At 33.9% G+C, this 144179-nt stretch overlaps 2 protein-coding genes across 3 annotated transcripts; both read right to left on the reverse strand.

Annotated features, from left to right (window-relative positions):
• Positions 1-33776: 33776 nt before the first annotated feature.
• LOC149567641 (uncharacterized) lies at positions 33777-102475 on the reverse strand. 2 transcript variants are annotated; one of them, XM_089820895.1, is made up of 4 exons: positions 102318-102475; positions 88438-88591; positions 34205-34323; positions 33777-34062 (listed from the first exon to the last, which is right to left on the reverse strand). In XM_089820895.1, exons 2-3 carry the CDS (start codon positions 88587-88589, stop codon positions 34209-34211), a joined length of 267 nt encoding a protein of 88 aa, XP_089677021.1. In that variant the 5' UTR covers positions 88590-88591; positions 102318-102475; the 3' UTR covers positions 33777-34062; positions 34205-34208. The 2 variants fall into 2 exon arrangements, with proteins under 2 accessions (XP_089677021.1, XP_089677020.1); XM_089820894.1 differs by lacking the exon at positions 34205-34323 and adding an exon at positions 65190-65258.
• LOC149567642 (uncharacterized) lies at positions 65837-68634 on the reverse strand. The gene is made up of 4 exons (XM_089820893.1): positions 67430-68634; positions 66995-67291; positions 66474-66872; positions 65837-66347 (listed from the first exon to the last, which is right to left on the reverse strand). The coding sequence occupies exons 1-4, from the start codon at positions 68561-68563 to the stop codon at positions 65961-65963; spliced, it is 2217 nt and encodes a 738-aa protein (XP_089677019.1). The 5' UTR covers positions 68564-68634; the 3' UTR covers positions 65837-65960.
• Positions 102476-144179: the final 41704 nt, after the last annotated feature.

The following is a 144179-nucleotide window of genomic DNA, read 5'->3' on the forward strand; positions in this document are numbered from 1 at the left end:
TGGAAGAGAAACACAATTACCAATATCTATCGAGATGCCAACATTAGATCTTGCCAGTCAGCTGATCTTATTAGAACCAAGTGACCCTATGATAGTAAGGTATGACTCAACTTTTGGAGTTGGAAGAAATAAAAAATAAAGTGATGCAAACTATGGAGTACCGACAATTGTAGACTAAGATGATAAGAAGGCAAGGTCAAGATTTTTCAAAGTTGGAGATCTAGTACTCAAATGGGATGAGCTCAAGATTAGGCTAGGTAAACACTCCAAATTTGATGCTTTCTTGAGTGGTCCATTCATCATCTTAGAGTGCAAAGAAAATAATGTGTTTCAACTTTCAACATTGAATGGAGATGTCCTACCTATCTCAGTGAACTATAGTTTAATTTTTTTGTGTTCCCTATGTGTTGTTCTGGCACAAGCTTGCCTCAATTTTATCCTAGTCTTTTTGTTTTCAATAAAGAGTTTTCAAGTTTTTTGAAGGCTTGAAATGAACAAAACAACCTTACATGCATGCAAATACCATAACCACCCAAGCACACTCATACATATGCCCATAAAGTAGGAAATGGGACTACACTATCCCAACAAGGCACACATACAAACATGATAACTTGCCCATGATTACTTGTACACATATAAAAATTTTCTATTTTGATTACTTATTTTTCACTCTATGCCCAAGATACTATTTTAGGCTACTAGTCTTGATGTCTAGCATGCAAACATATGATGTCACAAAAAATGTTACCTAAATTTTTACCCTTGATTTAATTTAGGTAGAGTCATAGTTATATCAATCAAAAAGGTACATTTTTGTGTTTTGATAAGTATGAGAGATTTGAATTCATGTAAATCACTAGCTAAAATATTACATTTCAAGAAGAAAGAGCATCACATAAAATTGATTTTTTACAAGCTTTTTTTGAAAATGTAATTTTTTATTGATCATATATGTTCAAATGTTTCATGAAAGCTATGTAACTAGCTAAAGAAAAAATTCAAATTTTGAATTTGAAAACATGAACACATATGTGATAAGAAAGAAAAAGCATAAGAGTGACTGGCGATGTTTCTGCTCACATTGACCATGTACACTCTTGATGCTTTGTTGCTATTGTTTTCTCGCGTTCTAATGCCAAATCCTTCAATCAAAAGATAGGATGGGGTTAGATCTGATGGATACAAGCAATAAATAACTTATCTCATCATCATGCCCCACACATGCATCCACATTGCCAAACCCAAGCCCCATTTTTTCTAACAAGTTTGTTCCATGTACATCTTCATGTTATGTCAGCATTCAATAGTATTCAATGGTGCTTTGGCAACAACATATATGGATAACATTGCATGAGATCAATAGTGACAATTGGATTAGCATGTATATAATCATGTATGATCTTGATGCTTTGATGCTCCTATTTTCTCATGTTCCAATGCCAAATCCTATAATCACAAGATAGGATGGGGTAAGATCTAATGGATCCAAGAAATGACTAACTTATATCATCATCATGCCCCCCATATGCATCCACATTTCCAAACCCAAGCTCTATTTTATTTCTAACTAGCTTGTTCCTTGTGCATCTTTGTATTTTCATAGGCCTTGTCCCTTTAGTTGTGGCTATACCTTAGAGGCCTATATGCTTGCACCTATGATGGTTCCTTGTCCCTCCTAACTCTTGGGGCTCTCTATCTAAAATCACTAGCACCTTCTACATGTGAAAAATCTTTTGTAAAACCATCACCTTTTTCATCTCCTCATCATCATCATCATCGTCTCCTCCATCCCCAAGTTGCTCATCAATATCCCATGAGCCATTCCTATGTCATCCCTATGTCATGTGCATCTAGCCTTCTCACCTATGCAACTATTTTCATCCCTAGCCAACAATATATAATTAAAACAATGTCTTAGTATCATCCCTAGGTCCCTACCACTCTAGTGACATGAGTGTGCAATAGACCACCCCTAACCACACCCTATATGACACCAAACTATCTCATAACATGAGTATGAATGCATCTATCAATTATGTAGATGGTGTTACCCAATAATTAGCAATCTAAAAAAAATCAAGCCAAGTAATACATATCCTCTCTTTGGACCTACCCCTTTAAGGTGTCCATATAAACACTTTTCATCTAGAATGGAACTCAAGTAACCTATGGCATGGTTTAAGGAATAATAAAATGGTCCATAGTATCTACAACTATATAGATCATCCATATCTCGTGTACACCCTCTCAAAGGCCAAAAATGTGTAATATAATTCTCCAATTAGATAAGAAGTAGAGAGACTTTGATCCCTAGGTTCTTCTAACCTTAATATATACACGTGTATATTATGGTGTAACTAACATAGGATGAAACACCCCCAACAATATATAGTGGTAGCCTTCATGTTTATATTATGATATAACTAACATAGGATGATATATACCCAATAACATATAGTGGTAGTCTTCATGGTATGGTGTGAGACATTGGCCTAGTTCAAAGAGGGTATAGAACAAGTGGTGGTAGCCCTCTCTCCATCATTGTTCTTTATCTCATGTGTTTAGAAATCATAGAAAATCTATGCAAATTTCATCCAAATGCCTTCTCTATACATTAATTTGTGTGCTTTAATTTTTACTCTAGAATATTACCTCAAATAGGCATTTGTAGGATCCTCCACACATCCAAATATGTGTTAGTAGCCTCTCCTATGGGAAAATGAACAAAGAGGTCTCATTATGCCACCTCTCAAGTATCATTGTCATTATCCCATTATATGCACGTAGTTGAAGCCACTCGTACACATAATTTAAGCCATCTGTGATGACCATAGACCAATCCTCCTCTGCTAGTCATGCCTACAACTCCATGGTCATCGAGTAGTTCTCTTAGGACCAAAATAGAGGAACAATAGCTTGCATCCACCAAATTTGAGTCATATTATACTTTTTAACCTTGTTTAACCCTATCCCATCTTGAACTCGTCTAAAGCATTATATCCTTGGTATTTGTGTAGACCCCTCATCTAAGTGTTCTCTTTTTTCCCCTAGTCCTAGCCTCCACATCTCCTAGGCAGAGACTTTATATTATTAGTGCTAAGCAGCATGTATCTATCCTAGTGTTCTAACTTTGGTTTTCCCCCTTGTATAAAAGATGTTGATTCCTTGATTGTTGTCTCTACTAAAACATGTCCTCTTGAGTGCCTATGCAAACACTGACCCTAGGATCAATGTTTGCATTGATATTTCTCCTAGGATCAAAATGTCCTCACCCAAAAATCAAATTTCTCCTAATAACATGTAGTAACTGTTGAAAACCAAACATACAAAGAAAGAACATACCACCTACTAGAGGAGTGTACTCGAGTGACCATTGATACACCTGCATGTACTCCTAAATTCAATCTTATCAGCTTGCCTCTACCAACCTTTTCACTCTTATGCTATGATGCTGAATTGCGAATGTGAAAATGGCCTCTTGTTGAGCCCTTGAATCCTACTTATAGCCTCCCATAGAATAGTCCTCTATTAGTCTTTCCTAAAACTCCATGCTCATCGAGTAGTTCTACTGGGACCCAAATGGAGGAACAATAACCTATATCCACCAATTTTGAGGCATTTTATCATTTTAAACTTTGTCTAAACATATCCCATCCTAAACTCGTCTAAAGCAATTTGTCCTTGTTATTTGCCTACACCCCTCTCCCAAGTGTTTAAATACTTCTTTACCCTCTTTTCATCCCTAGCCCTAGCTTCTAACTCTACTATGTGGAGAGGTTGTTTCATTAGTGCAAGCACCATCCACTGATCCTTATGCACTAACCCTAGTTTTCCCCATAATAACAAAGATATCAATCCTTAGATCAATGTCTTTGCTAATGCATTTCCTCTTGAGTGCATACATAAGCATTGATCCAAGGAAAAGAGTTTCTATTGTTGTTGCTCCTAGGATCAATATCTTTGCCCCAATGCCAAATTTCTCCTAATACAATGCAATAAATACTCAAAAAATGAATGTACAAATAAAGGACATACCACCTACCAGAGGCCCATACTTGGGTGATCATTAGTAGACCCACATGTTCTCCCCAAGTTCATATTTTTAACTTTCCTCTACCATCTTCTTCACTCTTAGGATATGATGTTGACTCATGAATGTAAAAAAATGACCTCTTGTAGAGCCCCCTGAGTGTACTTATCCACCCCTTTTCTCTCCCTCCTTGACTACCAATTTCTTATCAGATTCCTTTTTTTGTTTTTCTTCTCAACCTTATTGGTCATGTAAAATTCTTTATTTTTCTTTTCCTAAGCCCTTTTCCCTCTTTTCTGTAATTTTTGAGAAATTTCCACAATTTTTTTTTTGAACCAATTTCTTGAGGGGTAATACTCTTCCACCATCACTTCCATAGTATGACTCCTAGACCTCTATTTTCCTAGGGGGCATCTTTATTTTCTCTTCTTTGACACAAAATCATTTCAAACATCACATAAACAAGGGAAAAATATAGATGTCAAAAATTGTTCTGTTCAATTTGTGATAATATTACCTATTAATTAATTAAGTTTTATTTAATTAATTATTTAGCACAATCATATAAATGAATTTAATTAATTATAGTATATTATTTCCCCCTCTTTCATATAATTAATTTAATAAGTTAATTATATTAAATTATTTTCTACCTAGGTCATGTAATCATTGAACTACTATCCATTAGCCTATATTTACATATTATTATTATTTATGTATCCCTTCCCTAACATTAACCTTTCCATTTAAATAATACTTATATAATTAAATCCTTATCTTGGAACCCACCACCATCACTCTTAAACATACCCTTATGATTAATCCTACATTTGTTTATCATAATCATGCAAAACCTGCAATAATTAGCTATTTTCCCTCAATTTTAAATTGCTCACACCTCTGTGAGAAATCCTTCCCAATATGGCTAAGTACCTTCCATAAATAACCTCTTATCCTTGCTTACATATTACTCCCCTAGGTCCTTTGCATGATTCTCACACTTATGTGAGACATCTTGAGCCACCTTGCTCCTTCATTTTGTCTCCAACCCACTTTTTGAGGGATCCCTGTCAAGTTCGTTCACATGTGTGAGTAATTCATCCTCTTTGCATGATCAACTACCTTGCTCGCTAGGGCTCAACTTGGAGACCGCCTCATGAAACTTATACAATCTTAGCTCTCCATTCAGGTTTGGACCCAAATCCTATAAATACGAGCCTCTCCATGAATATGTCATCATTCATTCATTTGCATTGTTATCATGTTAGTTTAATACATAAGATTTTCTGGAACTTGATTGTGTCAAAAAAATTTAGCATCAACGTTTCAGATCACACATAGTGATCACTTTATTTCTCCATTCTCTTGCACTCCTCATCCTGATGATGGATCACTGTGTGTGATCCGAAACGTTGATGCTAAATTTTTTTGACACAATCAAGTTCCAGAAGATTTTATGTATTACTAATGGATTGTGGAAATCAAATGACATCAATGTAGTTTAATTCTAGAGCTCACTTGCACAATGATAAATTTTTCACAGTATTTCATTTATCGTAGTTTGGCAATCATGATTTTCTTAGCTTAGTTTTCATACTCATCTCAAAAAGGATTTGCATCTTTTGTCCACATTAGTTCTTCATCTTGCTTGCATATTATAATCTTCATATCATTTGCATAGCTTTAGAATCATTTTGGGGAATCCATAGTTGCATTTGGATAACATATCCACATAAAATCATCTAATGAACACATCAATGGAGTAGGATGCCTCCATTTTAGCTTAATAAGAACGTGTAGATTTAGTTAGTTTAATGTACATTTTAATTTATTTGGTGTAATAACACAAAAATTTACATCATACGGTCATAAGAAACAAGATTATATCATTCACAAATTTCTAATGGTTTAGTGGTAATAGTTATGAGTGTGATTTTTTAAAAATGTTTTTTTGTGTCAAAGTTGGCCAATGACAATATATGCAAATATGTATGCTTACCCCATCTAATTATTTATTTTTCCAAGTTGTTACTTATCAAAAAAATCTCTAATGGATGCATAAGGGCCCAAGTATATTTCATTCTCCATTGAGAAGCATTCCTTAGGCATAGATCTTCACCCATTTCTAAGGCATGAAAGGAATGAATAAATTGCAATGGAACAACATATAATTCACATATCCTATTTATTCATTTCTCATACTTTTCACTCTTTGAGATGTTCATGATATATGCTCCATTAACATTGTGCCAAGAGTCAACTCCCATTGTTCTCAAAATGGTTTCTCACATGACAATATCATTACTGATTTCATATTAATAATTAAAAAATTCATGATCACCTCATCCTCATACCATTCCAACTAGAAAAATTAATCAAAATGCGGTGCAAACAAGCAAGCCTCCCAAGCCAAAAAGTTGAAACTTATCAAATTCAAAATCTGAAGAAACTAATTGATTCTCTAACAATATCCATTTTAACAAGTCATTCACCTAAACAAATTATGCCAGCATAACACCTTGAAACCACTCATTTTCTCATGAACATAAAGAAAATATTTCAATCGATAACTAGGAGATATTATTGATAGCAACTCAAATTTGATATTGCTACCAAGATCCAATTTTGCAGTTTGTGTCAAACTCATTGATCCATGTTTCATGAATAATGGTTTCATTAATTGTCATGAGAGATGGGTTCATGTGAACTACTACTTATGAAACATGGGCAATGAGTTTGACTAAAAAACAACACAGTTGAATCTTGATAACAACATTTCTGCATTCAAATCTACATAAAATTTATCTACAAAAGTTTCTAATAGAATTTAATTTATTTAAAATATTTTTTTCATCATCTCAAAGCCATTAAATCAAAGTCCAAAAAAATCAAAGAAGAGATAACAAGAACTTACCTTAACAAGCATTAACTAAGAAATATCAAGAAGTTGAGAAATTAGTCAAAATAAAAATTTGAAGGTAAAATTATTTTGACGTGAGGAATCCAATAAACAATTACCCACAAAATTATCTTCAGACATATTTACTCCCAATCCCAATTTTAATTCTATAAGAAGGGTTTTTGTAGAAAATGAAGTTAGAAAAAACTAAAGAAAACTTAGAATAAACATGTTCTTTTTCATTACTAAGTGGATTTGTCAAAAACCAATAAAATATAATATCCCACTTAAGTACTTAAGTTAAAATCTCAAAAAAAAAACTTATAAAATATAAAAGTCAAGATAAATAATAAAATACTAAAGTGAACTTTAGTGGGGTAATCATTCATGAGTGTTATCACAATGACTCTTCTCACATAGAATCATTATCTATCTATTTGTCAATGATAATTGATAATGTTAAATAGAATTGAAAATATTAATCATCATTTAAACATCACAATTATAATTTTACTTAAGATTGAATATTAAGAATTACACATCATCATTAAAAGGTACAACATATCACTAAAACCATTAACTAACATTAATGTCATTTAATCAATATTAAGAAGCATGTGATAAATCCTCATAATAGGTTACTAGTAACACATAATCAAATATGCCTAAAAAAAAACACATAATCAAACATGGAATAATAGTTAAATCTAGTTTGATCTTCCATTTTATGGGGAGGGAAAGAATGTTGAGTGAGGGCGGGGATAAGGGAGTGGGTGGGAAAGCTGGTTTGAATTCATCAGGTGGGAACATGATAGATCCATCTAGTTCTGGAGTGTGATCAGAGTCAGTAGGGGATTCTTCTACAGAGGCTATTGATCTTGATGATGGTGGGACTTTGGAGGACTTTGGGGGGGGGGAGGCAAGTAGAATAAAAAATGGTCTAGCCTGTTCGAAATCTGGCCAACTGGCAAGTCAGTCTTTTCGTTGGTCAAGGATATCTCTTTGAAGGACAAAGGTATGTATTCTATTGAAATCCCAGATTAAATCATTGACAAAAACATTTCCTAAATGGATTCAACCTTGGTTGGAAGGTTTTTAGGTACTAGGCCCAACATTGAAATTGTTAGGGCTTATGTGAGAAAGAAATGGAATTTGAAAGGTTAGGTTGACATCACAGCAATGGCCAAAGGATGCCTTTCTTTCAAATTTTCCTGTGAAGAAGATAAATGAAATATCCTTTGTTGTAGTCCATGGGTTTTGGGGAGGCACACTTTGGTTCTACATAAATGGACTCCTAACTTATATTCTCTGGATGCTTCTAGTATCCAAGCTCTGGTTTGGATTAGGTTGACAAGACTCCCACTTGAGTTTTGGGTGGAGGACGTGTTTCAAGGTATTGCCAATACTTTTAGTGAGCTCCTTTCTATGGATCTTGTTATAGTCTCAAGGAGAAGAATGAACTATGCTAGAATTTGTGTTGGGGTTTACCAAGGAACGGATATGCCTGAATCTATTTTGCTTAAATCTAAGTTGGGTATTTGGAATCAACATGTTGAGTATGAATCTATCCCCTTTTCTTGTTTTCATTGTAAAAAATCTAGACATTGGGCCAAAAATTGTCCATCTTTGGGGCTCTTAAAAAGGTCAAGAAAGTCTGGGTGAGAAAAGAACTGAATGATCATAATAGAATCGAGATTAGAGGTGAGACTTTGGGTGCTGATGTTTCCCAACCTAGCTTGGGTTTGGAAAAGGAAAAGGAGATGGGTATTGGGAATGAGGCTCAGGCAAATATGATGAATCCTAGCAGTAAAGATCTTGGACAAGCCCATGTAAGGGAAGAGAGTAACCCCAAGAAGGGGGATGATAATGGCAGTGGGAAGATCCAAATGGACCCTACTATTGATAAGAATATTAATGGTATAATTGATCAATGCTTGAATGTTCCTTGGCTCTTGATACAACTTTAGACAACAATTTTATTAGGGGGGGAAGTTGAGGATCTCTTAACTATTTCACAAGAGGAAGAGGAGACCTAGGAGGAGGAGACTTCTAGTGCTGGGGAGGAGAAATCCACAAAAAGGAGGTGGAGAATGTCATGATTATGACTAGGAGTAATAAGAAAGGAGAAATGTCTGGCACATTTCTTAGTAAAGATACTTAAAAAGGGGATTCTAAATCTAACAAGATTAGGGACTGTTTTCCCTCTTCAACACCTATGGGAAAAAGCCTCAAGACTGGAGATGTTGGTTTACCCCTTCCTATGTGGGTAGCCCTTCTAATATGCAAAAATGAATTATTCAGACTAATAGAAGTATTGTTGATGGTAGTCAGAGGACTATCCTTGAGTAAAAAAAAGTCCATAAAAAATGAAGTTCATTTCATGGAATAACAAAGGATTAAATAATCCTTATAAACATGACATTTTGAAAAACATGATTAGGGATAACAGATCGGATATTGTTGTTATTCAAGAAAATAAGATGGTAAAGGACAAAGTGTAAAGACTATCAATTTTTAGTGGAGATAAGATCATTGGAAACAATTTTGAGGGGGCTTTAGGTGGAATGGCAATTTATTGGAATAATAAATGGATTCATGGAGAGCTTATTTCTCAGAATAGAAACATGATGAATATAAGATTTTCTAACTAAAAGGGTGGCTTTTCTTGGGTGCTTACTAATGTCTATTCTCCCAATACTAAGTGGGGCATAAAGGCTCTTTGGGAAGATATCACTAATTAGAGAAAGTTTTTTGTAGATGAGAACTGGGTCATTACGGGGGATTTTAATACACCTTTGAAAGAAGTTGAAAAATTGGGAGGTGGCCAGACTAATCTAGATAATAGATTAGATTTAATGGACTTTATAGACAATCATCTTCTACATGATCTAGACTTGCATGGGATTAAGTATACTTGGACTAATAGAATAATTGGAAAGGACCTCATTTAGGTAAGGTTGGACAGAGCTCTTATAAGTAATGACTAGTTCTTAAGATATAAATGTACTCTCACTGCTTAAGTTCATTTGGGTTTGGATCATTATCCTTGACTTGCTTAATAATCAGAGAAACTTACCTTTCAGCTTTGAAAAAATGTGGATTCTTCACTTGGATCAAGAGAATCTCATACAAGAGTGGTGGGGTATCATTGTGGAGGGTACTACTATGATCAAAGTTGTTGCTAAGCTAAAGAATGCTAAGAGAAATATCAAAAAATGGAACAAAGACACTTTTGGCAACATTTTTGAGAATAAGAAGAAGATTTTGGAGGAGCTCAAAGAGATTCAGATAGGATCCAAATTGATGGATATGAGGTTGTTTCTAGGGAGGAAGAAAGTGTCAAATTGGCTAAGATTCATGATATCATCACCAAGGAGGAGGTTAACTAGAGGCAATGTTCTAGAAAAACCTTTTTAAAGGAAAGGGATCAGAATACTAAGTTTTTTCATATGACCACTTTGAAGCATAGGATGGCTAACAGAATTTCTAGACTCAACACAAAAGAAGGTACTACTGAGGATGAGGAGACTATTAAAAGGGAAGCAGTGGATTTTTTTAGTAACCCGCTCCAAGGTGATCCCAATTTGGATGTGACTAAGCATCATTTGTTTCTTGATTGCATTCCAAATTGTATCACTGAAGATTAGAATAAATTTGTTACTTCCATTCCTTCTAATGATGAGATATCTAAGGTTGTTTTCTCATTTGAAGGAGGAGATAAAGCCCTTGGACCAGATGGGTTTCCTTTTTTGTTCTTTCATAAGTATCGAAATGCCATTGGTACTAATGTTTGTAATGGGGTTAAGGAGTTCTTTGGTTCTAGGAAAATTATAAAAGAATTGAATGGAACCTTCATTGCTGTGATTCCTAAGAAGCCGAGAGTGGATAGTATGGATCAGTTCTGCCCAATTAGTCTTTGCATTTCTTTTTATAAGATTATCTCTAAAGTACCGACTCTCAAAATTTTGCCTCTTCTCCCAAATGTTATTTCAAGATAGCAAAATGGGCTTGTTCCTGGCAGACAAATCTTGGATTCTATTATTTCAGTTAATGAAAACATTCACTCTCTCACGGTGTCTAAGAAAGAAGGGTTTCTCCTTAAACTTGACCTTTCCAAATCTTATGATAGAGTGGATTGGGCTTTTCTTCAATTCGGTCTCAAAGCTTTTGGTTTTAACTTAGGCTAGTTTCCTTAGCCACTTTTTTTGGTGCTTGTTAATGGCTCTCCTACTCCTTTTTTTAGGGCTTCAAGAGGCTTAAGACAAGGGGATCTTCTTTCACCCATTCTCTGTATTCTTTTGGTTGAATGTTTGGGAAGATTTGTGGAAAAAATGTTGAATATGGGGGACTTTGTGGGCCTAAATCCATCTTCTAAAGCTTTGATATGCTTGCATCAACAATTTGTGGATGATTCCATTGTCATGGGAGAGGCTTCGATTATAAATGCTAGAAACATTAAAAGGGCCTTATAGGATTATAGGCAAGCTTTGGGACAAGTTATTAATTAGAACAAAAGTTTGATTTATTTTATAAATGTTAATGTTTCTAGGCAAAACAAAATTAAAAAGATTATGGGCTAGGAGTTTGGTTCCTTGCCTAGCTCTTATTTGCCCGGTTACCTCTTTTTTTGGACCCTCCTAAGAGTTTTTGGAGTTTGATGATTGATAAAATTCATATGAAACTTGCTGGATGGGAAGGCTCCCTCCTCAGTCAAGCTGGGAAGATTATTGTCTTGAAGTCCATAGTACAAAGTGTTCTGTTTTATGCTTTGAGTGTTTTCAAGATCCTTAGAAAGTTTGCTCAAGCTATTGAAAAAATTCAGAAGCTCTTCTTATGGACTAGTACGAAGAAAAAGAAAATATTACTTTTCATTGCTTGGGAAAACATTTACATGCCTCTCAATAAGGGTGGACTTGGACTGAGAAGAGTAACAACTATGAATGAATTTTTGTTGGCCAAGTTATTATGGAGATGACACAAGGAGGAAGGGGAATGGAGGAACATTTGAGATGTTAAATATAATAGGGAACAACCATAATTTTAATCATTTTCTTAATAATAATGGTAGGACTATTCTTTTCTGGGAAGATACTTGGATCCTAGGTCATCCACTTTGTGCTAATCAAAGGTGGAATGGTTATATGGAGCAATGTAAGAATCTCATCAAAAATTTTGTTGTGGATTGTTGGGAGGATAATACTTAGCTAGATCTCAAAAGGGTGGATGACAACATGGCTGATCTTAACAAGTTTTTGAATTTTGTCTTTTCAAGTCAAGAGGAGGATGGATTGATATGGAAATATGATCCTAGTGGGATGTATCTGTTTCCTCGGGCTATGTCAATTCTTTTGATATGCATCCTAAACCATGTTGGGCCAAGGCTTGGGTGAAAGGTATGACACCTAAAATTAATATTTTCTTCTTGATTCTTTTGTAGGATAAGATATTGACTATAGATAATTTAGTGAAGAGAGGGTTCAATATCATTAATGCATGTTACCTTTGCAAGAATGATACTGAGTTGGCCAACCATTTAACTTTGCATTGCTCTTATGCTAAAAATATTTGGGACAGGGTGTGTGGTTTGATGAACATTGATTGGGTTTTCCCTGCCACTATCCAAATGTTTTTTCATTAGTTGGAAGCCTCCTTCTAACAATGCTTTGATCTTAAGATTGTGGGATTTTATTCTCCTATATCTTTGTTGGGGTATATGGAAGGAACACAATGATAGGGTGTTTAGAGGTGTTGAATTTAACTCTGAGCAAGTTTTCTATAAGATTAAGGCTCTAATGATAGAGAATATCAAAGCCAATGGATTGGGTCAGCAACCTCAAAATGATTGGGAAGAGATGGTGATTCAAAATTAGAACCTTAGTGGCTTGAGTATGGACCAGAAGGGTCCTAATCCAAGGGACACTGCTAGATGGGATAGCCCACCAGTGGATTGGTATAAGATAAACTTTGACAGAGCTTCCAAAGGTAATCTAGGAATTGTTGGTTGTGGTGCTGTTACTAGGGATGCTTATGGAGAGAAAGTGGGTTGTATGGCTATACCTATTGGTAGCCAAACCAATCATGTTGCCAAAGCTAGTGTCACCCTACATGGTCTCATTTATGCTAAGAGTTTGAATTTGAGGAAGATTTGGTTGGAAGGAGATTATCTTAATATCATTAATTGTCTTAATAAAATCACTAAGCCTTCATGGACTGTTAGTAATATTATCCTTCAGTCCATTAATATTATCAATTCTTTTGAAAAATATGTTGTTACCCATAACTTTTGGGAAGCAAATCGAGTTGTTGACTGGGTAGCTAATGTGGCTTGCATGAGTGAGCAAAAGGTTATATGGAATAACAATGATCTCTTACCTGTTGAAGGATGCCTACTTATCGATTATGATAAAATGGGTAGTAGGCAAAGATGTTACATTAATGATGATCATGTCAAAAATTAGCATTTATGTTTTGAACACATTTAGGAAGTGGCGGGTTATGATTTCTAGAATGGAGTGCTTTATGCCACATGGATTGTGGGTTTTAGTTATTAATTTGCCTTTCGACTATGATATCGACTCGGGTGATTACCTGCATAGGGTCTTTCTGAGAGATAAATTTATCAACATTGGAGAGAAGAATATGGGAGGGAAACATTAGTGAATTGAACCAACTAGCTACATGGAGTGGAAGAAGAAAAGGAAGGTATGGGAAATTCTAAAGCATGAGAATTTCACCAATTTTATGGAAAAGCTCAAAGGGAATAACCTTGTTATCACTCAACAATTCATCAAGACTTGGAGGGATGGTTCTATCCTTGTTGGAAACCAAAGACTAGAGGTGTCGAAAGAGATTATTGCGGAAGCCACGAGGCTGGATATGGAGGGCATCAATTTCTATCGAGATAGGAAGCTTTCGGACAGGGCGATTCATGAATTAGTGGATTTTGTTAAAGAAGGTAATTGATTGGTGAAAATTGGTAACTCTTACTTTAACCTTGCCTCTATCTCAAGGCCTTAGAGAATTGTGTTGTTTGTGATTATAGAATACCTTACTTTGGATGGTCATTTCACGAAGCTTTGGTTATCATTTTATGTTAGCTAACCATTTCAAGCATGGTATAAGGATCAATTTGCCCTTCTATCTTATACAATCGTTGGGTAATTCCATCCAGGCAATTCAAAATGACCCGAATGGTGAACATGTGTTTCATGAGGGTTTAATGGTACTCATAATGAATTTATTGAAATAAAAAAAGGCAGACAAATCCAGGCAAAAAGCGGTTGAGTATGATTTAGAAGGCAATGTCTAAGAGAAAGGCTATGATATGGACATTGAGGATGAAGTGGAGGGGGGGAATATGAGTATTAAAGGGGGTATTGAGTGTAGCTCTCAGAAGAAGAATAAGAAAGCTAAGGGGAGTGATTCTGACCAAGATAGTGACTTAAATGAGGGGACTGAGGAGAGGCTCTCAAAAGAAAGGAAGTGGAGGAAAGGGTTCAAGTAATAGGGATTAGAACAAGGATAGCATTTTGGTTCCCTCAGATGATGAATTTCTTATTCACAGAATGGAAAGGAAAAGAAAAATGATGATGGCTCAGGAGGAGGGGGTTGAGAATTTTTATGGTGGGCATGAACAACCCCCTGATCATAACAAGGACAAGGGGGAGATGGGTTTTACAAAAGGGCTTATGGGTAATCCTGGGACCATTCTGAAGGAAGTTGGGAACCTAAAACAAAAAATGCAGATTATTTTTAAGGAATTTGAGTAGCTCAGCAAGATGGCTAAAGGGGAACACACTTTGGGTCAACATATTGACTGACTTTCTAAAGTAATAGGTAATGCTAAAGAGGTAAAAAAATCTAATGAAAAAGGTCCCAATGGTTGAAGCTAAAAACATGGTTCTCGAGAAGGCTAATAGTGATACTCAGAAGAGGATGGACAACCTGGAGGCCAGAATGGATAATATTGAAAATATGATTAAGAAGATGATTGATCATAATAGCAAGCTTTTAAAGATAGTGGCAGATACTTTTAGCAGTCTTCTGGAAAAGGTTGAGCAGGACGAAGGGCATGATTCCCCTACTGTGATTGAGAACCAGGGATCGAGTAATTGCACACGGGCTCATTTCAAGAAGGGTGAGGATGCGAACAAGATGGAGAAAATGAAGGCTTTTGTGAAGAACATGCACATTCTTGCAGATCAAGTTGCTAACCTGCTGAAGACTATGTAGTTGTCCAGGTGCTGGTTTTTTGTTGTCCTTTTGCTATTTTTTCAACTTTGCTTATGGTTGGCCTCCTTATTTTATGCTTGTCTCTAATCTCTATGAGGCTTGTTATTTTGTGAACTTTGTTGATAGACTTTATGTGCTTCGTTTAAGACTTCTATGCTGCTAGTTCTTATGTTTTACTTTTAAGACTTCTTGATACTTTGTTAAAGGTTTCAGGTCCTTTATAACCTATTTTTACTTAATCAAAACACATAATTAAACATAGCATAACACATTGAACCATTGGCACAATATCACACTCATCATGGAATCATGAGTATCTCCAAAATAACAATAATAAAATTTCTCCCCCCTGTGCGTGTGTGTGTATAAACACCATATAGCATCATGGCACATACTCACAGAGTTAGCATGCATACGTGATTAGCATGGATCCCGTGTATAACTTACTATCTACATCAAAAAAATTGTATCATAAGAATAAAATAATACATCAATAACTGAATGAATCACACAATGCAATTAGAAAATAACATCCTTGATCATGCAAATAATAACCATATATGGTTTTAGCTCAAGTCAAAATAATGAATGTATAATGGGAGGAAAACATGACAAGTGCTACATCTATCGAACCTATAATTAAAACAAGTGTGAAGTTTGGAGGTATGTGAAAGGGGTTAGAAAATTATGTACAAGTGTCATTTCCATTATTATTAATGGTTGGAAAATGTGATGAAGTTTTTCTTTGTAGGCTTATGTTGTTGTTTTTCCTTTAGAAGAGCAAGATGTAGACTCCATGTCAAGGTTGTGAACTCACAGGTATATTATAATTTTTTTTGTAGAATAATACCTTGTTTTGATGCTTGAGAGTGGAGTTTTTAACCCAAACTATCCCACATATATTAGTGTTTCTTCTCTTATGTCCTTTGTCTTCTATTATTGTTCTTCATGTTCTTGAAGTCTTTATTTACATGGTGTTATCTTTCCAAATTTTGTTTAGATATATTAGCTACATTATATTTCCTCTAAATGTTAACATATGTGAAATTAACTATGTGTATTTCCAATATAATGTCTTAGTAATATGTTGTTGTTTCAAGTTATTGAAATCATATTCAAAAGAAAACTTAGGATATTGTAGGTGTGTCCTTGTTCTCCAATAGTTTTTTGAATTAATCTCTTCCTTTCAATTCCTAGCTCACATTTGCCTCAAATTTCAATCCTCAAGTTCTTCAAGAGCACAAGGGTAGAACTCAAATTCACACATAAAAAACCCCCTTTTTCATTCCTATTCCGATACCATGAATTTCACTTCAAACCATCCATAAATGACATTATGACATACAACTCAAGTTTCAAGGAAAATAGGGTTTTCTTCCTTAAGATTTTCTTGAAAAAACAAGTACAAAAATGATCTCTCATTTATTTTTGACCACTAAACCATATTCATAATTTTCAATTAAAATTAAATATAATAGTTTATTTTCAATTCCAAATTTCACCATTGGACCAAAAGAGACATTTAAAACATATGCTCTTGCATAAGCTTTTTCTAATATGAATTTATAGAATAGTACTAGTCAACCATAAAATTCTATTTTCACACTTCAATTCACAAGAATTATAAATTAGCACCAAAATGGCCAAACACACTTTACTCGATGTTTGTATAGGGGTTGAGGTTTCTAGAATGATATGAATACAATATGTAGGTTACTCACATGATACAATAATCGAGAATTATACTAGAGTTGAGTATAAGAAGTTAGGGATAACAGTTATAGCCAACATCTCCCATATAACCACCATTAAAGTATTGCTGAAATCTATGGAGCTAGGTATAATTGATACCCATATTGTCACCACTCCAAAAACATCAAATGCACTTTGTGCATGTTCAAAGTATTACCCAATAGGGTTAACTATCACATATATAACATTATTTCATTTAAATGAGGTAGCGCATTGAGAGTGACAGTTAAAACACTTTGTTGGCAAGGTTGCTACCATGGTTTAAATCCTTTTTGGGTCATTCTACTCATAGATTTGAATGTTTGGAGTTTTGGCAGTCTGAGATGTGGACATCTCTTACCAAGAAAAGGGAATTTTTTATTGCCTTTAGCTTATCTAAATCACATTATTATTTCATTTCAACATAATTATTAATGTCTAAAAACATAATATGTTCACAACAACCTTAAATCCATATTTGACAATATCTATCAATTGATTAATTTAAGCATATTAGAATTAGGCATACTACTTTATGACTTGGATCATTTGAAGTATATCATCACAAGTATACATTAATCCTCACAAGGAACTTGGTGATACATTAGACATGTATTTTAATGCATGACATTAATAACTAACATGTTGAGGAGTCCTCATCTCAAACATGCAAGTGGTTCTTACATACCATGAGACTTAGAAGCACCAAATACACATTGAAGCAAAATAATGTAGTAGTGACTCATACCAATACACAACTAAAAACACGCACACACACGCACACACACGACTAACATGTTGAAGAATCCTCATCACATGTACGCATGCATGCACGATGAGACTTAGAAGCACCAAATACACATTGAAGCAAAATAATATAGTAGTGACTCATACCAACACACAACCACACACACACACACACGACTAACATGTAGAGGAATCCTCAATGCACGCATGCACAATGAAAAAGTTAGAGGATTTAATGATCTTTTAATAAATAAAAGAATGATTAACTTATCCAATTTTCTTGGTATTTGGTATAGATTGACATTATGAATTTGGAAGGACCTTAGTTCTCATTTATCTTGGTCTCAAAGAGGTTTGATACATACATACATATCATGTTTGTAAATATACATAGAAACATATATTTACCCATAGACACGTGAATTTATATATGTGTTTGTAATGAGAAATCCTCTCTAAGATTGTGATATTGCTATCAAGATTTAACTGTGTAGTTTTTGAGTCAAATTCATTGACCCATGTTTCATAAAAAGAAATCAACTCTGAAGACCCTTTCAAATTCATAATGCTATAATTAATCTATTACAATGAAGCAAGTAATAAACAAGACGATTTGTTCTCCAAAGGAGGGAGGGAGGGACGGAGGGAGAGAAATCCTCTCTAAGATTGTGATATTGCTATCAAGATTTAATTGTGTAGTTTTTGAGTCAAATTCATTGATCCATGTTTCATAAAAAGAAATCAACTTTGAAGACCCTTTCAAATTCATAATGCTATAATTAATCTATTACAATGAAGCAAGTAATAAACAAGACAATTTGTTCTCCAAAGAAAGGGGAGAGAGAGAGAGAGAGAGAGAGAGAGAGAGAGAGAGAGAGAGAGAGAGAGAGAGAGAGAGAGAGAGAGAGAGATTTTATTTATCTTGTTATCTAATCTTGTTGATCAATAAATAAAACATTAATTATTGCATGATTAGGTAGGAATTAATGATTTTTTTGGAAGAGTAGATAAATAAATAGTTTTTCAATGTTCCTAAATCAGATTTTAATTATATAGAGAATAAATAACATTTTTACACAAATATAAGAAAATAGATGCAGAAAATACTAGTTAGTCATTGCCCAACTTTGTACAAATTAATCAAACATAACTTTTATAGCAAAATTTAAAATTCATTATATCAAAATGAACATATGTATCAATCGTTATATCTACTAGAACAAAGAAAGGAAAATCTAAATGCAAAACACAACAAAAAATCACCACCCAAAAGATAATAATAAGCATCTACAAATGATCTGAAATATTTTTTTAAAAAAATAGAGTATAAAATATAACCAAGTAATAAAAAAACTTGAAAATTGCACATAAAATACCAATAAAATTCACTTACTACCTTAAAAAAAAAAACAAACAATACTTTAATGATCTAAAAGATAAACAAATATTTGAAGCTCCCATATAATACTAGTATGATGATTCTACTAATAATCAAAGGGGCTAAAGCTATTTCCTTTCATTTAGGTACCTTTGGATTTTCATCTACCGAATATAAATCTACTATTATTTTTCATCCATAGAATTTTGAACACAATGTGCCAAGGAAAGTAAAATGACACGACAAGAACAAATTGCTAAAATTGAAAATTTACAAGATATATCTATCCAAATCCCCTCATTGTTTTTGGGAGGGTTAACCTATGAGACTTTCAACCAAACATAGTGAGTTGATGATTGTCATTAATTACCCTTAAGGATGTGGGTAATCATAATAAAATTAAATATTCAATAAGTTATCTCCCTACGATCTTTCCTATTAACCCACAATAAATAATATAAGTTAAAAAACAATTCAAGTTTTTGTTTTTGAAAAGGAGATTTACAATTTTCATTATTTATTTATTTTCCTATTACGACACTATCTTGTTTTGATTTGAGAAAACATCCATGTCAAGAAATTATGTCTTGTCTATATTTTGAATCGAAGCCTTCATTACGCTGAGAGGCATTTTATACAATGGCAGCACGAGAATATGCCAAGATTTCTTGTCAATAAAAAAGAAAAGGCAGGAGTTACAAACTTCTAAATTAAATATTAAATTATTAAATCATAAAATAAAAAATACTCCCGAAATAATAGCTAGCCGAAATAATAGGCCCAAAAAAATAGGGCCCGAAAAAATATGGGCAAAACAATTTCAATATGATTTATTTTTTTGTTAAATATAATATTGCATGCAGATTCATGCCTTTTTTTTTGTGGGGAGTGGGGGAATTTGAAATAAATTTGTGGAATGTGAAGAGACGTCTGTTGGGGGAGATGAGGAGTCTCTCACAAGCTATAAAACAAAGGCTCCTCATTTCATTTTCATTTTATGTTTTTGCAGGAAGGAAGGGGTGGAGATTATTAGAGGATTAGATTGAAGTTTTTGAACAGGAATAGATTGAAGTTTTGGAGTAATTTTTTTGCTGGTGAGATTTCTATTTTCTATTTAGATTTAGATGTAAACGTAGATTCAAATTCAAAATTAGTTATAATATTCTACTTTGATTTAGATTTCAATTTCAATTAGTTCCTTTTAGATTTCTAAAATTATATTCAAAATTGTTTATGCTTACATTTAATAGTTTAGTCTTGCATGTTTGATTTAGATTTAGATTTGCATTCAAAATCTTTTGAGCTATATATTTAATAATACTTTTCATTTGAATATTTTAAAAGTGCATGTTTCAAATTAGTTTTAGATTTCCATGTTTCATATTAGTTTTAGATTTGCATATTTCAAAAAAGTTTTAGTTTGCATGTTTTAGATTTGAATGTTTTATAGTAGTTTTACATTTGCATGTTTCAAAGTATAATTTTATCATTTATGTGGATGACAATGTCACCATATCAATACAATTTATATTTTATTAAAGTTAATGATTTATTTAAAGTACATGAATCATATATTTAGTATGTATTTTATCATTATTAGATTGTAAAATATAGAAAATTTCTCCAAATAATAGCTGGCCAAAATCATATGAAGCCAAATAGATGCTAAAATAATAGGGCTTGACAAAAGGGGCCAAAAAAAGAACCCGAAAAAATAAGGCCAAAAAAATAGGGCTGAAATAATTTCATTAAATTTTTAAATATAAATTATTTTCTTTTTGTTAAATTTATTTTTGCATGCACATTCATGTTTATTTTTTGTGGGGAGTGGGGGAATTTGAAACAAATTCGTGGAATGTCAAAAGACATCTATTGGGGGATATGAGGAGTCTCTCATAGGTTATAAAATAAATGCTCCACATTTCATATTCATTTTGTGCTTTTACAGGGAGGAAGAGGTGGAGATTATTGGAGTGGATTAGAGTTTTTGAAGTCCTGTAGATTAAAGTTTTGGAGTAATTTTTTGCATGTGAGATTTCTATTTTTAATTTATTTTTGCATTTAGATTTAGATTTAGTTATGTATTTAGATTTAAATATAGATTTAATTTCAAAATTAGTTATAGTTTAGCCTTGCATGGTTGATTTAGATTTAAAATTCAAATTGAATCAAAATCTATTTGATTTAGATATTTGATAATACATTTCATTTGCACATTTTTAATGTGCATGTTTCAATTTAGAATAATATTTGCATGTTTCATAATAGTTTTAGATTTTCATATTTCAAAATGCTTTTGATTTTTATGTTTTAGATTTGTATGTTTCATAATAGTTTTATATTTGCATGTTTCAAAATATTTATGTTTTTCATGTTTCATAATTAATTTTTATCGTTAATGTGGATTGCAAGCTCTCCTTATCAATAAAATTTGTATTCTATTAAATTTAATGATTAAATTAAAATAAAAAAATCATATACTTAGTTTATATTTTATCATTATTTAATTAGATTAATTATGTGTCTTATTTAAATATTTTTCACAGTATATAAATATTTTTATTAATGTTTATGTTTGTAATGTTTGAAAAGTGGAAGACAATGCCACCATATTTCAAGCATTACAATCTAACTATTTCATTTGAAATAGTTTTGATTTTTATTTATGTTATTTAAAAATTATTTATTTGAAAGAATTTGTGTTAATTATGAATACTTTTTTATTCTGATAATTTTTATATGTTGATGTTTGTTTATAAGTTTGCAGGTTACTATTTGAGTTATGGATGCCTCGAACAAAGTATCAAACATTATTTGATACTAGCTTGACTACTTCAATAAACTTAAATGATTTCTTTGAGACCGAGTTTGACAAATGCCTACAAATAATTAAAGAGATGTGCACAGCTATAATTAAAGTTGTGGAGAATGCAATCTTTCCAATTGACTATGTTGGGGAAATAGAAGTAGTGCATATGAAAGATGCATAAAAATTCTTATTTGACACATCTACAAAAGTGGATGGGTTTCCCTCAATGATGAAAGAAGTCTTTCATGATCATTGTTCAAACAAAGGTCACAAAAGAATCCTAATCATTGAAGAATGTGACATGTATTTACGCCATTACAAAGATTTTTATTTTTTGTATATGGTTAATTCTTGTCTCCAATTTTAGAATTTTACTTCTAATTAGTTGTAATGGCAGTTTTGTTTCCCCATCGTTCTATGTAACTTTCACAAAGAAGAGAACAAGAAAAAATAAATTTATTATTGTACAAAATATTTCTTTAATGGATGTGGCTACTAAATATGTTAATTAAGAAAGAAAATCATAAGTCTAAATGGATGTCCTTAATGATAAGTATATTTATTGATTACAATTCTTAATCATTGCAATAAAAATTGCATTAGCATTATTAAAAATTCAACAATATATAATGTTCTCACATTATCATCGAGAAATAATTTCCATAAAATTGATTCTTATATATTATTTTGCACTTTTTACAGCATCTAAATAGTTGTGTTGGGACTTATAATTTCCCTTTCATGAATTTAAAGGTTTGCACTATTTGAGTCATTTGTATAACATATATCCTAAATTTGACCATAGTTGTACTCCAAATACTCCAACACTACACCTAAATCTCATACTTCCCTTAACCATGTCCCTTATTTTAGTGTAACATTTAACGACTTACTAACCTTAACCATAACATTGAGTATCGTATAAATGAAATTGTAAACCTTAGATCCTAACTCTAACTCTTACTCTATATATGACTGTACTGAGCATTTAGTAAATTATATACCTTAACCTAACCCTATATGTACTAGAAACTAGAAATAATATTATTTTTTTTATAAGTGGAAATATATATATATATATATATATATATATATATATATATATATATAGAGAGAGAGAGAGAGAGAGAGAGAGAGAGAGAGAGAGAGAGAGAGAGAGATTAGGAGCTGTATATAGAGAGCAGGGAGAGAGATTAGGAGGTGTATTTGGAGACCATAGAGGGAGAGAGAGATTAGAAGGTATATCTAGAGAACAAGATGAGAGAGATAAGAGGGTCTATCTAGAGATTATAGAGAGGGATTAGGGGGCATATCTAGAGACTAGAGACAAAGAGAGATTATAGGGTGTATTTAGACAGGGGGAGATATTACTAGGTGTAGTTAGAGAGTAGGGAGAGAGAGGGAGGGAGGGAGGGAGGGTGGGAGAGAGAGGGAGGGAGGGAGAGGATGGGAGAGGTAGGGATTACATTATTAAAAAGATTAATAACTTGTATCATAATAGCACTAATCATGGGCACTATAATAGAACTAACCCACATAAAAATTTAACCTGACAATTGCCCTAACACTAAGATAAATTGTAATAATAACACCAACATCAACTATAATATGATTAATAACCTAAAAATAACTTTAACCACAATTATTACACAAATCCTAACTCTAACTCTAACTCTAACCCTAACCCTAACCCTGACTCTAACTCTAACTCTAATTCTACCCTTGACCCTAACCTTAACTCTTTATAACCCTAACTCTATACCTAATTCTAACCCTAACTCTAAGCCTTACTATAACCCTAATCCTAACTATTATTCTAACTCTAACGCTAATTCTAACCCTAAACCTAACCCTAATTTTAACCCATATTCAAACTCTAACCCTAACTCTAACTCCAACTCTATCTCTAACCCTAACCCTACCCCTAATTCTAAACCTAACACTAACTCTAACTCTAACCCTAACTATAAATATAACTCTAACTCTAATTATAACCCTAACCCTAACACTAACCCTAACCCTACCTCTCATCCTAACCCTAACACTATATATAATGCTAATCCTAACCCTAACACTATATGTAACTCTAACCCTAACACTAATTCTAATCTTAACCCCAACCCTAATTCTAACCCTAAATCTAACCCTAACTCTAACCCTAAGTCTTATTGGAGTTGAGGAAAGCCAACTCCGAAGACGCCCAAGATCACCTGCATGCGAAAACCTATCAAAGAGAAGCCAAAGAGAGGAAGAGCATGGAGCAAGGGAGAAACCCTAAATGGACATGAGAGACCACAAGATATTGAAACACAATGAAAATGTATTTACAATATACAAGAAGTGATTATGTTATGAAAATACAATGAGGGAGCCCGAATATAAAGAGCTCCAGGAAGCTTGTAGAACAAGCTAGAAGGTGGTAGAAGATAAGGATGACAACTCAGCACACATTCACAAAAGGTGGAACATGCTAGAAAGGAACAGACTCCCGTTTTGTCAACAACTAACCACTACATGCATTAAATACAAAATATTAAATAAATGCATTTACCTAAGTAAGCTTAAGTAATAGAATAAATAATTAATAAATTAATTATTTACTCTAACACCCCCCTTTAAGTGCAACTTAGGGAAATGCCTTAAGCTCACAGAAGTAAGAAATGCAGAATGGGTCCCGACAACGAGGCCATGTTAGGTACCCATGAACAATGCAAAAGAAAATGCAAACTCTAAAAACGGGGAAAGAGAAAAAACCACGTGGGAAAAACCCTTCCCCAAAAAGAGGTAAGAACCTAGTGAAGAACTGAAGTAGCCTCCAACTAGGGAAATGTCCCCTAAAACAGAAACAAGGAGTGATCATGAAGAGCATCACTGAAGCATGAAGAAGCCACAAAATCTGCCAAACTGCTGATTTGAAGAACCTCCATGGAAGAAGAAGGCACGAACCGAGCATGTCTATATGGTAGATGATCCATCTCACCGAAATGCATAGGTAGCCAGCCATTGCAATCGCCTTGTGTATAGGATCAACCATTGAATACATAGTTCACACTAACGAACCATCGAACCACGGATGCATTAGAACAACAGCATAACCCCCCCTTAATGCAGATGGGGTGAGATGACAGGCAACTAAGAAAGTGGGCCAAAGTCTCCTACAGATGAACCAAGAACGACGAGAGAGGGAAAGAGGTATAGACACCTATAAAGACATGGTCAAACTGACTTTGCATGGGGCTAATGTCATGGAAAGGACACTCACTTGACAAAGGGAGAATGCCTAAAATAGCAAACAACTATCCCCCCCATGGTGCTTTATGAAAATAGTGCAAGTACAACTGACTCAAAACAATGTTCATGACCCTCAGAATGCAAAAGTGGCACTTTATCTCAGTGCGATACAAAAAAGGGCTTCAAAATGATAGCTACAATGATCAAAACTGAAAACAAGCTGATCCAAAAGAAAGTACAACCTAAAACAAAGGAAACCATGCTAGGAAAATGATCCTCGGGCCTAAAACACTCAAAATATCCACCATATAGCAAAAATGCCAAAACTATGATAGAAAGAGCATGGGCCAAAAACTAAAGAAAAGGACTACATTTTTTAAAAGTACACAGAACCAGCTTTCCAAAATTATAAAGTTTCAAAAAACAGGCATGGGATGTAAAATATATGCTTGCCGGAGTAAAAAACACAACTTCGGACTTTGACTGAAAAAATAGGCAATAAAAAAGCATCAAAACCTAAAAATACCTGCACTAATGTCTCTGTCTCGGAACTAGCTTTTTGGCGCTTCTTTCGGATCGGGAAAATACGTCCGTATGCTCAAGTTATGGCCAAAAAACCACAAGTAGCTTCAAAATAGAATTAGGAGAGGTGCAAGAAGGTCTTATGACATCATGCCGATGTCATGCTAACGTCAGCAAAACCCGTGATTAAATTTGACGGCCACGTGGCCATCGTCGCAAAAAAAAGATGCCACGTGGAAAAATGCTGACATGGCAGGGCCCACGTGGCAACCCTGCCACGTGTCTCACGTGGACTGGCTGCTCAGGAGTTGACTGGACCAAATGTCCACGCAGGTGGCTGACAAATAGCGGGGCCGCAGGAGGGCGATAGTGATCGTAGAGCAAAGCGGCACGCAGGAGGAACACCGGTAGAGGTGAAGTCAACAACAGAGACCTACGGCGAAGAAGTCAGCGACGGAGACCTGCAGTGGAGAAATCAGCAGCGGCGAAGTCACCATCTGCGGAGCGGAGGAAACTAGGTGGCGCCACCTGTAGAGCGCTGCGGAGGAGGAAGGACAGAGCGCAGTGGTGGGCAGGTGGCCCCGCAGTGGCCACTGGGTGGTGCGCCCGCAAATTATTTTTTATTTTTATTTTTAAAAATTTTTAATGCGCAAATTGTCCATACAGTGGTACGGCAGGGCCTGCAAAATTTTTTGCCTCCCGGAGCTCTGTCTCCAAATTTGACAAGTTTTATATGAATCCTAACTACAAATGGCCTTCCGGATCCAATGGTGATGTCCGTTTGGGCTAAAAGTGCTCCAAAAATTTGTCGATCCCCTGATTTGAAGAAAAAATGCACAAACAAACTAGGGTTTGTGACTTCAAATCACGGCTTCAAAAATTTTCAACCAAGCAGTAGCAGGAAGGCTCTGATACCATGTTGGAGTTGATGAAAGCCAACTCCGAAGACGCCCAAGATCACCTGCATGTGAAAACCTGTCAAAGAGAAGCCAAGGAGAGGAAGAGCATGGAGCAAGGGAAAAACCCTAAACGAACATGAGAGACCACAAGATATTGAAACACAATGAAAATGTATTTACAATATACAAGAAGTGATTATGTTATGAAAATACAATGAGGGAGCCCGAATATAAAGAGCTCCAGGAAGCTTGTAGAACAAGCTAGAAGGTGGTAGAAAATAAGGATGACAACTTAGCACACATCCACAAAAGGTGGAACATGTTAGAAGGGAACAGACTCTCGTGTTGTCAACAACTAACCACTACATGCATTAAATACAAAATATTAAATAAATGCATTTACCTAAGTAAGCTTAAGTAATAGAATAAATAATTAATAAATTAATTATTTACTCTAACAAATCTAACCCTAACTCCAACTCTATCTCCAATTTTAATTGTAACTCTGACTTGATCCCTAACTCTAACTCTAATTCTAACCCTAACCCTAACCCTAACCCTAGCCTCAATTCTAGACCTAATGCTAACACTAACACTAATGCTAACACTAACATTAATTATAACCCTGACCCTAATGCCAACCCTAACTCTAACTATAACCCTTGTGCTAACCCTAACCCTAATTCTGATCCTAACTCTATATCTAACCCTTCTTCTAACTCTACTTCTAACTCTAACTCTAGCTCAAACCCTAACTCTAAATCTAACCCTAACCCTAACCCTAATTCTAACCCTAGCTTTATTTGTAACTTTAATTCTAGCCCTAACACTAATTCTTACCCTTACCCTAACCCTAACTCTAACTCAATCTCTAACCCTAATTCTAACCCTAACCCTAATCCTAACTCTAACTCTAACTGTAGCTCTAATTCTACCCCTAACCCTAACCTATATATCCCTAACTCTAATCCTACTTCTAGCTCTAATCCCAATTCTAGCCCTAACCCTAACCTAATTTTAACCCTAACTATAACTCTAATCCTAACTCTAACTATAACAATAACTCTAATTCTCACCCTAACCCTAACCCTAACACTAATTCTAACCCTAACTCTAACTCTAACGCTAATGCTCATTCTAATCCTAACCCTAATTCTAACCCTAAATCTATCTCTATCTCTTACCCTAACTCTAACTTTATCTCTAATTCTAACCCTATCCCTAATTCTAACCCTAACTATACCTCTAACTCTAACTCTAATTGTAACCCTAACCCTAACATTAACCTTAACCCTGACTCTAACTCTAAACCTACCCCTAATCCTAACCTTAACAATATATATAACTCTAACTCCAACCCTAACCCTAATTAAATCCTAATCCCAAGCCTAACTATAACCCTAACCCTAAATCTAACTAGGTAACTCTAACCCTAACCCTAACTCCAACTCTATCTCTAACTTTAACTAACTTGAACTGGGACTCTAACTCTAATTCTAACCCTAATCCTAATCTTGTCCCCAGTTCTAACCCTAAATCTAACTCTAACTCTAACTCTTATACTAACACTAACACTATCACTACCTCTAATTTTAATGCTAACTCTAATTGTAACCCTAACCCTAATGCTAACCCTAATGCTAACCATAACCCTAACACTAACCCTAACCCTAACTCTAACCCTAATTCTAACCCTAACCTTATTTCTAACCCTAAATATAACCCTAACCCTAACTCTAACTCTAACTCTAACCCTAAATGTTTTTATAACGCTAACCCTAACTATATTTGTAACCCTAATTCTAACCCTCACCCTAATTCTTACCCTTACCCTAACCCTAGCTCTAACTCTAATCCTAACTATATCTATAACCCTAATTCTAACCCTAACCCTAATCCTAATTCTAACTCTAATTCTAAACCTAACCCTAACTCTAACCCTAACCCTAAGTATAGCCCTCACCCTGACTCTAGCTCTAATTGTAACCTTAACCCTAACAATAACCCTAAATCTAATCCTAACTCTAATTCAAACCCTATCCCTCACCCTAATTTTAATCCTAACTCTAACTCTAACCCTAACCCTAACCTTTACACTGTCACTAACCCTAATTCTAACCTTAACCCTGACCTTAACTCTAACTCTAAGCCTAACCCTAACACTAACGCTAACCTTAACCATAAACATAACTCTACCCCTTACTCTAACCCTAAATCTAACTCTATCATAATTGGACTCTAACCATAACCCTAACTCTAACTTTAATCCTATCTCAAGCCTTAACACTAACCATAACTCTAACCTTAACCTTGACTCAATCCCTAACCCTATCCCCACTATAACCCTAACCATAACCATAACCATAACTCTAACCCTAACCTTAACCATGAGTATTACTCTAACCCTAACCTTGACCATAAACATAACTCTACTCTTAACTCTAATCCTAATTCTAACTCTACCATAATTGGACTCTAACCCTAACTATAAGCATAACTTTAACCCTAACCTTAACCATGAGCATAACTCTAACTCTAGATCTGACTCTACCATAATTAGACTCTAACCCTAACCCTAACCTTAATTTTAATCTTGACTCAAACCCTAACCTTAACCTTGATTCAGACCCTAACCCTAACCCTAATCCTAGTGTTACTATAACCCTAACCCTAATCATAACCATAATCATTTAACTCTAACCCTAATGTTAACCATGACCATAACTCTAACCCTAACCTTAACCATAAACATAACTCTAATATGAACCTTAACCATAACTCTAACAATAACCATAACCATAGCTCAAACCCTAACCCTAACTTCAACCCTAACCCTAATGCTAACCCTAACCCTAATTCTATCCCTAAGGTTAACATTAAATGTAATGGTAACTTTGTCCCTAACCATATATCTACCTATGACTAACATTTTACATTACAATATCCCAAAAATAAAATATTTTTTTTTATCTAAATTAAACTCCTTATATTAAATTTTTTTTAAAAATTGACTCAAACCCTAACCCTAACCCTAACCCTATCACCACTATAACCCTAATTATAACCATAATGATAACTCTAACCCTAACCTTAACCATAAGCATTACTCTAACCCTAACCTTAACCATAAACATAACTCTACCCCTAACTCTAACCCTAATTCTAACTCTACCATAATTGGACTCTAATCCTATCCCTAACCCTAACTATAAGCATAACTCTAACCCTAGCCTTAACCATGAGCATAACTCTAACTCTAGATCTAACTCTACCATAATTGGACACTAACCCTAACCCTAACCTTAATTTTGATCCTAACTCAAGCCCTAACCCTAGCCTTACTATAACCCTAACCCTAATCATAACCATAACCATAACTCTAACCCTAACCTTAACCATGACCATAACTCTAACCCTAACCTTAACCATAAACATAACTCTAATCTGAACCTTAACCATAACTCTAACTATAACCATAACCATAATTCTATCCTTGACCTTAACCATAGCTCAAACCCTAACCCTAACTCCAACCCTAACCCTAATGCTAACCTTAACCCTAATTCTATCCCTAAGGTTAACATTAACTGTAACGGTAACTTTGTCCCTAACCATATATCTATGTATGACTATAACATTTTACATTACAATATACTAAATTTTTATTTTTTTTAAATCTAAATTAAATTCCTTATATTAAATTTTAAAAAATATTTGACTCAAACCCTAACCCTAACCCTATCCCCACTATAACCCTAACCATAACCATAATGATAACTCTAACCCTAACCTTAACCATGAGTATTACTCTAACCCTAACCTTAACCATAAACATAACTCTACCCCTAACTCTAACCCTAATTCTAACTCTACCATAATTGGACTCTAACCCTATCCCTAACCCTAACTATAAGCATAACTCTAACCCTAGCCTTAACCATGAGCATAACTCTACTTTGGATATGACTCTACCATAATTAGACTCTAACCCTAACCCTAACCTTAATTTTGATCCTAACTCAAACCCTAACCCTAACTCTAACCCTAACCTTGACTCAAACCTTAACCCTAACCCTAACCTTAGCCTTACTATAACCCTAACACTAACCCTAATCATGACCATAACCATAACTCTAACCCTAACCTTAACCATGACCATAACTCTAACCCTAACCTTAACCATAAACATAACTCTAATTTGAACCTTAACCATAACTCTAACAATAACCATAACCATAACTCTATCCCTAACCTTAACCATAGCTCAAACCCTAACCCTAACTCCAACCCTAACCCTAATGCTAACCCTAACCCTAATTCTATCCCTAAGGTTAACATTAACTATAATGGTAACTTTGTCCCTAACCATATATCTATGTATGACTAACATTTTACATTACAATATCCCAAAAATAAAATATATATTTTTAATCTATATTAAACTCCTTATATTAAATTTTAAAAAATATTTTGAAGCATAATTTTATAGTAACTTCATACAACTCTAATTAAAAATTATTTAACAATTTTATAGTAACTTTGTCAAAATAAAAAATAAAAAGTAAATATTTTTCCTATTGCGCCACAACTGCCACTAGCTTTTATATACCTCTATATATATTACGCCGAGTGTATTCGTTCTCAAGGTGCCTATTTTTATTTTCATAAATCCCAACTTTGATTAAAATAACTTTGGGATTAAATAAAAATAGGCGCCTCGAGAGCGATTACCCTCGGCGTAATATATATAGAGGTATATATAAGCTAGTATTGTAATATAATGGAGTGGAAAGGGTTGCAAGTCTAGATTATATTGTTGATCTTTATCCCGTCTATTGTCACTGTGAACTTACGTGAATGCATTTTGTGAAACATTAACTCTTATAAAGGAAATTGGTATCTAGTATATAGATTGTGTTGGACTAAACACTAACATTCACCTTTGGGGTTGACATGGTTTAACCGCCTCCTGTGTTTTAATTCACCTTTGGGGTTGACATGGTTTAACCGCCTCCTGTGTTTTATAAGCCTAGTGGTTGTATCAGGCATTGACAAGTCGATCTTTTGGTGCAACAACAACTCAAGCTTATAACAGGCAGTATCAAAGCTTGGTCACAAGTTCAAATCTCCTTGGGTAATGTTAAGGGGGGATTGTTGGACTAACTACAAACATTCCCCTTCGGAATTTGTGACATGGCTTAATCACCTTTTGTGTTCTATAAGCCTAGTGGTTCTATTAGGCATTGACATGTTGATCTTTTGGTGCAACAACTACTCTAGCTTGTAACATATCATACTTGTGATTAGTATCCAATGATAATTGGATATGATACGGATTTTTTTGTGCCTAGTTTGATGCAAATAGTGAGAAGACAATAGCTTTAAAAAATAGCTCTTATGAAAAATGTTAAGAGTGTTTTTGGGTGTGTCATGTTCGTGTCATCGATTATAAGAGTGGATTATTCTATTAGTCTCATAAATATATCCCATAATACATTGGTCTTCATTTGAGGCACAATTTGAATTGTTGAGTATGTACAACTAGATGAAACCACCTTCTTTCTACCTACAACAATGCAATTGGGCATGAGCACACTTTAGGAATATGGTCTCTTACCACCCATTATCAAATTTTTGTCATTAGGAATGATACTATACACATGACCATGCGCACATGTATGAATGCACCGGGAGTATTTTAAGAGGTCTATCAATATTGCATCATACATTGACAATTTTAAAGAGGATGAATAACTTATTTGAAGTGGTATTGGTAAGTGACACAAATTCTTTGTTCTATTGCCACCGACCATGAAGTTGAAGTCCCTTTCACTCATTACAATAACCTTATACACCTCCAACTTCTTTGACTAAATATTGTTTCTTATGCAACATTGACATCCGAGGTCTTGGCATCATCATCCTCATCATCCTCTATGTAAATTTCTTACAAGCATAATCTTTTCCATAGTACTTGAATGCTCGAAACTCTTATTTCAATTGCATGACTCACTTTCTTACGTTGTTTGCCCTTTATTGGTATGCTAATTGCTTACTCCTTGCTAATCTATGAGCTACTCAATAGATATCACATAATGATAAGCCTCTCTAATACTTTGACCTTAATTTTTATAGGCAATTACCTTTTTTTATGAAGTGATGCTCTTAAATTCTTACAAAGCTCGCAAGTTCATTAGTATAGACCCAACTCAATAGATATCCTTACGACAATTATGACATGTTTATTAGTTATCATAAACAATTCTAGAATAATACTATTCCTTATTATGATGTAATTATTAATCGCATAAACATATCTACAATATTCCTCATTAAGGGATTCTCGGAACTTATCATAGATTGGCTTAAAATTCCCCTAAATATAGAGTTCATTCATGCAAATATGTGCGAGCTCATTTCCAATTTCTCTTCTTGCATCACATAAGTCACCTTCTAGATAAAAAAAATAGGAAGCATTAAAGTTGTAGTTGCTCCTACACCTAAATCTCCTTTATCATAAGTTTCTACCAATGTCAATATCTCATATTAGTGCATTTAGTCAACTATTGATGCAAGTATTGTTAAGTCCATAATAGATTAGTTTCTATGTGGAACTGCCCACTGAGATATTTGTCTCAGGTTTATCGCTTTTTGAAATCAGTGTATTTCAGAAAAAGTTAAACTGTTTAAGGTTAATTTTTAGGCGTAATTTTATTGAATTTAGCAACCTTTAAATTATGTGGCTCACTAAATTGTCCAATCGGCAAGAATGTGGAATCATGATGCACATGTAATAGAATTCAACAGGTGTTCGCACAAAGCCATTGACATCAATCTACAGGGCAAGTGGTATACATTTGTGGGTGCAGATGTGAAAGTGATTAAAACTAGGTGAAATGTTTTTTTTCCGACAAATCCACTAATATTAGAATTTTAGAGTTTAAAAACTAGGTCACCTGATTTCTATAACATGCACGAAAGTATATTTTAATGCTCAATGGTAGATAATTTAAATTTTTTCTTTCAAAACAAGATATGGATTTTTAAGATAGAACTTTCCAAAAAGTAAAGTAAAACATGGAGGTATATAGACTACACAACTTGACAAACATTTTGTGTAAATAGGCCCCAAGGAATCATCAGCAGCAGATGGGATTTGCAACTACACCGACTTCGTAAGTCTTCAGATTACACTGTTATAGATAGGCATGTTCAGATCATACGGAGCCTCAATCTGTAAATTTTCATGTATGCTAAACCATAAATATGCATCAGCAAGGGGATACAGAAAGAGATGGTAAATTTCTAGAACAGCATTTATTATTTATGCATGACTACAACACAAACAAATGTGGTGTAAAATATTCCTGATTGCATGATATGGTTTCAGCAATGTTAACAACTTGGGATCATATTTATCACTTAATCTGTCATTCCCTTGATACGATCCTCAATTACATAAGCTATGCCCAAATTAGAAAGCCAAGAGGACATATTCATGAAGTTGAAAGAATTGAAGCCAGACCTATACCACCATTTTCAGCACCAACGCCTTCTTTCTTAATGCTACCTTCCAACAGCCTGCAGAAACCAAAAACAGTTCAATTTCTGTCAATACAACCACGAAACTAGGCTCCTATGGTGCACAGTGACTGAGAAATAAAATAAAATTATCACTGTCCAAGCACATTGAAAAGCAGATGTCAAATTACACCCCGCTGACCATTTTAGCAGTGTTTCCCAGGTATATGTGCCCCCCATTTTTGGGAGATGCATCTCCCAGTTAAGAATGTCAAGGGGGATACCAAGCCTTCCCAACATCCGAGGGACATCCTAACATCCCTGCACAAGTTGATATTTAACACAAGGCCTCCAAACAAATAAAATAAAATAAAAATCTTATATATCTCTACTGCCCACTGTGATTTCATTATTTCTATTTGCATTTCATCATTTTTAGCTTTTCTGTTAGCAGACAAGAAAATTCTGAAATTGACAAGAGGTTAATCAAAACAAAGAGGAAAAGGGAGAAGGTATGTAACAAATTCTTGACTTCATGATTTTTCTTTCATTTTTATTTTTTGAAGAGCCTTTTATTTGAACTTGTTCATACTTGCAAACCTGCCTTTTTTTATTTAAATTATTTTTGTTTGTTGTATTCATTTCCAAAGTCAAGATGGATTTATGAAGTGTCAACGATGATATTGATTTGCAACACGAAATTGAAGGGGGAATTTCTTATGGGCAGCCAAAGCCAAATTGGCTAAAGCCACAAATAGTTCAGCTGAAAGTGCATTGAAATCCAATTTCCCTATAGAGCTAATGGCACACAATGCTTGAGGCCAATTTAACAAGAAAAATCTGCAATGTCCCCTTCCTGGTTAACTTGGAGATTCAGGACAGTTCACTTGAGTTCTCTCTCCTCACTATGACCTACATTATTGCATACCCCTTTTAGGCTTACACAAGGTATGAATGGTGTGTAATATCAGCTATGATGATGCAGAGTATGAGATATCGATGATGCATGATAGCCCAAATTGGTGTGGAGCGTAGAATATCTTCCTTCCTTTGTTGTGGTTTGACTTCTGTGATTTGTGATGATCCCTTGGTTCTTTATTTCTTTGACAATATTTGATTTGATATGTTTTGATTTGTTACTGGTCTTTGTTCCTCTCTGTTAAAGTTTCAGACTTACAGCAATTTCAAAATTAATTTCTTATGCAGATAGATAATTTCTCATTATTTATTTGCACACAAAGCAATTCTGACTCGGAGATGATTTTCTTTCTTATAAGAATCAGTAATTTGCAGAAGCATTAGAATATATCAACTTATTGGAACATTGATAATCTCAAAATTTCTGGTCTTCATAGATAATTGATTTTGTTCTTCTTCATTCTGATTCAATATACAATGTTCCACCTACAAGCCATCTTGACCAAATATCTGAATCAGATAAAACACAGTCCACGTTTGATCAATTATCTGATATTTTCAGATGTTTCTGAGCATTCATAATATCTGATCTGAGAATAGTTATGGTTCGATCTCCTTTGGATTATCTGAGTTTTCAAATATAGTAGTCTGAGAATATCGATCAATCTTCTGAGTGTTTGAACAAGTTTTCTCTGCAATTGTTCACACTGATCTGAGACTATATAATGTGTTGCTGTGTATCTTCATATACATGTAAAGTGTCTCTCTGAATGTGATGTTGATGATAGGATCGACACAACATATATACCTCCGTTGGAGTGGTATGAGGTTTCAAACAACGTAATTAAGAGTTGCACATGATTGATACTATATTTATCACTTATAATTAATGTTTTAACTATGAACAGCGAAAGTTTGAGTCTAATACCATCGACTTATATTTGTCATTATGTTGACTGATTGTTAAGGCCATTAATTGCATAATGACTTTATCAATATTTGCTTGATATTAGAAACAATGATCAAATAGAGGATATCCTAGATAGATGATTAATGTTGATCTCTATTATAATAATCAGCCAGTATGATAATAATGTTCAGATTTGACTGTTACTGTTGATGATAATTGTTAGAGAAGTGAAATCATAGTCATTAAATGATTTACACAATTAATGAGTAAGAAGGATTTAAAGAGACATCACTGTGAATTGGATATGTAAGCCTCCTGAAGCTAACTTCAAGAATCCCTCTTAGCTACGGAGGCTTCCATATTAGGTTAAATTATATTGAACGTATCATTATGGTTCCCCATAAACATCAGAATGAATTCTCCATATAATATGTTATCAGTATCACCTCATGTGATATTGAACATTAAATATCTATCATTATGGCATGTTCTTCGGATATCACCTCATGTGATATTGAACATTAGATATCTATCACTATGGCATGTTCTTCAGATATCACCTCACGTGATATTGAACATTAGATATCTATCACTATGGCATGTTCTTTGGATACCACCTCATGTGATACTGAACAATGGAATCCACCATAATGAATTTCAATAAATCTACAAGTAATGGACATCAAACGTCATTGTGAGATTGTCGCCTCACAATGAAGATAACATATACAAGAACAAATCAATGAGTTAGATAACATTGTACAAGTGACTTATCATTGTGAGATTGTCACCTCACAAAAACATTCATATCACAAATGCAAGGAAATCAAGAACTTTCAATTAAATGAATAATACATTAGTACATATACAACATATATAAGAACAAATCAATGAGTTAGATAACATTGTACAAGTGACTTATCATTGTGAGATTGTCGCATCACAATGAAGATAACATATATAAGAACAAAGACATTCATATCAAAAAGGCAAGGAAATCAAGAATTTTTCAATTAAATGAATAATATATTAGTACATATACAACATATATAAGAACAAATCAATGAGTTAGATTTTGGATCTCAGTCAGGGCTTCATTTTCTACCATACCAAGCTTACCTTGAAAATATTCTACAAACTTTCTGAAATCCTGATAGTGGAGATCAAATTCAATATGATAATGACAATATGTTTCAAACACTTTGTTTTTCCTCACATCATATGACTTCGGTCTTTCAAACAACGTTTGCCCAATCTCTATATTAGGATTTTAACTACACAATAAGACTAACATTTCATGTTGTGTTGTGTCCAACCAATTTTTTGTATGATGTTTATTTTTATTAGCTTTAACGTCATGTCTGATAACATCTCTAGTGTTTGATGAAGGACGAGTAATATCATTCCAAAATGATATGCCCAAATTCTTAATTCCCTCCTCAATCCTATCAAAACGAGGCTCTATTTATAATAGCCCAATTACCTTCCACTCAAACTTGATTTTTGAGAGAGGCTTGGTGAGAATGCATGTCGTTTATTCTTCAGTACTGATGTATCTTAACTTAATGGCATTCCTTTGTCTCTAACATAGTGATGCGTGATCTCTACAAGCTTTGTTCTATCATGAAACATAGGATTTACAAACATCTTTATACATCTTTTATTATCATAGTGAATGAAAGTGGGCTTTGAGAGTTTTCCAAACAATCTTGTAAGAAGTCTTTAGAGCCAAACTGCTACTTGGGTTCTCATACTATTGAAAACAGACTGATACAAGTATGAATATGTGTTTCAATCATTGTTTTGTCACTGATGTCAAACCTGCTACTTTCTAGTAAAACAATTGCTTAGATGATTTGAATACTATCATTTGTTTGATTGATGAAGAGGATTTGATCAAATGAGGTAACAATAGCACCTAGACGAAAGGTTGAGCTATGATATGGAAAAGGAGTACAAGGATTAGTTAAGACAATGATATTATAGTGCATTAATAATCTACTTAAGGTTGCAAATGATGGATACACTGATTAAGTTCAGAAGAACAAGTTAAACGAAGTATGTCTGTCAAGCTTAACAATCTACACAGTAGGTGCTGAGCAAAGTTAGTGTAAGCCGAGCGGAAAATCAGTTGGAGCTAAGCAAAGTCAATTTCAGTATAAGCCGAGTGATACAGTGTTATCTGAGTACAGTTTAGTTGATGTCGAGCACTAGTAAACTTTAGTTCGTGTCGAGTATTTTGATAGTGGATGTTGAGCAACATGGTATGTGCTGAGCATCAAAAGCAAGTTCATGCCGAGTGTTAGCATTATGAGAAAGATCGTGAATTCGATGAATCTGAGCCGACAAGTTTGATTTCTTGGATTGTGTGAATCATGTAGAAGATAAGCTTGATGAGCTGGTGGCACAAAATTCAAGATGAACCGTTTTGAAGCGAAGTCAAAGAAGATTGAAGAAGAAGTTTCTAGAAGGGAATGAAATGAAAAGATGGGTAGATTCATTGAATCCTACCTAATCTAACCTAACCCTAAAATGGACAAAAGAGGATGAATGATAAAAGATCTTAATTCTCTTTTTATAGAGATGGTTGGTCAGAAGCAAAGGTTGTCATGTGTGAGAACCTAAGGAAGACAAGGAGTCTAGGGTATTGCTTCATTCAGTTACCTAAGAGAAAAGATTGCATTGGTAAGCAAAGCGAGAACGCTTAAGGGTATGGATGCATGAAGGGTGAACAAACTATCAGAGTTGAAGTGTGTGAAAGCCAAGTAGAATGGAGGATTGAAACAGAGATCTATAATCTGCAAAATGGAGTTGTAAGTTGTTATCAGATCAAACATTAATGTTACTTTCTAATCATTGTATCAGTCTAGGGTAAATCCTTTAGATTAAGGTTGACTTAATAGTCATTTGTAAATCCTTTAACTCGTTGACATTGCAAGTGAATGATCTAAAGTCCTCTAACAAGGCTCACTCCTAACAGAGTGGTTGAAATCCTTTAACCAAGTCACATTTAATAGTATGCATTGTAACCTTTAATAGGATTGGCCTTTCACAGGGCATCACTTCAGAATAGTGAGAATGAGTAGCATGTTACTAGTGGTTTTTCCCAAATTGGGTTTCCACGTTAAATCATTGTGTCAAATGTGTTATGTTTCATGTTTACATTTCTGTGAAGTTGATTTAACAGTAACCTACAAGTTTAAGTGATTGTAGGATCTAATAGATGCATGCATGATGAAAATGTTTTATGGATATGGGTTCACTAAGTTGTGAAAAGTTTTAATTGTACATCTAGATCTTTGATTTTAAAGAATTCCAACACATACATGCTGCAATATATTCGGCTTTGTGGAGCATTGTGCAACTAGACATTGTTTCTTGCTGAACTAAGAAATCATAGCTGAGCCTAAATTGAAACAACCAGAGGTGCTCTTTCTATAAACAATGCAACTTGCACAATCAGAATCAGTGTATCCTTGCCAATGTAACCAAAATATCTGAGCCGAAATCCAATTGTGCCTTGTAGATATCTCGAAATATATTTTGCTGTAACTACATGTATTTGCCTCGATTCACACATAAATTGACTAAGAACATTTATTGCATAACAAAAATATGTTCAAGTATTTACCAAATACATTAGGGACCCAATAATTTCCCCATTGCTAATTCTGAATCACTTGTCTATTCTTTTAATTTCTGCAAATTTGTTTACATAGGTGTGAACATGGGTTTATCTCATTTGTATGGCTATGGTGTACTTTCTCTAACTTAATATGATCTCGTCAGATTTCTGCCATACTTCTATCCAAAAATAGTGAAATTATCCAAGATCATTCATCAAAATTTCAAAGGCTAACTCCTGCTTACATTTGAAAATAAGATGATCTTCGCCTATAAAATGTAAATCATTAACATAAAGTACTAGGATTAATGTTTCCCCAATAATTACTTTGAAGTACAAGTTTGAGTCTCCATCGTTCTTGGAGAAACCCAAGCTCATTAGATAGGACTCAATCCTCTCATACCAAGCTCGTGGAGCCTGCTTGAGTCCATACAATGCGTTCTTTAGTTTGCAAACATGAGTTTCCTTTTCATGCATAATGAATCCCTCAGCCATTCACAATATACTTCTTCAATTACACAATTAAGGAAAATTGTTTTACATACATTTGATGAATCTTCCACCCTTTGGATGCAGCAATAGCAATGATGTTTCTGATAGATGTATATTGAGCAAGAACAACAAAGATTTCTTCATAATCAATCCCTTCTTTTTGTGAGAATCCTCTAGCCAGATATCTAGCTTTGTGTTTCTCAATGCTTCCATCAGCAGCATGTTTAATTTTTGAAGAGCCATTTAGAAGAGACAGCTGACTCTTTTTTTGGTCTAGGTACTGAGTCCCAAATATTACTTTTTTTAATTGATTGGTACTCTTCAGTCATTGCATCTTTCCAAACTCCCTGACTAGTGACTTCCTCAACACTAGCGGGTTTTGAGTTAATGATTTGACTCATTAATGCAGCATAGCTAAAAAACTTGTGTGTTTTCTTACTTTCCCTCTATTTCCCTTTAAGAGCTGCAAAATTTTCAGCCTCTTGTATTATTTTCTTGCCCATAAAGGCCTTTTACGATTTACTACAGCGACTCTAGGCCCATCAGTAGGATCTACTTGTTCGTCATCTTCTTTAGGTTCATGATCCTCCCTCTAAATCTTAGGAGTATGGTCTTCTTCCATGTTTCGGGGAAGTTCTTGATCTTCACCTTATGTCTCAAAACTACCCTTGGATTTTCTCAAGACAATATCTTCTTCAAATATCACATCCCTACTTTATTAAATGGATTTGTATTATGCTATATATATCCTGTAAGCTTCAGAAGAGCCAACTGACTTTATTTTTGGTCTAGGTACTACATCCCAAATATCACTTTTTTAATTGATATTCCTTTCTTACTAGAAGGTTCTAGCTTGGTTATTTTATCTTTGGATATGTGTATGTAAACTGAACATCCAAATATTCTTGGGTGATTTACATCTGGTTTCTTTCACACAAATGCTTCCTCAGGTGTCTTGCTATTCAGTTCTCAATGACAGCTTCTATTCTGAATATAAATAACAGTTCTAAAGGCCTCTGCACAAAATGAAGTTTGAAGAGTTTGATCATGAATCATGGCTCTGGGTGCTTCCACAATAGTTCTATTTTTTCCTTTCAACTACAGCATTATGTTGGGGATTATAGGGAACACAAAACCCCCTCTTAATCTCAACATCAATCCAGTAATTCTGAAAGTTAGTCGACGTTTGCTCTCCCCTATTATCAATTTTCAGGATTTTGATCCTCTTTTCAAATAGTTTAACTAGAGCTTTAAATTCCTTGAATCTCATTAGTGCTTCATCAGATTTTTTACTTTTCAGAAAAGGGATACATGTCTTTCTAGAGTAATAATCAACAAAAAATTTAATACAGGAAACCAATGAAGGAAGCAGTAGACATAGGACCGCATAGATCTAAATGAATGAGTTCAAAATTCATTTGGCTCTATTTTCACTACTATGAAAAGTACCTTTAGTGTTCTTACCTAATGCACACCCTTTGCAGCTTCCTTTATGCTCATGGGTGAATTTTGGTATACCGGTAACCATCTTCTCCATAATGGGCAGCGCACGAAAATATAAGTGGCCCAATCTTCTATTTCAAATTTCATAAGTGCTAGATGAGTCATGAATTAATGCTTGCGTAGCGATTGTGCAAAGTCTATAAAGGTGACCAGGACAAACTCCATTAACTAGATGAGTCATGAATTAATGCGTTAGTAGGGATAGTGCAGTCTATAAAGGTGACCAAGACAAACTCCATTAACTTTAGCTATCTTGATATTAGAGTTATTTGACCATATAAGAACTTGGCCACTTGCAAATGCAATATGATATCCTTCATCTTGCAAGGTGGAGACGGAAACAAGATTTTGCTTGTTTCCTAGAACAAATAACACATTATTTAATTGCAAGAAGATGCCAGAATTTAATTTAAGAGAGGAGGTCCCAACTCCCTCAACAAAACAATTGGAGTCAACATGGAACAAAGCCACTCAGAAATTGCTCCCAAATTGCTGCTGATAGTTAGCAAAGAATGATGACACCCCCTCGATGCTCTAACATCACACTATAATCTCCGTGGAACGCTAACTTTTATGGCCCATGTGTGGATAATTCTCAGAACTCTGGCTGCAACCCAATAGTTGTCCTTTCGGCTTCTGAATCATGGCAAATTCAAAACCAGTTAGCACCAACAATCTAATATATGTTCCTTTGCCATACTGGTGAAGGCATAATATGTGTACACAGATGATCGATCAATATGATTGGGACAATAGCTTCATTGATTAAGCATAATATCTTGTTTCGCAAAAGATGTCAACAAGAAATTTGTGATTTCAATATTTCAAGGCATCTGCTTCAAAAATAATGTGTGTTACACATGAATATGTGACAGCATAAATCTACAGCAAATCAGATGCTCTTGAAGTTGCAAAAGAAGATTCGATCTTTGAAAAAAATGAGTGCCAAGTAATCCATTAACATCATGAGGAAAATATATGAAGAGCGATTCTTTATTGGAGATCCACCTGATTGGCCAAGACTTGTTAGGAAATGTGAGAAAAGACAAGTTGGAACTGGTTGGTTTTTGTATGGAACAAAATAATATAGCAATTATCACCCATCTTGCTACGCTCAATGTTCTTAGAAATTTGGAGGATTTATTTAACCACGTCCTTTCTGAAATGGGTACTGGACTGTGCACAAGCCTCGTCTAGGCACATTAAATTGGAGGTTGTAGTTGCTTTGACTAATGCAGTCTTTTGTACCAAACATGAAAGCTTATGTGCAGTGTGTGCCAGCTAGTTGAAAACCTGAATTTGATGTCATCTATTAAAACACCATTCTCTCAAGTGAACATTAGATATGACAGATGAGAAATGTATTTGGAATGGGAATCGAACGTTCACCCTTCCATCATTTTGCGACATAAATCAATTGAACGGAGAGATAAGGGAAATAGAATGTGGAGTTTCAAACATATCTTCTTATACCGTATTATAACCTTACCACGGTGGAAGATTCATTAAAGCATTGTACATGAATTTGAAAATGGACAACAGGGATTAATACAATGGTATACCATCATTCAAAGCATCGTGAATATAGAAATGGAGAAACCACGTAGACTGAAAATAAATGGATTTGTCATAGTCCACTTGGATTGCTCCCTCAACATCCAAAGTTCTAAATATATATAAAATCATATTTTATTTTTCATATGGGGAAGACATTTGAGAGAGAATCACATTCAGTGAAGGAGGATGTAATCAGTTAATAAAAGATGGGAAGATATGATGGGGAGAATGGCCACAAAGAGACATTTAAACATGGAGTAGATTACAGGCAGTAAAGACCGCTAAAATAAAAAATTAAAAGTTTCCCCGATGACTTCTTCATTATAACACAATCCTCACCTCTTCAATGATCAAATGGGGATTGACCCGTAAGTGTTATGAAAAATTGTTGCCACATACACTGCCACATTGGAAAGGGTCTCCGAGAGACAAGGATACAAGAAATCGAGGATGAAATTGAGATAATTTGAATTAAAAAGGTAAAAATATTTTGATAAATGTCATCATCTTGCATATACCAAGGAAAGATAATTGTTTAAACAATAAACACTGATATATGTTAAAAGAATAATGACATAGCACATAGGGACATTACCAAAATTACTAATTCTATACTAGATTTAAGGGATAAAATAATTGAACAAGGTTATAGAGGTTGCGGGTTATGCAAAAAAAGTAAGAAATGGCATGGAGACATTACATATTTAATACCAAACAAAATGCCACGTGGGCAAGGAAGGACCCACCATTATTAATCGGACAGAAAGGTGGAATGAATAGAAGAAGAGTTGATAGCACATATGAAACTACAAAGAAAGGGATGACGTGGAGTGCCAATGGCAGAGTTGTAAGGAGAAAGAAATATATAAAATGCAAAGGCTAAGCATCAGATAGGAAGGAGTTATCAGTGAAAGAAAAATTAATAAGAAAATAATGAGACATACATGATAAATCATGGTTGGTCGAATATGAAGGTGACAAAGATAAGAGCAAATCAGTATAAGTTGGTCTACCATAAAGGTAAAGTGTCAATATAAAAAAGTGATTGAGTTTTGAAAGTCACAATCTTTGTGTGAAAAGAGGAATTCAATTTGAAATCCATGCTATATCATACGAGGTGGATATTAAGAGGAAGGGTGCTAATAAAAGAAGGCAACAACTCATATAATCACCACATTTGAAATGAATTTATAAGTATTTAATATGTCACTCATGATAAAAGAAGATAAAGAATATAAAGTCATGAAGGGCCACCAAAATCAAACCTGAAATTATAGGAGATCAAACAAGTGAGGTATGTCATGTAAAGATAACATGTTTTATTAATAAGAAATTTGTTTTTATTTGTTAAACGAGTTATTATGTAACTTTTCTTATATATATAGAAGATGGAATATATGCTTGTATATTTCAATTAGACATTTATCTAAACTATTATTTCTCTTATTTTTGTATTTCTATACATACTATATGAGATATGTGCCTTGATCTTTTCCTCCAAGAATGTTATTGCAAGAAGAGGGAGATTGAGATTCAGAGGGAGCCTAACATGTTATTAAAGGCAACCTTGAAAGAGAGGGAGAAGACTGGGGATGTTATTTAGTTAACCTTCAGTGAACTAGTAACGTTGAGATGGATTCTCTAGTGTTGATAGCATAATTTTAGTGATAAGGAAGGAAGTATGAAATGGGAATCTAAATTCAATAAATAAGAATGTACATTTACTGTCAAAATAAGATATTCATATTAACTACAACCTTAAACAAATCGAGAGTGAAAATTTAATTTAAATTATTACAAAAGGTGCTAGGCACCGTGGGCCCACCTTTTGAGAGGAAACTTACTAAGGAGAGGGGTCATCACAGTGGTAGTTGAGATAGGAAATATGTGATTTAGTTGAACAAACGTTTTGTCAATAGGGTGGATATACATTGAGATCTCAAATAGATTACAAGCTTACTCCTAAAGAAAATTGGTAGAAATTTTTGGACTCCACAAAATGAAATAAGTGGAAATAATAATATTCAATGTTTCCACTATCTAACTAGCTCATCAAGGTCTCTAGCTCATCAAGGTCTCTAGCTCATTTTGGGCAAGGGCAACACAAATCCGTTTGGATAAGTGGATCAAGCATTGTCTAAGATCATCTTGAATAGACAACCCGACAATTGAAGAATGTCTCGGTTGGGAAGGAATCACTGGGCCACACATAACATGAGAGCACGGATATGGGTTGATTTAGATCCAATATTTTGATCAGTTTTTTTTTGGTTACTTGCAGAGGGGTAGATCTTAGATTTGGGGCAATGAACACGAGAGATGATGCCGAAGGAATCCGCATTTCATCCGATGCAAAATTGTTCAAAAATATAAGAATGAGTGGGATTTTTACATTGTGGGAGGAATAATAGTCAATGTTCCATTACCACTTGAACCTTCTTTAGAAGGGAGATGTTCCATCCTCATATAATCTAAGAAGACAATTTTTTAATCTTCATGTGCAGACAAGTATTCTTTTACATTTATCTACTTATTGTAGTTTCTCTCTTATTTGTAATTTTATACATATTATAAGGGTTATTTGCCTTGATCTTTTCCTTAATGTTTGAGGATATTCTTACAGGAAAATAAGGTTGGTACTTTACATATGCTACCAAATATTGTGTAGACTCAATCTAATGATACTAGCTCCAAAGACCTTAATGATCAAGATGGATAAAGTGAGGCTCTTGAAGCAAACATCTTTGATGATTGAAGTTATGAGATTCTTCTACATTAAGAGGAAGTATGACACTTCTTCAAAGGTAACGCAAAAGCTTAGAAGATTGATTCTCAGAGGGAGTCTAGAAATACATGTGGGTAACTGCATGATTTTGATGGGCCCACTCCTATTTATATCATGAGGAAGTGATGACTTATCAGCAGAAAATTAGATATTGGATTCAGAGTGAGTTTAACAAGAATCGTTGGGGAAGAGAGTCTCTAAGGGGGTAACTACTAGACCTGACTTCCTCGGATCATTGTTCAAAGGGAGAATTTTTTGAGGTGCAATCCTTTGTGAAACTCCTTTATGAGGAGAAGTTTTAAGTGAAACTCCTTGTAATGCATTCTTCTCTATGAGAGAAAATAAAGTTGAAAGTCTTTTTACCACCCTCTGACTGGGTTCATGGTGGTTGCTATTTCACAAATGATATGTAATTAAAGGTGACAATCTTTCATCAACATATATAAATAGAAGGTAACCATTATAAGATGATGATCTTATAAATGGTAGACCTGTTATCATGATAGATTTCATTAAATTGTTGCCCCAAAGTGTTGGAAATCATGATAACGAATAGATAGAAGGTAACCATTGTAAGGTGGCGATCTTATAAATGGTAGACTTGTTATCATGGTTCTTTGGGCCGGATTTTTTCGGACACCATGATAACCAACTTATCATGGTTCTTTGGGTCGGATTTTGCCGAACACCATGATAACCAACTTGTTATGGTTCTTTGGGCCAAATCTCGCCGGACACCATGACATAGTTATTACTATAGACCACACACTTAAGGCGGTGTTTTTAAGTTATGAAATTGCTTCAATTGTGTGTTATGAAAGGTGAGAAATTTAGCCTCATGGTGAATTGAATATCATACCAAGATGATATCTCTTCATATTCTTGAAAGCATAATGTGTTCTATAAATCCTCCCTAGCTAAGAGGGAGTGTTAAGGTTATAGCTACTGTCGGATTGATTTTAACATGAGATACCTTGTTGATGGTAAATCATCTTTAAGATAAATATCTTATATATCTAATATAATATATATTATATATATTATACATTATATATTATTATACAATAATATAATAATATATTACATATATGCTTAACATATTAATATTACATATACGGTTATTTATATTACTATTATATTAATATGTTAGCTAGTGATGTTTAACCGTAGAGACATGTCTCCTCTATTATATATGAGTCCTCAAATCTGCATTTGGAAAATAATCAATACAATGGCATTATTAGTACATTTGCAGTGATCCTAGAAACTCAACAAAAAGTGCTTGATAGAATAAGAATCAATCTTAATCATTTTCTGTAACAGTTTTACCAACTTCAAAGAAGCTTGGAACTTCGGATTTTGTTTATACTGACTTGCACAGTGACCAAATTTATTGCAGTTATAACATCAGACCTTTGTCATGTCCCTTCTTCTTTTGGATATATGGCCATTATGGAAGGAATTGGCTTTCTTGCTTTTGAAATGATTTTTCTAACTTTTCTTCTTTGAAGATTTTGATGTTAGTGTATGGGTGTCTATATTATTAGAACCTTCGCTGATTCTTTTAGTAATCAATCTTGATTCCTCTTGTATGCAATCTTCCTTTCGTCAATCGAGCTTAGTAAATTTTGATCTTGCACTAATTCCTTGGAGGAAAGATTCCCACGAGTTAGAAAGTCCATTTAGAGCCAACATTGACAATTCCTTACTATCAAAAACATGACCAATGGTGGAGAGGATGTTTCTAAGCTCTGAGATTTTCATAAAGGAGACTATTGATTCTCCCTTGCCCATTTTTATATGATGCAATTTTAGTTTTAATGAAAGTGTTCTGTTAGTGTTGTTGATTTCATACATATGATCCAATGTTATGAACATTTCTCTAGCAGTTTGAAGTTTGGAGATGATTGGCACAATGTGATCCTTTACAGATTCTACTATCATCCTGTTTGCCTTAGTGCTATTTTTCTTCCATCGTAATAATTTTAATTCATTTGTGGGTGAACCACTATTATCTAACACAAAGTTATCCGGATCATTCTCTTCCATGATGTGAAATTTGAAGCACCTTCAAACCTACCCTCAACCTTTAGTCTGTTTACCATTTTTAAAGTAAAATATTTCAGAAGTAAAGGAAATCAAGTTTTTTTCTTAATTGCTAATTATATGTCTGAATTTTGATCTTTTTAAACCTGCTCTAATACCATGTTAAAGTCTAAGACTTATAAAAAAATTAATTATGCAGATAGATAAGTTCTGATTATTTATTTGCAGACAAAGCAATTCTGATTCAGATGTAATTATCTTTCTTATAAGAATTAGTAATTTGCATAAGAAGTAGAATATATCAACTTCTCTGAATAATTATCATCTCAGAATTTCTAATCTTCAAAGGTAATTGATTTTTTTCTTCTTATTTCTGATCCAAATAGAATGTTCCACCTGCAAGCCATCTTGACCATATATCTGAATCAGATACAATATGCTCCAAGTTTGATCCATTATCTGATATTTTCAGATGTTTCTGAGCATTTGTATTTTCTAATCTGAGAATAGCTATTGTTCAATCTCCTTTGGTCTATCTGAGTGTTTGAATATAGTAGTCTGAGAATCTCGATCAATCTTCTAAGCGTTTGGACAAGTTTTCTCTGCTATCGTTCACACTGATCTGAGACTATATAATATGTATTGCCGTGTATCTTTGTATTGATGTAAAGTGAGTCTTTGAATGTGATCTCGATGATATGATCGACTAAACATACATACCTATGTCAGAGTGGTTTGAGATTTCAAATGAGGTAATTAAGAGTCGCACCCAATTAATTATATATTGACCAGTTATAATTAAACTATGAACAGTGAAAGTTTGAGTCTAATACAGTCGACTTATATTTGACGTATGTTGACTAAATGTTTAAGGCCGTTAATTGCATAATGACTTTATCAATATTTGATTCATATTAACAGAGATCAAATTGAGGATATCCAGATTTAGATTAATGTTAATCTCTATTATAATAATCACAGTCAATATGATATTAATGTTTATACTAATTATTAGAGATGTGAAATCATAGCTCATTTAATGATTTACACAATTTATGTGTGAGAGGGATTAATATATAAAGTCATAAATATAGTTAAACAATTAATTTATTAATGTCTCAAATAATACTTTGTATTATTTGAGACATCATTGTGAATCGGACATATAAGTCTCTTGAAGCTAACTTCAACACTCTCCAAGTGCGAAGATGACTCCATGCTATTCGATCCATAACTAACATATATATTTCTTAGTCTCTTATTTGTCACCTTGTTGGTAAATAGATTTGTCACTGTAAAGTTACTTCTGAAACTAACCATGTTCGCCCCATGAACAATGACAAGTGTGCCAACAGTTGAAGAGTTTGCAACTGATCACTATCAGATTACAATCTTCCTCTGCGTTTTAGAGGGGCAGCTGCCTTGTAAGATATGGGTATTTGTGATTTTTCAATGAAAATGTAATCAAACTTAGAAGATCAAAAGAAAGCTATCGATGACGAATGCACCACATGACTTCAAAGCTTCCCTAAAACAACTTAAATTGCTAATTAGAATGATCAAGAACTATGCTTGAAGGCTAGCATTAGCTCAGTGATGATTCAATGATACAGTGAAAACATTAATTACAACAAGAATCAACACCCAAATAATTCAGACTTTGTAGAAAAGAGAACACAAAATGCACTTCCTTTTATTTCTTAGCACCAAAAACATAAGAAAATTGCTGATTACAAGAACAAGAATTGTGAGCACTTTCCAAAAATTGCCTTGCTATTAGAACATAAGTGTCCCTTGTCTCAAAATCCAAAAAGTCCCCTATTACATGTATTATTCCTGAATTTATAATCTATTCTAGCATAACTAACTTTTTGGGTTCACAACTACATAAAAAGTTAAGATTTGGACATTGGGAATGCATGTTACAACCAATTCCAACCTTTTACGAAGTTGAAGCACAACATCCTAACTTTGATTGCAATAAGTAACATGTCATTTTCTACCACAATGAAAGACCAAAATGCTGACCTCCTTGAGTTAGCTTTCCATCTTCATCTTCTTCTTCTTTGTTTATCATCACTTAACCACCAAAGCACATGCGTTCTTTAGCAATTTTGGATTCTTTTGACAATTTGTAGTCTTACCAATTCCACTAACCTGTGCTTTTATCACTTCCATATATATTCCTTGTTGCAAACCATCAAATTGTGCATATTAGATTAAACTTTACACCAGCGTGTTGCATTCACAAGAGTTTCCTAAAACTTTATCGATATTATGTGGTTCCATCTATATTCTTTGTGTCTTTGATTGAAGGCTTTGAAGACTACACATGTTTTACACATAGGAGAGGCATTGTGTCAAACATGTCATTGTCATTGTTTGTGCATCAAGGTTGGAATACGGGCATTTTGTCAAATAGCACATTACATAGCCTTTCTCAATGCTTATTCTCTTATCACTACAGTTACTTTAGGGTCCGTTTGGTTCTTAAAAGATGACATGAATTGGCTTTTTCAAAATCCGGATTTGAAAATTTTTGTATTTGTTTCAAAATTGGCAAAATGGAATTAGCATACTGGACTTCCAATTTTGCCTCAAAACCAAGTTTTCCAACTTCCTACTAGCAAGTAGGAATTGAAAATCAAAACCTGGTTATGTTTTTTAAGGAGTGTAAAAACAATAGATTGGACTACTTTTTGAAATTTGCCTTCAACTCCAAGGTTACACATAAAAATGTGTCTTACACACATCTTCCGAGTGAAACAAATGGTACAAGTAAAATCCCAAAAATCGGAATGAAGATTTGCAAAACCTTGATTTGGCTAAACCAAAGTTTGTAGAAATCCTGGTTTTTTAAATTCCACGAACCAAACAGACCCTTAATAGATTGGAGACATCCCCATTCATGACATGAACATATGATCAATTACTTAATGTGTACTTTCGAGTCTGTCATACTTGGGTTCAATACCAATAGGCATACTCTTACCGAGCATCTTTACCTTCTTTCACAATGCAACCATTATCAAATTTTCTCCTCTTAAGCCTCACACGCATTCATTGAGGTGTCATAAGCTTGGAAAGGGAGGCAAGCTCGATTTATAACTTCATGACTTGCATATAACATGAGATCTCTCTTATCTTCACCTACTCGATCTTCAAGATGTGTACGCTCTATGTCACTATGTTCCATATTGAGTTGTGTGGATTTTGTGGGATAGTTTGCAAGTCTGATGGCTTTCCCATACCCGTGCTTTGGCTATGTCATTAATCTATCAAATTACTGCAAAAGTAAGGATGGTTTTAGATTTGCATTCCCAAACACTAGATGATCTTTGAAAGAAGCTTGGCTCTTGCATTCATATACAAAATGAAAGAATCTTTGAATTCATCATGGGCATTCGATTAAACACTTTCCCAGCCAGCATAAACACATATTTATATGATACACTTGCAACCGCTACTTGGTGATTCTTGTGGTTTATTTGCAACAAAATACAGTGGCTATCAACTTGGAAATGATTTCATAAACATACCCCTGCATTTTCTTGAGATCATTATGTCAAAGAGTTATGTGCCTTGCCTACCAACCAATTGACATGCCTAACCTACGGTTGCTGACTGCATGTATCTGAGGAGTTCAGTTAGACACTTCACGTGCCTTGTCTATCTTAACATATCGAGCCTTTGTGGGATTCATCTTTACACCTACCACCTGGACTTGCTTGAGAATATTATGTCAAACAATCACACACTATATTAATACAATACATTTACCATATTGATTTGCAAGAAAATACATGATTTAGCATCTACAATGCTATCGACTGGGGGAGAAGTGCTTCCATGCTGTTTCACTAAACAATTCACATGCTTAGTTCCGCGGTTCTTGATTGCATATATGCATACATGTAAAGGCGTTTCTAACTCTGCTTTGGAAATACTGTAAAACAGTTCACATGCCTTGTCATTCTTAAATCTTTAACTTATTTGGAAACTGCAACATGCCCTTGTCTCGGTGGATTCACATCACCATAGAATATACCATCATCGATGCCATCAAGCTTCACTTCTATGCCACACAGAGAGAATATGTATTTCATTTCTTTGTAATACCTTCCCTTTGGTATGCCCAAACGTCACTGAAATGTAGCATTCGCAGATCCTGAATTACCATGCATTGTTTAGGAAAGCATTTGAGCATCCAAATTTTACAACTACTCCATCAGAGCTTGCCATAGTCCACATTTTTGTCTCTATCAACTACTTCAGTTCATAAGGCATGACAAACACTTAGATGCCTTGACAATAAAACTCCACATATCTTGCCAAGAACTTCTCTATGCACAATCAATTCTTATTAACTAAATAAGAGGTTAATAATAGTCTCCAACATGTGCACTTTGAGTGAAGACACAACCCAACCCCGAACCTCTTTCTACAATTTCAAGTACATAGAGATAGAGGAAGGCTTGAGTATGTAGTGGGATAGTAGTACATAGAGAGAGGTGGTTTGAGTACATAGAGAGAGGTGGTTTTGGTATGGGGAGAATGATTTTTAACATTTCCATTTGTCTCACTCCGGAATTAACCTTCACTAATTGTTTTTTTAGTAAATTATCAAGGTAACAGCTGGCTCTATTTGGGGACAAGGACTGTGCAGGACACTGAATGAGCCCATACTTAAGCAAGAGCAATGCTTTATCACAAGGGCTATAGAGTCACTCGAGAAGGAGATAAATACATGAAAGAGGACTAAGCACACCAAAATTGGGAACACAAGCCAAACAAAAAGGAGGAAAAGGCTCAACAAAAACTCCTAACATATTTACAAGGTAGGGAGACCCTACCTCTAATAGCTCTAGCTCCAAATGATTCATGAGAACCCATTGACTGGCTGGGAAAAGCATATGCCATGGCAACTTAACAAGCAACAACTCCCCATACTTGTGAACTCAAATGTAGGTTTGCTCCTTGGATTCTAAATTTTTTATTCCTAACATGCTTCATTGCTTTGGACAAGGGAATGTATCCAAATAACCATGCCTCATCAAAAATCTCTGACTCTAGGATCAAATCTGCTTCTTGTCGCGCATCATCAATGATTTCATCTTAAAAGAATTGCAAAATTAGATTCTGAAGCTCCCGAATGCAATTTTGGTTATTTTCTCCATCTCGAAAGCCCTCATCTTGGATTTCTTGTGATCGATCATCATAAATGCTTTGGCTTTTTTCTGATACATGTAGGCCTTCTTTTTCATTGTCATGGTCCTCGTTAAAAATCCTGAGCAATGCTTTGTGTTCAAAGGTACATCTTGCTTGTATATGTCTCGCATTAGTCGAGACTCATGATCATGCGAACCTAGCATGAGATGTCCCTCTTCACAATTTGTGGGTGTGGGAGGGTGGGGTTCTCATCTAGTTCATCTTCAGATTTCTCTACTTCTTGATTTGGACATACTTCATGAAACTTTGACCTTTGTGCGAATTGAAGGGAGGCTTCTATAGCACTATCTCCTCCATGTAAATGGTGTAAAATAGCATGATCCTTTTCAATTTGTATAGTACCCTGAGGAGTAAACGCCTCTGTGGATGTATGTACCTTTGTATATGATGAATCATAATCATGATCAACCTAAGAGGGATTACAAAGGGAGTCACCTTCTGAAGCATTAGGACTTTGATCAAGGGGGAAATTCTGAATAGAATTGGGCATTCCCATGAACCTCCTCTAGTTTATCAACACTCGCACTTTCTTGATCACATTCCTTGAGATGGTCTTCAATATCTTTACTCATAGACATAGAATTGATCTCTTCAAAAACTGCCTCATCCTTGATATTGTTGGTGTAGTTTTTATTTCCTAGTAGGTTATTTATTTTTTCCTATATTGCTAGGTTTTTCCTACACTTTTAATAATCTCACTTAAGTTAATAAAGCATGTCTTATTAGGTGAATGGTTGCGAGGTGTCACCTTCCTACATGTGAGCATCCATTAGCTATCTTGGGAAGATACTTTGCTATCTTTAGTCCAATAGATGGTTGCTCCTCATTGGTTGGTGTTGACACCTCCTCCCTCTTCCTAGCCTATATAAGCATGCTACCTGGCTTGTATTTGCATCTATTGCTTTTGCATCCTCTTAATGCTATTTTGCTTCTAACATTTGCATTACTCTCTTGGAGACTAACTCTATGTTGCTATTTTGATTTTGTATCATTTGCATTCATAGTTTAGATATCTATTCTTTGCACTAGTTTTTTGGGTTATTAATTTTTTCAAATTTTAACATGGTATCAGAGTTTTTCTATGTGCAAGCATAGATTTTAGTTTCCTTATTTGAGAGATTTAAGGGGGGCTAATAAATCTTATTGTAAGTTTTTGAAAAACCTAGTATGCTTTTCTCTCGCATCTTCGGATGATCTTGAGAATCAGAAAAGTTTGACAAAAACGTTTTCAATCTCTAGGATTTACACGTGTTTTATGAAATCTGGGTGATTGCAGCATGTTTGGTTATACTGGCAACATTTCTGGTTGTTCCAACGCATCCAAGAGGCTTGAGAAAGTCAGATTTGGATATCATTTCAACGAGATTAGAGATCATCATACAAGTTGCAAAACTGGGGTTTCAATCTCAAATCTGACAACCAACTTGCATATTTGGTGTTTTCAATCAATATTGCAAGTTCCAGCATATCATTTCTTGACTTAGCTAGCTGATTCAATCTTTTCATGACGTCTTTTGGTTGTTGGGGTCATTTTTTGATTGTTGGAGCCGTTTTTGTTGCTAAAGGCATCTGATTTACACTGCAGCTACATCTTTTGTACATCAACAAGAAAAACACATTCTGGATTTTGTTCGCAGCACCAAAAAACAATCTGGGTATCTCTTATTTTTTGAATACAATCTGTATATTTTGCAGAATCGAGCACATAAAGCTACAGCCATACCACTCTCCATTGGTAGTCACAGATTTGAACGCAGTTTTCAAATGCCTTGTTCTTGCTCATACAGACTTCGATTTCGACGATTCTTGTTATGATCTTGGCTATTTTTTTGTGCTCTACCACTAGTGCAGTCGTTTTCTGATTTTCATGCATATATTTTTCAAAAATTGCAGATTCTCAATTGTGACTTTGCACAATTCTCGTTTTGAAAACTTTGAATGATCATAACTTTTTCATACGACCTCGTATTGAGGCAATTCTTTATTTGAAAGTGCATGATTTTTTCGAGTAGATCGCAGTGGTGCTATTTGTTTCCCTGAGTATTGTGCCCAAGTTTCACTTTCAACATATGCTCTTCATGAGGATTTTGTAATGCATTGAAATCAAGACCACTTAGTATTTCTTACTAGTGGTAGTTGTAAATGCACTAAAATAAAGTGTCAAATCATATTCTTTAAAGGAAGTTCTTTGACTGAGTAAAAAGGGGGAGCATTGTCGTGGCTAGGTTCTTTTCTTTTTAGCATTTCTTCTCTCCATTTCTTCATCGTGGATCAAACAAATATGCCCATCCTAAATCCATACAATTACTTTGAGTGAAAATCATGCATGACAATTCACTTAAGAAAAGTTGGATTAAATAGGATAACTATGGGACTTGAAACTAAACCTGATAAAGATGAAGATAAGCCTAAGTGGTTTAAGAAATGTGAGGAGGCATATGGAACATTGTGTTTGTATGTTTCTCCTGACTTGCTATTTCACATTGAGTCTTTGGATACACCAAATGAAATATGGACAAAGCTAAAAACACTATTTGGCACACAAGATTCCATGAGGGGTCATATGTTGGAAAATGAACTAATTAGTTTAAGTCCAGGCAATTTCAACACAATCCAGGATTTCATCACTAAGGCTACAGTTAAAACAATGTGGAATTGAAAAGAAAGATTAACAATTGATTCTTAGTATTCTCTTTAAGCTAAGTTCAAAATATTTTGTGTTTGTCTCTACCTTCTATGCTACTAAGGGTGCACTTGGTACTCAATTCACCATGCCATCTTTAGATGATTTTGCTGTCAATCTCACTCAAGAACAAGACAAGCTAATCTTCATGGGCACTCTTAAGTCCTCTAAGTCACATGCCTTGGCTGCCAACCAAGGCAAAAGAACAAAAAGGACAAAGTAGTAACAACAATAGTAAGGATGAGAAACAAAATAATAGCGAGGAAAAGAAGGATCAAATACCGGTTGCTTCAAAAGCAACTATTGATACCCTATCTTCCAAAGGCGATAAGCCTAAGAAAGAAAAGGTCAAATGTGCCTATTGTAAAAGACCCGATCATGATGAACATAAATGTTTGAAGAAACAAATTGATCACTTGACATACATTTTTGAGAAGAATAATATCAATGTTCCTGAGTCTATCAAACAAACTTCTAATGAAGGGTCTAACAAGGCAAAAGAAAATATTAAGGGGAAAGGAAAGGGCAAGGCCCTTGTTGCAGTTGCTTCCTCACCATCCACTTGGGTTCTTGATTCAGGTGCTTCGCACCACATGGCTTCATTTAAGGAAGAACTTGCATCCTTGGAGCCGTGTATTATGCCTTCTATTTTGATGGGTGATGACACTCCTATTAAGGTGTGTGGGAGAGGGTCTGTTGATGTGGGGGATGGCACATTCCATGATGTTCTTTGTGTACCCTCATTATCAACTAATCTCCTATCAATATACCACATCACTCACACAATTAGGCAAGTGGGTTGAGTTCACTCCTGATTCAGTGGAGATACGTGAGTTGCATAGTGATTCTACAGTTGTAGTTCGGAAAGCAGATCATCAGTCATGACTCTATTTGTTTTCTCACTTTGTTCCTGATCCTCCTTCGACTATTTTGCTCACTCACTCTAATGATGTGAGTAAATTATGGCATGAGCAGTTTGGCCATCTTAACTTTCGCTATTTGCATCAGCTCAACCAGCAAAGCATGGTCAAAGTGTTGCCTTCGGTTCAGTTTTCAAGCAGTGTTTGCCAAGGTTGCATTCTTGGTAAGCATCCTAAGGAAAAGTTTGACAAAAGTAAGGCATGGAGAGCTTCACAGATACTAGAGTTAGTTCATAGAGATTTGGTTGGTCCATTTCAGCATCCTTTCAGTAGGGCCCGATATGTCCTCACATTCATTAATGACTTTTCTCAATATACTTGGGTGTACTTTCTCAAACAAAAGTTAGAGGTAATTGATCATTTTCAGGACTTCAAAATTTTTGTAGAGAAGCAATCCGGGAAAGCCATCAAAGTTTTGCGCATAGACAATAGTGGTGAGTATGTCAACCATCGGTTTGAAAGATTTTGCACTTTAGAGGGGATTGATTTACAACATTCAGTTCCATACAATCCTCAGTAGAACAGAAGAATAGATCCTTGAAGGAAATGGCAAACTGTATGATTCACTCTAGATCTCTTGCACCACAGTATTGGGCAGAGGCCATTAACTGTGCTTGTAATATCCAGAACCGTGTTCCTCACCGAGCCTTGAAGGGAGTTACTCCTTTTGAAGCTTGGAGCGGTCGAAAACCATCAGTAAAGCACTTTTGAGTTTTTGGCTCTCCTGCATGGGCCCACATTCCTACAAAGAAACGTAAGGCCTTGGATCCGCATAGCAGACCTTGCATATTTGTAGGTTATCCTGATGGTGTGAAGGGTTATCGGTTGTTCCACCCTACTACACGAGTTGTTCATTGAGAGGCGTGTTTAGTTTGAGGAGGGATCTTCAAGCTCACTTTGTATCACTTCTCCAACTCCTACTTTGACATTGGAGTCACTTGGAATATATGACAGATCTTCTGATGAGTCAGATTCACCTGAGCAATCTTCTACCTCGACTTCCGATGCAGAGAGTGATTCAAAGAACGACCTCCTTCCTATCCTAGTCATCATTCAAAGGTTAATGATTCCCCTCCAAATTCTCAATCTTCCAGTCCACTTTGGGCTAGACAGACCTTGCAGTCTGCAGGTGCTTGGGTTGGGGATCCATCAAACACCAGGCGGATTCGTTCACAATTCTAGGACACTCCACATGTCTTCATTGCTATTGCCTTAGATCCACAGTCCTTTCATGAAGCTTCTAGTATTCCTGAGTGGGATACAGCTATGGAGGAAGAGTATAGTTCCTTGATGAGGAACTACCCTTGGGATCTTGTCCCTCTTCCTAAGGGAGGAAAACTTGTTCGATGTAAGTGATTGGGTTCGGGATCAATCAGACACCAGGAGGATTCATTCACAATTCTAGGATGCTCCACATGTCTTCATTGCTACTACCTTAGATCCACAGTCCTTTCATGAGGCTTCTGGTATTCTTGAGTGGGATACAATTATGGAGGAAGAGTATAGTTCCTTGATGAGGAACCACACTTGAGATCTTGACCGTCTTCCTAAAGGAAGAAAACTTGTTCGATGTAAGTGGATCTATCAGACAAAATTTGCAGCAGATGGGTCAGTTGACAAACACAAGGCTCGCTTGGTCGCCAAAGGATTCTACCAGGTTCCTGGATTGACTACTCTGAGACTTATGCCCCAGTTGCCCGAATGAATTCCATTCGACTTGTTCTTGCCATTGCTGTAGCTAATCGTTGGGAAGTACATCAGATGGATGTGAAGAGTGCTTTTCTTCACGGTGACCTTTGTGAGGAGATCTGCATGGAGTAGCCATAGGGCTTCCTTTAGGATTCTTCACTTGTGTGCCATCTTTGGAAGTCTCTCTATGGCCTCAAACAGGCTCCTCAGGCTTGGTATGCCAAGATGGACTCCTTCCTTCTATCAGTTGGGTTCACTCGGTGCTATTCTGATACTAATGTCTACATTCTGCAACAGGGTGATTCACTTCTATTTTTGGTTTTGTATGTTGATGACTTGCTGATCATAGGAAGTTCTTCACCCACCATTAAGGCTATCAAAGTTGCCCTTCAAGACACTTTTTTGATGACTAACTTGGGCTTGTTGCATTACTTTCGCGGGATTGAGATCTTTCAGTCTCCTTCCAGGATCACCATCACACAATCCAAGTATGCTCTAGATTTACTCTCAAGGTTTCATATGGTTGACTGTAAGCCTGCTCCGACTCCCTTCCTTTCCGGAGTCAAACTTGAGGCTCAGTATTCTTCTCCACTTGTTGATGGCACTTTGTACCACCAACTTGTTGGGAGTCTCATTTATCTGACTCATAGGAGATCCGACATCTCATATGTTGTAGGCACGGTCTCTTGATTCATGCAGGAGCCTCATGAGCTGCATTGGAAAGCAGCTAGGCGGATCCTTCGCTACATTCAGGTTTCTCGCAGTTGTGGGATTCACTACGTAGTAGGTATTGAGCTTGATTTGGTGGGCTACACAAATTCAGATTGGGCAGGTGATTCTCAGGATCACAAGTCTACTTCAAGTTACAGCTTCTCACTTGGTTCAGGTCCTATTTGTTGGTCGAGCAAAATGCAATCTACTATTGCTCTATCTTCTACTGAGGCTAGGTATCGGGGGGCCATAAATGTCGCCATTGAGGCCATTTGGCTTCAACATCTTCTCGCTGAGTTTGGTATCCAAATTAGATGGCCATCAATCATATTTTGTGACAAGAGTGCCATTTAGAGCTCACGGAATCTCATCCATCATCAACGGACCAAACACATAGAGGTCCACGTGCACTACATCCGGGAGCTCATCCATGGTCACGTCATCGACCTTCGATATTGTCCAACTTCTGAGTAGGTTGTTGATATCTTCACCAAACCCTTCACTGAGAGCAAGTTCCTTCATTTGCAAGCTTTGTTGGGGGTGCGGGATGCTTCATCTTTTGGGGGGGGCTCTTCCTCTCACTCGGAGTCCTGGTTTTTTTTGGGGGTTCTCTTTTCTCTCTTTTGGGAGAATTTTATGTATATGGGTAGCTCATCAGGCTTGACTTGTCGAGACCCATTTCTACATCCACCTAAGCTTCGCTTATGGGGGGGTGTTAGTGTAATTTTTTATTCCCTAGTAGGTTATTTATTTTTCCCTATATTGCTAAGTTTTTACTACACTTTTAATAATCTCGCTTAGGTTGATAAAGCATCTTATTAGGTGAATGGTTGCGAGGTGTCACCTTCCTATATGTGAGCATCCATTAGCCATCTTGGGAAGATACTTTGCTATCTTTAATCCGATAGATGGTTTCTCTTCATTGGTCGGTGTTGCCACCTCCTCCCTCTTCCTAGCCTATATAAGCATGCTACCTGGCTTGTATTTGCATCTCTTGCTTTTGCATCCTCTTAATGCTATTTTGCTTCTAGTATTTGCATTACTCTCTTGGAGACTAACTCTGTGTTGCTATTTTAATTTTGTATCATTTGCATTCATAGTTTAGATATCTATTCTTTGCACTAGATTTCTGGGTTATTAATCTTTTCAAATTCTAATAGATATTAGCATGGTTCTTATCTAGAGATTTATTTTCAATGCTAGGATCTATGATTCAAAGTTGTTTGCAATGAAAAACTCTCTTCAAACTCATTGTGATAAACAAATTCACTAGTCTTTTCTTCATATTTCACAAGGACGTCATTAGAAAGTGATACATTAGAAGAAGACATAGATGAGTTTATAACTTAAATTTTATCAACATGTGTTTCCTCTTCAAACACCAATGATGGATGAATGAGAAGATCTTCTCCACACAAGAAATCATCATCTGGAGCATCAAGACACCAACTTGGAATAATGACCACTTAAGATTCACCTTATGACACTCTCTCTTCTTCATTCTTTTCAAATTGTGTGTGCGAGAATGTATCTAAAGACTTTGATGCCTCTTCACCAACATCCTTGTTTCTAGATTCATGAATGACTTCTATTTCCTTAATATTTTTGCAATGCTTATTACATGGATCAATTCTCTTCCCATTTCACTCACTTTTTCTTGATTAGCTTCTTGGCACGCAACTTCGGATAAATCTCTTTCAATATTCTTCTTGCAAAGTATTCCATCAGCAAGAAAATGATTTTCCCCTTCATCTTATTATTTTTGAAGCAATGAAGGGTTTAATTTAGTATTTTCAAAAACTGAACCTGATTAGGATCACTGGAAATATGATTCTTTTGAGCAACTAGTGCAGGTGTTGAACTACTTTCTTGACCAACAGCATCCAACTTTGATTTACATGAATCATACTTTGGAATAAGTCTTCTTTATGCTCGTAAGGAGAACTTCTTTCTAACAACAATCTTGATTTGTAAGAGAAAAATTCATTATCTTTACCATCATCTTCATCTATCTTTTGCAAAGTTTGAAGCAAAGATGCATGGATCTTTTCTGGATCTAGTTTCTGTCCACCACAGAAACTCTTCAAGAAGCTAGATTGCTTAGGATCAATGAAAACCTGATTTTGCTTTTACACAGGTGCAATAGAGAGAAATTTTTATCATTCTTCATCGCTGATTTAGATGAAACACATTTTTCAGCAAGGCCTTCTTTATCTTTATATGTTGAACCTTTTTCCAAGAAGGACTCTTGATTATGAGAAAGAAAACCCTCTTGATTATGAGAAAGAAAACCATAATCATTTCAATCTTCTTCGATCTTTCACAAAACTTTAAGTGAGGATGAACCACTTTGGGATCTAGCCTCCTTCCGCGATAGAAACCCTTCATGAAATCAACCTCTATGGGTTCAATAGGAGCTTGCCTCTTCTGGCATGCAAAATATTCATCATCATTGTCGCTACCACTATCACTTTCAACTTTTCCTTTGTACCAAAACATGATTCAGAATTGCCACTTTCTGATAGAGTCGCCAACCGTCATTCTAGGGAAGGTACCTTTTATCAACCATGTTACTGATTATTGTTCACTAGATCTTGGATGTGAACTAGGCATGTTTCTTCTTACAATAGCAACTATTCTTTCAAATCCCACAACGTTTTGACTAATAGGAGCTCTTTGCAAGATTTCCCTAAATTCTTCTTCTCCTAGAACTCAATTCACCTAATGATATTGTTGAGCACTTCGTCTACACCTCTAGGCTAGAGTATTCAAATCTGAAATAATGTCTTCTTGTGCGTCCTGGAAACCAAGATTCGGCTGTAGAGTTGGAAACACATTCTCATGCGACAATACCATCTTGCTTCATCACAAGCAACTGATCAATCTTTATGTTCATTTCCCCAACAGAGTCGGAGAAAATCTATTGGTAAATAGATTTGTCACTCTGAAGTTACAACTAAAAATGACCCTATTCACCTTGTGAACAATCACAAGTATGCCAATAGATGGAGAGATCGCAATAGATCACTATCAGATTACAATCTTCCTCTGCATTTGAAAGGGGCAGCTACCTCGTAAGATATGGGTATTCGTGATTTTTCAATGAAAATCTTATCAAACCTAGAAGATCAAAACAAAGCTATTAATGACGAATGCACCACACGACTTCAAAGCTTCCCTAGAACAACTTAAATCGCTAATAAAAACGATCAAGAACTACGCTTGAAGGGTAGCATTAGCTTAGTGATGATTCAATGGTTCACTAACATCTACACCATACCGTGAAAACATTATTTACAACAAGAATCAACACCCAAACAGTTCAAACTTTGTAGAAAAGAGAACACAAAATGCACTTCCTTTTATTTCTTAGCACCAAGAACATAAGAAAATTGCTGATTACAAGAACAAGAATTGTACGCACTTTCCAAATTTTGCCTTGCTATCAGAACATAAGTGTCCCTTGTCTCAAAATCCAAAAAGTCTCCTATTACATGTATCATTCCTGAATTTATAATCTATTCTAGCATAACTAACTTTTCAGGTTCACAACTACATAAAAAGTTAGGATTTGGACATTGGGAATGCATGTTACAATCAATTCCAACCTTTTACGAAGTCGAAGCACAACATCCTAACTTTGGTTACACTAAGTAACACATGTCACTTTCTACCACAATGAAAGACCAAAATGCTGACCTCCTTGAGTTAGCTTTCCATCTTCATCTTCTTCTTCTTTGTTTATCATCACTTCACCACCAAAGCACACGTGTTCTTTAACAATTTTGGATTCTTTTGACAATTTGCAATCTTACCAATTCCACTAACCCGTGGCTTTATCACTTCCATATATAGTCCTCGTTGCAAACCATCAAATTGTGCATATTGGATTAAACTTTACACCCGCCTGGTGCATTCACAAGAGGTTCTTAAAACTTTTATCAATACTTTTCGGCTCCATCATATTCTGTCTTTGATCGAAGGCTTTGAAAACTACACATGTTTTACACATAGGAGAGGCATTGTGTCAAACATGTCATTGTCATTGTTTGTGCATTGACGTTTGAACATGGGCATTTTTTCAAATAGCTCACTGCATTGCCTTTCTCAATGCTTATTCTCTTACAGCCACAGTTCCTTGAATAGATTGGGGACGTCCCCATTCATCGCATGAACATATGATCAATTACTCAATATGTACTTCTAAGTTTGTCATACTTGGGTTCAATACCAATAGGCATACTCTTACCGAGCATCTTTACTTTCTTTCACAATGCAACCATTATCACATTTTCTCCTCTTAAGCCTCATGCATTCATTGAGGTGTCATAGCTTGGAAAGGGAGGTAAGCCTGATTTATAACTTCATGACTTGCGTATAACATGAGATCTCTCTTATCTTTGCCTACTCAATCTTCAAGATGCATACACACTATGTTCCATATTGAGCTGTGTGGATTTTGTGGAATGGTTTTCAAGTGTGATGGCTTTCCCATACCTGTGCTTTGGTTGTGTTATTAATCTATCAAATTGCCGCAAAAGCAAGGAGAGTTTAGATTTGTATTCGCAAACACTAGATGATCTTAGAAAGAAGCTCGGCTCTTGCCTTCATATAAAAAATGAAAGAATCTCCTTATTCATCATGGGCATTTGATTAAACAGTTTCCCAAGCAGCATATACACGTATTTATATCATACACTTGCAACAGCTACCTAGTGATTCTTGTGGTTTATTTGCAACAAAATATGGTGTCTATCAACTTGGAAATGATTTCATAAACATGTCCCTGCATTTGCTTGAGATCATTATGTCAAAGAGTTATGTGCCTTGCCTACCAAACCAATTGACATGCCTAGCCTGCAGTTGTTGACTGCATGTATCTCAGGAGTTTGGTCAGACACTTCGCGTGCCTTGTCTATCTTAACATATCGAACCTTTGTGGGATTCGTTTTTACATCTACTGCCTGGACTTGCCGAGAATATCTTATCAAATAGTCACACAGTTTATCAGTACAATACATTACCGTATTGATTTGCAAGAAAATGCATGATTTAGCATCCACAATGCTATCAACTGGTGGAGAAGTGCTTCCATGATGTTTCAGCAAACAATTCACATACTTAGTTCCGCAATTATTGACTGCATATATGCATACATGTAGAGGTGTTTCTAACTCTGCTTTGGAAATATGTAAAACAGTTCACATGCCTTGTCATTCTTAAACCTTTTGAGTTATTTAGAAACTGCAACAATGCCCTTGTTCAATGGATTCACATCACCATAGAATATACCATCATTGATGGCATCAACCTACAGTTCTATGCCACAGAGAGAATATGTATTTCATTTCTTTGTGATACCTTCCCTTTGGTATGCCCAGATGCCATTGAAATGTAGCATTCACAGATCCTGAATCTTCATGCATTAGATCAAACAGTTACCATGCGTTGTTTAGGAAAGCATTTGAGCATCCAAATTTTACAACTACTCCATCACAGCTTGCCACAGTGCACATTTTCGTCTCTGTCAACTACTTCAGTTCATAAGGCATGACAAACACTTAGATGCCTTGATAATACAGCTCTACATATCTTGCCAAGAACTTCTCTCCGCCTAATCAATTCTTATTAACTAAATAAAAGGTATATAACATCATAGCCTCTTGATATATGCACATGTATGTATATGTATATGTATATGTATGTATGTATATATGTATACACATACATACATACATACATATATATTTATACATTTATATATTTATAAGTACGAACTATAGATATTACTTTGATATCTTGGAGGTGTGTGTGTTTTTGTGATACCTTCCCTTTGGTATGCCCAGATGCCATTGAAATGTAGCATTCACAGATCCTGAATCTTCACACATATAGATATTACGAACTATATGTGTGTGTGTTTGTGTCTGTGTGTGGTTATAAAAGAAAAATGGAGACGACATCACCAAACAACAAAGGTAATGGTTCTGAACATGAATTTTGATAATGATAGTTGTATATTTTTTTTATGTTTGACTGAGTAGCTCATGGTATTGCTCAACATACACTATTGCTTGCCTAGTAGTTTACCCTTAGTCATGGTGATTCAAGATTCATACCTATTTGTCCACTGATGCATATATGCCCAATTCTTTTCTGACAAGGCTTCCACCCCTTTGACGTACTCCCTACAAGGAAATTCTCCGCAGTTAAATCATATTACCATAACAAGTTATTAATCATAAACAATCATAATGGCTAACCGCCTTTTTAATTCCCATGAATTCATGATAAATAACCAACTTTCCAAAATAGCATTAAAATATCATCATAACGGTTAACTAGCATGCCAACTTCATATGGGATTATAACGATTAACCATCTTACCATTTCACATGATTGTAACTAATTTTACCTAAGTTGCCGATTCGGGTTCGGGGACGGGTTCGGGTTCGGGGTTCGGTTCGTGGGTTCGGGCAATTTTTTTTTCCCCATTTGGGTTCGTGGGTGGGTTCGTTAGTGTGTATATATATATATATATATATATATATGCAAAAAAAATATAAACTCATATAGTTGTAAAAGTAAAACTAAGTCATTCCATAGTATGAATATATCAATGTTACTTGATTATTGATCAATGCCAAATGTCAAAGATAAACATTAAATACTCACTCATTAATCTATGCTAATGTTGTAAATAAAATCATACATTGAATTACTAAAATGCAAAATGGAATTTCAAAACATAGACTACTTCATCAGATTGATAGATAATAAATTATGACTTAATAAAGTTTGAAACTGTGAAACATAGTGATAAATCATAAATGACTCAATGAGTCAATGACAAATGTTTAAACATAGTTTATCAAAGATGCAAATGCCCTTCAAGGGTCAAATGGGTCATCAAAATATGAGGGATCAATGGCTTCATCCTCATCTATATTATTGACATTTTCCACATCATTGGAACCCAAACCGGTTCCACTAGCCCCAGATGCAGCCACATCCTCCTCCTCGTCCTCCTCAACATCTAGCAAGGCAATTCTAGATATATCTTGGACAGTCATATCCAAGTTAGAAGTCTCAGGTAGTACATCCCACAACTTCTCTGGTCCCTTCTTATATCCTGGATCCTTGCGTGATAAGAGGCGCCAGTTGTTGTGAATAAATACCAAGTCCTCTGCTTTCTTTGAACCCAACCGGTTACGCTTCACTGAGTGGATAAAGGAGTATGTACTCCAATTCCGCTCAGCAGCAGAAGAGCTTGCAACCTAGAGAGACAACCAACAAATTTTAAAAAATTAGCTAAGTAATTTTACAATACAATAGGAATTTAAGAGTGCTAATTCGACAAGCTAAGTAGCCATAAGAAAAGGAAAAAAAACTTAAATACATACTTGTGACAAGATCTTAATGGCAAGAGGTTGGAGGTACAGGTAACTTTCCCCATGTAAGTACCACCATCCAATGGCATCCAATTTACTTTGGTCATTGATTGCATCAGGCTCTGCATTTTTGCTTGAGACAAAATCAACAAACTCTCTCCTAACATTTGATGCCACATCAGGATCACTAAAGAGCCTGTTAAGTGCCCTCTTATACCCAGCAGCAACTTCAGGATCTCTATATGGTGCCACTCTACCAGGAATCGCAAGTATCTCACTGCTATAATATCTAGGAGAAAGTGCATATGCCAAGAGGTGCAAAGGTGTAGTCATCTTGTTCCAACGATGTAGAACAATTTTCTCCACCTTAGTGTACAAGGTATCAGGATCCTGCTCTCTCCTCTGAATGACCTGGGATGTCAAATGATGTACATGTAAGTTATCTTGATGTAGTGTTAATAACTTAATTAAAATCAAAAATCAAAATCTCTCAATAAACAAGGATAAAGTATTGTATAAAAATTTAAACTTACTGATTTCATTCTTTCTAGCATAGAGTCCATGGCATCATATATGTTTCCCAAACAAGGCTCATCCGTGTCGGCATACCGAAGCATAGACATGATGGGCTCGGTGAGTTCTAATGCATATTCCACCCTATTCCAAAAATTATCACTCAAGATCAAATCCTTTACAGTTTTGGCCTTTTCTGTATCAGCTTGCTTCCATCCACCCCATTTGTTGCTAATAACCATTTGACCCAATGCCTCTTTCACCCTCACAAGTCGTCTAAGGACGATTGTGTGTGAAGCAAACCTTGTTTCAGCAACCTATTACCATGTTAATTCAAATTGTAAGTTAATATGATAAGTTGATAACACAAAAATTTAAGAATATGTATTAAATTTTGTAAAGTATGACACAAAAATTAATATGATAAATGAAGCTAAATAAAGTTTAAAATTTACCTTCAATAATTCCAAGCGGGAGAAAGTTCTGAAAATTGCTTGTGACATATGGTGGTTTGTCACAAACATTTGGATCTGCTCACCCTCCTCATACACATTTTTCATCCATTCAATTTGGCTGCCCATTGTTTTCATCACCAAGTTCAAGGTGTGGACAGTGCATGGTGTCCAAAAGATATGCTCATATCGTGCTTCTACCAAAGCACCTGCAGCCTTACAAACTTTAGCATTGTCCGTTATTACTTGGACAACATTGTCAACTCCCACGGACTCTATGGATTCAATGAGAAGTTGGGCAATAAAATTTGCATCCTTTACTTGCCCTTCACAATCAACCGCCTTCAAAAACATTGCCCCCTTGGGGCAAACAGCAATCACATTTATTAAAGGACGGTTTTTGCAATCTTTCCATCCATCAGAGACAATGCTCACCCCCGTTTGGATCCAAGAATCTCTTATTGGTTTGAGGAGGTTTTCTACATTCTTTCTCTCCTTATGCAATATGGTGGTTCTCAACTTTTCATATCCAGGGGATTGGTAACCATGAGGTGCATCATTTATTGCTTTCACCATCTCTCTCCAATAAGGGGATCTCACTAGATTGAATGAAACACCATTTGTAATGAGGCAACGCCCAACCTTTATATCAGCAATTTCTCTCTTGTCATTTTCAAATGCCGTATCTAATGGGCCTCTCTTGCGGGATGCGGGTGTTTCTATTTCATCTTCATCCATAGATGGGGTAGGTAGGAAGGGATGTGGTTTACTAATTGTTTGAGAGGGTGGTGTTGGTGGTATTTGCTTTGACTTATCTTTTTTTACCTTTGACACTAACCTATCAGCCTCTTCTTGTTCTTTTAACATGCCTGCTATTTGAGGAGCTGACAACCCTTTTTTACCTCCCTCTGGGGGCCCCTCACACATGGAAATCCCTTGACCTGGTGGACCTATCAAATGATGTTTAACCCGGAAATAGGAGCTTCTATATTGGTTTTGGCAAAAATTGCATTTCCATATATACCCTCCCCCACCAGCACATTGCTCAATTCTTGTTGTATACTTCCACAAAGGAGAGCCTTTATCAATTTTAAATCTTTGGGATCCCACCCCACCCACTGAACCCTGACTACTCATTCTTGGATTCTTGCAATCTATAAAAACAAATTTAAAAAAATATTTCAAAACTTATACAAAACTTGATAAAAATTTAGAACAATAAATATAAAAAATTTAAAAAACTAAAAACAAACTATGAAAGAAGCAAAAGGAAGGATCAAATGCATACCTGGAACACTCAACACTGATTATTTGAAGGATTTGAAACTCCACAAATAATCTCTACAACCTTCTCTTCAAACTTGCAAAATGGCCACACCAAAATGAGAGAGCAAAATGACAAAGCAAATGAGAGATTAGATGAATGAAATGCATCTAATAGGCCTTACTTTAGGGTTTGGCAAAAAAAATAATGAAAAAAACATTATTTTATTGCTTTTTTGGGCCACTTTTTGGCCCCACCTGCCGCGGGTCCGCCCGGATTCGCCCGGGTCCGCGACCGGTCCGGGCAGGGTCCGCATTTTGGCCTGCGGGTCCTCCCGGGTCCGTGCTTGCACGGACCCGGGAGGACCCGCAGGCCAAAATGCGGACCCTGCCCGGACCGGTCGCGGACCCGGGCTCGGATCCGGACCCGAATGAATCCGGACCCGGACCCGAGCTCCAGGGTGCGAATCCGGTAACTTAGAATTTTACCTGTCAACAGACTTCACATGATACCTCAATGGTTATATGAACATTTCAAATGGAGCCAAAAATTGGGATGTAACATACCCTCCCCCTTGTGATTCATCGTCCTCAATGAATTCTGAAATTTTAACGAACACTATAAAGGAGCATTTAAAATTGGGATGCAACATACCCTCCCCCTTGTGTTTGATCGTCTGCAATGGTCTTTGCAATTTTAGACACTAATAGAATATTCCAAATACAAAGTGTATATATAGCATCATGAATTTATTTCAAAATTGAATCAAAATCTAAGTCATGACCAAAAATCAAGGTCCATTATTCATTTACCTCAATGCTTCCAAAAAAAATGCTTGCATGGTATCATAAAATAAAAAATGAAACACACACTTAAGTTTACTTTATCGTACTTGTGACCACATCCGCATCACTTGAGTTGATCATGTTTTTAGGATATTCTATTTCATATTCTTGTCATACTCTTGTAGACACACAATATCTTTAGTTCAATTCTCATATAAGAGAATTTTTTAGTGTTCAATAATTGAGAGTAAGATAAGCCATTCAAAATTGTAATTCATCAACTAACATGTTCTAGATCATAACTTGATCACATAATTTAAATCATTCATACATACCATCTAGCATATGGTACTCATTAATGAGTAGATCATCCTTGTAAGCTCACGGATCAACTGAAAAAAGTTAGTGGAGCAATGTTTCCATTTATGTAACCTTAGCCTTCATGCCCATCTTATCACAATAATTAGGATAATCATTTCATGATAGAAATATACTTTCATCTCTAAAACAATATAAAAACCGCTCAGTATGTCGTGATATTACCATGTAAAATCAATGTCGCCTATGTACGTATAAAAATGTGTCAAAAGGTTATAACATGTTATACTATGAAAGATCACCATACATCCAATCCAAATCATAGAGGTTAGAATAGACATGGTACCACACTATCTATATCCCAATCTCTTAGCACTTGAACTACATGCCCACATGCAATTCCTGACACGAGGGTGTGGCCTTGATGCTTGTATGTTTTTTTCACCATATTTCGATTTTGGCTTAGGCCCAAAGTCCTATCTATCTACAGAACCTTTACATTTCCATGGAACTCCACCTTTCATACTGAAATTTCTTAACTCAACCCATCCTTGGGTCATGAATTGATCATAAGCATCTAATACAAATTTACATAGGCTTCTTATCAAGTAGATCATCTAGGCGTGCTTGCCAATCGCCTGTAAATATTTGGGAATTTACCTTTCCCATTCGTGTGACTTAGGCTTTCATGCCCATCTTGTCACCGTAATGTTTCAAGGAAATATTAAGTCAAACAAAAGTTACATCTATAAATAAGCATTGATAGTTTCAATTATGCAAGTGTGTTTACTCCTATTGGAGCACAATATGGCCTTCTTGTCATTTAATCAATATTAAAAAGGATTATCATTTTCAAGTTTAAAAAGTTCTCAAATCATGGTTCTCAATTTTATTTTTCATTCAGTTCAAGTCCAAAAATGGATAACAAAATATTTCTACCATTTCATATGAACAGGAACATAATTGCATAAAGTATAATGCTGAAAAAATGCAACTAAAAAGAGATATCTAGTCACCATCAAAGTTTAGATAAACCCGCATCAAGGTTATAGTTACTGGTTTGTATTGTGCAAACCTCGACATTTGGGCCTGGTGTAATCTTCCCATTCTCTACTGAGAATGGCCCTCCCTCTTGAGATAAGGCACATGTACCATTTTTGTCCTACCATCCAAGCATATCGATTTTTCGAATGTCTGCTTAGTAACAGGCAGACATGCCTGATTAACTGGCACCACCAACATTTTGTGATCAAATTAGGCAAGCATGCTTCTAAATGACCTTGGCCAAGGATTTAGATGGGTTTATGATACCCGATCACCACCACTCAACTTGCCAATCATGTTATTTTCCTTAGTTCTGATTCATCTTTATGATTTTGCAAATTTATCCATCTGTCCATTTCATATGGACCACACCGTCATCTCAACCTTTCTTGGCTATTCTGGACGATCCACGGTGTTATTTCTTTTTTTTTCCAACTTACATTATACAATATTCAATTATGCAATATAAATCTCATTTAACATTAAATTATCAATTCCTCTAAAATAGTCTTGGGCCCAAGGTTCATTGTCAAACCTAGAGCTCTGATACCATATGTAACATCTACTTTTTTGGGGTCTTAACTAACTAGCATATCTTAGAAAATACAGTTACTAATTTATATTTATGAGAAGGAAGTTACAACAGTTATGTTCATGTCAAAAAGTTCAACGGTTATTACCAATTTAAATGCATATCATAACTAACTATTGAAGACATCGTCAATGAATTCAACAAGGAATTTAAAATCTACATATCGTAGAATTTAAAACCGAAATCTGTCTAGGGATGCTTTTGCAAAACCCAGGTGAGTCCATATATACTGCTTAGGGAACAAATAGCTATACCACTTTATCGTAATGACTAATACCATCAAATACCACTATATCATTTAGGGCATCAAATATCACTGTATCATTTAGGGCATCAAATACCATTGTATCATCCATTTTCTTTCTATTGCTAATTATGGCAGTAACATAAAGTTAGAAGGTACACTCATATTCATTATTCACATAAATAAAAAAGACTGAAATAACAATCCATCAGATAAACTATCTCTTGCATATAGATACATTTCATGTTCAATTGGAAGATCAACCGATCTAACTAGTTACCAATTATATTGACGAGAAAAGTTGCTTTCATTAAAGGAATTAATTGAATCAATGATATAAATCAATCCATCATATCTTTTACTCGTAAAAACATCATAAAAGTAAAATACATGTTACCAACAAATGTTTGAATGCATAACTTATCTTTGTCTAGTGCATGTTCTGACATCTTATGGAGAGGGAAACATTATCAGGGACTTAACCTCCCAATCGCAAACCCTTAAAATATCCCCACATAATCTCATTCGAGAAAGGCCCTCCCTACCCGAAATAGAAATGGAACACCTTGTTCAGCCACTGAACATCCTAGTACTTAATTCCACCACTTGACTTGACAACAGGGTACATATTGGACAAACATGAGCTTACTTTGAGAAATTTGTAGAGGTTTATTATAAAATTTATCTATGGTAATTCTGACTTCTTCTTTTGCAGGGATTTTCTTTACCACTTCACCCTCTTTCATTGGCCATTCCTGCCAGGGTGAGTCCTTGATGTTGTTCAACTTGTTAATCATGGAATTCTATCCATTAGCGGGTACACTGCTGGTATACAACTGATACAGGGACGCACTTCAAATCAGGCATCATGTCGTTCTTATGACTCAGAACCACACTTGTTTAAAAATAAAAGACAATTCACAAACATTCCAAAATAAGGAAAGAATTGTTCTTTATGAGAGCCTCTCATATTGTATATTCGTCCCAATCTAATATTGACAGTTTGCATTTGATCTTGAAGGAAAATAAAAAGGAATCGACATTACATGAGCCAAGTGCATATATACTGAGCATACCGTTGATGCATACTTTAAACAGAGTTGAATGCATGATTTAGCTATCACGAAAATAATTGCATCAATTAAGAGTATGATGAATGAATGTAGAAAACACCAACATAACCTTAAACGAATGCTTGGTGGGATTCAAGATGCCTTTGCCAAGCAGCTCAAGCTAACTTGACTGTGAAAAGAAAATGCTATCACTAGTATGTAGAAGCCTGCAATGAAAACAGAGATATTATACTCAGTTTATAAACAACAATTAGAGTTGAGAGAAGGGAAGAAGAATGGCGTTCCTTCTCAGACGTGAAATGTTTTTAAATCTTGAATAGCCTCAAGCGAGCATAGCTCAAGGTGACAGTTTCAATCAAGACCATCGATTTTTAAGCTCACCGATTCAAAAGCCTTTAAAGAGTGGCGCCAAGTGTACATGTCGCCCCTCGTAGAGAGTTATAAGTTCTGAATTATTAAAGAGCTCCATTGATATATATATATATATATATACTATTTTTAAATGATTCCATCATGCTATTATGGTATCTAAAGTCGCACTCATTAAAATATGTATAACTATATATGCATGCGTAGTTTGGAGAATATGGTTTATTATAACATCATATCCTCTTGATATATGTACATGTATATACATATATATATATATATATATATATATATATATATATATATATATACATATATTAATAAGTACGAACTACAGATATTACTTTGATATCCTAGTGGTATCATAAATAAATATATATGGGTGATGATGATAGAAAAATGGAGACATCACCAAACAACAAAGGTAATGGTTCTTAACATGAATTTTGATAATGATAGCCTTTTTTTTTTATATGTTTGACGAAGCAGCTTATGGTATTGCCCAACGTAAACTCTTGCTTGCCTAGTTGTTTACCCTTAATCATGGTGATTCAAGATTATACCTATTTGCCCAATGATGGTGGTGCCCCTATGCCCAATTCTTCTCTGATAATGCTTCCACCACTTTGACGTGCTCCCTACAAGAAGATTCTTCACACTTTAAATCATATTACCATAACAAATTATTAATAATAAACAATCATAATGGCTAACCGCCTTTTTAATTCCCCATGAATTCATGATAAATAACCAACTTTCCAAAATAACATTAAAATTTCATCATAACGGTTAACTAGCATGCCAACTTCATATGGGATTATAATGATTAACCATCTTACCATTTCAAATGATTGAAACTAATTTTACTTGTCAATGGACTTCACATGATACCTCAGCGGTTATATGAACATTTCAAATGGAGCCAAAAATTGGGATGTAACACAATTTAATTTGTTATTATTTTATATTTTATATTTATAATTACCATTTATTTTATTACTATGCATTATTTGTTTATATAGTAATTATTTACTATTATATCTTATTTCAAAACGAGGATGATATAATAAGGGTTGTCAACCTGAGAATATGATAAATCCTTCAAACAATTTGCAATAATATTTGTACAAAGCACGCATCTAATTGAAATTGAAGTCAGAAACGAAAAAATACAACATTGGCACAAAGAGCTGGAATTACGAGTGTTAATGCACACCTTTACACACCCCTGGTGAAGTGGTTGGACCTTGGCTGAAACTCATACTTGAAGACAGCACTCACCTGATGAAATCATTTCAGAGGTATCACTGCTCCAACAGTTCTTGTGTCCCATGAGATGCATCAAGAACCTAAGTAGGTTAGGAAAATTTGGAAAATACCATCTTGCCGCTAAACCTAGACAGGATCTTTCATTATGCCCAAATATTCAGCTGAGGTGACAAACATTTCATAGAAACTAAAGGAAAATGATCCAGACAAAACCAACAAATAGTTGTATCTTCTACTTCTCTAATTCCTGAAAGTGAATCAGATACTACTAGCCTTGGGCCTGGAGCCTGCAATTTAGAAATATAGGTTGCATGGTTGCACCACATAGTATTCCTGGCTTCCAACCATCATTGGAGAGTACAAGCTGTATCATCTTTTTATTCATATTTCCACTTGCCATAGCTTTCTGAGTTCTGTATTCCCTTGTCAACATTCAACAGTTGATGCAATTGATTGCAGGCTATCTAGATGAAGAAGGACTGTGTTATCATATCCAATGGACTAATGGAAAAAATGATCATATTAGTCTTTCCTTTGGGTGGAACAACGACGCTTTGGGTAATAGCAAATGCAGATCTTTGAGTAGTATTTTTGAAGAAGCTTTGGTGGAAGTGCGGGTGAAAATATAGCAAAAATAGTCAATAATGATGTAGCAAATTAAGTTGCTAACAGTAAAACTAAGTTACAAATGGATAGATAGCAAAAATAGTCAATAATGATGTAGCAAATTATGTTGCTAACAGTAAAACTAAGTTACAAATGGCTAGCAATAATGATGCAATTGCCATTCCTAGGATAAGGGGTTATAAAACCCTTCTAAACATTCTTTGAACTCCTTGCTCAGCCAATTGCATTGATCTAATTTTGGATGTGATTGGCAAAAAATAATGAATAAGGCCAATTCTGAAGCAAAGCCAAAAACATTTGCAAGTATAGTTGAAATCATGCTTGGGTACTCTCTTTAGTGAGAGACTTCATAGATAACATGAAGATGGTCTGACATTGTGTCACTAGATTTAAACCTCATTCATCAGTTCACATCTTTCTTACAAGCAAAAGTTTGTTTGAAGCAAATATTTGTAAGTGATAAGTGGGGCAAGTCTTCATAAACAAAAACAATTGTTGGAATCAATGTGGTGGATTGATTCTAGGATAGCCATTTTTCCCACTCCTACAAAGGAGATTATAAATGCAAGACTTCAAAGCTTTTTTCCCTTCCCTTTTTTACTGCTTGCTTCTCATTTACAAAATAAAAATTTACTTTTCTAAATAACTGGTTTTGACTTTTTAAAAGTGCCATAGCCATTGGTTTCCCTCTTGTGTTCTCTCAGGAGAAAATCCAGCAAATCCAAGTGGGCATGGCAATTTTATAAAATGTGGAAGCCAAATATGTGCCCACATGGGAAAACATCTATGCTCTACAGCATTTTGGAGATGGGGGCAAGAGGATAGAAAAGGACGTGTTTCCAAGATATTTCCTAGAAAACCAAAAATAAGAAACAGTAGGGGACTGCAGTATACAAATTTTTAAAATATATATGTGTGTGCATTCGTGCGTGTGCATGTGCATGTGTGTGTGAACTTTTAAAAAATATATTTAAGAAATTATAGATAGAGGGAGGGTGAAGAGAGAGATATGTCAATAATTGGTAACAACAAGACAATACAAAAACAAATCACTGATTCACAAGTTGAAACACTAGTATGACAACATAAATGATAATAGCAGCAGTATAAGTTCCAATTTGACAAAAATAAAATTCAGTCTAAGCTCGACAAGGACAAAAGGTTTGACAAATAATTGTATCTAATTTGCTTAATATAAATATGATTTTTTTTAAATAATATGTATATCATTGAAAAGTAACTAACTGTAAATAAACTGACACGATTTTTTAATTATTTTTCTCAAATGGGTATTATATAAGCATGTCTATGCATACATATACAAATAATTTATAAATTATATATATTATAATATGAAAAGCATGTACGTGAAAATGGAGCACAGGAATGGTCATGAATGAGCAAAGTTTTTGTCAGCATCAAGATTTAGTTTATCGGGATGCTTTGAATTGAGATGGCCTTTCATCAAGAGGCGAGGAGTGTATTAGGAGTATAGGTGGAGAGATTTTGATTATAAAAAACGGTGAAATAGGGTTTAGGGTTTCAGATTATGGAGGTGGTGAGAATGGGAGGATCATAGACCAAGCAGATGAGAGGTGGGTGGCACATCAAGGAAATTAATTTGGATCGATGTTGTTGGAGGATAAAGTGGATTTTAACAAGATTGCTGAGAAATTTTGGCCGTGAAAACAGATTAATGATCAAGAGAGCCTTTCGAAGGCTAAACCCTATGATTGACCATTGTAAGATGGTTTCTTTGTTGGTTGATGATGTTAATTGGAAAAAGATTTGTTAATTTTTTAAAGTCTCGTGCTTTTGTTTCTGAAATGGGGTGGGAGTTGGCTGACTTTTTCCAAGATTAGAGCCTGGTGTGATCATCAATGGGGGGAATCTGTTCATTGAAAACCCCTAGAGAATGGTTTCTTTCTAGTTGTCCACTCATTTGAGTGTGATTGAAATGGACTATGAATAGTGGTCCTTATTCATTAGATGGTAAAAGGTTTTATCTAAGACGTTGGGAGCCCAACAGTAATCTAAGTAGGATACCAAAGAAATCCTAGTTTCAATTAGCCTAAAACATATTCCCAAATAGCATTGTAGTGTTGACACTCTAAGGTCGATATGGAACAAGTTAGGAACTTTTATGGAATCGATTAAGACAGTAGATAAGAGGCAATTCCAAATGTTTCCTAGGATTTGCATCATATGGCAATCATGTCATCCACTACCAGATATGACTGATTGAATTCAAATCAAGGGAAGGAACTTGGAGGCAAATGTTGTTATTGGATGAAGAGGTACTGAAATGCTCGAAGTGCATAGGTGATGATCACGATTAGGAGAGTTGTGTGGAGAATAGCAAAGGGAAAGGGCTAGTTGAGGATTCATTGGTAGAAAAGGCCATTTGAATGACAAAGGTGGGGGGTAGGTGATGTTCTCCAATGACAACAAGAATGGAAGATAGTAGTGGAGCAAGGAACATATGGAGCAGGGTTCTCAATGGAGCAACAATCTTGGGCACAAAGGAAAGATATTGATGATAATTTTGAATGGTAGAGTAATTCTTCTGATGAAAGGCTTCAAGGGAACATGTGCCCTATTAATGAGGAGGAGGCCATGCCAGGGATGAAGGAATGAATGGGGGTAGTTTTAGAGGTATTCAGATGGGTGTAGATGTTCATGGTGTTGATGGGGAGGGAACTCCAAATCCAGAGTCAAATACAAAAGTCGTACGTGAAGGAAGTGGAGGGTTGGTGACTGAGGAAATGAAGGATGATTTTCAGCTTAGTTTAGAGGCAGAGGAACATACCAATAGAGAGTTACAAGATAGATCGATCAAGCTTGGGGAGGATGGCCAATGTAGAGCTCTAAGTAGGAGTGATGTCTTAGACCTTAAAGAACAAAGAGGACATTTATGATTGACGGTACCTCAAACACAAGGCAACCTTTAACTACATTCCTATCTCCCCCATAAAGAATTTGGATAGCTCCTTTAAAGGCGTGAGAGAATCTAGTGGAAATCTGGATGATATGAGCTCCGAATTTGAATCGGAAGAACACAAGGAGCTAGATTTGTTGGGGTTGAGCGATAGTGTGGGAATTACAAAGACTAAGTCATTAGAACAAACATCTACTAAAAGTAGTCGTGTGAAGATTGAGGAGAAGAAAAAGAGGGGCTATAAAAATCAAATAACATTGGCTTTGGTCGAAAATGCTTTAAGACAAAGCAAACTAAGGTTGCCTTTTCCTGACAGCCATGAGGGTCCTATCATGAAATGTGAGGGGCTGCAATGCCCCTGACAAAGTTCATTTGATCAAAAGGTGTTTTGATCAAATGAGGCTAGATTTAGCATTAAACCTGGAAACTAAGATAAAGGAGCGAGATTTTGATGTGTTCTTTAGTAGCTTTAATAGATGGAAGAGTTAGTTAATAGAGTGCAAGGAGGTAATTAGAAGGCCACAATTCTACTATGGATGTGGAGGTAATTAGACAAGACATATCTTGGAAATGGCTAAGGGTGATTCTAACAAGGGAAAGAAGGAAGAAGTCAGTATTTGCGAGGACCTACAAAATGTGTGATGTGTGAGGAGGCCGAGCAAAACGGTTGACCATTTATTAGTGCAATATGATGTAGCTTCTATGCATTGGATCATACTAAGAGAAAACTAGGATAGCAGGGGCCTTTGGAAAATGCGATAAAGGACGTGTTTGAGGGATGGCCAGTAATGCGAGGTATGTCACTCTTCCTAGTATTTAGATTGTTTGTCCATCGGTGGATGTATGAGAAATATGCAAGGAAAGGAATAGGCGCATCTTTCAAGACAAAAAGAAACCTATAGAAAGATTGAAATGGCGGATTAGTCATAATTGTAGAAGTGATGGGGGCAATGGTTTCTCATAAACAGAGTCTTTCATTCCCATATACAAAACTGGATAGCACAATCCATAAAGAGAGGTTGGGTATTGGAATTAAATCTGGTATGGGAACCTTAGTTGTAAGGAAGAAGCATGATAGGGGGAGAAGGTGATGTGGAAGGAACTGGATGCGGATTGATTCAAAGTTTATTTTGATAGTGCTGCAAGGGGTAATTTGGGGCCCTCTGGAGTTGGGGTGGTGGTAAGGGGCAATGACGATAATATAGGAAAGGTCTTAGGCATTCGCAATATCCATCTAGAAAATGGCTCATTGATTAAAACTCAATCTAAAGATGACTACCAATGCATGGTATTTGCAAAACTTTTTATGGTACATTAATAAGGATCTGTAGGGATTTGACAACTTTAAAGTTAACCATATTTCGTAGGCAAGGTAATATTGAGGTAGACATACTTTCCAAGTGGGAAGTTACTTTTGAAAATGTAGGAGATTTAAACTGGAAGATTATAAATGTGGTACATGTGATCTTTCAAATATTTTGAGCAGCAAGTAAAGGTAGTGGGGTCTATGATTAATTCCTCCAATTATAGGGTGGTCACTGAGTGTGAAGGATGAATTTTAATTTGTTATGCATGTTAGAAAGTTGATGGTGTGTGTGATAAGATTTTCATTGATAATCTTTAGATGGTTGATAGCCTATAGTTAAGAAGGTCATTTTTCTAACTAACATGGGCAACATTTTATTATGTCATCTGAATACAGGTATATAATATCTTAAAAGATGATGGTTGGTGGTGGACTCATTTAAGCATTAACTATGGGAATTACTGGTTTGGTATGAATGACTGATTGCACGAGCCATGTGCCCTTTTAGGAAGTTTGTTTCGACAAACCACACACCGTCGGAAGTTGAATGTGGACGTTGCTGAGCTTATTTGATGTAAGGTTTGGAATTAGCGGAGAATGTGGAAATAGTGAAGTGGGTCATGAATTCCTTAACTAAGAGAAAGATAATTGTTAGGATGAATTTTCAATTGGAATGGGCCTATCCAGGAAGTGGTTTTGATTACTGAATGCTATTAAGATAGTGATGATTCAAGGAAGTTGGTCACGTTTCTTTTGTGTTGGCCAAAGAGAGTAAATCAAGGGATGTATAAGAGGAATGTTAGGAAGGAATAGTATGCTCTTTAGTTGGCTATTCGGGAATATCACGACACAAGTGGGCATTCAAGAGACGAGGATCCTGTGCATTTCCCATAGCGATGCTGGACTTTTAGAGTTGTGCCCGTGTGATGATGAGGTGAAGTTTCTATAGTGGCAAGTTTTTGGTGGTGTTTTGACAAATTTTGGTTTCCGAAACTGTTCATATCCTTAAATTTCTGGTGATGATGCGGCAATCAGTTTTCTAAAGTATGATTTTCTTGAATTATGTTGACGTTTACATGATATGGGTTTTATGGTGACATTGTTGCTTTTATTTTGGAAGGAATGATTTTTAGTCAATAAATCTAGCTTTGCACATGAAAGCAAGATCGGCATTTTGCGATGTGGCTCGATCAATGTAATGGCTGGAAAGGGATAGGTAAAAATTGTTGGATGGAAGCTTATTTGATATTGTAATGATTGATGGATAGTCTATTATGTATGGGTAGCTTGGTATAGATGAGGTCATGGTGAGCTTTTAGATAGATAGATATGTGGATATCTGAAAATAATGATAAATTGAATATATGTAAGGAAATCTTTATATTATTTATAAAAATACTTCTAATGCTGAGAGTTTATATATATATATATATATATAAAGAAAATATGTAATTTTATATAGAATATACATTTCTATCAATAAATGATATCTACTATATTTAAATAACATCTAAAATAATATTATCTAAATACACAAAAAACATAATATCAATACTTAGTATTACTATTTATAACATTAATAATTTTTTAACTGCTATACACAGCTGAACAAATATTATTCAAAGCACAACACCAATGTGACACTCTGCAAATACACAACACTGCAAATTACTCAGCACACATGATCTCTTCATTTCATGCCGCATGATCATCTGATTTTCATGTCTATGGGTAGTCCTTCTCACCCTTCTGAGAAAGGATAAAACATGATTAGCACCTAAAAAAAGTGGAGAAAAACCTCTTCATGCAAGGAATAAAAATGTTGAAACCCCCACAAATGTTTTTTAAAGATGATGTCACATATCTATACAAACATTAGGCAAATTTCAATGGAAATTTTATAATATTTTGAAGTTTGCTGAATTTCGAACCTCGTAGTTGACATTCAGCAAACCCTGTGACTTAGTAAATCAATATAAAAGCATTATAAAAATAGTCTCAAACATCAAAACCATGGTCTATTAATATAAATATCCAAATCAAAATGCCTCAAGAGTGTATCTAGAAGTCTCAAACATCAAAATATAATAGGCTATAGGCATAGCATATGAAAACTAAGCCTCATTCTAATTATCAATATCCAAAGGCTGTAGGAATCTGAGTCACTATCTCCCTCTGGCAGAAGTGGATCATCTAATGGTGTATAGATTATATCATTATTACTAGCAGTTTTCAGAAAGTGGTTTTTTGGTCCCTAGGATATCTATGGAGCCCCACTATTTCCTCTCCTTTGAAAATGTGAGATGGTATTCAGTGAAACAATATGTGATATTTGACTGGTGTATATATATGCCAGTGTGCATCACGGAATGTCAAGGCACTACTTCCATAGGATCTTTTTGCAAGGCAAAAAAGCGCTTCCTTATTTGGTTGAACATATTGAAAAAGTTAAGGAGGCCATATTTTTCTTTTGATTTCTCAGCTTGTAAGTAGCTTTCACCTCTTCTTCTCCACTCACGGCTCAAGATCACATTGCCAATAAAATAAATAAGTTTATCTTTTATTTGATATATCTTTGTTATATTTTATCTTCTTACAGGGATTTAGTTACCTCTCAAGTTATAGGTCAGCTCTCCAACTTAGGATGGAGGTCATTTGGTATTCCAAAACCCTATTTGAAGTCAGGTCTAATATCCCCCTAGGATATTTTCTCCAGATTTTTTACAAAATAATCCACAAAATTTTTATTAACAATTTGCACCCAACTGTTTCTGGAATAGAGATTCTAAAATGAATACAAATATTCCCTTTCAATCTTCAGTACAACAACAAAAAATCCAAACGCAGCCATAGAACTTACAATCAGATTGGATAACCAAAAGTATGAATTTGAAGCACAAAGTGAGACACCTAAGAGACATCTCCGACAAACAATGGGTTTTTGTGTACTGCCTCCAAGCTCGAGGGGTGTTTCTATCCTCAAACTTTATTCTGCAAGAGAAAACAAACATTAAACCTAGCATAATCCAACTGAGCTTCTCTATGTTCTTTAAAAGAGCATCCCTGTGGCACTTCATCTTCAAATTACTAGTGACTTCATTTCTTTCTTTTTGTCCCTTTTTAAATCTCTATTTTAAAAATTTAAATGATTTTCAATACATTAATGTCATTTAGTTTTCAATGTCCCAAGAAAAAAGGAACTTTACAATCCTCCCTCTTTACAGATAGTCTGTCCTTGAGCAACATGAATTTGCAAACCAATACCAAAATCCCATATAAATCTACAAACAATTATGGAACATTTTAGAACAACTGAAATCAAAACCTATCACACTGTGAAGCAAAATGTTTGGATGCAACATAAGATCCCTCAATCTCAAGGCAATCTCAAAAATGCTACTTCACCAATCAGTTGCACCACACTAAAAATAACAACACTATGCCTCAATTTGTGGAGCAACTCATCACGATCCATAACAAAAAAGAGCATTGATCTTGTCACCACTTGGATCCCAAACCAATACCAAGATCCCATATAAATCTGCAAACAATTATGGGACAACTAAAATCAAAACCTATGACACCGCAAAGCAAAATGTTTAATTGCAACTTATTCATCAATAAGATCTCTTGATCTCAAGGCAATCCCAAAAACGTTGCTTCACCAATCAGTTGTGCCACTCTAAAAGTAACAACACTATGCCTCAAGTTGTGGAGCAACTCATCACGATCCATAACAAAAAAGAGCATTGATCCTGTCAACACTTGGATCCAAAACCAATCTATCCATTTCGCCATGGGAGTAGAAATAGATGTCTATCATTATACCATCTTCCTATAACATCCATCGGAATAAGTAGTCCATCCAAAAAATGTCAAAAGCAACTCTAATATGCATTAGATTGACTCAATAGGCCACCAACTGTTGCTTCTATAACTTAGGCTAGCCATAAGAAAGGTGTTGAAGGTGTCATCATACCCATGTTAAGGGGAAATTATCCATCTCATGTGCAATAACTAACGAGTAGTCATATCACCACCAACTTGTTGACATTATGGTCAAGTTTGTTTATTAGTGACTTTCACTTAGTCAAATGGTTAGCAACTACCAAGCTTATCTTGCAATTTATAGCGTTAACTGAGTAATCCAGGTTCAACCGAGTTCTACAGTTGCTACCAAGTTCCAAAATGAATATTCAGTTCACACCGAGCAGTATCTACCAAGCCTTAACTGAGTTACACAATGTCAACCGTGGTCTCCAGTGTCTACCGAGTTCGCAATATCAGTGATATGAATCTAGTATTGACTGAGCCAGGAAGTGTCAACCAAGTGATTCAGTTTATACACCGAGTTTCACAGTGTTCACTGAGTCACCAGTGATGACCAAGTTCAGACTACTTGGAAGTGATTAGTATGAACCGAGCTTCTACGTCTACCGAGAGCATGACGATACCGAGTGTTGACATTGGTTGCTAAGTATCAAAACCTCACCAAGTTTGTCTTCAGAACCCGAGTGCCAGCAGTTGAGCCGCCGTTGTGTATTTGAATGAAACTTGTGTTATAGCCAACTTTGATGGCATTATAATTTGGATTGATATATATGTAATGTATCGTATCACATCCAAAATATATATGTAGTAAGTAATGATGAGAATATAGAGAACATAAGTGCAAAGTATAAAGGCTACAAGTAGTATAAGGAGCATAAAAGATTTATCTATCACAGCAAGGTGATCTTTACATTTCAAAGGAACCTCAACCAGCAAATCAGAGTTGCAGATCACAGATCAGCCACTAGTTCATCCTAACAAGTGGAACAGTTAAATCCTTTAACAAGGTAGACTTAACAGTCTTTTGCAAATCTCTTTACCGAGTGCATACTTCATTATATGTTTTGTAAATCATTTAACAAGGTGGACCTAGCAGTCCTTATTGCTCCTAACAGGGCAGATCATCAAAAGTGATCAATTGTAAGCCTTTACTGACCAACTTTATACTGCAGTACTAAAGCTTGTGGGTATCATCCCCACCCCAGTTTTACTTTCTGTTTAGAAGGTTTCTGGGTCACCATATCTTGTGTCAATACGTTATGAATATTTTAATGCTTTCAATCTTTCATGTATGCAATTAGATCAGAATATATATGAAGGATTATTTGGTGTAATAAGAATAAGTTTTATCGGTTCCTGATTCACCCTTCCCTTCTCAGTAACCTAGCCTATCCTATATTTCCAACACAACTCCCATGTACTTCACTAGCTATTGTAGACCAAGTCAACTCTACAAGTACAATTGAAACCCATTTAGGACAGGCATCAAAAACTGAAATATCTATGAAGATTAAATTGCCAAACAATAAATTAAAAACTGCCATATCATAAGAGACTGGTGACAAATCTAAATATGGTTGTAGTTGCCTTCATTACCAATCAAAGACAACTCTTGAGTGTCTGATTCACTACAAGTGTCATCGACTAACCCAACATCTCCACCAATGAGAAGATTGACATCAAATGAAATTTTAGAACTAGACAAGCTCTGCTTATCATAATCTCATGAAAGAGTTGTGACGTCATGATAATGCAAAGCATATGACTACTGCTGTAAAACTCAGAATTGTCGACACACACTTGTGTCATGTCTTCAACCTTCACAAGAACTTCTTCATTGAAAACTCCAAGCTCACCAGTTGTACTTTGAGTAGCAACACTTTTCAATTATTCTTTATTGTTTATTCTAGGTGGAAAGACTACCAATTCATTAAATTGTGAAGGTAAACTACTACTGTCCAAAATCAGAATTTTCCACTCCTCTATAATGTCTTCATTACAAATCACTAAGTCTTGACTTGACACTTGTTCTTCCCAAGTGAATAGAGGTAGTGATATATCAAATAAATCTTCATCAAAAGATGGCATGGGGCTGCAAGACAACTCCTTTTGAAAATTTTCAGTCCTTTCATCAACATTTTGGATGTCCCTAGTATGTAAATTGTTAGGATCATTCATCCCATTTTTTCCTTAATGAGTTCATCAATCTCTTCTACTATTTGTTTGATCTCCATTTCCCTTGTACCAACTTCTTGTTCCTTGGTTGAAGTTACAACAGAATTCTGATCCTCTGATTTATATAGAGAAAAATGAAACATAACTGATAACAAACATCAAGAACCTCTTTTTCCTTGTCTTCAGTGAATTTGATGGCAAAATCTCTATCTATTAATAGCAGCAAGTAGCTTGATTTCATCTTTTTGAATGCTTCTTTGATTGTGTATAATTGCATACCAGAAACTCCACATGAGATTCCTTTTTGCCTCTCATTAATTTGAGTTTTCCACATTAGATTTTCAATGTATTTGTGAGAATCATCTGCCCTTGTTAATACTTGTACAACCCTCTCTTTTGTGACCAATAATCTGTCCATCAAGTCTTGCAATGCTAAAGGCTTTGTTCAAAGTCATCCATCTAAAGTACATGGGCTATTACACATTTCATTTTCTAATTTGTTTTCAATTGTAAGAACATTATCGTCATCACTCTTTCTTGTCTCTAAAGAAGATGTCATGTGCTCTTCATGTGGCACAAATGGGACAACATTATTATTATGAAAGGATTCATCAAAGAAGTTTCTCTCTTCACGTCTTCTATAAATATGGATTTGCAAATCACCAATAAAGAGTTTTCAATACTCCTCATCTATGATGATTGATTCTTCATCCAAATTATCCACCATAGTTGATTGGAAACCATTATCCTTTGTGGTTTCATCATGCCCAGTAAGAGATGTATTAAAAGTTGCATTTTTAACCTGCTCCTCATAAGCCATGATGCTGCTTTCATCTACAACTTTTCCCTCATCGCCACTTGGCTGCAATATATCTTCTTCCTAAATAATTCCACAACTATGTTCAAGTGTGCATGTCTTCTGACATCATTTGGTTCCAGCTCTGGTATCCTGCAATATGTAATCCTACTGAAATTAACTCTTCTTCAGCCTATTGTTTTTTGAACTTCTCAATTTCCCACTAACATTGCTTGAGCACTTTGCTGACATACTCACAAGCAGGTTTTGAAGGGGCTGAAAATGAGCATCACTTTCATCAATTGACATAACCATAGTAGTTTGCATGGCTGCAACAACATTGGCATTATGTTCTTTTCTGACTGTGACTAAGGAATGTTGAAACATGGCATTTAATAAATCATGCAATCCCAAATCAAGCATAAGATTACTCAATCTGATTTGCAAATGTTTTTATTATGGAAACACTTCTAAAGAAATGATGACTTCTGATGTCCCCAAGATGTTGGAAGCTATTAATGATTAGCGGAACTAACTCCTTCATTATGTCTTCTTCACAAGGTCCTCGGGGTGCTAAGATTCTCGTGATTTCCAGCATACAAGTAGTAACCAAAAACATTATCTCTCCATCTGAATGCCTCAACCACTTGTCTCAACTCAAGGTGATCACTATAGGAGCTAGGGTACTCTATAGTGAAACAGAAGATGATTGTTCTACAATTGTAAAATACCCCTCTAATTTGATCAGGGTGATGACAACAACTTTCTCTGTTTGAGATTCCCAACTGAGTTTAAAACATAGCTCACAAACACTTTGACCAAACAGTTATCTGATGTCATTTTTAAATCTGCTACCACTGTAACGAGCTACCATTGTTTGACACTAATCTATTTTGCTTTCTTATTTTTGTCAATTTGTAACTACAAACAGATGACCTTATGGCTTTCTGAATTGCAACGGAAACCTTGTTTGGGTAGTTTACATCATATGATACTTGCAATGGCATTCATAATCATATGCATTTATTAAATAGGAAACAACATGTTCAATTTTATTTTCAGCTTCTATTGCAAAATTAACAAAGGAACTGTCTAAGCTTCCAAGCACTGTCTTCAACAATCCAGGTACATACAGCCGCAATGTAAGCAGTTGACCAGTATATTCTTTCATTAATCAACAACACAGGAAATTTCTGTAATCTTGAAATCCAAATTCTTACACAGCTTGACAGCAAGAGAATAGTCAATTTAATGAAACCCGCTACATTGAATGAAACCCATCAAAATGTTTGGTAATGAATAATAAGACCTACGACCCTCCAATTCAGGCATTCCAGTGAAATGCCACCCAGTCAATGAATCTTTGAAGTCTCCGCAATACACGATCCCAAGTTAGCTAGTAGTCTTTGATGTATATGATACCATTCTTGAAATCAACATTCATTTCCTGCAATGAAGAACCCCATAACCACTAAGACCATTCTCATCAAAGTTAACACACATACACAGTTAGCCAGTCGCTTATCACCATCAAGCTTCCAACAGACATGTACCAAAGTCAATTTCAACCTTCAATCTTCAAAAAATGATACCCGGACAAAATATCCAATTGTAGCGACAGAACTTATAGTCAGAATGGATAACTAGATTTATGAATTTGAAGCACAAAGTGAGATACTTGAGTGATAACTCCAACAGATAATGGGTTTCCGTCCAATGCCTCCAAGCTCTAGGGTTTCAGTCCTCAAATTTGATGAAAGCCACAGCTTCTCAGAATTCTATAAGAGAAACCAAGCATAAAACCCAGCTTAGCCCAAATTAGCTTCTCTATGTTCTTTAAAAGAGCATCCTTGTGATCCTTCATTTTACAACTGCCTGTCACTCCATTTCCTTTCTTTTTGTCCCTATTTAAATCCCCTTTTTATAAATTAAAATGACTTGATTAATTTTCATTAAGCTCCAAATAAGCCATTTATAGACTTTATTAAGTTGTCATTTTATTTTCAATGTCCCAAAAAAAGGAACATTTCATCAGGCTTTTTGTATAAAGACAACGTAATTATATTTTAAGAAGTTTAAGGGTGAAGGTCCTACTTCACTCATTTATCAAAAAAATAATGAGAATGAAAAAGTCAATACTAGATTTCAGTAGATGTGCCTGATCTCCAGCATAAAATGTTCCAACAAATTTCAAGAAAATGAGGATAAATTCAACACTCTGAAGACTGAAAAACATAATGTTAATAACTATAGAAGCTATTTCTAAAGTTTATACAAAGATGTGAGAGACCACTAGTTGAATCCTATATGAACAAGCCAGTAAAAGAAAAATTGCACTCTTAAGAGTATCCTACTTGCAGTAAGAGTATACGGTACTTACGGAGGAGGTGGAAGACCTTCATATGCCAGAGTTGACATCCCTTGTCGCTGCTTGTGTTTAGGATTGGAAGAGCACAAAATATAAACCTTACCACGGCGTCTAACAGATCTGCAAAACTCACACAACTTCTTCACTGATGCCCTCACCTTCATGACTGCAAAAGAAATCTCTTTCAGTCCCATATAGATATAACTTTTCTAGTACCAATTAATCTGCAGCAATGCATATTGACAACTTTATACTTACCTTAACAATTAAAAAGAATGTGAAACAGATTTCCTTGTAAATATTTATTTATTTTGCTCCTCCTACTTTTTGATGTCGTACAGATAGATGAATTAAGTGCCTCTTTCAAAATTTAAGGATTCTACAAGAATCTAATGCAAATCAAAAAACCTCAATGAATTAATTTAATCCTTACAAATTAGTGGATATTCTTCATCAAAAATTGCATATGGAATAGAATATAGGCCACCCAAATCCCATGCAAGCAATTTCACGTGAAGAATGAAAATGTCAAAACAAACAATAAGAAAACTACATTGAGAGATTAGACACAGAATGCAATCTGCAAAATGCAAATCTAACAGTACAATCTTATCTTAATTGAATGTGCCCCCTCCAAATATTTAAAATGAAGTACGATGCAATACTTTCCTGACAATGTTGCACACATTTTAGTTGTTCTTGTTTCTATCTAGTGATTATCATTATACAGCCAATTCCATTTGAAACATCTTAGTGTCATCTTGTGGCCAAGCAAGAATAACTAGATCTTGGGAAGTGGGTTACAAATGTAAAGTTTCTGCAAATTCTGCTATAAATCAGACTGAGATAATACCTTTATATTGCTTGCCCAAGATGATCTTCTATAATTCAGACTTGTCTGAAGTGCTCCCAATAGTATAAATACTATTCTGAAAATGTTTTATCTCTGCAATAATTCGAATAGGGCAGAATTGCTAAAGGAGCAGACCATATATTATTCATGTGTCCTTTATCCACAAACATACCCTATATAAATATTACAACCAAAGGGCATGTCCCTAGAAGGGACATGTCCCTATCTAGGTCGGCCCTAAATTGTTTCTTCTAATCCGCATCCAAGGAGGAATAGAATTTGTTAGTGATTAAACTAACTACGATTAGTCAAGCTTATTCTCAAATACCATTACCCCTATGGAGACGCCGTATATAGGCCTTTATTAGTAAGGCATTCCATGCATATTTAGGTTTGTATAATCTGTACAATCAGATCAGTATGAGATCGAAGTTATAGAATTAACACTCCCTCTTAACTTGATAATCATACTGAGAGATAACATATCTAGCATCATCAATTAAGATGAATAAACATAGATTGATACTCTATATCTATTTGAATATTCTAAGCATGCGGTATCATCGAACACATGATACTATGTCATATTACTATACCTGTAATATGACTTATCACTTATACCAGTGATAACATTATTACAAAGAATACAATATACAGGATAAAATCTAGAGAATTATTAAATTTTTCATTTATCCAAGTTGTGACTCATAAGTACTGGCAGTCCTATATCACAACATGATCCTGAGTTAAGATCTACTAGAACACAAGATAAAATCCGGAGAATGATTAAATTCTTCATTTATCCAAGTTGTGACTCATAGACATAGAAATGTCTACATCACAATATGATCTTAAACTCATCTAAATCTAACAGTAGTTCTCTACTATTCAACACATTATCTAAGAGATCGTCATCTCTCATAATGTCTTTTATACAAATATTCATTATGAATACAAATGATGGAGCCCATAACAGTCAATAGTCTGATAATAATAATTTTAATTCAAAATTATTAATAATTAAAGAATACAAATGTATTACAATTCAACCATACCAAGTCTTTTCCTGAAGTGATCTATCTTCCCTCGAGAAAGAGGTTTAGTAAGAATATTTTTTGTCTGATCTGCAGTGTAAATGTATTCTAATTTTATAGTATTCCTATCTACCATATCTCTTACATAATGGTAAGGAATTTCAATATGCTTGGACCTGTCATGAAAAACTAGATTCACAGGAAGCTTGATGGAACTTTGATTATTACAATGACTAATAGTAGGATTCATGGGTTGACCAGATAATCCCACAAGTTACTTTCTGAGCCAAACTGCTTCCCGAGAGGCCATTGTTGCGGCAATTTATTCAGCTTCTGTGGAGCTCTGTGCTACCGATGCTTGCTTTCTACATATCCAAGATATCATCACTGAGCCTAAACTGAAACAACATCCTAAAGTGCTTTTCCTATCAATAACACTTCTAGCCCAATCTGAGTCTGTGTACCCATGTAAGTCCAAGTCAACTTTCTCATACTTGAGCCCAAGATTAAGAGTGCCTCGCAAGTATCTCATGATGTGTTAGACTACAACTAGGCGAATCTCCTTTGCCTCACACATAAACTGACTTAAGGCATTAACAACATAGCAAATATCAGGTCTTGTATTTACCAAGTACATAAGAGACCCAATCATCTGTCTGTAAAGAGTAGAATCTATGGAGAGTGATTCTGCAGCTGCTTCCTTAAGTTTGTGTATTAGTCTCCATTGGAGAAGACATAGGTCTGTAGTTCCACATTCCAAATCTCTTCAAGATGTCTAATGTATACTTTCCTTGATTAAGTATGATGCTATCAAAATTATGCCATACTTCTAGTCCTAGGAAGTAATGAAGGAGTCCTAAATCTTTCATTTCAAATTCTTTAATTAGATCTTTTTTGCAATGATCTATAAGATGATCATCACCTATTATTAGTAAATCATCAACATATAGTATCAAAATTATCATATCATCTTTATCTTTTTTTATAATAGAGATTTGGATCAGCTTCATTCTTGGAGAATCCTAAACTGGAGAGATACTTATCAATTCTTTCATACCAAGCCCTTGGAGCCTATTTAAGCACATAGAGAGCTTTCTTGAGCTGCAAACAAAGACTTTAGGGTTATACCTCTTCTATAATCTTTCCATTCAGAAATGTTGCTTTTACATCCATCTGGTGTACTTTCCATCCCTTCGATGCTGCAATAGCTAGGACTGCTCTTACAGAGGTGTATCTGGCAATAGGAGCAAAGGTTTCTTCGTAATCAATTCCCTCTTTCTGAGAGAACCCTCTAACAACGAATTTGGCTTTATATTTTTCAATGCTACCATCAACAGGATGCTTTATTTTAAATATCCATTTGGAAGAAGCAACGGATTTTCCTTAAGGTCTTAGAACAATTTCCCAAACATCATTCTTCATAATGGATTGACACTCTTCCGTCATAGCATGTCTCCAAGTTGTGTGTTTAATAGCATCTAAAACATTGGTTGGTTCTAATTTAGATAAATCACTCATGTTTGTTGCATAACTAGAAAACCTTCTGAATCTTTTGCTTTCTCTAAAGGTTCCAGATGGTGCAACAAAGTCTTGTGCTTCCTCCACAATCTTAATAGCCCAAAGTGGTCTTTTCTTAGGATCTTGAGTTTCCTCAAGATTAAGATTTTGAATTTCATCTTCAATTTCTTCAATGTTCTCCATCTAAAACTCAGATTCATGATTTTCTTTAGAACTAGATAAGGGAGAGGGATCTTCAGAACTTAGGGCTCTTTTGAATGCTAAATCTTCTTCAAATATTACATCCCTACTAAGTTCAATGTTTTCCTAACCATGTATGAAAATCCTATATGCTTTAGATGTTTCACTATACCTGACAAAAATACCTTTCCTCCTGGAGGGTTCTAACTTAGTTCTCTTTTCTTACGGAACATGTATATATACTAGGCACCCAAATATCCTAAGATGACTTATATTAAGTTTAAGGTAAAGTCTTCTTCAGGAGTTTTATCTCTAAAGTGGGAGTAAGGAGTTCTGTTTTGAATATAGACAGCAGTACAAGAGGCTTATGCCCAAAGATAACATTCTAAATTTTGATCAAATATCATAGCTCTTGTTGCTTTTATAATTGTTCTATTCTTCCTTTCTGCTACCCCGTTTTGCTGTAAGTTATAAGGAACAGTATACTCCCTCTTAATTCTTGCTTCTTTACAAAACTCTTTAAACAAGTTTGAAGTATATTCCCCTCCATTATTAGTCCTAAGAGTTTTAATTTTGTGTCCTGATAAGTTTTCAGTTAAAGTTTTAAATTCTTGAAATCTCTTAAGGATTTCTTCTGATTCTTTACATTTTAAGAAGTAGATCCAAGTTTTCCTAGAGAAGTCATCTATAAAAAGCATATAGTACCAAAATCCTCCAAGGGAAGGAACAGACATAGGTCCACATTAATCTGAGTGGACTAGTTCCAAAACATTGTTAGTTTTTTTAGTGCTATCATGAAATGGACTTTTGGTGTTCTTACCCAAAGCGCATCCTTTGCATATGCTTGAATGATCTTTATTCAACTTAGGTAAATCAGTTACCATCTTCTCCATAGTTGATAAGGCTTTAAAATTTAAATGTCCTAACCTTCTATGCCATATTTCGTTCATATCAACAGCTTCACGAATTAAGGCTTGTAAAGGTTGAATAGATTTTGTATTTAATTCATACAAGAATCCCTTTCTTTGACTAATCAACTTTGATTTCTTGAATGAAGAGTTCTTAAACCAGGTCATTACTTTACCGTCCATGAATACAACACTATGTCCATCATCTTCAAGTGTTGTTATAGAAATTAAATTCCTCTTTATTCTTGGTACATAGAGTACTCTTTTGAGATGTAGAGAAATACCCGACTTCAATTTCAAGGTGTAATTCTCAATTCCTTTGATTGAATGAGAGGAATTATCACCAATGGTAAGTTCGCCATCAACTTCTTCTAATATTGAATCTAGTACTTCTTTGTATCCTGTAATGTGTCAAGATGATCCACTATCAATTACCCATGCTTTGCTTGATACTTCATTTGATAGTGCAGAATACAATACATGATTCTCAAGGTCATGGTTTTGTTCTTTCCTAGTAACATTTGTACAGTTTACTTGCTGCTTTGTATTCTCAGGGCAATTAGATCTATAATGTCTAAATTTTTCACATTTGAAGCATTTTATTTTGGATAAATCTTTCTTAAGTTTGTCATTTCTTTGATTTTCCCTTCTTCTTGAAGTGCTTCTTCTAACCTTTATAGGAATTTGTGTTAAGAACATGAAGTTCATCTTCAATTTTCAATTTTCCTCCTTTCTTAAGTTTCCTAGATGCTTCTTGCAGGCAATCTCCTTTAAGTCTATTAAAGTCTGGAAGATTGTCTCTAACACTTACTCCTTAAGAGAATGTTTCCCATGAATCTAGTAACTCATCTATAGCCATAAGTGTTAGTTCCTTGTCTTCAATTATGGTCCCTATACTTGCAAGTTCGTCTCTTAAACTAGCCATCCCTAAGAAGTATGAGTTTATAGATTCTCCCTTCTTTATTTGTATATGATTTAGTTGCCTTTTTAGTGCAAAGGTTCTAGTTGCATTGTTAACCTCATATGCATTTAATAATGCATTCATCAAATGAAATATTGTCTGATGTTTCATGAGCATGGGTACTATATCATTTTTTACTCCATCTAATATGATTTGCATGGCTTTCTTGTTTCCTTTACTCCAGACAGTTTTATAAGGATCAGCATTAGGTTGCTTGGATTCTTTATCAACAAACTATTTGACATTATTGTCTTCAAGAATCATCATAATTCTGAACTTCCAAGCAACTATGTTTTCCTTTCCATCAAGCCTATCTTTGGGTCTGATTGTGCTAAGAAGGATGTTGCTAGATATTTAAATCTGATTGTCAATTTGCAGAGCCTAGGTTCAACTACCAGAGCTCTGATACCATGTAAAGTTTTTGCAAATTCTGCTATAAATCAGACTGAGATAATACCTTTATATTACTTGCTGAAGATGATCTTCTATAATTCAGACTTGTGGTGTTCCTGATAGTATAAATACTATTCTAAAAATGTTTTATCTCTGCAATAAATTGGATAGGGCAGAATCGCTAAAGGAGCAGACCATATATTATTCATGTGTCCTTTATCTACAAACATACCCTACATAAATATTACAACCAAAGGGCATGTCCCTATCTAGGTTGGCCCTGAATTGTTTCTTCTAATTGGCATCCAAGGAGGAATAGAATTTGTTAGTGATTAAACTAAGAGTAATCAAATTTATTCTCAAATAACATTACCCCAAAGGAGACGCTGATCATACCTAAAGAAGGGACAATTATATATAGGCCTTTATTAGTAAGGCATTCCATGCATATTTAGATCTGTATGATCTGTACAATCAGATCCGTATGAGATCAAAGTTACAGAATTAACAACAAAGAACAATCTTATGATCCAACAAAATATTGTTAGATTTCAGGCATTCCTTGCTTTGCTCTCTTTTCAACGCACCAAATTGTGTGAACATAATGATGTCATTTTTGTTGATGTTTTTATAGCTTCAGTCAGATAAATCCCATGAGACTAAGCTGAAGATATATATATATTATGTGAGATATATAATATATAATACTATTAAGAGAAATTAATATAATAATGATACAAAGATATATATATATATATATAGAGAGAGAGAGAGAGTTACATAATCATTTGTCATTAAATTATATTAATTAATAATAATGAATAGACATATCCCATTAAGGGACATGTCTCTCCTTGCCTCATCCTCAATATAAATGCAAGTGAGATCGCTGCATTCGGAAAACACCTAAAAACACAGGCAGTGCCATTATATTTGCAGCGATCCCAAACTTAACTATCAGAGCCTACTTATTTCATTTTAGTATTACAAACTAGACGGTAGATCTGAAGAGTAAATTTTGGGAGGAATATTCAGATAGCAGATATCGAATGGGGAAGAATACAAAAACTGAACTGAATAAAAAATCACAGTAAACAATGACTGACCGAGAGGAATAGAAAAGGAATTAAGGACTGTCCTTAAATAGTCACTGGACTTCATCAGAGAATGGCCCAGATTGCCTAAAGAAGGAAAGAAATGATAATGGCCCCTGGGGCTAGAATAAAATAATAAAATACTTCGTAGATGTAACTATAGCTTTTCACAGTGATGATGTGTGGAGAAACATACAAAGACAGTGATGATAGAGAGGTTATGACAGAGGTATCAATATTTTAATATGAATATGAAAGGAGGATGAGCAAAGATTACAAACATTTACCCCTGATAGAGGAATATCAGTTCTACAAAGACAAGCACTCAATATTTAGGTAGCAGTGAAAAGGGGGAATAATAGAGGAATGAATATATATAGGAAAATACATGAAGTTTAAGGAAAACAAAATAAAGGGAGAGATTATGAGTATTAATGAAAGACAAGAGAAGGAATTAATTTCTTCTTAGGCTGTTGATGCATCAAATCGAACAGTGAACTTCTAGAGCAAATAGCTATTGAAAATTATAAACCTTCACCCTCTGGGTGTACCTTACGGCAGAGGATTATAATCAAACAAGAGGATACAGTTCAAAGCATCTGTTCTGCAGAGGAAGACACCCGTCTTCCATACTTCGTACAATCATCTCTCATGCACCCAACAGAGGGTTACAGATCAGCAGTACTATTGAATAAACATTTTCACAGGTTATCAAACTACCATGGAGAATTAGTTATAAGGAGAAAATGTTAATATAGAGAAGGGCAGAAGTTAACCATTCATTTGAATATTATACTGCATAAGCATCCGATGCAGCAGGGAGAGTTAGAAAATACAATTGACCAGTCTCCAACTGCGTAGGAACAAGACATGGTAAGGGATAAGAATACCATGGAGAGTTTGGAGATTGAAAGTGTTGTCTGAAGTTTGGAGAATGATTCATAATAACAATGTTGAGAAGAATTTGTTTATTGCAAGAATTGACATAAGTTGGTGCAGGGTTATGACTTCTTATATCTGAAAAGTCATAACTTATAAAGCTTAAGATATAAATATGACTTTGAGTCATGTGCAAAATGGTAGTAAGCAGATGCTAGAAAAAACTACAAATATGACTTTCACATACATGTAGGAAGGACTCACATCATGAAGGATGTCATTAGATATTTGCTCCAAAATAATGAGATAAGTATTTTTTATTATTATATCTTCAGTATTGTCCTTATCATTTTGTGGTCAGCATCTTATTTGTATTTTTATATGTACTACAAGAGCAATTTGCCTTGTTCTCTTTGTTTCTATATGTACTATCAGATTCAAAGGGAGTCTGACACTTCATCAAAGGTAATTTTAGACAAGGAGCTCAGAAGATTGATATCAGATTCAGAGGGAGTCAGACAATTTATCATAAGCAATCTTGGACAAAAAGATCAACAGATTGATATCTACTTAATGAGTTCTTCTTTGTGAAATTCCTTGGTTCCACCTTCTGTGCGAAGGCATGGTGGATGTCATGTGAGTTAAAACATAACTATGTTGATACTATAGTAAGATGACGATCTTACAATAATCTAACCTTCTATTATGATGTCTAAGAAGATCATGATAGATTATATCTTGCATGGTGAATTAATTTCCTAAAACAGACCATGAATATAATGCTACTATGTTAAGTATTATTGAGGATACGTGTACACAAATCTTATGAACATTTGAGTATTTTCCTATTTGGGGAATATCATGTGACTTGATATTCTGAGGCTAATTACCAAGCGTACTTGGTGAATATCATGCAACTTGATATTCTGAAGCAATTACTCTTGATATCATGAGATGATATCTAATGGTGAATATACTTTGATCAAGGATATTCTTAAACATGTCATTCTTGATATTACACTGAGGTAATATCATATCTTGTGTTTATCCTCCCTAGCTAAGAGGGAGTGTTGATGTTTTTATAGCTTCAGTTAGATAAATCCCATGAGACTAACCTGAAGATATACATATATATATATATATATATATATATATATATCTTTGAATCATTATTATATCAATCTCTCCTAGTTGTATTTTAGATATATATATTATATCTCACATAATAAAATGTTTATATGTATATATACATAAAAAAATTATTATATGAGATATAATATAATAATGATTTAAAGATATTATATATATTTCATTATAAGATAATAATGATTCAAAGATATTATATACATGTCATTATATTAATAATAATAATGAATAGACATATCCCATGAAGGGACATGTCCCTCCTTGCCTCATCCTCAATATAAATGCAAGAGAGATCGCTCCATTTGGAGAACACATAAAAACACAGACAGTGCCATTACATTTGCAGCGATCCCAAACTTCAGAATTTTGATTTGAGCAATATAAAATCATCATTAAGTCCACTAGAGGGATGGATAAAAATATATTTTGATAGTGACTCCAAGGGCAATCTAGGCCCCTCTAGTGTTGGTTTTGATGCTTGGTTTTTGATCATTTTGGAGGAGGAACCAATTTCGGGTTGGAAACCATTTTCGAATGGGTCATTCCAGATGTGGGGATTGTCCATGAGGGCATGGAAAATCCAAGTGTAGCAAATATTTACAAGTTGATTCCTATAACCCACTTGCCCATTGTTATGCATAAGAATGAACACAAAATGTAGGAGTTGTTCAAGTAGGAAGCTCTAAAGCTTTCCCTCTACCAACAGGAATTCTCAATGAGCTAGGCTCTGGTCGTTGTGGATAATGCGGCAACAAAAAAGAAGAAATGGTATCAAAGGGCAGAGAAGGCAATGGCCACAAAGCACGCTAAGGTAGGAGTGGGCATCGATGGGCCTGGGTAGTTTGTACTTGTCTCTGGCCTGGGCTTGAGCCCAATTTTGATCTTTCTAATAGTGGGGGTCCTTTTTGGATGTAATTTTGCCAATGGGGATGTTGATCTTTGGTGTTTCATCCAAGAGTGGCATGGGAGGCAGCATGGTGGCTTTTGTCTGCTTATTGCTGGTGGTTCTTTTTTGACATGTCTGATTGCAGTCTGGTTTTGGTCAACAAAGGGGTGGTGGTTTGAGTAATGCCGCTGTTGGTGTATAGTTGCAGGCCAAGCTTCTGAAGTAAATATATTTCTGTACATCTCAATTTTCAAATATAAATAAAATTCAATATTATTACTGATCCAAAAAAATATGTATTGTCATCATTAATCAATTTCTTGCAGTGTCATCTTTTTACACACAATGATCACATTTTCAATCACAATATGGTTGTTTTTAGTTTGGACTCAATTAATGCTTCATTTATGTTGCATTTGAAATAAGTCTTGTCGTCATTAAGTTTCCATTGTGATCACTAGCATAATATTAATGTCAAAAGAGGTATTATTTAGCATTGTAGGGGATACTTATGTTAAACTTCTTCGAAAAGATCTTTGAAGTGATTAGACTGTTACTGTGTTGGCACATTGCATTGGCATGTTAGATGTCCACTTTGTGATTTTATCATTATTTTGGGCTTCATAATGGTTACTGGTGTTTTGAACCTAGGGTTAATATTCATACTTTAGTTATATAATGCCTAGTGACATGAGTTGATGGTAAGCTGATGACCAAGGTTATGAACTTCAAAGTTGTCTTAAGTAATGTGATGATGGTAAATCCAGAAAATGATAATGTTTTGATTTGCAATGAAATGGGTGTTCAATTTTACACCAGAGTAGCATAAGACGGAGAAGATATCTCAAAAACACAAGAAAACCAGAGATACCCTGGGAAAACCCTCCTCGACGAAAAAACCCAACCACACCAAGAAATATCAGTTTATTGAATAATGAAGGAATCTGAATATTACAATCCTTTTAGACTGAAACTAAACTTTTTACTTTTTCAAATCATGAACACTTAATCACAAATACAGGACATATACTAAACAATAATGAATCTGCAATCTGAATGCTACACACTTAAGACTCTGATACCTTTGAACTGATAATATTCACAACAATATTAAAACACCAAAGGCTACAGCATCAACACTTGCAATCCGCACACAAAACGTAACAAAAGAATGTATATCAATGTGATACCAAACCCAATGCTACAAGATGTCTCTCTAGTTCTGAAAATGGTGACACTTCAAAGATTTGACTGACTGCACAGCCACATACACCAACAGTTACAAAAGATTCTTTGATTTCCAAAAGTTATGCAAGAATAAGGCTCTTCAATGTTGATTGCCGACATACAAGAATGCAAGACACTTTGATACTTGACTACTGTGGCACACAAACTGACGGCAGTTACAAAGAGTCACCTTTTGTATGCTGATGCTGAAGACTCTTCATAGTCTTCGGAGATTCTTAACAAGAGGCATGACTCTTCATATAGATAATCGTTCATCATTGAAGACTCTTTGCAGTCATAGTATACCTCATCATAAGGAAAGATTAGAGTTGACAGCAGTAGAGAATAGATAGCCAATATTTTTAGCTTGTGGTGACTGATCTGGAAAGTACTATATACCTACCATGTATCCTTGCCAGGGTTCAAGACCAAACCAAGCTCCAACTGGGGGTTTGGGAGCCGCAACCCCAAATACATCCGGGGGTGAAGCCCACGACTGTTGGGGGCTTGGGGGCGTAGCCTCCAAGAAAAAAAAAATTGGAGCCATTTTTCCAAGGGCCGACATGTTGTAATTATTCTAGCCCTAATTTGTAAGCAGCAAAATTCTTGTATAAAATGGCTTAGGGTTAGGGCTTTCAAAATGTATGATAGCTTCTTGCATCGATATTGAGCTGTTAGAGATTGCAGATTGTAATCAGGTTGTAATCACTAGATAATAAGAATATTGGACTCACTGATGGTGGATGTAGCCCAAGGATTGGGTGAACCAAGTTAAATCTTTGCGGCTTGTGTTCTCTTCTCTATGCTTTATTATTTTCTTTTATTGGATAAATTTGCATGTAATTGTTATTTCTGTCTCTCTAATCCTAACAAATATCACAGCTAGAATGCTGATGCAACCATCACAGGTGTTGATACTATCTTGTGCAACTACAATCACCAATAAAGGGTACTTAGATAGTTGAAAGTGATGATTTTTGTCACCTTTGGGAAGTAATGGAAAAGGCAACATTAATTAGGGCACCTATGTTTTAAATGACTTTGGCATTAATAAAAAATTTAGAGGAATAGGATGCAGTGTAGCTGCCAATTCCAATGCAGCAGCCACTCAAGCAGTTAGGCCAATTTTTAAAGGGCCATGTGCTCACTGCTTCCCCTCAAAAGTCACTTTAGGGTTTTTATACTGTTTAGCTTTCTTGGGTTTGTTTTAAAAGTGTAGCTGTGAATTCCAATGCAGCAGCCACTCAAGCAGTTAGGCCAATTTTTAAAGGGCCATGTGCTCATTGCTTCCCCTCAAAAGTCACTTTAGGGTTTTTATATTGTTTAGCTTTCTTGGGTTTGTTTCAAAATTTGTTCAGCTGCAACCATGCCATATTGAATTTTACTTTCAACTCACATACGATGTTCGTGGTGTGTTTTAAAAAATTGGAAGAACTCGAGATGTTGTTGAGTAGCTTGTAGCGATTCTCTAGTATTTTAATCACACATTTTGTCAATTTGATACAAATTGTATATATATGGATTGTGTTAATCAAATTATATATTGCGTAAATTTTTATGTTGAATGTGCATACTGCAGCTTGTTAGTATTACTTAATGATGGCATATGATGGTTTAAAAGGGGTGATATATTCATTGGTCGTCTTTCAATAAACTTGGGGACCAAAGTGTACATATTTTTTGCATCACTGCCCTTACATGTTTCGTTATTCCTATTATTTGTGTATAACTGGTTGGAGACAATCTTTTGGTAAGTCCACGTTAACCAAAGATTTTTATTTTTTTTTAACTTAAAGCAATCTTAAGAACTAATTTGTGTTGCCTACTGTATCACTTGTCTTTGACTTAGAACTAATTCGTGTTGTCTTTGTCTGAGGCCAATCTTGTACCTATGATAATTTCCATCTGCATTAAACAAAGATCTGTTTGCGGTTGAGTTCCAAAATGTTTTCAGATTCAGGTTCCCCATTCATTAAAGCCTGTCTGTTTATAAAGATCTTGTTCATGTGTACCCCTATCGCAATTATCTAGTATGTTTGCACAGAATTTACCCTCAAACACAAGAATGTTTAGAACAAGAAGCTAATTTTTCCTATAAGAACCTTTGTAATTTCATCTTTGATCATCGCAAGGTTGACATCGCACTCCATTTCAACTCATTTGTAAAAAAATGAAATAAAATATAATGGAGCACGTGTTTAACACAATTACTCAATATACTCCTATCTAATTTGATGGAACATGTAGTTCAAACTATACCAACGATTCGGATAACAGATGGTTTGGGGAAATAGACGAGGACATAGATGTGTTGTGCACATGCAGAAGAAACGTGTAGGGACAGGTTTGGACAGAGTAGAGTACGATAACTAGAACAAGCACTCTTATTAATTTGTGCACTTCGTGCTTGGCATAATAGTGAACTTTCCAGACGATAAGTACCAAGCCAGACAGAGAAAACCTCCAAACATAATGTGAATGTTTCACTCGGCGAAGGTACAGTTTGCAAAACTATGCGAAATGCCCTAATTTATCATAGCTATAATATACAGACAGCTAAGCGCCTGCTTACATGTGGCAAAATATTTAGGGGCTACCAATTTATATGAAAATTCAACTGTGTATTATCTTCAAGTTCCACACGGTGTACTCAAACATGCAATATAACCAACATGGAGAGGAACGCAAACTGAGGGTAGGTGATCAGGTCATAAGATGAGAGACCCTCCAGGAGTTGGACACTATAACTTTGAGAATTCGTTATTTCATGTATCGAACAACACTCACAGATAGCAGAAGGAAAGGCAAGCTACCTGCAATGCAATCAACTGCTCGCCTCGCTTCGCTGACCGCCTCTTCCCTTTACCTCTTCTCTGCAGGACTAAGGTTTACGCTCCCTTCAACCTTGACTCCCAACCATACACCCGTCTATCTTGGCTATCTTGGCTTTTATTTAAGGGGATAGGCTGGATTTTATAATTTGTTACTGGAACCCTTAAAATTTATTCCAACAATTGAATTGTTTTTTTTCCATATTTCTTTTTATTTGTTTCACCACATAAATTATAGAAATGTTTTTCCCTTTCTATGTCTTTTAGATTTATCATATCACATCTTAATTATTCCTCCCCTATACGCAGTCTTTCTAGATTGCATTTTTTTTAAGTTTTACAATGAAAGGTCGAGTTTAATGTAAGTCTCAGTTTTCACTACTAACTCTATTTTCCTTTACATTCAAGATTTTGATATCAGATCCATAGTTGTTTGGGGCATTATACTTTTTTTTGATAAGTAGTTATCATGCATTTGTTTATTTAAAATATACATCTAGCATATATTCCATATTCCTTATTGTTTATAATTTTGCTTGAATGTTTGTATATATTAGATCATAGATTTTGGAGGTCGAGACGATGTGTGGATCTGTAGTTTTTGATGTTTTGGGTAGGCACAATTTTTTATCCAAAGTGCTTAAGTGTGTGTGTATGATTTTCTAAACATGTTTGTCTGCTACAAAAGCTTTGGTTTGCTGCAACATGGTGCATAAGGTTTTGGGAATGTTAGAACTCTAAAATTGTGTTCTATGATATTCTCCTCTCCCACTTAAGATTTGGGTTCCCCCAAAGAATTACTAGCAGTTCTTTCAATCTTGAAAATTATAATATAACTACAAATAATTATATTTGAAATCAAAATTTTCACTGTTGCGTTGTGAAATTTCACTTTTTATTAGTGTTACCCCAATTCTAGGGTACATCAGGATGAGGGGATGTCGGAATGAGTTTTCGGGCCACAAGGAAAATGGGCCTCATTTTTTAGACAACTAGGGGATGGCAAGGGGATGGCGGCAAGGGGAGGACAAGGTAGGGAGAGGTGTTGTATGGTATACACGTATAACTTGAAATGCTAGTTATGAAATGATGTTTTAGTAGAACATAGCAAAATTGCAACATGAGCTAAAACTATTGAACATTGAACATAGTAAGATATTACATACCCAATTGTAACATTCAAAAATCAAAAATCAAATAGACATTCAATTACCCATCCCAACGGCAACATGGTTGCGGAATAGTGGAGGTTGAGGTACTTGGGTACTCAAGCACCCAGTGCAGGGACATCTCGAGGATGGGTACTTTGAGGTTTAGGAAGGGGTGCGAGTCCTCGTGTTATACTATTTTTTATGCTCAAATGAAATTACAATGCTCCAAATTTACAAATAATTTAAGTCTCCAATCTGAAGTAAAAAAATAAAATGAAATTCATCTACAAAACTTTCCATCTTAATTATATTTTTATTATTATCTATTTTTGATATATATATATATATATATGTATACATGTATATAATGTATATATACATGTGTATAATGTATATATACATGTGTATATATACATGTATATATGTACATGTGTATATATATATACATGTACATGTACGTACATGTACATGTATGTATACATGTACATGTACATATATACATGTACATGTATATATATGTATATATACATACATGTACATGTATATATATACATGTACATACATGTACATGTACATGTATACATACATGTACATGTACATGTATACATACATGTACATGTATGTACATGTATATATATACATGTATATATATACATTATATATATACATGTTACGTGTGTATATATATATATATAAACATGTATATATACATGTATATATATACACGTATATATATACATATGTATACATGTATATATATAATGTATGTATATATACATTATATATATACATTTATAATATATATAATGTATATATATATATATATATATATATATATACATATATATATATATATATATATATATATACATATATATATATATATATATATACATATATATATATAACATGTCTTTTGATTTCTTCATTACATTTTTTTGTTAATCTGTAATAATAATATTATTTTATGATATCCATGAATGTGATCTCTTACTTTGAATATATGTTATATAAAATAATAAAATTATTTAAAAGTAATTAAAATTTATAAATTAGGTTTTTTATGATTAAAAATATATAAAATAAAAAATTCTTCTATTTTTTTATTTTTTAATAGTATAAATAGAAAATGTTTGTATTTATTAATTACAATAAATATTAGTTAAATTATATCTTTCAATAAAATTAATAAAAAGCTATATAATTTCAATAGATGTGTTGACAAGAAAATTAAAAACTTCTATAAATGAAAGGATTTGAAAGATATTTCTTTTTATGGATTAATAGTATGAGTGCATAATCAAGAGTTTATCAAATATTATGTGTTTGGTTTCATCTTACTTATAGTATTTGTAATGAAAATAGTTATTTCCAACTTATATAATGATAAGATTTCATTATAGTATTTATAATGAAAAATAGTTATTTTCAACTTATATAATGATAAGATTTTATTGTTGGAATGAGTCTTTGATTAGATAATAGATATTTAAAATTTAAAATATATATTTTTTATATAGAATTTTGTATTAATTATTTTTCTGCAGTATGCCTTCAGATTATATGATTATAAACAGATGTTAAAGATTGCCTCATGTAAAAAAAAAGTCTCTTTTTAAGAGGGAAGAAGGAAAAACAAATTTCACTTATCTCATGGACTTTTAAGTTTTGTGTCCTTACTCTGGCTCAACTATTTTTTTTAGATTTATATAACATATTTTTCTCAAAAAAATTATTGTCACAAAGAGCCCACTAGGGATCAAGTCTTGCTGAGTGTAAGGCCCCTGACATCTAAAAGGGATGAGGTCAAGATCATGCCTCAACAAAATTTGGCAGAATGGATACCCCTTAGTCCTTGGTTCTTAACCAAAGAGGCTAGGCAAAAAAAGTTGAACCTCCGTCAAAAATTTTTTTTGTCTTCCTTCACAAGATTGAATGTAAATATGTGTTTTATTTATCATTATTTTTCTATCAATAATTTGACAATCAGCTTAGCGTTGCATGTACAAAAGCATGCAACTTCTAGTCATATTTGATTTTACTTTTTATAGTTATATTTTTTTACCATATTAAGATAAAAGATGTCTTCTAAAAATTTTAAATATTGTTTTAAATTTTTAATTATTGTTATTATTGTATTTAGGTACTATTGTTGAGTAAGAATTATAAATTATATTTCTAATTCTTTTAATTATAAATTATATTTCTAAAATCTAAATCAATTTAAAAAATCAAAAGTTTAATATATAACAACATAATCTAAACATAATATAATGTGGAGCAAGTAACTATTTTTTAAATAAACAAGAAAAGAAAAACAATAGTTAAAAGTGAACATTTAAAATATAATCTTATGTGAACAAATTAGATTATTAATAATTCTTAATTTAAATAACATAATATTTACTAAAATCTTTTGAATAGATTAATAAATATTTTTTATTAAAATAAATTTATCAAATATCATTTTAAAAAACCATCAAAAAATCCATTATGAAAAATTAATAAGAGAAATACAAAAATATAATATGTCTAAATAAATTATAGAAATTTTTAAAAAAATTGAAGAAAAAATTAAACTAATATTAAAATAATTTAAAAACTAAAATCTAAATCAATTTTAAAAATCAAAAGTTAAATGAATAGATCACAACTAATAAATAGAAAAAGAAAAACAATATTTAGAAGTGGAGATAAAACTAATAAATATCAAAACAAAAGTTAAAAGTGGAGGGAGATTTTTAAAATGGTTGATAAATAATTAACAGGAAGGATTTTCAATTTTCTAGCCAAACTGACAACTTTCCCGACCAACTTGCAAATTTTTCGTCAAAAATTTAATTTCTAGGAGCAAAGTTCCCACAAATAGCCTATCGGCTAAAATATTTAATAATTTATCAATTTTAATAGACTAAGTAGAACTAAATTATAAAATACATGTACTTTAATTTTATTTTATTTTTTAAAAAATGTCAATTTATATTTTTAAACTAATCTTATTTCTTATGAAGAATTTTAAAGATCATTTATCAAATTTATTATTATTCATTATTATCTACATATTTATCAAATATTACACATTCTTCAATTTCTAGTCATATTACAATCTTAAAATATATTAGATTTTATAAGGTTGACATTTCATATTTTTATTATGATATAATATAATAGTTTATTATCTTATGACTTTATTATAAAGTATAAATTGATTTAGAATATTTTTAAACATAAAAGTTAATTAGTTTTTAGTTTTAAACAATATTTTCAATTTATAGAATAGTTTCTAAATGTGACAATAATTTACAATTAGTCATAGATTATCTTAATAAATAGATATATGTGAATTTTATCTATTTTTCAATGAATAAATTCACAAATTTCCTCATAAAATATTTATTAAATAAATTTTAAAAATATATAATTATGTTGTCAAAAAACTAATCTATTTTTAAAATTAGAAAGTGTTCCATCTAATTATCTATTTAATGTAATTTGTTATTATCTTCATATGAACGTGTTTTCATCTTTCATTTGATTTTTTCAAAATTTCTTTTCATCTTTTCATTTTGTCATATTAAATCTTTATGTATGTTGTCATAACAAGCTCATTCATTATATGTTTCTATTATTTTATGTGCTTTATTTATTTCTACTTAATTTATAGTATTATCTCTTCAGTGAATTTTTTTCATCATATTTCTATCCTTTTAATTTTTCAAAAATCTATAAATACCTTGTCCTCGCTTATTTTTCACCTATTTCATTCAGGTTGTCATATCATGCTTGCTTAGTGTATATTTCTATTATTTTGTATGTTTTATTTCTTTTTACTTAAATTACAGTATTTTCTTCTTAGGAACTTAAGTTATCTTTTAATCATTTTTCCATCTTTCATTTGATTTTTCTAAAAATATATTGCCTTGTCCTAGCTTCATTTTCACATATAAGGTTTTTATGAGATGAGCTTCATTGGGGCAGAGATGCTTATATAAATTGAATTGATCGTAGACTCCATGAAGCAATACCCCAAAATCAATATATCTTTGCTTCAAGGACATTAGTATCATACTTGTAGGCGACTTCGCACAACTACCGCCTATGATGGACAAACATATGTATGCATATCATACAATTGCAAAAAATTGTGGCACAAATTTAATATAGTTATAACATTGCAAAAATATATATAGACAAAAAGGTGGTAATCAAATGCAAGTACAATTTTGAGAAACCTTACAAAATATGTGCAATGAAGAACCAAAACAACTAGATTGGGAATTATTAATGACAGGAAACAAACACGAACCTATCAAAAACTAAACAAGAAGATCTTGACCCATCCATTCACTTATTCCCAACAAATGAACTTGTAAATACACACTAAAAAAAGGTTGCAACAACTAAAGGCACCTGTTGCACTAATCCTTGCAGTAAAAACACAATGCACATTAGGTAATATTGAATGCTGAGAAACTACCCCAAAAAGTATTACTAAGAAAATCGCAACATGTAATGTTAATGACAAACATATGGATCTAGGCTAGCCTTGTAAATGGGTCACTTAGAGAACTCAAAGATATTGTCTACTACACATTATCAGAACTACCATAATTACCAACATATATACTATAACATTTGACAACTATAATGGTCCACCATGGGTTGAAAAAATCCCAAAAATAATACCAATACAACCTATAACATGAGAGAATTGTAGGAAAAATCCTCTATGAATGACATGGGCTATCACTATAAACAAATTATAAGGCTTCACACTCAAGAAGGCAACAATTGATATTAATAATGTCGATCGCCAAGGCCTCACCTTTATTATAGTATCTCTAGTAAAAAATATACAAGGGCTATGGATAAAATCACCATTCTCTTTTAATTGCCATTCCAAAATGAAAAATAATCCATACAACATTATATGGAAAAAGAAGAGGCTTGTCTACAAATGCTCTCAAAATAGCAAGGAAAGGTACAACCAACAATATCTACATTATTCACACTAATAAAATCATAATCGATACTTAATATACCTATTATGAGCACTACAATTTGACAAATACTACATTTTACTATCTACAAATCTACTCTCAAACAAGAATAATTGGGAATGATGAAGATTTACATACCTCCTCCCCCATAACAAAGGTTCATTTTCTTTAATGCTTCTAAAAATTGAATTACTCGTTTTTCAATTTCAAATTTAATGTAGGAGATAATTTACCAAGCTTACTAAGTCTTAAGAAATAAAGAAATGGCTTACATAACAAAGGGAATATGAAAAAGTTAAAGAACCTTGATTGCTATTAATTTATTGTCTTTTAATATGGCCACTATAACATCTTTAATTCATTCTAAAGGTGATTAGCTCATAAACAATATGGGTAAAGTCAAATGACAAAGAACAATTGTGTCATCTATCTAAGCAGAATCGTGTATATCAACTTCAGATAGAACCATCACACTATTATCAACAAAAATTCAAATTAGTAAATGGCCAAAACAACACATCTACAAAGTAAAAAATCTCTCCTACAATTACCATACAAAAAAGGCAAGCCATTTATGCAAAATTAGTTCAACAAAATTCAATGTGAAAATAAGTTCATCTTGAATTCATATATCATTGTCGGTTAAGTAAACAGATTATCAAATCATGGTTGCATGTTGAGTTGAGTTATTAAATGGTTTTGAAGATTATTAATTTCAAAATATTCAAAAGGTCTAAAGTTTGCAAAAAAACAAGAAAAGAATACATGTACAAAAGATATTTGTATTTCATTAAAGAAAAGTACATATTGTTTGTTCCATACGAGTTGTGGTAATTATTCAAAAACAAACAAGTTCTATTTCAACTTTAGATTATTTTCAATACATTCTCAAGAAAGTACAAAATCTACATATGAGCAATGTACATTGATCATTCAACAAAGAGCAAAAAACATTGAAAGATATCAATGGTTTCGTCATTGCCTGGTAGGGAGGCAACCATTTTGAATTTGATGAAGTACCTGGGTTCTCGCATCCTTGTTGCAACCTATATAGAAAACAAGAATGACGTCAGTCACATGAAATGACTGAGCTTAGGAAACAAAGACATATCAATCAATGTTATCTATTTTGGTTGAACAAAAGCAACATACATCAAACATACACATGAAGGAAAGAAGGAAATAGAAAATTGGTTTTATACTAAATGTTTTTTGCTTCATGTGCATATTCAAGTATGAAGACCAAGTAGGTTGTTGAAGGGACACACACACACATATAGGTGTGAAACTTTCCAACTGACATAGAGGCAAATATTGATTAAGGAGGTTGTAGAGGGGGCATGCATACACTATAGGTATGAGACCTTCAAGCTAAATTAATGGAGCTGTAGAATAATGGTTGTTGAAGGGACATGACAATTTGTTATGAAACCTTTCAGGTCAATTAAAATTACTACATGAATTTTATATTGCTACATGATATTTATATTTCTATAAGAACAATTCTACAGGAACTTATCGTATTCGTATATGCATTACAACCTGCTACACAAAGAGATTGTCTTAGCATAATGCTATAGGAGGAGCTATTATTGAAATTTTAATAACATGAAGAGGTACTAAAATATTATAGTCATAAGTATTGCGAGAATGAATAAATGCATATAAAACTACAAATGCCATTGAAAGCTATACTGAATATTTCAAATAGAATAAGGAAAGGTTATAGTTGAGATATACCAAAGCAGGTGAAAATAGTAGCAAAGAGAACCTAAGATATGCAATTGATAAACATTGATCAATTACATCAGCATTTAACAATGGGCATCTATAAGACTATGTCCATGGAAACAATAAGGTATATAAAAAATTCATTCTAACTATTGCAATCAATGACATTTTCAGCAAGAATGGTGCATCATAAGAAACTGATTAGAATAATGATCAACACTTACATATTGTAATAAAGGAAGGAAAATGTGATAAATGAAATTACTTTAAGCGGTGTTATTTTCATTTAAAGAGGTATGTGTTTACAACTCATGGTAGCCAAATGATGTCACAATGGTAATAACAAAATATGCAATAATTATTTTGTAACAACGGGTTGAATTTCCTTTAATAAAGCTACATTTGTGTTACCCTGCTTTTAGTACCAACATTCTAAACTTTCAAGTCAACTCCCTAAAGTAAATTTTGGTTGGTTTTTAATTGCTAATAATAGTTTATGAGCTATGACTTGTGAAGAAGATAGAGTTGTAAAGATATGTTGAATTTGAACCATTAAATTCATAACCTCAAATTCTACTTCATATTCAAGATCGGGTTTGTTGAAGACTGAATTGTCAATATATTCCAAGCTGCAACATACCCGTATTAAGTTGAACTCAAACTTGAACCAAAGGTTTCAACTTCAACTTCAACTTCAAGTTCAAGTTAAATCTTTAGTCTACAAAATTAAAGTTCAGAGCTCAACTTATTAGTACAGATGTGTAGTCTGATTTTCCAAACATAAATCTATGTTCTCAGAATTAGACTTTCATGTTAAGGTTCAATGCAGATTCAGGAGCCTGTTGACTCAAAGTTCATCACTACTCAGATCCAGATTCAGGTTTAGACACCCGGACTAGTTGAAAAGCCAAATTATCAAAGGGGGCCATATTGTTTCCAAATTGATGATTGGTAAGGCCAAGATTCCAAGTTTAAATTTGATAATATATCTTCTTGGTAGGTTATAATGTGAGACTATATCATATACTTGAAGCATTAAGGGCCCGTTTGGCGAGCAAAATAGGAATACTTATTCTGGTCTTGTTATTCTGGGAATACAAAAATGGAATACGTATTCCTATTTGTTGTTTGGGTCACCTAGAATTTGATAGGGAATATGGAATAGGTATTCCTATTCTCTGTTTGGTTGTGCAAAAGCGGAATTGAAATAAGATTTTTTAAATTGTTATTTAATATTTTTTTCATTATACATTTGAATGAGTTAGATTACTTTTACAGATTTTTTATTTTTATGTTTTTCAATTTTCAAATTTAAGTCTCAAACATAGCTCTCCAACATTAAAACTTAATGGCCTTATCATTTGTGCACAACCTATAATATAATAAATATTATTAAGCTAATTAATAAATTGTTTAAATAATTTTTTAAAAGATCATTATGTCATAACTTTAGTAAGTAAGATTCAAGATTCATAGATCATTATGTCATAATTCTTCTATTAAAAAAATATTTTTAAAAACAACATTTTTCCAATAAATTCAACATGAAACCTTTTTGTTCCTTATGAAAAATAAATTCCTCCATTAAATTCTTTTTAATAAAAAATCATTCTCTCCAATGTAACAAATTCTTAATCAAAACTCAACTCTCCAAAATAAGGAAACATGAAGAAACAAGTTAAAATATGGAATAAATAAAAATTAATTATTCAATCAATTGAAATAGTAATGAAACTACTATAATTTATTCATCATTTTAATAGAATCAGTCACCACAATACGATTAAAAACAAGTTCCAAACAACAAAATAGTCAAATTGTTATTAAATATGTCCACCATTTCTATTCAAAATCATAAAATAATTTACAATAGTTGCTTTGGCTTTTAATTGCATTTACGCATATGGTCCCAAAAGACTAGTACAATTGAAACAATTATAACTCCCAACATGCCTCGAAGAAACATGTTTTCACTCTCTCAAAGCCTACACAACTTGCAATCAGTACTTCCATGTGCTAGAGATTTAGCTTCGACAGATGTTGGGGGGACCTGATCTACCCACTGAAAAAAATTACAACCACCATCCCCCTGCAATACGAACTCTAAATTAGTAGTGTCCAAAACAATTATTGGTAAAAAAATGTAAGTTCATACAACAAAAATTAGTAATAACCTTTCTTGCATTTGGACAAGAATAGAATTTACGCCCTAGGTTATCCTTTGTATGCGAGGTCTTCACTACTGCATGGCCAGTGCCACACTCACACATTGGCAAATTTAAATCCATCAAAGTTGTATAAAATATGAACACATTCAACTTGGAGTGCATAAAAGAAGAAAATAATATACTATTTAAAATTATAAATATAATACCATATAAATTTGAAATTTTAACTTAAAACCTGATCCAGGCTGATTGTTCTTTTTCATATCTTAAAAAGTAGTAACGTAACACATCAATCTTCTCCCTGGAGATGTGAAATTGAGCAACACAGTGATTATCTAAATCAAAATGCAATCAATACTTTTGACATATGTACCATTATGAACCGTACTCAAATAATTAGAGTAAGGATAATACAGCAACATACAATTTTATTATGATTGGTTTGGATCTAACAATATGTAACTTTTCATATATGAGCAATTGGCATATTCTTAATCACATGAACCATATCGAGAACAAGAAACAATGCAATGTGTAAGTAAAGAAATGAACATGCATTCCCTTTAAATTTAATCCAATGTCAGGCAGTTTATATTTATCCAAAATACATGTGACATCAACACCGTTCAGGAATTACATCTGCTAATTCTTCATTCAACCTGGTGACAAGCTACATTGGGTTTGACCTCCGGTAGTATCTTTGGAGAAGAACCCATGGCAGAAAATATTCACACAATTAGATCTACGAAACAATGTAATACAATTTGATATACATTTCTTTCTAAGCAAATGATTTGATTTAAGAAAAGTCTCACAAGATACAAAAGAAATTTCTTTACAAAATAGATTATTTGAGATTCAACAGGTTTTTCAGAAGCTAAACCTAGAGAAATGAGGAGTAGGAAGACTTGAGAATGATACCTAACACATCATGGAACTAATTTTTATTCTATCTCTATTTTTTGGCCAACACTATACTTCAATTCCAATGCTCTCACATGGAAGATTTCCTATCTAGATAACACCAGATCTTCAGCTACTGAAACATCTCTAAAATGCTCACAATACAAAATCTTGAAAGACAAAATGAGGCTACTAAAGTTGAGACATACGCTTACCAATATTATTTTTCCTCAATAGAAACCACATTAAAAACCAAAGGAAAGATAATCAAGAAACAGAAAGAAGTTGCTTGTTCAATGCATTGATATATATTCATTCATTGTAATGGCATTTCGAACATACTTGAGAGGAGATATCCAATAACCCCATATACACCAGGGCCTAATGTCCTCTGCAAACATAAGATCCACAAGGAATGTTAAATTATTTCAAGTCAGGATTACTAGAATCTATTTTACCCAGATGGTATAGTAGGTAAGAATGACCTAGATGGAAGACTGTAACAGTGAGAGGGGAACTCTCATGATCCATGTAGGGAGTGAATAAGCCCTAGTAGGATACAGTTCTCAATGTCTTTGCTTTAGAACATAGGAAGGTGAGTCATTGTGATAGAGAGCTCCATAAATAAATTAATCCAAAATTTGAGACACAGAATTGTAATAGCTCATACATTGAGGAATAAATTTAGTTCTAAGAAACAAAAAAGATAGTCACAGGTCCATTGTTGGTCGTAGTAACATTAAAATTGAAGCTTCCTGTAATCGATTTGTGGCTAGTTGAGAAGCTTGAGCAAGGATTTATTTAGGGTATACAAATAAAGGTTGCATTCAAACAATGATTGTTATATCTTGTAGCGTGGAGTACTCCACCTTCTCTTTTGTGTATGTTTATGCTATTAGATGATTTTTGTCAAGGTCTATTTTGGAGCCATTCATCTTTGTGGGCATAAGAAAATGGTAAAGATAGATGGATGTATTCAATGATCTTGGAGGTGGTTATGAACTTTGAGGAAGGATGTGAAATGGCTGGTAGCTCCAGTATAGGGGGTCTTCATTTCTGATTGTCATTCCTAATTTTTTCACATTTGGGTTTCAGTCTTGGTGGTTGTGATTTCCTATACCAAGGCTCTTGGAGAAAGAGCTTACTGTTATATACTCCTGCTCATGCACAAAGTTGCTAAGCAAATATTGTAGTACATCTCATCGATCTAATGCTAATAAGTGTTTCTGAGTGCTACTAAACCATTGTTTGGAGTATGAAAGTGATTTAGTTACCATTGTTATCAATTCGTTTGACTTCTGCAATTCTGAGCACAACATTGTCATTGTCGATTCATAGTTATAAAGTATAACAACTGATCAATGCTACTGAATATAGTAAATTCTTCAACAGTTTAGTCTATGCATTAAAAAATAAATATTACAGATTTACAGAAGGTCAACAATATGTATGTAATTTTTTGAGATCTATCTTTGAATGCTTTTTGTATCCATTAGAATACATTGGCATCGACATATAAATATTAAAGGATCAACATCAGCATCAACATTTAATCCTAAAAGCAATATCTGAATATCATCAACACAATAATAATCATTAATAATAATAAACCATTGTATAAACAATAATAATAAACTTCAGTGATGAGAAACTAGAGTTATATAGATCAAATAGTTCAATACAAAAGATGACAACATCTTTCAGCTTGAAAGAAAAAAATTGATAGTTAAAATATTTGTTTCTAATATAAGACCATTACAATCCTCCAAATTTATATCTACTATAATCTTCCCTCGCTAAGTCATCCATCTCTAAGAACCAAATAGCTCTTGTTGGTTCTTGCATAAAAGTATCCGATGCAATAGTCATAGTCTCTCAACTGAGTCCAAGGATGGCTTTCAAGGTAGCAAACAAATTTGTCGCCTCTTTCTTAGTATCCTCTTTATCAAATTTGATGGTGTGTGACTTATTGATTCCCTCTCATACTTCATGGATGCTTTCAGATGTTATGTCCAAAGAAGTGGCCATGCTTGCCTTCTTCCTCTTTGGCCTCCTTGTCGTTGGTGTGGAATCATTGTTTCTAGTGGATGTAGTGGACTGATTTGACTGAAGGTAATCTTCATTTAAATCATCAGCAACATTCAGAGGCATATTAAAATCCTCATCATCACCCAGATCAACAGCCTCATCCAAGAGGTTACCATCGTCAACATCTTGAGCCATTGCAGCTACATTTCCTTCCACCATGTCATTTCCCACAATGACTACTAGATCATTAAAATAGGTGAATGGCTACCTCCTATACACTTTTGCAATCCTGAATTCATTTCTCTACACATTGGAAAAATTAAATAATTAGATTTTTTTTCTAATTAGAACAAGACATGACTTTGAAGAGGACATTACCTTCAAAAGTTCATCCCACACATTGTCATCAACATCCATGCACTGTGTTGTCTCATTCCAAGCAAAACCACTGGTATTTCGTAGCTCTTTCATTACTCTATACACTGACTTCCACATTTTCAACTTATTTTTTAAGTTATCTCTTCCAAGATTCAACTTTAAATATTCATTAAATCTCCTCTCTATTGCTATCCACGCTTTTTTCCTAAAACCTCCTTCACCTTTCCTTCCTAGAGTAACTTGCTCAAGGAGCAAGTCAAGAAGCTTCCTCTCCATCTCTCTCGTCCATACCACTTTTGGACTTCTAGAAGAACAACCAATAGGGGTAGTAATGGGAGTAGAAATAGGGGTGGCAATGGGGTAGAAATAGGGGTGGTAATGGGGGGCATACGAACATCCTCATGTATGCTTGTCAATAGATTAGTGAAAGACATTTTCACCTTCGAGAAAAGCAGTTGTTATATTGCTGCAAAACTTGCAATAAGTTACGAGTTGTTAGTAATAATGAGTTGTTAGAGTGTGTGGAGAGCCATTGACATAATATATAGATGAACCATGAAAAATGTGATTCAAAATTCATAAATCATAGTTTTAAATCATAATTAATGCATAAATTTAATCATAAATTAAAGCATAACAATAATTGTGATTCACAATTCACAAATCACAGTTTTAAATCACTCAATCGACTATTTGAAAGCATAACAACAATTCTGATTTGCAACTCATAAATCACAGTTTTAAATCACTAACTCAACAGTTTAGTGCATAATAATAATTCTAATTCGCAACTCATAAATCATAGTTTTAAATCACTCAATCAATGATTTAGTGCATAACAATAATTCTGATTTGTAATTCATAAATCACAATTTTAAATCACTCAATTAGCAATATGAAAGCGTAACAATAGTTTTGATTTTTAATCGAAGTATTGTAGCTATTCAAAAGTGAGGAAAAAAGTGTAAATGCTAGTAAAAAGCACAGGAGTAAAAACAACTACTATTGAGATGTATAGTCTTCCCACATCCTTTTTTTTATTTCATCTAAAAAATTTCCCCAATCATCTCTATCTCATTGAGTCATCCCATAAGTTTCAAGAATTGGCACGTTTATCCCATCATGATCATCATCCTCTTCAATTTCCATATCCTATGGAACACCATCCTCTATCGTAATGAAATTGTGCAGTATGCAACATGCTAACATGATCTTTGTTTGACTCATGATACTGTAGGATGTCGCATGCCTCAAGATAGGAAAATGTTGCTTCAAAATACCAAATGTGTGCTCAATCACATTCCTAAGAGAGGAGTGTCAGTGGCTAAATAGCTCAGGAGCACTATTAATTGGGTTTGCTCTGGAAAACTCTTTGAGGTGGTACCACATACACTAATAAGGCGCAAGAAATCCAGGAACATTTGGATAGTCGGCATCAACTAAATAGAATTTTCCTATAAAAAGGAAAAGGTATATAGATTGGAAATAGCATAAAAACTATGGTTGACAATAATGAATATATAATCATTAAAATAATGATTTAAATATACCTAGGGGGACTAGTAGTGGATTTACTCTTGTCAGAGCTGAAGCAAGAACATGGCTATCTATAGTTGAGCCTTCCCAACCAGTAAGAACATATTGAAACTTGTAGTCAAATGAATAGAAAACCATTACATTTTGTGATAGGTTGCCTTTTCTATCACGATATTTTGGTTGGTTGTCGACATCAATGGTAACTGGTATATGGGTTCCATTGATTGCTCCAATATAGTCCTAGTGTAAGAAATATTATTGTAAAATATGTAGCAATAGACTCAAGCAAAAAAATACATGACAATATGAGATTTACCTTGAAGTATGGATCAAAATGGTCCTTCAAAATAATTTCTAGAGGAGTGTTTGGAGAAGGGGGCAAAAAGTAACTGGTATGGAGTGATATTCAAGACCTTGTGGAAGTGGTGACTCACTGTCTCTCCCGAGTGACCAAAGTTATGGCCAATCTTATGATTCCTTAGATTGTGGCCAAGAGTATGTAGGAACATAACTAGTTGTTCTTCCAATTTCATGTTTATCGTATCTTTAATGTTCCCTTTCTCTCTTAGAATATTGGCAAGTTTGAAGAATGCTCCTCTAGTCATGCGTATTTGGTCATGGCAATCTGTCTCAATAGATAATATGTTTATAAAAAGGACAAGCAACCCTTCTTCTCTTGCGCCTTTGTCTTCTAGCATCTTCTGATGTTGCTACTATGAATACTGCTTAGACTACAAGCAAAATAGAGAGTATACGCAAGAGTGTGATCTTCTTAACAATGCTTCCGTAAACTTGTACATTAGTAGTAGGATCCATCGAATGCCCTATAACATAATAATGAAGTTAGTATGATCCATATACCTTTCTTATACAATGTAGCAAGAAGCATGAATCAATGGAATGCTGAACCAACATTACACATTATCAATAAATCAAAGGAATTAATTAATCATTGCCCCTCCAAATATTAGTTATTTATTACAGCAGATTGGATGAATCTACTGGAAAGTTGGGTAACATTTGAGGTTATGTCCACTTCTATTTTTCTGGTACATGATTTGATCTAATTTTGATCAATATCTGGCTCTAGAGAAATTTGAAACAATTTACTATTAGAAAAAGGCAAACCACTGCCTCCAATCAATTTTTTCTCTCAGATAGGCAATGTTTATTGCTTGGATGTTGTTGGTGTTGCTTCCACTCCATTTGCAAGTCTCAATTTTTGTGGTAAAAAGTTTCATAAGAGGTTTATTAATCACAAAATATAGTGGCACAAGAGTTACCAATCTTTGGTTTTGTATCACTTCTTCCTTTAACTTATCCATTGGAGACTCATGGGTGGAGACAACAATTATTCCACTTTAATGGCAGAGACACATAAACCAACCAAAAGTAGCAAAAAGAGTTTATCAAAATAAATGTTGAATAATTGATGATTCCAACATTGCCAATGAAATTTGTTACCACGAACAGGATTTTGGTATTTTCTTTTACTAAATGGACTCTACTATATTCTTGACTTGAAATCTACGCTTATAAGTTTATAACTAAATACTATGTTCTTGACGTGAAGTCTACTTTTATAACCCAATAAGATCTATGGATGAAATCTAAAAATGTCAAAAAAATTTAGATCTACACTCAAAAGTTTTGAAATAGATTTCTACTACTTTGATAACAAGAGAAGGATACCTTTCCTTCTAGGAAAAAAATCTCAAAATGAGTTTCTTTTTACTAAAAAAATTTATAGACTTACAGTAAATGAAAAAAGTACCTTAACTGGGAAGGTACATTGGAAAATCAAGCTTAAGATGTTTAAAGATCCATGCGGCTCCACTTAACTTAGGATTTATTCTTTCATTGGAAATGTGTTGGCTCACAAACATTCCTAAAACTTCGGACACTTCCAATTGCTTTTCTGCTATTTCCATCATTTTTATCTTGACCACCGTTTGATTCATGTTTGATGACTCTAAATTTAGCAAAAAAACACCTTCTTGAACAAAGCTAGTAGTCTTGCTATTAGTTTAGGTTTGGGCTCTCAGGTTTGGTAAAGAAACCTCCGGGGTTGGGATCATTTTGGTTTTGTTTATACATACAAAAAAATGTATAATATACCTATTCGCAGTAGTATTTATTTTTAAAATATCACATAGTATCATGTAACAAAAAAATGCACCATAAAAAATTAAAAATACTACAATATAATGATTTGTATTAAATCAAAAAATAATAATTGTCAACAATCAGCGACCACTAATCAAGCATCAATATCAAATGGGTCTTCAAAAATCATCATTGGTCATATTACATGATGTAGGTACTAGTAAATTAGAACCAAAAATAGTGTCATTAACATTGGCACTTGCATGTTTGCTAGCAGATACTTCTTCAACATCAAGTGCAGTAAGGAGGCAAGTGGAAGTGTGCAAGTCAATATGCTCTTGCTAGTTTTACACTTGTGTCCCTTTCCTTCTAGCCACTTTGCCTATTCAAAATCTCAAACTTAGAGAAACTCCCTTACCCTTGCTCCATAAGCTAAAAATGTTTCTATTCTCAAGCACCAAAGAAGTTGGTAGTCAATAGTGCTGATGAGAAATGCTCAAAAGGTTAACTAGATCATTGATGTTGAAGATACAAAGGTGCAAATGTTCTAACCATGGGATTTGAGATGTATAATTCATGAAAATATTTGTTCAGAATACTTAGTTGAGGTCATGTATAGTCTACATCTATCAGAGCATACAATTGCACCTACAACTTTATCCATGTTTACAATCATTGGTTTGGAGACATTGTTGTGTAGGCAATTAGCCTAATTGACCTCCTACGAATTCCCATCTTTTTAGCTTTTTATTTTTGATCTTATGGTATCCAAATAAGAAAAAAGTCATGTAGCCATAATAGCACAATTAAATACAAAGGGACCAATACTTCCTCCAACCCTAGTCAAAAATTGCCTTTCTACTACTGTTGCACTTGGATCAGGCCTGTAAGTGTAGATAGATATGCCATAAGCATACATACTTTGAGATGCATCTCTGTCTCTTCGAATGAGGAGCAACTTGTTGCCTAAGGACTTAAATGCCACATCCCATCCATTGTTAAAATTAGCTCTGACAGGAACTTCTCCTAGCACTCTCCATTTCTTTGTTTTCTTAATGTAAACTTTTACTTGGTTCATTGAAGCTTCCAAGGCATAGAGCTCATTATTGGCAACAACAACAAGTGGTGGTGCCTAAGGAATGGGGCTCCTAGCTCCAAGGGTTTCATGTTTTCAATCAGCTCCCTTGTACCACTTGTTGGTTACAAGATCATACCTATAGATCACAAGCCCTTCAATTGACAATAAAAACACATAATATTTAACAAGAGTCTACCGATAATATAGATTGTGTTGGTCGGGCATCTGCAGCACATTTCCGCATCATGAACCTATAGGGCTAGTTTTTTTAGTATTGTAGCTTGTTTAGTTTCATCTATGCACATGTTTCTGTTGCAATTACAGATGGATTAACTAAGAGGTGGGGGGGGGGAGGTGAATTAGTTACCACAAAAACAAATCCACAAATCCCTTAGATATCAAACAAGTTACTGTTGTCACTTGGTAATCATTCACAAAAATGTTGTAACTCGGTAGATTAACTTGTTACTGATCTTTAAGCATTCTTATTAACATGCATGCAAAAGTAAATAACATGAACTCAAGAGACACCAGATTTAATGTGGAAACCCAATATGGGAACAACCACCAAGTAACTAGCTACCAATTTTCACTTTTTTGAAGTGAGCCCTGTTAGGAGCCAACCCTGTTAAAGGTCACAAAACACACTATTAGGTGTGACCTTGTTAGAGGATTTAATCACCTTGCTAGGAGTGGCCTTGCTAGAGCTCTTTAGAAAAATTCAACTGAACTGTCCACCTTGTTAGAGGATTTACAAAATGGTTGTTAAACCAACTCTGTTAAGAGATTTATGAAATATTGTTACAATGGTGAGAAAGTAACAATAAGTGACCTGAATGAGATGCAATTGAACTTTGCTGATATAGATCTTTGCTTTGCTTCAATAGATCCTCGTTGATCAAATACAACTCTGCTTCTCCTTAGGATATTTGATCCTTCTTCAAAATTTGCTTACACTACCTCTTCACACAATCAACTCATTGCATACTCGTTCCTTACAATTAGAATCCACAACTTGACCTTTTGTTTATACATTACAAATTGTCAAGTCAGCTCAATTACAAGTTACATTTACCAATAAACCATACATCAGTTGACTAAAAATATTACATTAAACAAATAAATTTTATTTCCTAAAATAATGAAATCCTTCATTGGCTGACCTTGCTCGATAAACACTACTCCAGAAATAATTTCCTGAGCTAACCATCTCAACTCGGTTAATACTGCAAATTCTACAAAATCCTTTGGTTGCCAAGTGAACTCGGTAAGAATTGAATCTCCTTCGCTGACCATGAGAGCTCAGTAAGAACTGTTATTTACCATATTTTTCCTTGATGACTGAGTAATCTTGGTAGACGCTGAATTTCCTTTGCTAACCTTGAAAGCTCGGTAACAACTCTCTGTACAAGGTAAAGTCTAAGAATGCTAGGTAGATGTTGTAAATCTTCTTTGCCAAACTTCTGAGCTCGGTAGACTCTGTCTTTTGCCTTGCTAACCAACTAAGCTCGGTAGACTCTAACTGATAACTGATATGACATTTGTGTAATATTAAAGACAACACACAACTGAAAAATTGTATCCAACAATTTCCACTACCCTAATGAACCTATTGCACTTGTTTCGACTACCCACATTATGAAGTTTCTTGTCAGGACTTGTACTTATGTGCAGGCTAATACCCACATGAAGAAACCATAAATTCAGCCCATTGAACATTTTGATGACTGCTACATAATGTAGAAAAATCCCAAGAGTGCTCATGGTACATAATGTAGAAAAATTGACCTGTGGGCTAGGGTTTCCTCCCTTGGAAAAAATGGTTGAAAAAATAAACCTTGCTGAAAAATACCTATTTTACAAAGATAAGGCAACAAGTAGTGACAATATTGCAATGAAAAGCTCCAATGTTGCACTTCAATGGTTGCAGACGAACGTTGGGAAAACCTTGTGGTGGATGTGGATGTAAAAAACTCGTGCGGACATGACGAAATCCCCAAAACTTGTTTTAAGTGTAATGCAATGTGAGTGGCAGACCTGATGACATTATAAAATTTGGAAAAGGCAATGTTGGAGTAGAATAGTTATTCCTATTCCACCTATTTTGGTGGGAAAAATGGAATATCGAACCCGGTTCTTAAAACCCATTCGGTGCAATCAAACATGGCATACAATTTTTTTGGCATTTATTAATCTGTATTCCGCCTGTATTCTGCTTGCCAAACAAGCCCTAAAAGATTATGATCTTAATGTAATTTCCATGGGACCCGATATGCTTCACAAATATCCAAAGGACATTATAAGGTGTAAACCAATGAAGGATTCATGTAAAATATTATCCAATTCAAATTGGAGATAATACACCAATGTTTGAATTGAACATAATAAAGAGGCTTGGTCACTGGGAGGATGATAGTGACGTGTTTTAAGAATGGGATGAAGTTGCAATGTGATTAACACCTCATAAGTTTAAGAGGAAACATGAATTGAATCCTATCAAAAGTCAAAGTTGTATCAATGGGTGACTCAGTTATGCGGCTTAAGAACATTAAGAGTGGTTAATTACAAATTGGACATTTATGTAACTTAAGCTATTTTAGAAATAAGCCATGTGTCACCATTGATAGCTGACAACATGGGTGAAGGTTGCAATCCCACTGCTTTGATATCTTGAAATGCCAAAACTTGCATGATTAGAAGATCAACTCCTTATGATATTGATCAGGAATTATAACTGAGTAGTGGTATCAAGATCTCAGTGAATACATGGAATAAACACAAGTGGTGTCGACATCATGGCATGTCCGGAGCATAGGTGCAGTTTGAGGGAAGAAAGCACAACTCAACTCATCACTCACTGAGTGGGTAGCGAGATTGGGTGATTCCACTGAGAGCACAACACAACATACACCAATTGTCTGACAAGAATGCCAGTAGCATCCATAGTTTCAAAGGTGAAGCCACAACTAAGCATGGGAACCATTTGACAGAGCCGCTGCCAGGAGAGGTGTTTATGTGAAATATGAGCATTTAGAGTGTAATACCTATCCTCTACAATCGCATGTTTTAAACTACAATCAAGGCATATCCACAGAGATGCACAAATGGAGTGTTTACAGGCCAAGCTATGGGAGAACTTTGGATACCTCAGTGAAAGAGTGGAATACTAAGTCTTTGAATTCCAAATCAACCCTAATCTTTAGTTTCAAACTCGAAGACTTCTTCTTGGAAAGCATCGATTTGTGCAAGCAATAAGGTTTTGAAAGAATGGGAAAGCATGCGCTCAATTCACAAAGGTCACAGGTCACATTCATCTTTGCAACAATGGGCAGTTAAAGATCTTCAAACACTCAATCAAAGCCATCTAGTTGACCTCTCACGCAGTGTGATTCAAGAAATGTTAGATGATTTCACAATATTTGTGCTCCAATTCATCCTCTCGAAGCACCTTGACACTCTCGGGCATTTAGTATAAATCTTTCAAAGGTGCCCGATCCTCCAAGTTGCACTCAGGTTAAATGACATTTGATTTGTCATTTCATGTTAGCAAAAAAGCATAAGTTTATACTCACTATGCAACATTACAACACAACACTTGTTTTCTCCACGATTCTTATATCCTCTGAAAATATGAGCATGACATTATTGAAGAAACCAACCTCATTATTTCAAGATACAAGCATCCTGTACAGAGACATCCTAAGGTGTCAAAAATATATACAGAAGTCACCCCTTTGAATTTCAATTGGTCAGTGATTATCTCTCACTATCTTATCAAGATGAGAAGATATGTTATGAAGTGTTCAACCAAATGTCCAAGCAAGTAATCAGTTTGACAGAATGTCATGTGGGGAGGTGGAGCCCATAAATTAGACAAGTGTATGTAAGTAGAAACTTGGGGGAAAGTAAGCAATATCATAATGTTTTATTAAACATTATGTTTACCCTTAATGCATTACTCTTCCTCAATAATAGATAATGGAATATGTAATTATTTAAAGATCATATGAAGATAGAGCAAGCGGGTAAATATTTGGAGATGCAAGTAGTTTCAGAAACAGTTATTCAAACTAAAATAAAACTGTTAGAAGGAAAAGATAAATAGACCACAAAATGATGAGTTAGAGGTTCTTCTTTTCCTAGTCGGCAAGTTCTATAGCTACTACAAGAAAAGGGAGATATTGTTTTGTAATATGGAGGGGAGAGTTGTTTTATCTTTCTGCAGATTGATTGTAATAGAAGGAAAGAATAATACAATTGTTGTTTTGTCATGTCTTTGAAATGAAGAGGAATATGTATTTGATCTTGTGGTTTGTACATTTATATTTCTAGTTTTGAAGAATACTGTGTTCTTTATTTCCTTTTTTAGATATAGTCTTTTATTACTACATTGAATGTGATGTATGCAATCTTGCAATTATGCACTCACATTTTTGCATAAACATATTTTTAACTTCCTTTCTCTCCCTTTTGTAATTCAAAAGATTGGTTAAGTAGTCATGTGGTTGCTTATTCATCTTTCTCTTTCTATCCAATTTTAAATCTCAAAATCGCATTCATTTCATGTCTATGGATGAATGTTAGAAAACCCTTTGTGTCTTTAGGTTAAAGATACAATCAGTTTGTCGAATTCATTGTATATCTTTTATGAGGGAGTTGTACCTCTTAATTTAGAGGATACTTATCAATCAATGATAACTGATCGAACTGGTAGTACATTTTGTCCTTCTTGCTGGGTGTATTGAGTCATGTTTTGTAATTCTTGTTGAAGGACAAAACTATTTACTAACAATTTGTATAAAAATATAACCAACAAGCTTAATCGACACATTATCCAAGCAACATAAAATAGACTTGAGATAATAAATGGACACACAATTACAATAGAGAAATCAAAGATGTTGTTATTTTTAGATTTCAAAAGAGTAATCTTGTGTTTGAGTTTTCAAGAAAACGAGGATAGATCTAAACAAACATTTTTTTGGGTTATGTTCAAAATAGGGCGATTTAAGTTTCAACACAAGCCAAATTCTCATAATGATAATGGAAAAAGAGATATCAATGATTTTTTGAGAGCATCATTTTTTGATTTTTACATCTGTTTGTAATATTTAACATTAAAGATTCTTACAGTTTCAAATAAGCTCCATTCTTAGTATGAATATATGCACATACATAAAAATATGTTTTTAAGAGTCATTTACATGTTAGGATGATATGCAAATGGGTTAAGATTTTCCACTTTCCCTTGGCTCACTTTAAAGACTCAAAAACATTAATATAAAATACATGTAATGAGGTCCAAAATCATGATTTTTGATTAGGCATTGTGGAAATGGGTTTTCTTTTATCACACACACATGCACTTGGGTCCAAAATCACTACTTTTACCTAAGTTAAGTGAAAAAACAGTTTAGACATGCATTTAAATGTTATAAGACATGCAAATCGATTTTAAAAAGTCTGATTAAGTGACAATTTAAAAAATGCATATATTAGAAAAGAAACATTTTAAATGAACTTATGTGTGTAGCAACATTTGTAAATGGGTTCAAAATCTCCACTTAAATCGATTGAATAAGCTTTAAATATGAAAAAGCATATTAAAATCCCATTATACACATTAAAATGTGTTATTGTATTTTAAAAGTGCACTTTAATGATGTTGGGACTTATAATTGATTGGAAGTGGGTTTTCATATAATGATTTGCATGTTGATATATGCAATGAATAATAAAAACCCAACTTAAATACATTTAAGATGTCTTATGTAATTAAATTTAATATTTAACTGTATGTTTCAATAAATTAACATGAAAAATAGACTTGAAATAGACTAATTTCATAAAACATTAAAAACCATGGTCAAATCAACTCTGAAGGAGTTGAAATTTGAAAATGGACCACAAAAGCCACTTTAGATATTAAATATAATATTTTATTATGCTTTTACCAATAAAAGCTCATTTTTATGAGGTTTTTAAATTGAGATGTGCAATTGTCTTGAGAAACCTCACTTTTTTTGTTATAACTTGAGCTAGACAACTTTGATTTGTACCTAAGTTAGTTCAAAACAAGTAGAATTCCAACAGATATTTACCTAAGGAAAAAAATAAGACTAAAAAATATTTAGAACATAAAGAAAAATAAAGAATTTTTAAATTTTTTTTTCCAAAAAGCAAGTGTTTGTAGTTAGAGAAGAAAACTCTTACTAGCATACAATTTAGGATTCAACTTGAGCTAGAAACATTCAAAAGAATGCATAGATAGAGAAATGCAAAGTAAAATTTAGGGATAACAAATTATCTTTATGATACATTATCAATGCATTAAAACTAAGAGTATGCACTATGAATCCATAAGAAAATTCCATAGCGTTGCCCCAATTTTGTAGCCAAAAATGAGGACAACAATTGGCTCTTACTGCAGAACATACCTTGTTTGTTCTTAGAAATAATGAAAGATATAGAAGCTAGACCTCTAAGTACCTTTATCTACTCTATTGGGCTATAGAGTTAGTCGACTAAAAGTAAGAATACTTTGACGTGACTAATGCAAAGTAAACCTAGTTTAAAACAAACTTGTGCAAACATACTTTAATCAACTTTTAGATGAAACCATTTACTGGTTCAATGAAACAACTACCTTTATTAGTAGCTTACAATACCTTGCATGTTCATAAAAAAAATCATATAGATGGAGCATGAACAACTAAACAATGATGTCACTGCCTAATGTAACACCTCTGAGAAGAGATGAACAAATTAACCTTTTTGAGATAAATCATATGTACTGCTGCTCCAAGATAGGTCCATAAATTCAAAGTGCTCTTGTTGAACTAACATGTTTCTTTGGCTTCTTCTTAAATTCTTTCTTTATAGTTAGGTACATGTGGAATGTCTAACTTTTCATTTTCCTCTAATCAAGCTAGATGTCATATTGGACATCCCCTTAATTGAACAAATCCTGGACTCTTCTTGCCAACTATAATACTAAAAAATATTTAGAACATAAAGAAAAATAAAGATTTTTTAAAAATTTTTTTCCAAAAAGCAAGTGTTTGTAGTTAGAGAAGAAAACTCTTACTAGCATACAATTTAGGATTCAACTTGAGCTAGAAACATTCAAAAGAATGCATAGATAGAGAAATTCAAAGTAAAATTTAGGGATAAAAAATTACCTTTATGATACATTATCAATGCATTAAAACTAAGAGTATGCACTATGAATCCATAAGAAAATTCCATAGCGTTGCCCCAATTTTGTAGCCAAAAATGAGGACAACAATTGGCTCTTACTGCAGAACATACCTTGTTTGTTCTTAGAAATAATGAAAGATATAGAAGCTAGACCTCTAAGTACCTTTATCTACTCTATTGGGCTATAGAGTTAGTCGACTAAAAGTAAGAATACTTTGACGTGACTAATGCAAAGTAAACCTAGTTTAAAACAAACTTGTGCAAACATACTTTAATCAACTTTTAGATGAAACCATTTACTGGTTCAATGAAACAACTGACTTTATTAGTAGCTTACAATACCTTGCATGTTCATAAAAAAAATCATATAGATGGAGCATGAACAACTAAACAATGATGTCACTGCCTAATGTAACACCTTTGAGAAGAGATGAACAAATTAACCTTTTTGAGATAAATCATATGTATTGCTGCTCCAAGATAGGTCCATAAATTCAAAGTGCTCTTGTTGAACTAACATGTTTCTTTGGCTTCTTCTTGAATTCTTTCTTTATAGTTAGGTACATGTGGAATGTCTAACTTTTCATTTTCCTCTAATCAAGCTAGATGTCATATTGGACATCCCCTTAATTGAACAAATCCTGGACACTTCTTGCCAACTATAATACTAAAAAATATTTAGAACATAAAGAAAAATAAAGATTTTTTAAAAAAAAATTTCCAAAAAGCAAGTGTTTGTAGTTAGAGAAGAAAACTCTTACTAGCATACAATTTAGGATTCAACTTGAGCTAGAAACATTCAAAAGAATGCATAGATAGAGAAATGCAAAGTAAAATTTAGGGATAACAAATCATCTTTATGATACATTATCAATGCATTAAAACTAAGAGTATGCACTATGAATCCATAAGAAAATTCCATAGCGTTGCCCCAATTTTGTAGCCAAAAATGAGGACAACAATTGGCTCTTACTACAGAACATACCTTGTTTGTTCTTAGAAATAATGAAAGATATAGAAGCTAGACCTCTAAGTACCTTTATCTACTCTATTGGGCTATAGAGTTAGTCGACTAAAAGTAAGAATACTTTGACGTGACTAATGCAAAGTAAACCTAGTTTAAAACAAACTTGTGCAAACATACTTTAATCAACTTTTAGATGAAACCATTTACTGGTTCAATGAAACAACTACCTTTATTAGTAGCTTACAATACCTTGCATGATCATAAAAAAAAATCATATAGATGGAGCATGAACAACTAAGCAATGATGTCACTGCCTAATGTAACACCTCTGAGAAGAGATGAACAAATTAACCTTTTTGAGATAAATCATATGTACTGCTGCTCCAAGATAGGTCCATAAATTCAAAGTGCTCTTGTTGAACTAACATGTTTCTTTGGCTTCTTCTTAAATTCTTTCTTTATAGTTAGGTACATGTGGAATGTCTAACTTTTCATTTTCCTCTAATCAAGCTAGATGTCATATTGGACATCCCCTTAATTGAACAAATCCTGGACTCTTCTTGCCAACTATAATACTAAAAAATATTTAGAACATAAAGAAAAATAAAGAATTTTTAAATTTTTTTTTCCAAAAAGTAAGTGTTTGTAGTTAGAGAAGAAAACTCTTACAAGCATACAATTTAGGATTCAACTTGAGCTAGAAACATTCAAAAGAATGCATAGATAGAGAAATGCAAAGTAAAATTTAGGGATACAAAATTATCTTTATGATACATTATCAATGCATTAAAACTAAGAGTATGCACTATGAATCCATAAGAAAATTCCATAGCGTTGCCCCAATTTTGTAGCCAAAAATGAGGACAACAATTGGCTCTTACTACAGAACATACCTTGTTTGTTCTTAGAAATAATGAAAGATATAGAAGATAGACCTCTAAGTACCTTTATCTACTCTATTGGGCTATAGAGTTAGTCGACTAAAAGTAAGAATACTTTGACGTGACTAATGCAAAGTAAACCTAGTTTAAAACAAACTTGTGCAAACATACTTTAATCAACTTTTAGATGAAACCATTTACTGGTTCAATGAAACAACTACCTTTATTAGTAGCTTACAATACCTTGCATGTTCATAAAAAAAATCATATAGATGGAGCATGAACAACTAAACAATGATGTCACTGCCTAATGTAACACCTTTGAGAAGAGATGAACAAATTAACCTTTTTGAGATAAATCATATGTACTGCTGCTCCAAGATAGGTCCATAAATTCAAAGTGCTCTTGTTGAACTAAAATGTTTCTTTGGCTTCTTCTTAAATTCTTTCTTTATAGTTAGGTACATGTGGAATGTCTAACTTTTCATTTTCCTCTAATCAAGCTAGCTGTCATATTGGACATCCCCTTAATTGAACAAATCTTGGACTCTTCTTGCCAACTATAATTTTCTTGATTGATTCATCAATCACTTGTACCTCACACTAATTGGGAAAATCATGCTCATGTGTTTCTAGTAATGATGTGATTGCACTATGTGACGGGTGAACTCATAATAACGGGTTACACTGTTTTTCCTAAATTGATATTGAATTGTGAGTTTTGAAAAAAACTTTCACTTTCGGATGAAAATTGTCATTTAAAAGTTAGGAATTTGAAGATGAAGTAAATTATAGTCTTTTAGGATTTTTTGTGTAGACTATATATATATATATATATATATATATATATATATATATATTGAATTGATTTGATTGAATTATTTTTTCTCCCATGAAAATTGGTATTTTATAAAAAACCTAATTTTTAAAGAGTGACATTGTTTTTGACACACAAATTTTTTTCTACAATAGACATCAATGTGATTCTTTCTAATTTAGTTTGTTAATATCCATACCAAAACCGTGGAGGTGGGTTTATATCTTTATCCTTAGTATTTCATATTTTATCAAAGTTTAAAGTTGACCTAACACTAATTTGGACATAAATGGCTTTTGACACATGTAACTTATTATATATTTACCCAATTTCAAAATTCATTTTTTGATTGAAAGAGGACTCAAATATAGAGATTGTAGTTATTTTTCAATTTTTTATTATTTTAGTTACTATTTTTCCATAAGCATCCAACATAGGGGTTTATTTTTTATAACAAACCTCTATTCAATCAACGTAAAAAAATGTATACCTAAAAAATTCAAAATGTACCAAATCCATGGTCATTAGAAAGCTCATTCTGATTACTTGTGTTATGCAAAATGACATATCTTCAATTGTTCCATTTGAGCATAGTGATTGATCCTGAAAGCCATGAATACAACTAGAAACCTTATAGCCTTTGCAAATCACTTCTATTTTGCTAGTTTTGATGGAAACTTACTTTCTATTCTATCGAAACTATTTTATATAGTTTTGATAGAAATGCTTTTAGTTAGTTTCTTCAAAACTAAAAGGCATGGTTAACATTGGGTTAAATAGTGCACATGGTAGTTTTGATTGAAACTACCAAGGTAGTTTCAATTGAAATTACTAAACTACTAAGGTAGTTTCGACCAAGACTACCTTGGCAGGTAGTTCCGATCGAGGCTACCTTGGTAGATAGTTTCGATTGAAACTATGGTCAACCCCTAGTGATAATTTTGTTATTTTTTATTCCCATATAAATATTTATTTGTTAATTTCATTTTAGAATCAAAACATATCAAATAATTCACATTTGATTTGAGGAGGAAATATTTTTAGCTTACTTGTTATCAAAATTTTAAAGAAGAATTTGTGATGGGAAATAAAGAAAAAATTAGAGAAAATAATTGTGCACGAAAAAGGAACAAGAAGATAAAAATTGTTGAAAAACTTTAGCAAGATACTTAAGAGGACAGGTATATATGTACAATTTTTTTCTGAGTGCATTTTTATTTATAGTGTACAATCTTATTCTAGATAGAGTTTTATATAGTTAGGATTAGGGTTTATTTAATTAGGAATATGGAAAAATTAGATAAGGGTTACTATTAATTTAAGATTAGGGTTTATTAAATTAATAATATTTAAGATTAGTATTTATTAAATTATGGTTTTATAAATTATGAATATTTAGGACATAGTCAACCAGGACAACTTACCGAGGTTGGTGAAGGTTCCTCCCAAGCTCCAATAGGTACACATGTATCTCTTGCAAGTACAATATCTCTCTAGATTTCTAAGTGTAGGCAAACTTTATAACTTTAATTTTTAGTTTTAGAGAAATTTCCCCTTACACGCTTGATTTAATTTGTTATATCGTGTGTGTAGTAGTTGATGATGGAAATGTTGGACAAGAGGAAATTGAAGTTGAAGCAATGGATATCAAAGAAGGATCATCTCAAGATCAAAGAAGTATGTACATCAAGCTCTTACAAGTTATATATATTATTTTAAGTTATATATATATATATATATAAAGGTCATGTATCTTAAGACTTCTTTTTAATTTTTCTTACAGCCCAAGATGAAACAAGAAATGAGAATGTTAATCTAGCCAAAAGATTGAAGAGAAAAATTAGTCATAGAAACATAGATAATTTAATTGAAATGGATGTGGAAAAACTGAGAGAATATACTAGTCAACCTACACATACTATGAAGAGGAAATTGAATAAAAAGTATAAGGAAATGATTGCATATTTTAAGAATCTTGATATAGTGGAGAAAATTCAATTATTATCAATATCACTTCTTAAAGATGAATCAAACGAGTCATTGAAACTATTGGCTATAGATACAAGCAAAAGGATGAGGACTTCTAAATTACAAAAAGATATTGTTGAAAGTGTTAAGGAAGGATTACATTCCATTAGGAAAAAAACTAGATCTACATATAAATTTGTTGCATGATGAGCGATAATGACATTAATTTTAAATAAGAAAATATCCCAAAAAAGAAAGATCTCTTTGTTATCATCTCACAATGGGTATAATTAGAAGATAGTATTACATTATTTAAAGAGGAGAAACAATTTGGATGATACTTTAGAAGGAAATTGAGTGCTAATGTGTAGAGCTCCTCGATCTGATAGGATTGGGGAAACAGTTAAAAACTTAGTTATTCAATTTTGGATTGATAATACTCATACTTCACCAAATAGAAGAGATATCAATCGAGTAGAGGATTGGACCTAAGGAATATCTGCAACAGGCAAAACATTGGTTGGATGTCATACAACATGAATTGTATCTCTCATTTTGTAATTTAAATCCTAACACAAAGATTGGACAAACAATATTTGAAAGATTGAACCCTATTTTGTGAAGATAAATAAATCTTTTGAAACATGTTGTCGATATCATGTTGAATTTGATCTTTACTATCAAGGGTTATGAAAGATGATATAATAAATGAGTGGATCTAAAAATTCTTTTCCTAAATGAATGACTCATTTCATAGCATCAATCTTATGTGACAAACTAGATGATAGTGCAATATGTGGAATATATTACATAAGAGGAACTTGTGAAACATGTGGTAACCTAAGTAGATTTCCTTTAAGAGATGAAGATACTAATATGATGAGGATGATAAAATGTAAGAGATATTAATGAATAAAGTTAGAAACAAAAGTTGGAAAAGAATCAATAAGGTTAGAATATGTAGAGGTAGAGATGCCTATTGGAGAATTTATGTCAAATTTTGTAAATTGCTTCAACCATATATACGACATGCTTTTTTTCTAAGTGGAAGCCAAAAAAATTTCAAACACTAAGAGAAACTTTCCCACTAAGAAAAAATTTATTTGTTGTTGGCTTTGCCGAGAATTACTCTTTCATTTCTCAAAAACAACTTTTGAGCGGAATACTACTTGATAGAACAGGTTACTGTTATGGTTCAGGTATCTTATCAACATGCACAAATCAATTTAGATGGTGTAGAAAGTATAGATCAAGCACGCCTCATTTAAAAAGAGTATCACTTTTACATTAGTGATGACAAAGAGAACGACACATATTTTGTGGAACATTACTTTAAGACATTTTTTGAATATTTGAAAAGCAAAGGCATAAAAATAGAAAAATATTTTATATGGTCAGATGGATGTGCAACACAATTAAAATCAGCTAGACCATTTTATGCATTATGTAGATATCATTAAAACCTTAATATACCACACATTTGGATTTTTTTTTAGAGTGGACATGGAAAGGGTGAGCATGATGGTGTAGGAGCTTGTATCAAACATGCTTTAAGAAAGTATCAAATGGCTAAAGGATATCACATTAATAATGCTCATGATGTGGTTGAGTGATGCAAAATACATTTTAGAGTGCCAACAAATACAAATAACATGTCATCACAAGTGGATCAAGTCATACCATTCAAAGTATTTTGAGACGTATTATGTATAAATTAATTTGAATATTTCAATTGAATCAAATTTATATTTAATATGTTAAGTGATAACTATTATGTACAAATGTTTAACTCATTTTTTATATGCATGCATGGACTTTATGTATTCAGGTGTCAATAGAATATTAGTGCATGTATGCAAGAGCATAGAGAAGACACAATATTTGCGTTCAGTTATGAGTACATATAGTAATGTGTGGTCATTGTACACTAGAGATACTCATGTTTTTGTCCAGATTGCATTGATCAAAACTATGGTGGTTGCATTAATCAAGAATGTGGATATGTGGGTAAATGGACTTTGGTGCCACTAGATGTTATTAATATGAATGAGTCTTAGGATGAAAACTATGATGATATTCCATTTATTTCTAGTGATCACAACCATATTTCAGGATTGATCAGAGTTGGTATGTATGTATACACATGTATTTGTTTCATAATTTTGGTTAATTTATTTAATATATAGTCATGTACATGGAATTTATACATACACTTTGTGTAGGCAATATTTTTGTAGTCATGGCAGAATATGAAAAATATAGAAGGTGTTAGCTATTATCTATTACATTGCACCATGGAATGAGAGAAGCTAACAAAGACTAAAATAAGTGATGGACTTATGTTTTCCATAGGTTCAAATTTATTGACTTATTTGATTGATGTATATGTGTACATATATTCAATAAGTAATTTTAATCTATATGATATCTTTTGAATGTGTATGCAGGTTTTGATGTTGTACATGGAACATATTTGAAGCAAAAAAAAAAAGTACTTAAAATGGGATTCATTTCACTGATTATCAACCTAACAACAAGGTATATCAGTATAGTAACCATGTTATTGCCACTAGTCTAACTCTTCATTCAGTCAAAGGACCTAGAATGCATAAGTGGAGGCTCAATATTGATGATCACGAGAAATTATTGAATGTTATCCAACAATGAGCTGACCCACTTGATATGAGATAGAAACAACTTGTAATTTAAATCAACTTGAACAATTTAAAATTTGACCTCAAACTTTTTGAAATTCAAATTTTGGTTCAACAATTTAAAATTTGGTCGAACAATTTGACACAATTTGAAATTTGGTTGAACTAATTAGGACTTGTCTTAAGAGGATAAAATTAGGACTTAAGGGGATGAAATTAGGACTTGTCTCAAGGGGACGACGTACGTTGCAATCAAACTTTTACTCTTCAAACTTGTCAAGTTCACATTGTGATTTGTAACTAATTATTGGATTAGGAGTATATAATATGTGTGTGCATAATATAAGTCATTACATATGTACACAATATTCTAAAATCCAAACATGTATCGATATCATGTTTACATGCATGTGCATAAATGGGTGCTAATATGATGTCTTAAAGGGATAATATAAAATGATGACTTACTTGGGGAGAATATAAAATCAAAAATATGAAATCTAGGATCTATCTTAAGAGGATTATCTTTAAGTCAATATATATTGAGTGCATGTGTAAACTTCATAATTGTTGATTAAGTCAATATATCATGTGTGTGTGACAACTAATTGCTGATTTCAGTCTACTCTATATTACATGGGTGGACTAAGACACATAACTAGGTTATACATAACTAGATCTTAATAGGTTTTACTAATACATGTTAAATTAAACATATATATACATTTAAAATTAATATATTACAAAAACATGCATACATATAATATATGTGTACATTACAAATATTTATATGCATTTACAACACATGTGCATACATAAAAATAAATATTAAAAATTTAAAAGTACATGTAGTTCCACAATATATATGTATGTATGTATGTGATAGACATACATACATACATGTATAAATTTATACATATACATATACATACACACACACACACACACGCACACACACACACACACACACACACACACACACACACACACACACATCTGTACACACACACACACACACACACACACACACACACATATACATATGCATATACATACATGATATGTATATATATAGATACATGTGTATAAATATATGATATATATGATACATGTATATGTGTGTGTGTGTGTGTGTGTGTGTGTGTGTGTGTGTGTGTGTGTGTGTGTGTGTGTGTGTGCGCGTGTGTGTGTGCGCGCGCGCGCGCGTGAATATACACACATGATATGTATATACATGTATATGCATATATACATATATAAAAATACATATAAAATTTAACTAAAAACATTAGAGAGGATCAAAAAAATATAAATTCATACCCGTTTCAAAGTTTGATGCGTCAAATGCTTGTCCTCTTCCCAATTTTAATTGAAACAATGGACTGCATTGTTGAAAATGACATGTGGGGTTGAATGTCCACTTTTTAAACCCCACCCATACTTATAGTTTCGATCGAAACTAGTAAGTTGGTGGGTTTAACAAACCCACCTATGGCATAAAGTTTCAATTGAAACTTTAAATTAACATTAGTTTCTATCAAAACTATTTACAAAGGTTGTTTCTATAGAAACTATTTAGTTTCTATTGAAACTTATAAAATAGTTTCTATCAAAACTAGTAAAGATGAAAATTGGTCTTTGCACTTTTTTGGAGGAAGAAATTCCACCAAAAAAGTGTAACCCACTATTGTGGGTTCACCCACAAGCACATTTCTCACAAACTTTTGACTTGCGAAAGTATTTATTGTGTATGAGAAATTCCTTTTCAACCTGTGGGTTAGGGAATTCATGCAAAGTGCACATGCATTCATGACCTTGAGGCATAAATATATCATTTTAAGTTTGATAAAGACTTGTTTGAATGTCCACTTTTATGACATGATCATTTTGAACATTGGAAGATAAACTTTCCTTCCTCAACTTTTCATTACTGACCTTTTGAGATTATGGAACCAGATATGAGAGTGCTAGCTATATGTTCCTCCTTTTCTTGAAAAAGAATAGCAAGATCACTAGGTTCAGATACAAGATGTTATTTTTCTACCTTTACTCTTGGTTTCCTTAGTTTCAATCTTCTTCAATGGTGAAAATAACTTTTATTTATTACCAACAATAGAACTACAAGAACAATTGAAAGAGGCCTCCTTTGTACATCTTCATGAGGAACGAAGAACATGCTTTGAGATATTTCTATTTTGAGGGAAAGTAACTAATTTGTTAATCTTTGCATTGTAGGATTTGACCTTGTAATGGAAGAACATAAATTAGAAGGAAGATAGCTTTCCTCAAATTTACCTACCACAATTCTTATCTTCCCAGCAAGAATACGATCATCTTTAATTTCAATCACCAATGTATAAGCAGTTACAAGAGTAGATGAGGCTTCTCTTCTTAGTAGAAATTTGACTTCAATAATATGAGCATTGACAAAGAAACACTTCAAATTTGCAGATGTAGGTTGAGATCAACTGAAATTATTTATATTAATTTATTAAAATAAGAAACAAATTCAAGCATAGGCATGTGATATCTCTTCTTTAGTTGAGTAAGTTAAGCCAACAGTGCATGCACATCTTTAGGAGGTTTGAATCTTTCTTCAAACTCGTCTATGAGAGTAGCCCAACTTGTGATAATACATGATGGTAAATGGCTAGTCGGTAGCCACACCTTAGAGTGTTTCAACAAACAACCTTACAGACACATCCTCATATCCAACATTGTGAAAATTTCATATGACATAAAAGCCACAATATGCTCATCAAGATGTTGTTGTTAATCACCGAAGAAATTGGGAAAATTCTTTTGCAAGCCATTAGGAGCATGTAGACACAGAGCTAGATACAATGGTTAAAAACTATTTCCCCAAGGACCTTGAGCCATTTACATGTGTCCTTGGTAAAAGCTTGAAACAACTACAAATTTTTTTTGCAATGAATATTTACAATGAAAAAGGACATGGGTATGCTTCAAATGAAAGCATGAGACTCATAAATCTGCATCATGTTCCTAGTAGAGTCACCAAAAATTATTGGCTAAAGATTTTGTGAGTTGCTAGAACTATAACTTACAAATTGTAACTTTAGGCAACAATCATGAGACTTCTCTCTCCTCTTAGAAATAAGGGAGGCTCCCTTTTTACCATAGGTGGGTTCAATATAAACTTACAAAAAGGGTGGTTCTCTTAATCAATTTCTCTTTTATAAGGAATGATTTGTATACAAGTTTTGAGATAAGGTGACTCAGCCTTACCACAATTTATTGTTTTATTTGTGCTTTCTTGAAAAGTTGATAAATGAAGGTGGATTCTTCCACAGGAAAAGACTTGGAGTAGAAAAATAGAAAGCTTCTTTTTGGCAATTTATTCTCTTATGCTTTATTTTTATGCTAAGATTTTGCATAAGAAAGTTTCTAAAATGTTTTTTAGACACGTTGAATGTAGACGCTTTAGAAATTGTTTCCTCTTGTATGAAAACTCTATAAGTACAAGGCATTGTTGTAGAGAATTAAGAGAAAGATGAGAAATTATTTGCATAGGGTTATGTTGCCACATTTTCTCTAGAATGGAGCAAGATGTAAATCTCCATGTGAAGGCTGAAAATGTATTGTAACTTGTTGCTGAATAATACATTAGCATAATGGTTTGGAGGATGGTGTTTCTACCTAGAAAGGTTTTCCCCACATATATCTGTGTTCTCTATTCCATCTCATTCTTCTAGTTTTATGATTGTAGAATAATAATCTGTATGTCCTAATGCTACTGAAATTTATTTAGATTGGTAAATTGTAATCACTTTTCTTTAAGGTTTTAATTGTGGGAAATCAACTATGTCTATTTATGCTTTGATGGCATAGTAGTATGCACTTGTATTTTCTTATTAGAAGCTATTCAAGGAACTATTGTATAAAGGATGTGCATACTGATCACATATGACTTTTTGGGATGTTCTCATTTCCCTTCAATTGGTATTAGAGCCCAGTTTGTGAATTGCACATTGCTTGCATGTGAAGATTCACAATCTTTTTGGTTTTGGGTATCTCTTTTGTTAAGATTTCTTAGCTTGCAGAGCTTGAAATTTTATTTGAAGAATTTGGCTAATAATTAATCCTTTGATGAGTGGAAGTCTTGCAGATGATTTAGTTTTTCAAGAGACAATAAACATTTCTTGAAGGATGGTGAATGCATAAAAAATAGAGTTGGTCATGTTGAAACATACATTGATTTGGAGCTCTTGGTTGATAGTAGAATAATTATTGATGCATGGGTATTTGAAGGTGTCTCTTTTGTTACCTAGAATGCATAGAGGTTATGGATTTGATCATTGGATGATTTGGAAGCTTTTGGATAGCCTATCTCTCTCAGATACATGTACTAGTAGTGGTTGTGAAATTGGTCTACAAGTGGGCCTAGAGTTCGTGTACTATGTTTTCCTCTTGGATGCTTATACATGCATTGCTTGGATTCTTGTTCATTAGATCTTAGGGGTTTATAGATTTTCTTTAAAAATCTACGATGATGTTGACTCTAAAAATCCATTATTATGGGTTCAATTATTTGGTGTTTTTTTAGACTTTTGAATCTTTCAGATGAGAAGTGGGTGTGGATGTGCATGGTGTTCTTAAGCACAGTGTTTTTATAGGTTTTGCATGCCAAAAAAATAACTTGTGGTATTTTGTGGATCTATTGGAGAGCTATTTTCTAGACTTTGGTTCTTTCAGGGTGTTGTTGGATGAGATAATTTTAGTTCTACATGCATGCATTCTTTGTGCATAGTAAGAGGAGGTGTGTTTCTTTCTCTGCATGGAGATGTTTGTACATGATCACTCACTCAACATTTCAGTGGTGATGCTTTGTTGGATTCCTACACTATGGTGCTTGATGTGGACATAATTGGCAAATGAGATTTATGCTTGATTTATTGTTTGAGTCATGTTGTCTATATGATTATTCTCTTTGATCTCATTTGTACATGTCACTAATGTGATAGAGGGTTTGCATGTTGCAATGATTGGATCTATAAGTTATGCAGTTAGGTGGGTAGGCCACCTATTTTATTGTAGTGGGATAACTTGGACATGGATTGTCTATATCCACTAGATTTGATTCAATGTTGGTTCAAACTTGTTAGTTGGCCTTGTTTGTGGTCGCTTGTGCACTAGTGTAGTTTCCTTGAGATGAGATGATGGATGATAAGTGAGTACTTGGATAGTCAATTATGGGGTCATATAGTATGGTGAATTTCCTTAGTCTGGAAATCTTGGTTTCACTTGGTGTGATGTGTAAGCCTAGTTGATTTTTCAGATTTGGGAGATGGTGTGTCATATGCTTGGAGAGCTTGGTATCACATTTCAGTGGGAGATCTAGAAGTGGCTGTATTTTTCTATCACATGGTGATGGATGGTCTTCTTTAGTGTTGTAGATGTTGGAGGATGCCTTAGATCCTGCTATTGCAAGAGGGTCTTTCTTATTTGTTAGTTCACTAGTTGGAGATGGTATCCTTGTGTGATTGGAGATGTTGACATCTTTAAGATTCAAGTGGTCCTTGGTAGAGATGTTGTTTATGCTTTTATTGGATATGTTATCATGGTGGCTTTTATGTCTTGCTTTTCTCTTTATTACCAATTTAGAGTTGTGACATGATGCAGTTATTGATATGTTCACATGAAGCATGTTATCTCTTTGGAGATGGTTTAGATCATGATGTCATGTTTATGTTTCTAATTCCATGGTTGGAGTTTTGACATTGATCTTGGTTGAGTTTCTTGGTATTGAGTGCGTTGATCATTTGCTTGATACTTCATGACAATGCTATGTTTGTAGTGGAGTTTTGCATGGAGTGATTGATTGCAGGTGCTTGTGGATACTTGGAGACTTAGGTGAGGCTAGAGTTCTCTTGATATGAGAGACATGTTGAGATGTATACTCTTGATGAGATTTCAATAGAAAGTTTGAGGAGCCTACACCTTTGTTGGATGTGAGTTCAATAGAGACATATGAGGAGATTTTTTTTGGATAAGTCACAAGGTGACTTGCATATCTCAGGGGAGCATTCTCATTCCCCACTCTTGGTCTACTCAACAGTTTATCACTTGAGAGGTATTGCCCAATGTTACTTTTGGGTGTTTTTTGTTTTCTTTCATAGTCATGGATCTTGAGCTGCAATTAGATGGTTTTGGAGGATTTATTGTGAGAGATGGGTAACATTATAATCTCCTTGAGGTGTATTTTAATTTATGATGACAATAGGAGATGGTAGTGGGTTGATTTCCTAAAATAGGAAATGGAGTTGTTTGATCTTCTTTGAGAGGCTTACATCCATATAGATTCATGATATCATGTTATGTTTGATCTCTTGAGGTTGAACATTTTTGGATGTTGGTGTAGCTTTTCTCTTGGGGTTGTGAAGGAGATCTTACTTTACATAGCTAACATTTAGAAGTGTGTGTAGGAGGGCATGCTACATGCTTATGATTTACATATTCTCTCTTTGGTCTTGGTTATCTTCTTGGATGTCTGGGTTCACATAACATTGTGTTTTGAGATTTATTGAAGCTATGGTTGTCACTCTTTTGTGGTCATTTTTATCACTTGTACTTCATTTTTTTTATGATGACAAGGTGGTTCCTTTATTTCTTTTATTCATTGGATGTGGAGTACATGGGAGAGTCGTGGAGACTGGATGAGAGAGATGTTTCTTCAAGTGTTTTTTCTATAGGATTTTCATATTTTTGTGGATGGTCCTTGGTATTACATAGTTACACTTTCTTTTGTGTTTTTATCAATAGACTCGTTATGCCTTTGATTTTTCAGATTTGGCATTACCCATGCAGTGGGAGTTCTTGTATGTGTTTGGTCTTCATCAACTGGTTTGTGCATAGAGCATGAGGTTGCGGTTTATGGGTTGGTTATGTCACTTGCATGAGTTTTCTAGTGTAGGATACCTTTGAGGTATGGGTGATTAGATGGGTTAGCATTTACTGTGGATGCTACTTTCAATCTCATGGGTTTGTTAGTTGGATTAGACCAATCATTTTGGTTGTTGTCTTGGTTGATGCTTTATCTTATTTTCTCAAAGTTGATTTTTTTGATGCTTTGGTATAGCTCATGAGCATAGTGGAGTGGTGGTAGCATTGTGTAGCCTTTGTTATCACTGGGATCTTATGCTTGTGTTATCTAGACAAGTGTCTAGTTGGAGCACGAGAGCATATGTTAAGATTTATGTGGTTTCATGGATGACTATGACATGATATAGTTTCACCAATACAACTCATGTAAGGTCTTCATCAAGTGGGAGATTTTTGGGATAAGGTGACTCAACTTGAGTATGATTTATTATTTTCTTTGTGCTTTCTTGGAAAGTTGCTAAATGAAGCTAGATTCTTCCAGAATAAAAGACTTCGAGTAAAAAAATAGAAAGCTTCTATTTTTTGGTGATTTATTCTCTTATGTTTTGTTTTTATGAAAGGATTGTGCATAAGGAAGTTTCTAAAATAATTTGTAGACGTGTTGAATGTAGATGCTTTAGAAACTATTTCCTCTTTGTGAAAACTCTATAAGTACAAGGCATTGTTGTAAAGAATTAAAAGAGAGATGAGAAATTATTTGCACAGGGTTATGTTGCTGCATTTTCTCTAGAATTGAGCAAGATGTAAATATCCATATGAAGGCTGATAATGTATTGTAACTTGTTGCTGAATATTAGCTTGATGGTTTAGAGGGTGGGGTTTTTGCCTAGAAAGGTTTTTCCCACATATTTTCGTGTTCTCTATTTTGTCTCATTCTTCTAGTTTTATGATTGTAGAATAATAATTTGTATGTTGTAATGCTGTTGAAATTTATTTAGATCGATAAATTGCAATCACTTTCCTTTAAGGTTTTAATTGTGGGAAATCAACTATGTCTATTTTCATTTTTATAGCGTAGTAGTATGCACTTGTATTCTCTTATTAGAAGCTATTCAAGGAACTATTGTATATAGGATGTGCATACTAATCTCATATGACTTTTTGGGATGTTCTCATTTCTCTTCAACAACTACAACTTTCCAACTTAACAAAAAGTGCCTTATTGCTATGATAATGCCAATGGCCCTAGAATTGGCATTAGAACAACACTAGGGGCACTAGTTTACTTCTTTATATTTTGTGAAGCAAAAACAAGAACCCAAAGTCTCTTGCACTTGTCTCAAATTCAATAAAAATGCTTACAACTGAAGCCCAAACTCTTCAACTCTAAGTAGTTATAATCACTACTATCTATTACGATTTATCCTCTTGAAGTACAAAGTCTTCAAAAGTTGAAAGCTTTGAATGTAATAAGGTTGTCCAAAGTATGCACAATCAAATTCAAATCACTCTTAAGCAAAGCTCCAAAACTTACAATCAATAACCAAAAAATATTTTCACATAACGTCTTAAATAAACACAAATTTTGAAAATGAGTTAGCTCTTTTGTTTAAAGAAATTTAGATTTACATCCAAACACAAAGTCTTAGAGTGCACATACAAATTAGTAGAATTTTCTTATCTTGCCAAAAATGATTATTTACAATGAGCTTCCTCCTTTATATAGAAAAATAAAGGAGAGAAAGGTGGACATAAAAGGGGAAATTATCAACCACATTGACTTGTTCTCTAACAAACTTCTAACTAACTAATTTGACTTATTCAAAGTTGTATGCCTAATGCGATTGCAAATTGATTACATGTTACAACTTTGCACGTGATACTATCACATGCAATTACGTCGTGTTTTTCTATTAAATGTAATATGTTAATTGCAAATACATGATATATGATGAAAATAATCCATGTGCCTGAAAAAAACACAAATTCTATTATATCATCTTTTTTGTTTGTCTTCATGATGCTATAGGATGCTCAATAGTTGATGTGCTCAAGTTTGGAGAAAGCATCTTAAACTGGAATACACATACATCCTTGATTATTTTGTTGAGTGGTCATTGACATTTTTTTAGCTTTACAGAACTCTATGATTGTAAATATTCTTTCACCTCCATGTGATCATGCTTGTTTCATATCCTCCTTTCTTTTTTTCAAAAACTTAGAAACAAGGTTGTTTTGGGAGCATTGCATATGGAATGGGACAATGAATGGGTAAATGTATTTGACCTCAAAAAATGTGCTTATATGGTAGAAAAACCCAAAAATGGTTTTTTGGTGGTAAAAAACACGTGTGAACAATAGGCTTTAAGTTATGCAAGTGAACGATGAATGAGTAGCAATTGGGTAACATATGAAAGACATAGAACACTTTTATA

The sequence above is a fragment of the Cupressus sempervirens genome, chromosome 3 (genome assembly GCF_028749045.1).
Source record: "Cupressus sempervirens isolate cs-2001-9-10 chromosome 3, ASM2874904v1, whole genome shotgun sequence".
NCBI lineage: Eukaryota > Viridiplantae > Streptophyta > Pinopsida > Cupressales > Cupressaceae > Cupressus > Cupressus sempervirens.

What these genes read in the sequence shown, in the direction of transcription:
- LOC149567642 (XM_089820893.1), bottom strand. Translation starts at nt 68,563, where the DNA reads ATGAGTAGTCAGGGTTCAGTGGGTGGGGTGGGATCCCAAAGATTTAAA. An exon ending in TGCTAGAAAGAATGAAATCA is followed by an intron (nt 66,873 to 66,994) that starts GTAAGTTTAAAT and finishes TTGACATCCCAG; the next exon opens with GTCATTCAGAGGAGAGAGCA. An exon ending in CCATTAAGATCTTGTCACAA is followed by an intron (nt 66,348 to 66,473) that starts GTATGTATTTAA and finishes TTGTCTCTCTAG; the next exon opens with GTTGCAAGCTCTTCTGCTGC.
- LOC149567641 (XM_089820894.1), bottom strand. Translation starts at nt 88,589, where the DNA reads ATGAAGGTGAGGGCATCAGTGAAGAAGTTGTGTGAGTTTTGCAGATCT. An exon ending in GAAGGTCTTCCACCTCCTCC is followed by an intron (nt 65,259 to 88,437) that starts GTAAGTACCGTA and finishes ATTTCCTTGTAG; the next exon opens with GGAGTACGTCAAAGGGGTGG. An exon ending in ATGCATCAGTGGACAAATAG is followed by an intron (nt 34,063 to 65,189) that starts GTATGAATCTTG and finishes TGGTTTCTGCAG; the next exon opens with GCTGTTGGAAGGTAGCATTA.